Source organism: Acartia tonsa, chromosome 4 (assembly GCF_053477335.1).
Source record: "Acartia tonsa isolate MP-2025a chromosome 4, ASM5347733v1, whole genome shotgun sequence".
In the NCBI taxonomy this organism is placed as follows: Eukaryota; Metazoa; Arthropoda; class Copepoda; order Calanoida; family Acartiidae; genus Acartia; species Acartia tonsa.
Window position 1 is genome coordinate 24,800,799 of NC_137263.1, and position 144,179 is coordinate 24,944,977.

The window sequence follows — 144,179 nt, forward strand, 5'->3', positions numbered from 1 at the left end:
TTTTAACTAGGTTTCTTACAGAAAATCTTAATTTTAAAAAATGTTGAAAGCCCTTTAATCAACAATAATTATAAATAAAAAAATACGTTCAAAGATTCAAGGTTAGGTTAGGTAAGATTCAGAAGGGCATTGTAGAAAAAACTTGGCTCACATGAAGGAGACTAGCACCTAAGCTTGTCTCCTTCATTCTACACCATTTGAGGCTAGGGTTCTTCATCCTTAAAATTTATAAGATATCCAGGGATAAGGGATAGGAAACCTGGCCATTAATTAGGTCTTGGCCTAGATTCAAAAGGGATATTGCAACTTTTACCAATTCCTAATTAAATGTCGTCACTGGCGGACGCTCCCAAGTAGCTATCGCTCTAAACCAATAAGGATCGGCCTGTTTTGTATCAACCAATAGCCAATTGGCGGATGGAGATATAAAAAATGCGGCATCCAAAATTGAAGAATAGTTATTTCTCGCATCGTATTATAAACAGCTTTCCGCGGATATAGAATGTACAATTATAAGATTAAAACCTGTTTCTATTAGCCTCGAGGTGCCGAAGGCACGGGCTAAAAAAACTGAAATAGGCCTGAAATAATATTTTCCTATGTTTCCCATCCCTTATCCCTGAAGATATCGAGTAGTGGGAGGGATTTTAGGTGTAAAAGGGGACATGGAGGTTGAAATGAATTAAGGTTCTTATATAATGATCCATTTTTTTTGCATAATACAATTAAGAAGGATCAAAGCATTAAATTCAGGAAGCAATATAATTTTTAATAACAATTCCAATTTTTTTTTTGTCTTTTTTATGGCTTTGCAGTTTGATCTATTCAATTTCCATTGTAATTATGATATTATTATTGATTTAATAGTATACAATTTTATCTAATTTAATCAGTGAACAAATATTTGATATGTTCATTATTACATTTATTCAGATTAGATAAATCATAGCATTTCCGGAGGCTAGCTTTCTTCACTTTAAAATATTTGAGGTGCTAGTCTCCTTCATGTGAGCCAAAAACTTTAAATTTTCTTTTAAAAAATTTTTACAGTCAAGGAGGGGAGGGGACATTACCCCCAAATTAAAAACGCGAATAAAGGATTACTACCATTATCGGTTATTTGTGACAAGCAGTAGTCTCGTATTTTTAGAAAGGGAACAAATTAAGAAAGATGGGGGTGGGAGGGTAAAGATGGTCAAAATTTGTATATGTAAATATGTATGTACCTATGCTTGACGTGGTAAATGGTGTTCATTGCAATCAACCAGAGCGTTTCAATTATTAATCAAATATGATGTTCTAAGAACAATTAAATTCATATGCAGCGCAACAATAACATGGCTAAAATCCACAGTTTATTACAGTACTGCAGGAAGAGTACTGCAGGAAGAGAATTCTATGTTTTAAAGTTTTTAAGATTTTAATTTTTAGCAATCAGTGCAAATTGTTTTCCTTACAGAATTAGATAAATCAGTAACTTCTCAGCTGTTATTTAAGAAAAGGCGCCTGAAATAAAGGTGAATTTAAAAAAAAAAACATTAACATGTTCTCCATAACTCACCCATACCTTTCGTTCATTTGACTTTACATTTTACTTTGTCCATCGACCTGTCTGGCTATTATGGATTAGCCAATGAATTATGACTTCATTATGATAAACAAAAATATCCCTTCTGAAGATTAAAATTATTGGTGGAACTATTTTGACAATGCTGGTTTGCACAACCCAATCAAGACTTGCTAAAAATTTTTAAGTCACTGAATAAGAGAGCGCGTTATAAAACCATTAAAATTTGTAAGATTATATGTGCACCGTGTATGCGCACATCTTCCTCTCTGTGCGTGCGCACTACTACCGATCTTTGGTTAGGCATTCTCAACATTTTTCAAATTCATCCAAATATCTAGTCTTGTCTCATCTTTAGTTTCTACATAGAATAATATAAAAGAAATATCTAGTCTTGTCTCATCTTTAGTTTCTAGATAAAATAATATAATAGAAAAATCTAGTCTTGTCTCATCTTTAGTTTCTACATAGAATAATATAATAGAAATATCTAGTCTTGTCTCATCTTTAGTTTCTACATAGAATAATACAATAGAAATATCTAGTCTTGTCTCATCTTTAGTTTCTACATAGAATAATATAATAGAAATATCTAGTCTTGTCTCATCTTTAGTTTCTAGATAAAATAATATAATAGAAAAATCTAGTCTTGTCTCATCTTTAGTTTCTACATAGAATAATAAAATAGAAATATCTAGTCTTGTCTCATCTTTAGTTTCTACATAGAATAATATAATAAAATATCTAGTCTTGTCTTATCTTTAGTTCCTACATAGAATAATATAATAGAAATATCTAGTCTTGTCTCATCTTTAGTTTCTACATAGAATAATATAATAAAATATCTAGTCTTGTCTCATCTTTAGTTTCTACATAGAATAATATAATAAAATATCTAGTCTTGTCTTATCTTTAGTTCTTACATAGAATAATATAATAGAAATATCTAGTCTTGTCTCATCTTTAGTTTCTACATAGAATAATATAATAGAAATATCTAGTCTTGTCTCATCTTTAGTTTCTACATAGAATAATATAATAAAAATATCTAGTCTTGTGTCATCTTTAGTTTCTACATAGAATAATATAATAGAAATATCTAGTCTTGTCTCATCTTTATTTTCTACATAGAATAATATAATAGAAATATCTAGTCTTGTCTCATCTTTATTTTCTACATAGAATAATATAATAGAAATATCTAGTCTTGTCTTATCTTTAGTTCCTACATAGAATAATATAATAAAATATCTAGTCTTGTCTCATCTTTAGTTTCTACATAGAATAATATAATAAAATATCTAGTCTTGTCTCATCTTTAGTTTCTACATAGAATAATATAATAGAAATATCTAGTCTTGTCACATCTTTAGTTTCTACATAGAATAATATAATAGAAATATCTAGTCTTGTCTCATCTTTAGTTTCTACATAGAATAATATAATAAAAATATCTAGTCTTATCTCATCTTTAGTTTCTACATAGAATAATATATTAGAAATATCTAGTCTTGTCTTATCTTTACTTTCTAAATAGAATAATATAATATAAATATCTAGTCTTTAGTTTCTACATAGAAAAATATAATAGAAATATCTAGTCTTGTCTCATCTTTAGTTTCTACATAGAATAATAAAATAGAAATATCTAGTCTTGTGTCATCTTTATTTTCTACATAGAATAATATAATAGAAATATCTAGTCTTGTCACATCTTTAGTTTCTACATAGAATAATATAATAGAAATGTTTTGTCTTGTCTCATCTTTAGTTTCTACATAGAATAATATAATAGAAATATCTAGTCTTGTCTCATCTTTAGTTTCTACATAGAATAATATAATAAAAATATCTAGTCTTATCTCATCTTTAGTTTCTACATAGAATAATATATTAGAAATATCTAGTCTTGTCTTATCTTTACTTTCTAAATAGAATAATATAATATAAATATCTAGTCTTTAGTTTCTACATAGAAAAATATAATAGAAATATCTAGTCTTGTCTCATCTTTAGTTTCTACATAGAATAATAAAATAGAAATATCTAGTCTTGTCTCATCTTTATTTTCTACATAGAATAATATAATAGAAATATCTAGTCTTGTCACATCTTTAGTTTCTACATAGAATAATATAATAGAAATGTTTTGTCTTGTCTCATCTTTAGTTTCTACATAGAATAATATAATAGAAATATCTAGTATTGTCTTATCTTTAGTTTCTACATAGAATAATATATTAGAAATATGAATATGTGTCACCCCCTGACTGAGAGATTTGGGTTTACATCCCCTCCTCCCTCAAAATATGCACTTAAGAATAATAACTAAGTCAATTTAAGAGGATCTCCCTCCCCCCTCAACTCAATCTTTTAGCTTTTCCCACATAGGGAAGGTGTGTAGTTAAAAGCTTTTTTGTCAGATATTTATTGAAAACGTCAGTGTACCTGTCTATTATTCTGTAGCATCTATTCTATGTGTCTGTCGGAGAGAATTCAGATATTTCCCCTCGACAAAAAAGTTATTTTTATGGCATTTTCAAAATTTTATGCCGGCAATCATTCCGATATATCTGTAATCTTTCTCAAACCAAAGGTCACATTTTGCGCTTCTTTTTAAATCAGTCCCCCCCCCCCCCACCCCAGCTTTGCAATGTTTCCCTATTTGAAGGTTATTTGTGCGATATTGTTTTTTTGTTTGATAAAAATATTTATTTTCATAAAAGGCCATACACTCTAATTGACCAATGGTAAAATTTATGCTGGCCTCTCATTGATTATTCTATCGTATGACGTCATAATCTGTGGAGGGACTTTTACCATCTTCAAAATTCGGTACTGCCAGTTTTGAACCAAACAATCAAAACAGTAAAAACATATTTCTGAAACTTTGGTACAGTATAATTTAAAGTCTCTATAAATACATAGTTTGGTCTAAAAAAGAAAGTTTAAAAAACTCTGCAATGTAATGTTCAAATATATCAATTTTCAAATGTTGTTAAAAGATAATATTTTTGAAAGCGCACATGCTCAATAATTGTTCCGTCCGCAAGTCTTATATTTGTCTCAATTTCTATTATTTTATTTCAAGTAGTAAAGTTTTTTGTCTGAAGTTAGATATCACGAAAATTGATGTTTCGAAGTGGTTGTATTTTTTAGGTGAGCTCTTAAGGTGTCTTGGAGTTTTTTTCTAGAATATCTGCCTAACCTTACGATATAATGAGAATATATAGGTATATTTACTTAAGTTATAATATATCCTATCAAATAAAATAGTACGTTTGTTTGTTCGTTAAGATCTCACTAATCACTGTACTGATTTGGTTCTGCATTTTAAGTAAATTACAAAAAGGCAGTAGGATGGCTTTTAGCTATTTTACTGACCCCGTATTCTCTAGATGCCAGGGATGCAGACGTTTGTTTGATGATAAGAATGTAGCAAACATAAATACATAAAAGATTTTTTAGGAAAAAATGCGTAAATATGTGAATTATGTGACTGCATGTGTGACTGCATATATAGTGTATATAAAGGGTGTTAAAAAAACCGATCGCTCACAATTTGAACCATCATAAGTACTTCAAATCTTGGAGATAGATCCCATAATGTTTAGAGTTTTTGATGGGGCATGTAAAAACCTTTCTTTAGACACCTTAACAAGGTTTCTAACTCAATCTTTGCCAATTTGACATAAAAAAGCCATTCCCATCCAACTTTGAGGCATGACGGCTCTGTCTATTCCAAGTTCTTGATTTTTGCCAGGTCTTTCTTTTTGGTGCCAAATTGCCTAAGATTGTGTTAGAAACCTTTTTAAGGTGTCCAAAGAAAGGTCTTTACATGCCCCATCAAAAACTCCAAACATTATGGGGTCTATCTACAAGATTTTAAGTACTTATATTGGTTCAAATTGTGAGCGATTGGTTTTTAAAAAGACAAAATTGTAATAAAATATGCACTTTCGGCGTAGGGCAAATTTCTCTGCAAGGGCTAGGTCTTAAGCTCTGGGGCTCTGGAAGGGTGAGTAGATTCAAAATTCAATATTGTTTTCTCATTGTCATTGCTTGGACATGAATTGTATTATTTTTTATTAGTTTTGGACCAAAACTGTGTAAGGATTATATTGAAAAAAGTGAAGCGATTGGTTTTTATTTTAACACCCTTTATATTCGGCAGTTGCGATTAAGGTAATTAATGCACATTTTGAATAGTTCTTGTTGCGCGACTTTCATATATATTTGTACTTGTTATCTTGTCTTGTCTATGTATAGCATGTCAAAACTAATCTATATCATGCATGATTAACAAATTAAAATACAAGGAGTGCAGGGATGTAACACATGAACAAAAAAATGTATGGCTTCCAACCTTTTTTATATTAAGAACTTGTAGTCGATCAACCCTCTTTTTTAACTTTAGTTTTATAAAAATAATTGGGAATAGTCCCTTTCGTAACATCGCCCCATAAGGGGCGATTCGTCGTATTTTTAAAATTGCTTTTAATAGGTTATCTTTTATTAGGTTTGGTTATAAATAGGTGATTGCCCCTCAGGGTTAAAAAATTGGCCCGCAGGGTTAGAGCACTCGCAGGTGCTAAAAATAGGAGAAAAGCTACTGTGAAAAATACGAAGAATCGCCCCATAAGGTGCGATGTTACGAAAGTGACTATACCTAAATAATTTTGGAAGGGGTCATTTAAGGTGGTGGCACCATCCCCGATATGGATATACACCTTCCCAAGTCCCAAAAGAAATGAGTTTATGTCAAATGATACTTTATGTCAAATGTTTTATGTGAAATAAATTTATGTCAAATGATTTTATGTCAAATGTTACTGATCCGAGCATCAACCTTACAATTTTCTTGATTCTGCTAACCAAAACACATCTACCAAGTTTGTAAGTAACTTGCGTTGATAAAAGACTGCTTTAAATTTATGTGCATGACTACATGTAAATGTTGTCATCCTTGTTTTATTACTTATATTATACGTGTTTACAATATAATTTACATATATATATGTATAAATAGATTTATTATTACTTGGATCTTACACCAGATTATGTACTATTAGTGAAACTTGTCTTGTAGCGGGCTGAAATAAAGACCTGCACCCACTTAAACCCCCCCTTTCCCTTCTAATTGATGAACGAGCTGACCAATAAATGACAGATAAAATACCAATCTAAATTGTCATAATATCCACGTATTCTACATCCATTTATATATGTATACTACATACATATGAACTAGATAAATTGATCTTTCTAAAGATAAAGTCAAGTCATCAATATCTTGTTGAAATAATAAAAATTAAAAGCTGAAACAAAGATAAATATATCAAGAGGAGAGTAACTTAGGATTTGTTAAAAATAATGGTTTGATTTTAAACTCCGAACTCCTCACACATTTATATCTATAATACAAAGTAGCATGATATCTTGAAGTCTATCTGTCTGTCCAGAAGAAGCTTAAGATCTCAATAACCGCTATTCCTTTCAGGCAATATACCTAATGGTCCTACAGAGGTTTTAGGCTATTGTTTTGATAGGAAAGAATGAGAAAAGTAATGTATGGGTCAGCTGACTTCAGCGCATAGGCGTCCAAGGGGGGGGGGTAAAGTAGGGATTACCCCCCCCCCCATTTAAAATTTACCCCTGCCAACAGATTTCAGGGGGGGTAATTACCCCCCCAAGCAAATTTTCCCCCCGGGGTAAAATTTTTTTGGGGGGGGGTAAAAAAAATTTGCGGCGCGCTTCGCGCGCCATTTTACTCCCCCCCCCAAAATAAAAGCTTGGACGCCCCTGCTTAATTCAGCGGTTGTTATTATGAAATTCAAGTTCACATAACAAAATGGCAGTTTTAAAAATGCGAAGCAGCTTATAGTGCCTATAAAAAGAATGACGTCATATAATATGAAGGACCAATTGTAGGCCAGTATACATTGCAATTAGCAAATGGTGAAATCTATACTGGCCTAGCATTGGTCAATGTATTGTTTGACGTCATTTTTTATAGACATTATAAGCTGTTTCAAAAATACGGGCCGCTGCAAACTTGCAGCAGTTGGTCTTGCACCTTTGAATTTATTTTTTGGTGGCTGTTAAGGCAGGCTGCTGAAGCTGTCTTATACTGAAGCTGGAAGATTCAACTCTACCTGCCAAGCACTGCTTTGATGCTTTATTCCTTTTTTCTCAAAAATTTTACCAAATCTATAATACAAAGTAGAATGATGTCTGTCCGTCCGTCTGTCTGTCCGTTTGTCACCTAAAATCTCGGTAACCACTGAACCGATCGGATTCTACTCTTCAGGGAATATACCTACTGGTCCTGTGGTGGTTTTAGGCTATTTTCTTGGGGGTGGGACACCCCCAACTTTCCAAAAACAAAAAATCCACTCACCAATTTTTTAATTATTTAAATAGTGGTGGAGTGGGGGCATCTCAAGGTATTAAAGATGTAATTATAACTCTTGGGGCAAAGCCCCTAGAGGCTAGGGGCAAATCCGCTAGTAAGAATATAAAATGTTTGGAAATAGAAGACCATTTTTAAATGTTTAAAAAAATGTTTATTTTATTTATATTGCCTTAAACTTTACAACAAAAAACACTCAATTGTTTTGAGATAAAAGCCTTAAAAAGCGTACTTTATATTTATGGAATTAAAGAAAATTGCTCCACGTTCTTGAACCGATACTTAACATATATATGCTTCAAGTAGATATACGACTTAAGACTTACAAAAGGACTTGAGATTATGAGATAGTAAGAAAAGTATCTGAAAGATAAGGTATCTAAATCGATAGATACTGAGAGATTCGTCTAATAGTTAGTTACATCCCTAGCATCACCTCCCCTCTTCCTTTTCTGTATTTCCCATTCCAGCCCCCCGGAAAATATCCCCCCAACAGTCAAATAAACCCCCCTAATTCACCCCCCGATATATTACGAAATGGATCCACCTTGAGAAGTTTGCTTTTTTATCAGATTGTATTTACCATTAAGGCAATTCCAGTCAAATTCTTTTGTTTGGATGTTCCAACAACTAGAGAAATAGGGAAACAGATATCAACAAGGATGTCAACATACATCAAAGCGAAGCTCAACACATCAATCTGGAAGTCAACCTACATGAAAAAATAGAGTAACAACAATTTCAAAGATATATAGAAGTCCAAATAAAAGTTCTTACAAACCTTTTCCAAAAATAATTATATTTTAAGACTTGATTATAAGTATGTTTCACTTTTAAAATTGTGCCGTATCGTCTTAAGGATCAATTTTTCCAAAAATAAAATGAATTAGATAATAATATCAAATTATAAATTATAAAAAAGCAAAAAACCATCAGGTTAAAATTGGACCAATGGTCTTTCTCGTATTGTCAAAAATCATCATACCCAGTTTTAAATCAATAGGACAATCCTAACTTGCCTAAATTAACGATCAGAGCAATCCGTTACGGACCCTAATTATAGAAGGTTTTGCTTTTAAAAAGAGAGAGGAAACGAGAAAGAAAGAAAAAGAAAGAGATAGAGAGAAAGAAAGAGAGAGAGAGAGAGAAAGAAAGAGAGAGAGAGAGATAAAGAGCCTAGAATAGTAAACATAGAATATGTGATTGTTGACTGATATATACTCCTGTCAAACTTGGAGGCATTTGGGTGACATTCAATTCCAATGATTTAAGTCGAAAATATGAAGCTAATAACTTAAATGGCAACCTTATTACTAAGGTAGAAAATTAATAATAAAACCCAAAACCTACCAAACACTTATATGTTACCTTTATATGTAGATAAAATGCTAGGAGAAAATTTTAACTGGGACGTGTATACGTCCTTAATGGCTTTACAATGTTACAATGCCTATTTTATTTTTAACTTACATACTCAAAAACTTTCAAAGTCTAAACAGAAATAATTATGTCCAATAGTAGTGCAGCGATAACCAGCAAATAAAGAGAAAATTAGACAAAGACAAACGAATTATTTTCTATGTATTGTCAACCAATCACTACAAATTAAATTTAAAGTGCAGCTATACTTTATGTTTAAAGCATGTCCGTACGCCTGCCTGTCTGGCGTTTAAATGAACATTTAACGAAACTGTTAAGAATGCATCATTTACACGTGATTGGCACTTCCGTCCCTGTGCAGTTTCTCGTTGTTGTTACGCCACACTTGGAAATAACCATCCTTGTTAAGAATTTGTTAAAAAAAATAAAATTGGTCGTTATGGAGTGGAATTTAAGGCTGGAGGTTTTTTTTTGTAATGAAATATTGAGACAGTAAAAAGTAAAATTTAAGTTGATGGTTTGTCTGATAAACATAAAAGGTCTCATTGTTTTTCACTTTACACAATGAGAAAAACTTTTAGGAAAGATGAGCGGAGCATTTAGCATTCAACACTCAAAGTCAGGGGCGTCACCATGGGGTTGCATGGGTGCAAAGGATTCCCCACTTTTTGGAAGTGCCTTTCCAAGGTACTTCTTGACAATTTTAAGCCTTACTTATCCTAACTAAAGCAAAAAATACGTTTTTTCATAAAGTTTCTTTAGGTCCATATGAGACACGAGGAAAGCCCCGTTTTTTGGTCTTTTCCGACCCCACCCCTCCCTTATTGATATTTTGGGGCTTTTCTTCCCTCTTTTCTAATATTAGATCTTATCTTTATTAGTTTAATTCCTGCAAGGCCTTTCCAAACTTTATACATCTTTTCATTTGAAAATAAGCTACGGTTTTAATATGTTCAAGAACTTTCTAGCGCTTCATGCCCCCCCCCCCCCCCCAGACAATTTGAAGTGCACGCCCTCTGTTCAGAACGTATACGTACAAAAGGACATTTGGGGAATTCTTAATTTTGGGGACAAAAGGACCGAGAAATGTAAAACACGTATAAAATCTTCAAATACGAATCTTCCCTTAATACAAAAAAATTTAGTGAAATATTTTGTTTTATTTACCAACAAATTTAAGTCTGATTTTAAGTAGAAAAGTTAAAATAAATAGTACTTTAGAAGCGCAGCTAAAAGTCAACAAGGTTATGTTTGTACGTCCGTCCTTGCAAGCACGATAACAGTTAAAGATATTTATCTGTTAATTTCTATGACAATCATGTATTTTATTACTAAAATTGCATTTTTTCATAGATTTTATGTGTGTTATTTTAATGGCTTTCATGAAGACGAAGAAAGTCCATCAATGCTGTCATAAAAAGAGGGATGAGGAGATGAGGAGTGTGAAAGAAAACCCCTAAAAAAAGACGTAACATGCTGATTTTTTGAGGGACTTTCTTCGTCTTCAGGTTTCATGCTTATTTTATAGACAATTTTTCATATGGCTTAAAACTATTTTAAATCATAAAAAAGGAGGTTTAAAATTTTTTTTTTTTATCTATTTCAAAACCTTTTTTTTCATTTTAAGTTACCAGTTAATCTAAAACTTTATAAGACGTTTTTTAATGAATTATAAAATAAAGTAAATTTATGTTTATGCTGTTGAGTTGAAATTATGGGAAGATTTAAAATTCATTGGTTTATTTTTTTCTCCTCACATTTAGGGATAAGTAAAAAGATTAAAAACAATCCTTATATTAAAGTAATAGTATGTCTTTTTTTCTATCTGTTTGTACCGAAGGAGCTCACTAACCACTGAATTGATATGGTTCTCCTTTACAATGTCTCATAGATGCTATTTGTGGCCTACTACCCTACCAAAGGCAATCGCCCCTAGAAAAATAAAATTTGCAAGGGGGGTAAATTTTAGACCTGTCTACAATGTTTAATAAATCTAAGAAATCATTTAAGGTAGGTTTAATACAATTATAAGCTGCTTATACATTTATGTATTCCCAATAAAATATTAACGGTGACAGAAAAGTTCAAGAGGCTTCAATCCTTAAGTGACATTCTTTTTGCAGTATGTCAAATGACTTTAATTCAAAATTATTTTTCTTTACTTTTATCTAAAATTCTATTGCACCTCATTATCCTTGTTAGCTAAATGGAAAAAAATATTTTTTGGTGGTTTAAATTTCATTTTATTCCTGCATTAAAACAATACCTCCCCCCCCCCTCCCCCTGTTGGAACCATTGTGTAGATTTGATCTGAGTTGTAATTTATTCTTACTGTCGTCTAAAAATCTCATATGTCGTAGTTTTATAGTGCTTCATCTTTACAAAAATAGGATCTTCACGAGGTTTAACTAAACCAAGGACGATTATGTCTACTTGTAACGAAGCATATTTTGAAAAAGGTGAAAATATGTAAAATAAGGAAGCAGTAAATAGTGCCTAATAAAAAAAACGCCATACCATACAAATGACCAATGGTAGGCCAGTAAACACCAATGATAAAATATGTGCTGGCCTATCATTGGTCATGTGTATTGCATGACGTCAATTTCATTCGGCATTATTTGCTGCTTCAAAAATAAGTACACGATAACTTTTGAGATATAAACGATAATTCATATAAATGAAAATTATTTTTATTATTGTTAAAACAACATGGATACTTTTTTTTTTAAAATAATAGTTTTAAGGTTTACATAAAAAATGAAAATTCGCAGCAAGCCTAAATTGAATTGGTTGGATGTATAGTAAGGAATATGCATTAAAATATCTCAAGAATTTCCACAACAAATGAATCAGTGCCATCTTTAGTTTATATTGTTACACACACACACACATAAAGAATTAGACAAATATACAGACAGACTGATAAAAAAAACATATATATACAGATGAAAAGACAGACAGAGTAAGTTAAAGAATGATAGACAGAAAGACAGACAATCAGAAAAATAAAGATGCAGACGGAAAGACAGACATACAGCGAAGACATACCGATAAAAAAAAAAAAAAAAAAAACATTCAGGCAAAGAGAAAGACATAAACTAATAGATAGACAGAAGAATACTAATAAACTAATAGATAGACCATTTTATTCATATGACATTACTGATGAACAAACAGATACAATCGCTGAAAGAGTAGCTTTGCTACTAAAAATAACCTTGAACCTAAAAATGCAAGTTTAAAATTTTGTTTTTAGACATTAGAATTAATTTACAAATTCCATTAAAAAATATCTTAGCCACCTAAAATATTTCACTGCTGGGCTCATTAATTACTAAAGTTAAAAAAAGGACATGTGTCTTTTTAGGATTGGCAATGAGATAAATTCTTCGAGGGAAGCTTTGTATTAGTCAATAAAGGTGTAAGACATATCTTTTTGATATCAACGCAGCTCATAAACCATCAGGTCCACACAACTGTCGGATACTAGTTTTTATATTTTGCTAATTGTCAAAGTTCTCAATATAATTTTATGTGAAATTTACAAGAGGTTGTTTTTATCCCCCAAGGATGTCTATGGCAGTAGTGTAAAGGGGGTAAGAACTACCAAAAACTTTTTTATATAATGTACCTGTGGGAAGGGGGGAGGGATAAAATTTATCCTTCAAATTCAATTTTAGTTATTTTTTTTTTTTTGGGGGGTTGGAAGTTCCCTACCCTAGACCAATAAGAAGCTTCATTGTTAATGAGAACCATATCGGTTCTACAGTTGTCAAGATATTCAGCTACAAATAGAAAAAAACTTCTTGTTACTTTTATATAAGCATTTATGAAAAGAAGACCACTAAAAAGCATTCAAACTAATAAAATTTTTTTTTTTATGTGAAGCAATAAAAGTGGCACTCTAATCAAGATTTGTAATGTGTATTAAATATGTTCTAAGAGCAAGGTACAGGTAAATAAGTACAGCTTTTGTGAAAAATATTTAGTGTCCAAAATAATTGGTAGATATCTATTGCTGACTCTTGCAGCCAAATATGGTATCTGAACCGGCTGAACTCCTTTAACTTCCTAGATTAATGTTCAGTAACAGCCAAAGCCATGTCCACATGTAGGCTAACAATCCAAAGCCGCAGCGGAAAAGCCCTTAAGTGATAAGAAATTTTTTTTTCGACATTTATTTCTACTATTAACAATCCTTATACTATCTTAAGTAGTATGTATTATGTAAAAGGGCTGTTACATAACGCCTATGGAAAAACGTTTATGTTTTGTGTTATCAGTACAAATGTCCCAATTAATAGGTATTCCTTAGACAATAAGTTTAGCAAATAATTAATGTTCGTTTGTCTGTGTATTTCATTTTTAGGTTAGGTTATATTGTGAACTGGGTAGCCCACAAGACTTATGGCACTGCTGAGCTTAGATATTGGAAAGAAACAACTACCCTCCCCCAAATTTTAAATAAGTACGTTTAAGTGGGGGGGGGGGGGGGGAGGGTGAGTTTAAGTGTTGTAAAAATTACATTACCTCCCTCCCCTCCATAAAAAATGGTTCTTGGATTTATGTGCTTGATGTGTACTTAAAGGGAAAGCAACATTTTTTTCATTTGAACCCTTAAAGATATGTCTTAAATAAATATGCCTTTTGTTATCCGTGCATATGTATTAATCTAGCTAGGCCTGATAATTACCCCTGGCTAACATATAATTCTATTCTACTGTCAGAACTTTTCCAAGAACAAAGGTTAAACTCATGAAATTTAATTGAAATTTGTGCGCCTCTAACAATTAATCAAATTTGATTTTTTTTCTATTTTGCATATAACGTGGAGCTAGATAGTGGGAATTTACAAAAACAAGAACAAATACTTTCATAGGTGTTGGACAGTTTATGTTAAAAAATTAAGATACCAGAATTTTTATTAAGATATTCAATGATAGGACAGTTGACAATTAAGTAATCTCATTCGAATTATGATACAATTACACAAACTTACTCTTTTCAACTTGGAATTTATAAAGTTTGAGGGTAAGAATCATTTACAGTCTATTGTCCTATCTCTGTCTGATAATATCGCTGTTCAAGTCTGATATTATAGACAATGTAACTTTTATTGTAGACAACCAGCCCTTTTGTTGCATGACCTTTGTTTTTTAGTATTAAACTTCGAACATCAATGGATTGAACCTGTTTTTTTATTTATCCATCAGCTGAAAGCAACTAAGAAAAAGAAATTTGACGTCCTCGCTCTGTTTTTGTAAACTCTAGAGTAGCTGTGCTCCTAATGATAACCAGGGAGCATACAAAATTTTAATTTATATATTTCAGCGTTTTTTAAGAATCAAGTTAATTATCTTTCTAACATTTTTTCATGCAATTTCATACAATTAAACAGATCATTTGAAAAAAGAAAGAATGCTAACCTTATTGAATTTAAATGACTACGAATAAAAATGATTAAAAACTAAGCTTTTCCACATTTAGGATGAGTCCATGAGTCTTCCAGTACAAATGTGACAGGTATTGTACACTTGGGTTGGGTAAAATCGTCTAGTTGATTTTAAATCTAGTGTGGTGATTCTTTAACGATAAGTACAATATTATAAATATACTTGCTTATGAATTTTTTAACAGCAATATTACTAATTAAGAACTAAAATTAATTAAAAAAATTTGTCAAAACAGCCATAAATATTCTTAATTGAAATTAAAATTAAGTCTAAGAATTGTATTGTATTTTTTCGCTTCTACCAACCCCTGCCACCTTCAAATACAGAGCTCCAAGAAGAAAGGAGCCATGAATAGTTTTTTTTTACCAAAATCTACTTTTTCTTCATATTTCCAATCCTTTGTTTTCGTGGGACGTCTAATCTAATCTTGAAGTATGCAATTACTAGTAATTTTTAGTGATACCAGCTGACAAAACTAAATAATTCTTATCATTCTACTACTGCCATAACAAGTTTAACAAATGAAAAAGTTTGGATCAGGTCACTTTGATGCAGAGATGATAAAATAGGATTTTTATAGTTTTATAATCAAGAATAAAAATAAACATTGAAGCAAAGCCCAATATATAGAGTGAAACAAAAATTTAAAGTAATATACATTAAGATATATAAGTTTTCCGGAATTTTAAAGTTAGGGGGAGATTTGAAATCAGCATCAAATTTTGAGGATTTTTTATAAAATTCGTTTTTTCTATAATTCTTTATCTAAAAGCGGAAATGCAATTTAAGTTAATTAATGTTGGCATCTGTGATTAGTGGATTTAAAAATCTGCGCTCTGATTGGATGGCGTACATCATTCAACCAATTAGAGCGCAGGTAGTGTAAAATCCACCTATCCTATTGGTTAAAATTAATTAACTTAAAATGCATTTACGCTTTTAGATAAAGAATTATGGAAAAAACGAATTTTATAAAAAATCCTTAAAATTTGATGCAGATTTCAAATCTCCCCCTAACATTAAAATTCCGGAAAACTTATATATATTAATATACATGAAAGGTCATTTGAAATAATTTGAAAAATTTTCTAATGCCTTTTTTCTCTTGGTATGATAAAAACTTAACAAGACCTATTTATATAAAGCCTTCCTGTAAAGATATAAACAATTGGTCTTGGTAACTTTCATATAAGTATTTAAATTTTTAAGATTTAACAAGAGAAGCTTCCTATTGATCTTATGGTCTATGATTACTCTGGGAGATGAAAGTGGAAGACTTCTAACTAAAGAAGAAAAAAAGGTATTGCTTCTAAAAAAGGATGCATTCTATAAAAAGAATCTTGGCTCCAGGTTTTTATGAGTTGTTAAAACTAGACACATTATCAGACAATATAGATACCTAATGAGTAGTTTAAAATAAGAAGCTGTGTGTTTGTGTGTGCAGGAGAAGTCTGTGTTTGTGTGTGTGTATGTGTATGTGTGTGTGTGTGTGTGTGTAGGTGTTAGTTTAATGCAAGGATTAACAGGTGGAATTTAGTGAAGATGAGGCTATTAAACAAACAATAGAGATAGACAAGAATAATATTACACTTACAAACTTTCTCTGGACAAAAGGATCTGTAACAAACAATGGGTTGGCAAATTAAAGCAAAAATTTTGTTATTAATTCTAGAAAAATAAAGTCATCTCTTATTGGATTTTAAAATTGCATTTTGCAAATAAAATATATTTATAAAAATAGTAAACAGTCGATATGTCCTAATGTATACAAGATTTAAATCAATTATTGAGAGAAAAAAAGGTAAAATTTCATGAGAAAAAGGCTTGATCATATAAATGGGGAGGTGATATTTTTTATACAAGGCGCAAAATTGTTAGAATACTTGTATTTTCGAGCAAATTTTAGATTTGCAAAATGTACAATGACGAGGATTTTTTGGGGGGCTTCCGAGGATCTAGTGTTTAGTTATCTTCAACAAAAGCCAAGCATTAACATGAGAGAATCTTCAATGATCTAAATACTTAAATGCCCTTTTTTATGCCATGGCATTACCATGTCTAGTCAATTATTATCGGGTAGTTTGATATGCATTTTTAAGCATTCTATTATTACAAAGGGAAGTGACAACAAAAATATTTAAGGTGAAAATATTTTATTTACAGAAAAATAAATAATTTGCCCCTTACTCTTTTGTCAGTCAGTATAATAATTCATTTTCAAAATTGCTGTAATCTTATCCAAGTAGCAATGCGTTTTGTCTCAATCATGATTCTCCATAACTAGCAGAAAAAATTTAATAGATAAAATATCTATCCCCAAGTACTTTGTTGGTCTAGAGTTTGTCCGATGGCCTGTTGTTGGTTTTGTATTAGAACTGGCACACAACATGAGGTTTCCACAGCCAAATATTACAATATTTACACATTAAACTTTCAATCCAGATAATCCAGTAATCGTTATGTGACACAGACGTAACTAATTTTTTTAGAACCCGGATGAGAGGGGTTTCCCCAAGTTAGATTTGGCATCATCTGCTATTTTAATTCTGGCAACAGAGATAATGGCAGAGTCAAATGAGCAATTAGTGCGCATTTACTTTGTGAGCAATGATTCCTATTAATACCTCTAGAGACAGTTGATAAAAATGGTGCATGGCAATGATTTTTTTAGGCTCCGTAGCCATCTGGAAAATGGGCCCTCGTGCGTTTAATGGACGTCGTATAGTGAAAATAAAAACAGTGGGGTGCTTGCTAAGCCATATTTCAAATCGGTACAGAGGAAAGTGTCATGTGTGACGTCATAAAAATATGTCTATTATCCATCTCTTTTTTAGGGATTTCCTTCTCCTCTCACCCTTCCTTGTTAGACGTTTTTTTGACGTCACAAATGACACTTTCCACTGTCCTTGCCAAATCTTTAAACCTCATTACTGTTTTGACCTGTTTTATCATCGCTTAGAAATTTCTACTAATCCCACACTGTTAAATATAACATGATTTAGGCACGAGAGACAACTCTTGGTGTTGTGCCTAGACAAGGAGGGGGGCGTGCCCTGACAAGATGCAGCGTGGGGGCGTGGGAAGACACGTCAACAACAAGATGATGATAACAACCAACACTTTTTATACACACTTGTCATAACAACTTTGTAGTTAAACTAAAGTTATTTGATAAAAATGCGCAAAATATTTTTACGAAAATCTAGTAAAATGATGCATGTTCCTTACCTAAAAGGCAACATGCAATGTACTTCATAAACTTGGAAGATTTACAGCTATCACTACATTTGAATTAAATAATACTTATGATAAAGTAACAGGATGTTCGTTTGTACTGGAGGATCTCGATAACCGCTGAACCGATATGTTTCTCCTTTACAGGGTAGCTTCCCATAAGTTCTAGGAAGGTTTACAATTATTTTGAGGAGAAGTCTCCCCCTCCAAAAAAAAATTTCTTTTTGACACTAAAACTAGGCTGGGGGAGGTCAAATACATTTTACCAACATCTAAAGTGCCCCTAGAGACCTTTAGAGGTCGCTAGTACCCAATAATAGAGTAGATGCGCCACTTATAATATGTGGAAACTAGCATACTTGATATTTAAATACTTTGAATGAAAAATTATGGACATGGTCAGTTTATATATACATCAACAACGACTAAAGACCAGTGAAATATAAGGATATCTTAAAGTCAGCAATTTAGAGATAGGCATTTTAAAGAAGTTAAAGAACTTTTTACATTTTTATGGGGTATTAAGTTCAGTAACTCAACATATAACCAACTCTTTGATTGCACGACCTTTTTCTGGAAGTCCTAATTGTGCATGGTTATGAATTACACCTGTTTTGAGCCAAGGCATTCTAATTTCGCGCACCTGACATAGAAGCAGTATGAACCATTTTTAACGTTTATAGTTTTGACGCGGTGTTAAGCCGAGATAAAAACCTATCACCTCCCCGACGACGACTGGAGACGTTATGTGGTAAGCCACGGTCGCGGGTTAATTAATCAAAGAGTGTCTTAAAAACTGAGAAATACTTACATATGTGTTTATTCCTGACGGGGGAACCCCTACTTTGTTAGTTCCAGAAAAGGAGCGTAGGGGTCAATACAACAACCTCAGTGTCGCCCACAAATTCATGGTATTGGTCATCACAGTAAATATATAATTGTGATGGTGACATACAACAATTGCTCCAAAAATGTACATAATTCAAAAAAGAACTAGTGCAAATAACTATTAAATGCTGCCTTTAACAGTTTTTATTAATATTTGGTTTTAGAATTCAAAGTCATCACACCCTAATTTACCCCCCGCCCCCCCTCCAATCATGAAGAGATTTCAATCAAATGTAGTAGAAACAATAGAATTGTTCATTATTTTTTTTTACCATAATTTATGTTGTTGTTTTGAGCAAAATAATTACAATATTAAAAAATATAATTTGTAAATTTTTAAGTAGGTTAAGTATGGATAATAATTTCAACAAAATCCATTATTAAGGGGGGGGGGGGGGTTTAATGCAACCATCTTGTAATCAATGTATAAATGGCACTTAAAATTCGAATTTTCATCTGAAATTGTGCATGAGTAATCCTTGGTAGGTCTATTTTCCCTAAATCGAAAAAAAAGTTGAAAAAGTAACGGCTAACGGCTTCGATTTAGGGAAAATAGACCTACCAAGGATTACTCATGCACAATTTCAGATAAAAATTCGAATTCTAAGTGCCATTTATACATTGATTACGAGATGGTTGCATTAAAAACCCCCCCCCTTTATTCTTCTTCTTTAAGAGATGGCAGATTAGTTAGGACTATCATGAGCAGAATGATTTAATAAACATTGTTATAATCTATTATTTTATGTATATCCCATTGGGGTTCCTTTAAGGTAGATTTTAATTTAAATTCATTTGCCATAGCCTTATATTTCTGACGTGGGAACCACAAGGAAAGATTATTAAAAGAAGGCTGATAAAAAAGTGTTGAATATTACAGAAAATTAAGGATAGTTTAATTAACACTTTTTTATGATATATTTACATTACTTTACATAAAGTGTCTGGTAAACACAGAACCCTTCCCCCCCCCCCCATTTATTTTGTAAAATGAATTGTAAAAAGAGAGAAAGGGCTGGATATTTTTTTGCTTATTCATAAAACCTTCAGGGGGACCTAACCCTGCGGGACTGCCCAATATAAGAATACTAACCTAACCAAACCTAAACAAAAACCTCCCCTTATTTCCTCATTTTCTATTTATATCAAAATAAGCGAGGGGGTGGGGGGTCTGTGCTCGAATTGTCTCTTTTAGTGGGAAATCGTCAAAAGACAATCTTAGTGAATTCACTCATCCCTACATTCCTGGGGAAAAGGGTGCTTAGGTCAAAGGTTTAGCAACCCACACACACACCAAGATACACAAACACGCACACGCTTTTTCTATTATGATATTTTGGATATGAATCTTCTTCCATTGAAAAGATGACCCCCTCCTGACCTTGGGGAAATACCCTCTGAAGTAAAAAAAAACTTGACAAGAAAGTCAACATCTGTAGACGCAAAGCTTTTCTGAGGTAAATTTGTGTAACAATATAACATGTGCAAAAATAAACAGTATCCCAAAAAAAATTCCTGTTTTATGAAAGATATGCCCAAAATGTGTTGACTGTGCGGCAAAAATAGTAATTTTTGTTTTTCCATTTTAATTGCCACCAGTCCCCCAACTAACTTTTAATTCTTCTAACTTAACCTCACCTAAAATAAGCATTTTTTTCTGAAAGCTCATTTGTGGTTCAGAAAAACCGCTAAATTGTTTTATTAGGGCTCTGCAACCACCCAGCTCGATTCCCTTTGCGGATTATGGACGGGCTAGGCGGCTGATGCGAATTTTGACTTTCAAGATGCTGCTGCCAATGATGAATAACATAGGCAGATATAGCAGATATGATAATGAATAATTTTCATATTTTTGGCAGCTGCTGCTTAGACTGCAGCTAGACAGGAATGAGACAGTTACACTGGCCACCTTGTGTGTATAGTGTCGACCCCTGGTGAGAAAACTGTGTATAATGTTTGTAAGCCTGGTAGCATATTTAATCTAGTACATGCTATATTAGAGCTAAATTAGACTACTATTTCTTGTGTAGATTCCTCTTACTAATGACCATCAACTTTACGACCATCTATTGGAGATAATATTCTGAAACTTTTTATGAAGATTCTTTTGACTTATGAGAATCCATTCTTTAAATCACTTGTCCGTCCATCTGTCTTTCAACCTGTAATATTAGGGCTTAAAAAACGTTGCTTATAAAGATTTCTTTGAACAATCAGCAAAAGCCGCCTTTTTAGTCGGTAAAACTGGTTGAAATGTAAGATTTATACAGTAGTTTTGAGGATAGGCAATAACTCTAAAATACATCTATTATATATATTCATATATAATATATTATTATATGTGTTGTACATATCTAAACCATATTTTTGTTCCGTATCAGCTAGTTAAATCTTAACAATCTGTAAATATCCATAATATACATGCAAGATAAACACTCAAACAAATAATATTTTAACAAATTCAACATGCTTAATATATTTTCTTTTAAGTACCAGAAAATCTTTTAAACGGCTCTAATTCTTATTTATATTTTAAATCGAAGCATTGCTTTATTTACTGTCGTTCCATCCGAAACGAACAGCTCTGGTCGTCGATTTAAGCATGTTTGAATTGTCCTATCGATTGAAACTTTAAAACATTTTTTTCTATAACAGCTATGTAAAATTATAAAACATATTTACTCTGTAATAATCAGCAGAAAGTCAATAGTATGGTACGCTTTTGAGCTTTACATTTTCAGGAATCTTTATCTTAGTCCCTATTTTAAATAATTTAAATAGATGATATTCGATTAAATGAATTAATCAAGTAATCGGTTGTATGTCATGTTTACAACATGTTTATTTGTCAGTTTTTTTCGGGACAGATTTACACAAGTCATTAGTCTAAATAATAAATGGGTGTCAGATTTCTTGGTTTTTTTTCTTGTCTTTAACCATTTTAAATTTCATTCCTTAGGGAACATCCCCCTCCCCCTCATTCTTTTCGGAGGCTTTTTCATTGCAAGGAAAGTTCACAATTGATCATGATAATGAGTTGCACCTATTATAAGCTAAGGCATTCTCCCTTTTTATTAAAATGTAGTGCATCTGACAAAGCAGCAGTATGTTTAGTTTTTAAATTTCAATTTTAACAATTTTAAAATAACTTTTATAATAAGAATTATAAAACCCCAAATTGGGATGTATGAAAGAATTACAATATAAAAGTACAGAAACTTTCAAATATAAAAATGTAATTTATGGTTCAACCATTCAACTAGATAGCCCATCTTTTATAGGAATAAGTCATGAGAAATTTATATAACTGGAACAATTTTCTTCTTTAGTAGCGTTGTAACAACAAGCCTTACATTCAAAGGGGGCAGAAAAATAGCTTAAAACCATCCCAAAACTAAAATTTGAAAATAGTCTATACCCATAGGTTACCTAAAATCAAGAACTGAAATGTCTAATGTGGGCAAACAATAAAACATCACTAGATTATATAATAGCATAAAAAGACAGTAAAATCCAATACAGTAATAATGATTTCATTGGAATTACATCTACATGGCAGGTCAACCAGCGATTAACGTTTATCAAGTGATAAACATACGGACTTGCCATTATTATAAAGACGCGCGGCTGCCAATAAAACTTTACAACTCAAAGCCATAAAATTTCACCAAAAATATATTTGAAATAATTTTTATTTTAACACACGTAATACACGATACACACTTATTCTTCCTTCAAATCTCTCTCTCCTCTCCTCTGTATACATATATGTAGTGAATATAAAATATTAACGACCATAAAACTAAATTGATTTTTAAATTATCCGTTTAAATTCAGATTCGGTATCAATATACATCACGTCCGTGTAACGTTTTTCTAATTAACTTGAGAAAGGTAAAAGCGTGTCTAAGTGCCTGGGTTGCTTGTGTAGTAGAGCCCATACCCAGCTAAACTCAATTTTAAAACAAGTTTTTTACAAATAATATCGTGGATTTTTAAATTATAGATTTTGAATTAGAACAATAACATACTGGAAATCACTAATATTATCAGCATTTATCAACAAAAGTGAAAATTTTAAGAGACAAAATTGTTCAACTTCAGATAAAATAAGTCGATAATAATACTTTTAAAAATTAACTAAATTATCTACTACGAGTTGATTCGGCCTCAGTCTCTAAGAAAGGATGGTTGTGGCCAAGAAAACATCATAAAACCATCACAAGACTTATATAAAGTTTTCCTGAAACGTACAACATATTAAGAATAGCATTTTCTCAGTTTTTTTAGCTTTATACAAAAAAACTTACTTCTTTTTATCAATTTTCCTATTATAAAAAATACTGGATGAATGTTTAAAAAATTTGTAGCGTGCGTAACTTGTTTTAAATGAAAGATATGTTGGATATTCTGTATTGGTATTTACTAAAATTTATCATACATACTTTTCTATAGCGAAGCTTCTTCACAGTGTTTGTTTGGTACACAGCTGCTTGGTTTGACGGACAGTTTTATAATAAGAGAATGCATATTGTGTTTAAGTAACCTATCAAACTTATATGCTTGAGTTAATATTCTCAATTTAATGCTTCCAAGTTGATTAAATGACAATTAATAAATGCGAAGCACACCTAAATATGTTTACATCCCTTAATAATTATTGAAATCCTCCTTAAACTAAAATTGAGGGGTTGCAAGAATGTATGTTCAATCAAGAAAATTTTCATTATATTCACTTTAAATTGTTGAAATTTCTTTAAATCGCAAAATATTCTAAAGGGTTCGCTACTTTTGTAGAAGCGTATTTTTTAAAGCTTGCTCATTCTAACATTAGAATACAAATTACATACAATAGGCATAAAAAGACAAGGCTATTTAATTGCATTAATTTTTCCAATAGTACTTTTCAACATTTCTATAAGACTTTCTATTTTATAAAGTTGAAGTTTATTTTGCCTGTCTGTTAAAATCTCGCAAAATACTAATCCGATTGATTTTTCCATCCTAGGTAAGCTTCAAATAGGTCCTGGTGTGGTTTTGGGCTATTTTATTTTTAAAAGCTTTTCTATAATTAGGGTCGGTTCGTCCGTATGTACGTCCGTCACAGACATTTAGAACTGTTCGTTAATTTAAACAGGTTAGAATTGTCCTATCAATTTCAAATTTTGCATGGTGATTCCTGTAGTTATTAGGTACGATTTAGAAAGCATAGCAACTCTATAATTACCACCAGAATGTCCGTACGTCCATTCTAAACATGTTGATTTTTTTACTTTTTTAACAACAAATTTTTATGTGATCTAATTATCCGATTGATCTGTTTTTTGGTATACTGATTACTAATTCCTGGGACAAAAAAGTACAATATTACAAGCGAAGCAACTCTATAATCAAGTCCTAAAAATGTAAGTATGTCCATAACATTATCCTGTATCAAGCAGTTTTTCAACAAATAGACTTACAATTTTGCTTCGACTCTTATACATTTACGTTCTGATTATTCAGTTCTGGCACAATACAAGTGTTAATGTCCGTTTGTCCTACCGTTTCAGAGCTTCGCTTTTATGGATGTTTTAATCCTTGTTTAAATAAGTCTAGTAATGATTTCAACTTCTAAGTCCCTCTATGCAAGCGACGCTACCACAATATAATATATGTTTAAGGTTTTCTTCATCTCTGAACTGAATCAATTGAGTTCTCCATCTCCTGGAAGTTTTATACTGGTCCTGGTTTATAGCTATGTTTTACAATGTTCTTTTATATGGTTTACTTATGATCTCTAAAATGATTCCAATTTTCAGAAAACCCTGTCAAAATAAATTATTACGTTATTATGTCAAAAAAAGTATGTAGCCATCTAGGCCATGACCACTTTTTATTAAAGCAATATATTCGACCTAAATATTGTTAAAAAGCATGTCGATATCATGAAAGCAGAGACCACTTTTTAGACGAACCCCATACTGTCCCACTTTTAGAAAGACGATTCCAGTGACGTCATATACGTTTCGGGAGAGAAAAAGGGAAGGGGGGAAGAAAATCTCTTCAAAAGAGAAAAGGGAAGAGATTTTCTTCCCACCTTCCCTAAACGTATATGACGTCACTGGAATCGTCTTTCTCAAAGTGGGACAGTTTGGGGTTCGTCCACTTTTTATAAAAGCCACTAGTAGATCTAAACTATTGAAATTGCCCGTCGTTAAATATGTATAGTTTTAACATTAGAGCTAGTATTGAACCAAGGCAGCTTTTGGATGAAACCCCACAATTTCAATTTCCACCTCTTCTGGGACAAAGCGCCTTGAGGCTAGAGCCGCAGCTTGTATATTTTCAAGGCAGGTCTGTAGTGCTCGTCTTACAGAATACTAAAGATAAGATTATACCTCAAGATGAGACAATAAAACCATATATCTCTTACCACACACGGATAAGTATACTACATCATTGTTTCTTGTCTTACTTAACATCTCTGTAATGGCAGGACTCAATACACTACAGGGATAGGCAGGTTTTAGGTTATTTCTGAAAAAAAAAGATTTTTGATAGTGTAATAAAAAATTATATTTTTGTCATTTTTTTAGAGAAACCATTATACTATAATAAGAAAATTATAAAAAAAACAAGATTGATTACCCAAAAAGATCTTTTAATTTAATCTTACAAAAGTTTTAATTTTAATTTCTTGATATCAGGAACATTTGTATAGCTCTCTATTTATTATTTTCAATACATTTTTCGTCCCCTGTAGAAAATTGAAGATTCTTTAGTCTTTATGTTCTTCACAAAAAATACGAATAAACAAGGATAACAACAACCATGATTGTCTATGTTACCAAAATAAATATTGAAAAGGGATTCATTGACAAAGTAAAGTCAGCTACATTCAGCTGCACAGCTTACAGAAAACATTTAATAAGCCAGCATCAGCCCTCAAAATTTAATTCAGCAAACCTTAGCCACCTTCAGCCAACATGGCTTTTTATGAGCTGCAGCCAGCTCAACCGCACGGCCTTGACGGAACTGCAGCCATATCTGCAACAAAAAAGCACGGCTTCGAGGAAACTGAGCGGATTTGGAGGAAGAATCATCAAACCCAGCCACACACAGCCTTAGCAACCCTTCACCATAGCCGAACACCTGCATCTGCCAAGTCCTGATATCAGGAAGAGAAGTATTTCTAACTTCATTCCAATCAAAGAGACGGACGTGACATACACTAATTTCTATAAAAGGTTTGCTTTATAAAATAAACAGACTCTACATATATCCTAGTCTAGCTTTATGCAAAACAAACAAAATAAAACTAACCCTACAAACAAACAAAAAAGTAACTTTCAGGGATCTAAAGGGATAGGACAATGGCCGATAATTTGGTATACACCTCCAATGATGATACACAAAATTAACCCCATTGTAGATTGTAGATGAATCCACCAATCAAAATTCACCAAAGTTCCCAAAGTTGTTAGGCCAACGAATAATAAAACGTTTTTGTAAAACTTTGGAGACTATTATGCTAAACAGCCCATTGTCCTTCTCTCCCTGTGGAAAGTAAAGTATATAGACGCTACATGAACATATTTGTCTAGATTTGTCAACCTTCCAACATAAATTTGGCCTGACAATTAATTTTAAGTTAAAGTAGGAATAAAACCAAGGATGACTACTCCAAGATAAAGAAAATTACATAGATCATCATGTTGTTATATGTTGATATAGCAAATGATACTTAATCTTCACTAGAATGACAATATCCATAAAAGCAAAGCTCTACAATCAGACGGTAGGACAAACGAACATCAACACTTGTATAGTTTTCGAGCCGAATATAATTCTAAACTATATAGTACATATATTTGTTGCAAAATTGCTTGAATATAAAATTCTGTTTAAAGACATACTTACATTTCTAGAACTTGAATATAGAAATACTTCGCTTATAATGTTGTACCTTGTTTCCTAGGAATCATTATTTCAAAATCAGATAAACAGAATAATAATATCATACAAAAAAATTGCTGACAATAAATTGAAAAAGAAACAGCATGTTTTAAATAGACATACTTATTTAATAGTTACTATTATAGAATTGCTACGATGACAAGTTCAAAATCTATAAGACAATTTTAACATGCCCAAGTCAGAGATAAGATCTAACCGTTACGGACGGACAGACGGACGTATGGAGAGATCAAAGTAAAGCTTCGATTTTAACAACGTCTTAAAACTATTACCAAGATATAGTTCGTGTTAGAAATTTAGATAACTCGAGTTACCTAAGTTTTACGTTGTAAATCCGACTAAACTTAACAATTAGAGATACCAAAGAAGTTCTAAAAGTTGTTGGGAAGGTTATAGGTTCGATCATGGGCAAAACCCGTGTTGAAACATAAAAAAATTATTCGTGCTGTTGCTATGTAAGGCGAATGGTATTTATAATACCAAAGTATGACTCATAAATAGTCACAATTCATCTCAATGAACAGGTACCAAATGGCGTAGGTCAAAGGCTTAGTTGTCTGAATGACGTTTAGCCACGTAATGATTAACATATACATTAGCAAGATTTGGTTTAAGTTCCCCAAGATTAGATTAGATTTATTATTCTTGGGTGTACATACATAGAAAAAAAACAACAAAATAATAAATGAATTAAATGAATAATAAATGAATTATATGAATGATAAATGAATTAAATGAATCTTGGTTATCAAAACTATAAAATAGATGTAACAATTAATGGAAGGTTGAAAAAAATAATAAAAAAAGATAGATTAGAAACAAACCTTTTGATTGGACGACTTTGTCCTTATGTTAGGGTGGAAGCCATTTACCTAATGTTAATAGATTTGTATTTTGGGTATATCACGGTTAACAACAAGTATAGAAATCAACTCCTGCACTATACTAGTTTAATACTTGAAAATTTACTCTGTTGGGGTATTATGTCTCTGTGCAAGACAAGGGCATAAGCAAAAGTTTTTACCGGGGAGATAACACTACAAAAATACAATTATGATATGATATGATATTTAATCCTGTGCATCTGCACGGCAGCTTGCAGGCCTACTTGACCATTTGCACCAACATACATTAATGGCCTTAATAATAAACCTTATTAATTACAAAATTTTAAGCTAGGGGCGCTAACTCTCTGCTGGTGCTGGTACAGCGAGTTAGCAACAAATATGTTTATTAAAAATTATAATAATAAATAAAAGTAGGCTGCAGCTGCTGGATATTTAAACTTGACCCATTCTTTCTGGTTCCTCCTTAGCCAAAAACTGGTCGGCTCTTAGAGGTTCTGGGGTTCCAATGGGGGCTTGGCTGTCCATGGGTATGGCTATTACCGCTATGAGACCTCCAATTTATTAAGATTGTATCTGACCAGCAGCATAGTAGCTACCTATCATAATCATTATTATTATACCAAGGGGGGGGGGGAGATATCCCTACACACCCCCCATGTAAACGACTATGTAGTAAGATTGTATCTGACCAGCATCATAGTAGCTACCTATCATAATTATTATTATTATAACAAGGGGGGGGGGAGAGATATCCCTACACACCCCCCATGTAAACGCCTATGTAGTAAGATTGTATCTGACCAGCATCATAGTAGCTACCTATCATAATTAACATTATTATACCAGGGGGGGGGGGGAGATATCCCTACACACCCCCCATGTAAACGCCTATGTAGTAAGATTGTATCTGACCAGCAGCATAGTAGCTACCTATCATAATTAACATTATTATACCTGGGAGGGAAAGGATATCCCTACACACCCCCCATGTAAACGCCTCAGTAGTAAGATAGTAAGATTGTATCTGACCAGCAGCATAGCAGCTACCTATCATAATTATTATTATTATACCATTAGGGGGGGGGGGGAGGATATCCCTACACACCCCCCAAGTAAACGCCTATATAGTAAGATTGTATCTGACCAGCAGCATAGTAGCTACCTATCATAATTAACATTATTATACCTGGGAGGGAAAGGATATCCCTACACACCCCCCATGTAAACGCCTCAGTAGTAAGATAGTAAGATTGTATCTGACCAGCAGCATAGCAGCTACCTATCATAATTATTATTATTATCCCAGGGGGGGGGGGGGAGATATCCCTACACACACCCCATGTAAACGCCTCAGTAGTAAGATAGTAAGATTGTATCTGACCAGCAGCATAGTAGCTACCTATCATAATTATTATTATTATCCCAGGGGGGGGGGGGAGGATATCCCTACACACCCCCCATGTAAACGCCTCAGTAGTAAGATAGTAAGATTGTATCTGACCAGCAGCATAGTAGCTACCTATCATAATTATTATTATACCTGGGAGGGGGGGGGGGGAGGATATCCCTACACACCCCCCATATAAACGCCTCAGTAGTAAGATAGTAAGATTGTATCTGACCAGCAGCATAGTAGCTACCTATCATAATTATTATTATTATCCCAGGGGGGGGGGGGAGATATCCCTACACACACCCCATGTAAACGCCTCAGTAGTAAGATAGTAAGATTGTATCTGACCAGCAGCATAGTAGCTACCTATCATCACTCATTATTCTTCTCAACAAAAATATTTCTTTTGTTTCAACTAAAAATTTTTTTTTCCAGCGCAGCTTCTCTTTAACTTCATTATGTCCGCCAGTACGTCAAGTTAGTCATTTATCAATTACTAACTTTCTTAATTAATAAATGATCTTTAAAAAAAAGGCTAAAACAACATTAGAAAAACATATAACTGAAATGCAACGTGCAGTGTGACATAATTAGTCCTTCAAAAATCACTACGTAATGGCTAAAAATATCTCCACTTTAGAAATCTAATGTGATTTTTTTCATCCAATATTTTGTTGTTACTTTGCAACTTATTGTCCTTGATTCTTTATAAAATAAATATTTCTGGGAAAAAATTGTCGTCATAACATAAACAAGGATGACAACATCCAAAAGTAACAAAACGTTTCATTATTTATAAAATTTCCTGAAAATCAACTAAAAAGATGGACAGACAGTGAGAGTTAAAGAGTAAAAATATAGAGAAATGTATCTTGAATAACAGCTAAGAAAAACATACTGTTCCATCAAAGTCTTATCTCCACATAGCGCACTTGATGGACAAACAAAAAAAGTGAGTTAAAAATTTGTAATCGAATTCTTCACTAAAAATTACAGACCTCTTTGTTAAATAACAAGAGATATATTTGATTAAACAGACTGACAATTTTGAATGAATCACTATCACAAAGTTCGTATCTACTTACATGGCTAGTGACTTCGCCCCCGGCATTTTGGGGCTATGATTTATATGGAGGGAGAAAATAACCTACAACATCCCTAGACTTAAATTTAAATATAAAAAGCATAAAACTACTAACTTACAAAACTGGTTTTAATCTTTTATTTTTATTTCTAGTATCTGCGGAATGCTGTCTATAATACAATGCGATAAATAACTGTTATCAGGCTACAGGCGCAGACACATTAAAAATAAACAGATTCTTAAAAAATGTACAATTTATTCACTACATTAAACCAATAATTTAACCTGTTGGCGAAAAAAAGATAGTTTGAGCTCGAAAAAAAGAAAGAAAATTATGTTCTTTATGGGTTTAAGTGTGTGTGTGTGTATGTGTCTGTGTGAGTGTAGTTGTGTTTGTGTGTGTCTGAGTGTGTGTGTAAGTACTTCATGAGAATATATTTTTTTGTTTTAATCAGTTTACATGTTTGAGATTAAAGCAGCGGGGGGCAGATTTAACTAAGACCTTGAAGAAATTGCTCCATGGTTAAGAACAATTTATTGAAGAATGGAACAGCCAAATATTGTTTTGGGAAATTCCCTTATTTTATAAACAACAATTGTGGTTGTGCCACAAACCTCTATGGGCTCGGCATTTGAAGGAGTAGGAAGGGGGCAGAAAACAGCCTAAAACCTCCCCAAGAATCTAATTTACAAAGGAAATAGCATCCTATCATCCAAAGACCTATGTGAAGCTTACTTTAAATGAAAAAGTCAATCCGTTCAGTATTTATTGAAATCTTGAGATTCATACAAAAAAAACCTTACTACTTTATAAAATAGGAAAGGATAATGATAGTAGAGGGGTCATTGATTGTCTAGAAACAATTGTTGATTTTTAAAAGGCTTTCTTTAAAAGGATCAAAATTTAAATTTACCATTTTAATATCTGTCTTATTGTAGTCTATTGGAATATTTACTACATATTTAAAAATTTTTCCATTCTTTAACCTGACATCTCTATGCTTAATCAGTGTTTTAAACAGAAATAAAGGAATATGTAATAAAGTGAATTTTTATTTTTTTCTTCAATCTTAGCTTGGGTTTAAATTGCGGCCATACTAATTTTGATCTGTTGGAGAATCAATGTGTGTATGGATTTAGATTGACTGGTACAAAGTCTGATCTAATGCAAATGTATGTGCCGCTTTTCTAGCTGTATTGTTATAAATCGAGGTAAAAGATTTTGATTTTTTTTGTGAGATAAAATAAATTATAAAAGGTCTATAAGGAATTAAGTAATTTACCTTTTTAGGCCATTTGAATCAGAATTTTCTTTTTCATAAGGAAGACTTTAAGGAAGCTTTCTTGTAGTCCTAAAGAATTTATTTTGATAAATATATATAAATGAATTTGTACTGATGTATTATTTACATTTCAGCCCCACAATTTCATCATTTGTTTTCATCAATAAACAGTGAATCAAATCATTGAAATATTGAATTTTTTCATATTGAGGGAAGCTACATACAAGTCTATTACAACATAGTTAGTTTAAATTGCCAGTTGTCATAAAGCTGGTATTTAAGTTTAGATTTGCCAGCCTGACGTAACAGGTTAAGAGGGTCCTGCATTGATTGTACACAGTAGGTATATGGCCTCGCTAGGTTAGAGCCCCCCGCAGGTGCTAGAAAAATGTTCTTCATGAATTTAAAAAAGGGTTATCTAGCCGATTTGCTTTTCTCCTTATCCTATGTTATAGTATACCACTCTACACCCAATCTTAACTAAAGTAGGGTTCTAAAAACAAAATATTAATCTAAAAAAACTGAACAATTAATGTTTCTTTATTGTGTTTCTAAAGTAAAAATTAGTAATCTAAGACTCTAGAACTAGCTTTACAGAGATGTTTTGTAAGAGTTATAGTAATTAAGGAATCCGACTTGGAGACCAATTTACAATTTTTTCTAAATTGGAAAAATTTTCAGTTTCAATGACCCCATCATTTTCTTTATCTCACCCTTTCTTCGACCCTACAGTAACTACAGGGATTTAAAGGAATAAGACAATGTCCGATAAATTGATGATGTACATCTTAAATGATGATATTAAAATTACCCTAGCTGTAGATTACAATTAGTGCTTGCAACGTTTGGACACTCAACTTAATGAATCAACCAATCAACATTTAGTAAAAGTCCCCAATGATGTTGAGACAATAAGAAAACGTTAATATAAAACTTATGGGGACTGGTGTAATAAATAGTCCAATATCCCCTCCCTTCCTGGTAAACTAGCATTTTTATTTTGTTTGTATCTTACATTTTATTTATAAAGGTTTTGACCGTACGTTCGTTTGACGTACAAGTATTTTGTATTTTATACAGGCAGAAGACAAAGTTTTCTTTCCCAGTTCACAAATGAATTGAACTGTACATTTACTAAAGATAATCTTTGTTGATTATGTATAATACAATGATTATTGTTACAATCAAGTTACGGTTAAAGTTCTATCATTTCCGAGAAATGTATCACTTCATTAATATTTCAAACCCACCAATTCCTACTACAGATGTTTATCCTCCACATAAAGCCATTAAACCCCTCTAGTACGGCTACGAAACCGATTAATATCCGTTGGATTATTACCGGTTCTCAGCTATACTGAAAAATCATTTACCACGAAAAACTACGAATATGAAAATAAAAATTATAATATCCGTGGAAAGCTGTATATAATACGATACGATAAATAAATAATCTTTATATGTTGAAGTATCTTTTTGAGAAGAAATTATTCCATTTTGCTTAAGTAATGCGATTTTGTTATGACTTTTGTATGCATTATACTCCGCATAAGATTCTCATTTTCAAATTATCAGAACTGCAAATTTCTACTACACCGCAATCTGCTTATATTTTCTCTCATCATTACAAAACGTTCGGCCCTTATTTTTTTTCCTACCGTAATTTTTACAGGAAAGCTTTTGTATATTTATGGTGGGTTCGTCCGTCAGCAAAGAAAAACTCTGATCGTTTTTGTCACCTTAGGAATCTTAGAATTGTCGATTTCAAACGATTCCTGTAACAGTTGGGCATAATTTAGAAAGCTTCGCTTTTATGGATGTAATCATACTTGTTATATATATAAATCTTAACAAATATGATTTTTTGGTGATGTAGAGGCACACCAGTACGATATGATGTTTTGTTTATGTGTTTAGATAAGGAAAGAAATGATAAATTGTTCGGCTAACAAATTAAATTTTGATTGGATTCTACATTAAGATATATAAGTTTTCCGGAATTTTAAAGTTAGGGGGAGATTTGAAATCTGCATCAAATTTTAAGGATTTTTTATAAAATTCGTTTTTTCTATAATTCTTTATCTAAAAGCGGAAATGCATTTTAAGTTAATTAATTTTGGCATCTGTGATTGGTGGATTTAGAAAATCTGCGCTCTGATTGGATGTCGTACATCATTCAACCAATTAGAGCGCAGGTAGTTTAAAATCCACCTATCCTATTGGTCAAAATTAATTAACTTAAAATGCATTTCCGCTCTTAGATAAAGAATTATAGAAAAAACGAATTTTATAAAAAATCCTTAAAATTTGACGCAGATTTCAAATCTCCCCCTAACTTTAAAATTCCGGAAAACTTATATATCTTATTCTACATATTAAACCTTACTAGAGATACAGGGATGTAATAATGACTTTTAAAAATATGCTCTGTTATTCGTTGACTATGTAACTTTGATTAAAACTTGATTGGTTTATTTAAACTAGCAGTGTCAAAACTTTTCAACCATTACTTTTTATGTAAAAGGGGGTGGTTTTTCATGATCATTACATCATTGGCCATTGTTTTATCCCTTAAGTTCCATGATTCTTCCCCCGAAAGTTTTTATTTCTTCATTCTCCCCTTCCCCCTCTTAACAATTTCATGTAGATCATGTTTCTTTTATTTGTTGGGTTGCTACTCTGTAAGTTATTTTGTCTGCCTGTCAGTAACCGTAGAGTGAAACCAAGCTTCTTTTAAATTAATCTGTTTAAATTTATTTTAGCTCTTTTCTTTATGGTAAAACCATTTTAGACTTAATGTTGTGATTCTAGGGTTTTTAAGTATTTTTTTTTAAAAATGTAAAATTCTATCCATACCTCCCCCCCCCCCAAAAAAAAACACTCTTCCATTTATCTTCTCAAGATCCCCCCCCCCCCTGGAGAATCGCTGTAAACGCCATTGATTCCCTTTAGAAGGCAAAATGTTCCTAACTAAAAAGACCAAAAATTCAAGCTGTTTTTAACACAAAGATTTTCATAAAGAACTTGCCGTGTTTGTGTTTGTTTGTACAAGTCTGTAAGAATATTTGTGTGTGCTTGTCATTTATTGAAGATCTTTTAATGTAGTAAATTAAAGCTTTCTTAATACCTATGATTATAATTAGATTTCACAGTCGGGCAGACATTGAATAAGCTATAACTGTATTTTAAATGCGCTACAAAAAATAATTTTCAAGTCCAATTGAAAAACCGTTACACTAACTGAGGCACTTACATCCAAACCTAATTTTTCAAAAGTTTCACCCCTTTAAAGCCGTAAAAAATTTAGCAAAATCCATTTTTATGGTTGCATGTGATCATTATATAAAGTTATGATCTTTAAAAATCAAATAAAGTTGATAAATTTTGGAAGGTACCAATTTACTAGATTGATTTTACCATACATGGTGTTGGGGCTTGCCAGATAAAGATTTACAAGTAATGTTTAGTGCAGGGTTAGAAATTGGGTTACGTTACCCCAATAGATATAATCTTGTAGATAATCATTTTAGAAATTTGGTTACGTTACCCAATAGATATATTCTTGTAGATAATCATTTTAAAAATCGGATTACGTTACCAAATAGATATATTCTTGAAGATAATCATGTCATAAATTGGGTTATGTTACCCAATAGATATATTCTTGTAGATAAACATTTTATAAATTGGGTTTCGTTACCCAATAGATATATTCTTGTAGATAAACATTTTAGAAATTGGGTTAACTTACCCAATAGATATATTCTTGTAGATTATTATTTTATAAATTGGGTTACGTTACCCAATAGATATATTCTTGTAGATAATCATTTTACAAAATGGGTGACGTTACCCCAATAGATATATTCTTGTAGATAAACATTTTAAAAATTGGGTTACGTTACCCCAATATATATATTCTTGTAGATAATCATTTTATGAACTGGGTTACGTTACCCCAATAGATATATTCTTGTAGATAAACATTTTAAAAATTGGGTTAAGTTACCAAATAGATATATTCTTGTAGATAATCATTTTATAAATTGGGTTACGTTACCCAATAGATATATTCTTGTAGATAATCATTTTAGAAATTTAGTTACGTTACCCAATAGATATATTCTTGTAGATAATCATTTTAGAAATTGGGTTACGTTACCCAATAGATATATTCTTGTAGATAATCATTTTAGAAAAAAGTATCAGAAAAACAACTCTTATGACATTAGTATACCTCTCTTTTTATTTTGCTCTCTCTCCCTATAATTTCTCTCTACTCATCTTTCTATGATATTCTATCCTTCAATATGTTATTTTTAACTTTTTATTTGAATTTAAACAACCGATTTATGTTAAAAAGCGAAGATATGACATCTAAAGAAAACTTTTGACTTTTCCACTAATCATAGTGGCCATTTTCTTATTATATTAATCATGTATTCTTTTAATTTAACAATATTTTTCGTTTGATATCTATTTATATTATCCATCTACAGTCAAAAAAATAAGAAGCACAATAATTTTGACGGATATACTTACTCTTAGATGAGTAGCTTCGCTTAAAGTCACATTATATTGGCTTAAAGTTTTGAGACGTAAAATAAATTTAAGAAGAATGATAGTATGGATATAGATCCAGGAAAGGAAAGGACAATGGCAGATAAATATTAACTGTTATTTTCTCCTAAACAATAGGTCAGACCAAACTCAAAATTTCATATTCTGATAAGTTTTTTTTTTGGAGGGGGGGGGGTGGTGGGGGGCCGGGGGCGTCCAAGGGTAAAGAGTTAAAGGGGTATTCTCACCGTCCTCCCAAAAAACCTTGGACGTCCTTGGGTAATAAAGATAAATTCATCTTAAAAAACCTATCCCTGTATTTCTAAAATAAAACTGAAACAATACCATCCTCAAAATTAAGGGACAGTAACATGAAATAAATTTGTAAAAATAAGTATTATCAGGAGTTATCTATAATACAAAGTAGAACGATGTCTGTCTGTTTGTTTGTAGCGAAGGATCTCGCTTACCGCTGAACCGATCGGGTTCTCCTTAACAGGGTAGCTTCGCATAAGTCCCGGGAAGGTTTATAACTATTTTGGGGGAGGGGACCACCACCCTCCCAAGAGAAATCACAATAAATCGAATTTTTTTTCTCTCGAATAGAGACTCATACGTAACATTGCACGGTATCGTAGAGTCTTGATAGAGACTCCTACGTAACATTGCAAGGTATCGTATTATTAAAAAAAATACATTTAAAGTGCCACTAGAGGCATCTAGGGGCGCAGCCGCTAGTTAAAGAATATAATGCTAAAGAAATAAGATGGTATTTATGAAAATTGAGAGAATAGCATAAAAAAGAGATTTGGAGACAGTAGCACTTCCAAACAATTATAGACAGACTGACGTACAAAATTGTAATATATAATGTAGCTACGATACTAGAAAAAACTCAATAGTTCCCATTGTCTAAATAAACGATGTGATGAATTTTAAATGGTAAAATTCTCAAACTATTTCAGAGGTGATATCCCTCTATTCACTAGTGGAACATTAAATCCCTCCCTCTTACCACCTCCAGATTATGTGTCAGAATCACGATAATACGAGGGTCTATTGCTAAGATTAGTTCCTTTATTTAATGCTCCCGCGGTGTAAGGGCCCATTTTAGGTTTAGAGCCCTTTTAAGTCAGTGTTCATCAGTAGGATTGAGACTTCTTAAATCTCAGGGAGATAAGAGACATTAGACTGTAAATTACACTGGAACCTAAAGTTTTATAACCCATTTGTAATTTAATCATATCCCTTAAAATCCCTGGGAAAACGGTAATTCCGACGAAGCCCAATCTGTCCCACTTTTGAGCAAGACGATTCCTATATGACGTCATATAAAGGGAAAAAAAAGGGAAGGGGGGAGGAGAAAATATCTTCAAAAGAGATGGGAGAAAAGGGAATAGTCTTGCTCAAAAGTGGGACAGATTGGGCTTCGTCGTAATTCCTAGCGTATAGTCAAAATAATTTACCATTTTGTTCAAAAAAGGTAGTGGGGATATTAAAGTAATCCACTAATGATTACAAGGAATGTACTTCTTCAGATTCTTCTTTCTTCCCAAAGATTTGTGATCAGATATGACAAGAAAAATTATTAAAATGTTTTTTAGAAAATGATAAGTATTAAAACCTTAAAGAGAACATAAATAACATAGAAATAACAAAATCAAGAATGAAAATACAATATTTCTATAATACAAAGTAGAATGATGTCTGAAGCTTAAGATTTCGATGAACGCTGAACTGATCGGATTCTGCTCTTCAGGGAATATACCTACTGGTCCTGTGGTGGTTTTAGGCTATTTTATTGGGGGATGAGACAACCTCAACCCCCCAGAAAAAAAAAAATAAAAAATCCCCCCTAAATGTGTTCACCAAAAATTCTTTAAAATACAACCTAATTTCCTACAAAGAAACTGATCAAACTTCTTGGGGCAAAGCCCCTAGATTCTAGGGGCGAAGCCGCAAGTAACTAACGAACTATTTAGTATTAAGTGTATGCTAATTAGAACAGTGGCGTGCACAGGATTTTGCACGGGGCGTGTGAACTTGAGGAGATGAAAAAAAGGGAAAGTGGTACCCCTCTACACATCCCTCCCTCACACCAATAGTTGAGTTTCTAAGCAACATTTTACTGACAAAAGAACAGACGAAGCAAATTTTTTTCGTAGATCATAAAGGGAAATTCACTGAGGTGACATGGGATTGTGAATTACTCTGGTATCAACAGTTTTATAGCCACGTTGGCTGATATCTTTTGAGTACTTTAATTGAATTTTGATTTGTTAGTTCCAAACTAGTAATATCCATTTTTTTAAACCGTAGCTTTATTTTATCTTCCATTGTCTAATCCCCTAAGATCACTATAGAATCAACATTCATACCACTACATGTTTAGGTGGTAGAGTTGCTGCGCATAAACATCAGTCTCGCGGCAAATAGAAAAGGCACATTTTTTTCAAAACTAAGATTATACATTGTAATAAAATTATAAATTGTAGAAACAAAAAATAAAATTTTTACATTAAATAATGATTCCTTGGGCGACCTGGAATATCAAAAGCTTATTCACTCCTTAATTTATAATGTTCGTTTGTTCTAATCTGTATTGATGTTTTCACAGTTGTTAGAAATCATTTGGATGAATTAAAGTTTTACTGGCAGATTCTCTCAAAATTCCCAAGACCTTGTTAAGTAAGGTTTCGTCCAGACTTTGTGTTTTATGGCCAGGGTTGTGGAGCTAAAAATTCAAGCCATAATTTTTTAATGGCCAATGTACAAAAATTTAGCAGTTGCGGCAGCTTGACGGTAACCGATTAATTTGTCCAATTATTCTGAAATCAGTGGCGTGCACAGGGTTTGATACGGGAGTGCGCTCGTGAAATATTTTATGAAACGAGCTAATTTTATAAAATCCCTTTTACATCTAAGGAGTGTGTTTCAAATTTTAGGATCTCCCTTTGGCTTTTAGGCAATGTATCAGGGTGGTATTGACCCTTGATAAGGGGGCATGTAGGGTGGTTAGGGTGTAACACTCTCTCAATTTTGCCAGGTGGGGTGGATACAACCCCCTTCTGCACGCCTCTGTGTGAAACCCTGTTTATTCATATGGGGATTTAGCATAATTGAAGATGGGTACTCAATAAAAGCCCGGTGCCACAATCCTGACCTTTTTTCTCAGTGTACAGATAAGAATAAACATTTGTTTGATATTAATCTCAACAACTGTTTAGAACAAACCATACTTCGCCAAGGACAATTATATCTTTTTGTAGCGCAGCAATCACTTGCTTTACAATGTATATGTTACAGTAAACTCGCATACAGTAGTAAGTTTATAGGTGTATTTTCCCATGAGAAGTACAACCTACCGGTTCAGCGGTTATAGTTATCTTCGCTTCAGATGAACAGATAGGCGGGCAGACAGACAAACAGACGGACAAAAAGACTGGCAGAACGACGGATAGACAGACGGGTAGACACACCGAGGGACAGAGGTTTTTCTATTTTGGATCATAAACAGTGTATACTCTTGCCTTAACAATTTTAACGTAAGACCCGAGAGCAATCATAGACGTACATACAGTCTTATTAATAGAGTAGGTAAACAACCACATGAATTATATATGCCTCAGTTTTTATCGTAATATGATATATGTATAGGGTTGAAGTTGCCTTTTAGTTTTTAACTTTTAAAGTTTCAGTTCTGTTGTAGGTTATATGTAAGATTTCTTATTTTTTCAAAATCAATAAAAAAGACTTTTAAATAGAAACATCATCATTATATTTAAAGATCAGCTAGAATACATAATATTTAAAGTTGCATGTTTATTCCATTATTAGATTTCATACCTCAACGCCTTATTTTTGAATAAATTAATGGTTATTTATCATAGACAAAAATTTTGAAAAATAGTGTATTAATATTATCGCTCTATTTTGATTTGTTTCTTAAATTAAAGGGCTTTAGTTAATAGTTTTAAATATGAGGTAGATTATTTTTAAACGTTAGACTGTATGGCCTATAATTTTCAGAGACGCAATTTAATTCTGTTATACTTCAAAGAAATTACTTTGGAAGGTTTGAATTAAACCCCCTTACTATTATAACCTATAAGAAGCTAGTGGCGCAATCTCCAGCAAATTGAAAAAAAACTTGGAGGAAAATAAAACAATTCTGTTGACAAGAATATGAAATGTTGGAAGATGGACAAAAGAGATTTGAAATATGATTCATAGCCGCGGAGAGACATGACAAATATGATTCATAGCCGCGGAGAGACATGACAAATATGATTCATAGCCGCGGAGAGACATGACAAATATGATTCATAGCCGCGGAGAGACATGACAAATGGCTTATCTAAAATATGTTAAGCTTGACCTCAAATATGGCATTTCAAACTTACTGGCAATACATCTTACTGACATGTGAATTTCTTCTCTTTTTATACACACACACATACACACACACACACACACACACATACACATACACACGAACACATACACACACAACATCCCTGTTGACTTTGATGCTCTTGTTAGATCAACACACTTGCTGGTCATGAAGGTGTCGGGTTCAAATTGCTTATATGTAATATGTATACCATTATAAAAGCTGCAGGCCGATAATATGTCAGCTATCAGAACTTTTTTATCAGGGCTCAGCAGCCGCCTGTAAACCTTGGTGAAATCAACGTTTCACCATCTTAAAAATCAACTGGAAGTCAAAATCTGACCCAAATATAACAATCCCTCTTTTTTAAAAATGTTTTAATGCATCCAATCAATTTTAAATTTGTTGCTCAGTTGCAGCTGCCGAGCCCCGATTTTATACCATATAGTCGACATAAGCCAATATATTTGTTTATCTACAACACTCATCCTTATAGAGTAGATACTATAAAGCAGAAAGCGAGAGTGATAACCGCTACAATCCGCAGCCGTCAGTAGTTAACCGCTTATATATGGGCTGCAGATGAGCATTCAAAGAGTGGTAAGAAGGGAATTATAAAGAGGTCTATTAAAAATAGTTTAAGGTACACACAGGAATCCAGAAAGTCAACACAAAGACTAATGATTCTTATTTTAAATGTGATGTACGGGGAGATTTGGACATTGGACTGGAATCCTCAAATTTAATTCGTTGGCTAAATATGTCTAAGGGATTTAAATCTTGAGGAGTAATTTTAGTTTATATAATGATAAATTGATGTACACTTCCAATTATGATAAACAAAACTACCCCGCCTGTAAATCAATAATTGGTAGAAAGGATTAAAAAAATATAACAACAGATGATTTTTTTTTATCCATTTTGGAGGTTTTAGCATACACACAATTTTCATATATATCATGAAAAACTTTTGTTGTAAAAATATTCTAATGATGTACACCTAAATTGTAAATCCTTAACATAATTAAAAGTTAATAAGTTCTCATAGTTATCAACCCTTTAATTCCCTGCTAGCATTGCCGAGTCAGATCAGAGATCTAAAGAGATAAGACAATGGCAGATAAATTAATGTACATCAACAATGAACATCTACAAAATTACCCTTGTAGATTATAATGATTGGTTGCAACGTTTTGACACCTAACTTAATGAACCAACCAATAAAAATTTAATAAAAACCCAAAAGTTTTTAGGCCAACGAATCAGAAAACGTTATTATAAAACTTTGGGGACCAATGTTATAAACAGACCACTGTCGCCTCCTTCTCTGTATTTGATCGTTCCCAAAATGTTATTTAAAACGAAAAATATTTTTTTTCTCGTATTCATTCGAATCCGGTGGATAGGAACCGATTTTCATCCATACGAAAAAACTATGTCTAGCATCGTATTATATCCAGCTTTCTACGAATATAAAAATGTACAATCATAAGATTAAAACCAGTTTTTTTAGCCCATGACTTTAATCTTATAATTGTACATTCTATATCCGCGGAAAGCCATTTATAATACGATGCGAGAAATAACTAACATTGCTTTTTTTACTAGCTTTAACTCCTCAACCCTTTATAAAAATACTATTTTGTAGAACTGATACAAAGACTTCTTTTGTATTATTAATAGTGACCATTACAAAGCGGAGTGATCGCTGTAGCCATTTACGAGATCATACAGAAAACACATATATTCAACTTTTTTATTGTTACACCAGTTGCTTCGTCCTTAGTATTCCATTCAACGACTAAAATCTAGGAATAAAATAAACTAAATCCATTCCGGGAACTATGTGAAACTTCCCTAAAATGTAGAACTCAGTGGTTGATTAACACTGCATGCATATGCTAACAGGGATAATGATAAAACCACAATGATTGCATAAAAATTCCAATTTAATTGCAAGTGATTAAGTTTAGTGGGTAAATTATAAAAATTCTAATCGAGTTGAAGCTTAGATCTAATTGTTTTCAATAGTTGATGAGTAAATACATTGTTTTCTTATTATTAAACAGTTGAGTCGCTCAAAATATTAATGTTTTCTTTAAATAAAACACACATTTTTCTTCTTATTAGCCATAAATATTAATAAAAACTTTATGAAATTTTCATTTCTATTTTAATGAACATTCTTCTGTTTTAAAAAAATAAAGTCTTTTTTTAAGGCTCTAAACTAAGCCACCCCATAAAATCGGCTTTTTAGAATCTACAGTCGCTCACAACCAAAAAGTCGCAGTCGCAACAAACCGCACGGATTCGAGATAGCTGTGCGGGTACCGACGACCCTTAACTCAATTATCCTTACAAGAATGTCTTAGTGTTTATTTTATATAACATTTAAACTTGAAAGAGAAGAGACATATTTTGATCCGCCTAGCTGTTAAAGACAATACAATGCAGTGCTCACAAAAACAAAACAATTAAACACCAGGGTTGGGGGAGGTACAACATTAAAATTTAATGCAAGTGGTTCATCCCTATTCTTTTAATATTGGGTACCATGTAAAACTTTGGTGCTGATATTATATCAACATAAGCTCACTGCCAAAGTCAATTATTATTAAATTATCCAGCTAAATAATCGAAAATCTTGCAAAATTAAATAGTTTCGAATGGACGATATTTTTATAGTAAAATTTTGTACCGCACATGCTTCTGAAATAAAGAAAATTTAAGATTGATAATCCACCTTCCCTCTCCTCTCCTTTGTATAATTAAGCAAAATATAATTAATTAAAACAATTCAATTTTTAATGTCAAAACTTATCAAAGAGTTTTTCTTGTTAATTTGCGTAAACAATGGATAAAAACAAATTTTTCTCAAATATTTCAATGCAATCATTTTGTAGATTTATTTTTAAAAAACTACATAAAAGAGCAATTTTGAAAATAATATTTTTTATCAGCGAAGATGCATTTGAATTCCATTAGTCTGCTTCATCAGATGTTTTGATTCCCATGACAAATTGGCAGAAATTCTTCACGTAGGAATAATTTCTTGTCCGCCAAAAAGATATGCTTTCTATTTTTTGTGGAGATTTCCTTAATCAATATGCATAGTTTAATAATGACTTTTTCCTAATCCTCACGTCCAAACATAACATATTTGGTTTTAAAAGTAAAATTAATTCTGCTTCAATATATGATGTAATCTTCAAATTGTTGGTGCATATTCGATCTTCTGAACAGTTAGCAAATTTTATTTTAAAGAAAACTATCTTCAGAAATGATTCTAAAAAGACTTTTAAAAAATCTTTATTTCTTTAAGCTTAAAAAAGATAGGTATTTAAAGGCTATGTTTAAAAATCTATTTCGATACTTTTTTCTATTAAAATATCTGAATAATTCATATTCGAGTGTAAGATTGATTTGAAGATACTAAATACTCATATTAATGTTATGACCAGTAGCAGAGCTATTACAGGGGGGCTAACCCAGCGGGGAATCTATAATCTATATAGTTTAAGGATATTTAAATTATGACATCACCCAGAACACCGTAAAGATCTAATCAACTAGCGTGAATGAAGAGCAAGACGTTTACAAGATGCTTGGATTCTCAGCAGGAGCATGGGAGCTTACCAAAGCTTTATGTAATAATACGCGGCATCCAGCTGGGTCCCTCGCACCAGGACATCATCACATATAGAGGCAAACATGGAGGGGGACAAGGAAAGAGAAACTACTTTTTTTAAAAAATGTGAAAAAAATGAATTACTTGACAAGATATTTTTAATCAAAATTCAAATAGAGTAAAAAGAAAATAAGCTGTATATGGTGATAAAATGCAAATATGTTATTATAGGTAAATACGTAATGATAAAAAAAATTAGCAAATGTGCAAAATAAAAGGTAAAACAAAAACAAAACTAATGCAGAGTTTTAAATAAAGCCTAGTTGAATAAAATAAGAATATCAAAATTTGAACACAAAAATATGTATCTAATCTGCTATATAGAGATTTTTGAAGAAAATTCTGTCATATAAGTATACTTGGTGTTAAAACAGATATATTAATAAATTAAGGATGACAGCATCCAATACAGTATTTCTAATTCAATACTTGATATAGCAAAAATTATTTAGAAGTCTGAACAAAATATATTTAAATATTTGTTTAGGATGCATTTTTGGGAAATATTTACACTTTAAGGACTAGTTTTTGAGATTCCTTATCGCCCTTATATTAAAAAAATAGTCAAATGGCTAAAAATATGAACATGTTTTAAATAGAGGTACGGACTATAGTACTCCTTTTTCTTAATTGTCACAGGAATCGTCATACACTATCCGTTACAGAAGGACAGACGGATAGTAGTGAGCGGTCTTACCATAGAAAAGCTGTAATAGTAGAAAATCCGGCTCCATGCTTTACTTTATAATTACTTTTCTTAAATAATTTGCAGAAAATATGGAAATATTCGTCATGTTCTGTTTTTTTGTTGTTGTTTGTGTTTGTATTAATTTTGTAGAAGCATAATTGTTGTACGAAATTGTAATATATTTCTCTTCTTAATGGCACTTCATATAGTTAAGGCTTTTACCAGGGATACGGCAATGGAGGATAAAATTATGTACTATCCCAATTATTATAAACATAAAATCCTTACTGATCATATCATATCATTGATGTCATGGGACGAAAAATTGGGACAGTTCTAGTTTGTACTACATAGTCAAGGTGAATGAGCCAACTAATGAGAGAACGTGTGCAAAAAAAACTTTTGGTATTCACACAATTAAGAAATTAGTGTCCTTTCTCTCCCTGGATTTACCAAGCAATGTAAAACTAGGAAGCCTCTTTTATATCAACAAAATAGTATCATTATGATTCCTTTAATAATATTTATGGTTGGTCATAATGTTGACATACATAACAGGCAAAATTGTCTTTTAAATAGACATAACCACTCTTAGTATCCTTTTATGTAAAGCAGAAGGTTTTTTGGGTGCTCGTTAAGATCCCACTAACCACTTAACTGATTTAATTATCTTATTTGGAGAGGTTTTAGGCTTTTTAGTTTATTTTCATATATAAGACTTATTCAAGACTATTTAAGAGGGATGGTTTTTGGCTATTATCCTCAAACCATCCCTCCTCATAAAGTGCATTACAGAGTATAAACTGTAAACACCATCATTAAATGACAAAAATTCGACATAAACCATTGGAATTGTACAATGTCAATACATATTCACAACTTAACAGGGTGAGTAAAGCTCAAAACTCCCATATACAATATTGCTGTGAGTGCAACCCATTTCGTACAGTTCACATAATCCAATAACCCAAAGGAACAATGTAGAACAATTCAAAAATTGTAGAATGTTTAGTTGCTTGAAAACACATAAGTTATCATTTTAAATAAAACGATATCTTTATATAACAGGAAGTCTGTGTATGAGTGTAGCAGGATTTTTCGGTGTATGTGTAAGTGTATAGCAAAGGATCTCATTACCCACTGATCCGATGTCCTTCTTAGGGAAAGATTTTTTTGGCAAGGGTATCACAAACTTCCCAAGAGAAATCGGTCCTAGAAAAAATTACCCTCTCCCCCCCCCCAAAAAAAAAAAAAACTTTATCTTTTAAAGACAAAAATTAAAAGTAGACAGACTTCCACTCCCAATTACCAATAATTTCCTAAATTACCAAAGATGAAAAAAGTGTAACTACTAGCTTTAAATAAAAAGAAAGGCTAATTTTTTGAATAAAACTTTACTTATTTTTATTGAATTCTTTTAAAACCTTACCAAAAATTAGGTTTAGTAAAAAAATTTACCTAAAAATATTTATAAGTAAACAGAACCCTTAATAATCTAAGAAATTCCTTTTTTTCCTTAGGCGTGACTATTATTTTTAGTAGCGCAGCTACTCTATAATTAGTGTATGTCCGTCCAACTGACCATTTGTTCAACCAACCAACATATGATTACCTCGTACGGGCGGGATTACAGTCCAGGAGAACTAAGGATAACTGTTACGCACCCTTCTCTGTCCAAACACTTAAGGATATTAGGTTAAGTAATATCCAACAGACAACCAACTCTCTGTGATGCACGACCTTTGTCTGAGAGGTCCCAACTGTGCATGGTAACGAGTTGCGCCTGTTTTGGGCCAAGGCATTCCCCCTACTCTAACTATTTATGTCGTGCATCTGACATAGCAGCAGTAGGAACCATTTTTAACGTCTTTAGTTATGACGCGGTGTCGGCCCGAGATTCGAACCTATCACCTTCCCGACGACGAGCGGATGCGCTACGTGTTAAGCCACGGTCGCGGGTACCAACATATGATAAGTTTTGTTTCATTATTTTTCTTTTTGTTTTATAACTATTAGCTACACGACTTACAAGTTGCCCTTGTGTCATAGATTAACAAATTTTTAAAAGAATTTCAAACCTTTAAATTAGAAAATATGAAAAATTATGCTGAAAATTATTGAAAATATTTAAACTCTTGTATAGCGTGATAAGCACACTCATAATGAATTTTAAAATCTTCCTTGATTGATATTTTTCGTGTTACCACAACAATTTGGTCAATAGTATAATAGCAGGGAGAGAGGGGATATTGGACTGTAAATTATACTGGTACACAAAGTTTTTAAAACACCTATGGTTAAATTTATTTTTGAAGAATACTATTAATCTTGATTTGGTGGTTAACACTAGTCTAGAACATACTTTTCAACAAATTATTTTGATCTATGTAACCTGGGTAATTTTGATTATCATCATGAAAGTCAATTTTTCTTTTATTCTCTTATCTCTTAATATCCCTGCCAGTAAATAGTTATACAGGCGAAATCTTCACTCTTCGCTTCCCTATTTTTCTTTCTCTCTTAGGGATGCATTCATAGGACAACGGATGATTATTTATTCTTTCCCCAATATTTTTATGAGCAATATTGGGGGGTTCAGGGGGGTAGATTAATCTAAACGCCCCCCAGCTCTTACTGCTTGAAAAATCTACAATGTTTTGTGTAAATCCTTCCCCCCCCCCCGCCCTCTCCATTCCCTACTTGTTTAAAACAATACCATTGAATTGTTTCTCTCTAAAACTTTCCTCTTGTTTGGTACCCAAAAATCTTTCCCAAAACCACTTTTGCCCCCTGTTTAAGCAACTTCTTCCTGAAATTTTTTAAATTCTCAACAAGAACAATACTGTATACTTGCGTAGCGTAGGATACAGACACTTACACATACACACTCATTTATACAAACATTGTATAAGAATAATAAGACGCACAAAAAAAACGGATACTATCAAGCAAAGCAGTCTACAAACGGCTTAACTGTCAGTGTTATCAAATGAGACAAAAACCGAGAAAATCTTTTTTTTTGTTATGTGGTTACATCAACCGAACGAAGACACACTGAAGAGAACCTATGCAATGAAAAATTTATATCTCCTTGCTATTTGTTATATATCTCTTACAGACGGACGGCATTCGGACAGATAGGCGCTAGTGATTGAGTAGTCGCGTTACTAAAAATTTTGTACAAACCCCTCCTTGCTATTTTTTTCTGCTTCTTCCTTACCCTTACTCTAAGTTCATTATGAACCTTCCTCTTTAAAACCCTACATGTGGAGCATTTGACCCCTCCTCCATTTTTTTACATCTCTTTTTATGCTTAAAACCCCCACCCTCTCTCTCTTGTTGAAAAATGTAATATTTGACTTGTATCACGTGACCAGAGCGCATGACCCAAAAACACTACTAGTACTACTACAACTACTACTATTATACTTAGATTACCAATATCAGGTACTACAGTTTTGGACATTTTATGTCTATGATCAAACCATACAAACCAAAATAAAACGAATCTCAAAAGTAAATGATTGATATTTAAAAATTAAAAATAAATAATTTTCAATTGTAAAATATATTAGGCTCCACTATTGGTCTGCTCATACTCATATATGTACGCAAGAAAACAATCAAAAAGAGAGAGGTGGAAAAAGAGGAGGTTAAGAAGAGAAGGCTTGGATTCTGGCGATCGAGCAACCCATAAATTTATGTAGTAGCAGAATTTGTAGAATAACATGAGTATTTTTTTGTACAGTCGCATTTAAAGCTTTTATCTATATAAAAATAGATTGCAGTGTAAAAATTTTAGTTCTTGCATATGATGATGTAATATAATCTATCAAGTCATGTAATCATTCTTTAAAAAATTATACTAGCTTTTCTCCAAAAAAATGGAATTATGTTATTGGATGGGGGGGGGGGGGGTTGTGATGCACTCCCATCCCGTTCCTATGCACAAAATAAAAAACTGAAATAACTTCACAGAAAATTACAGGTAGGAAATAGAAAATCGGTCAAAAATCAGTCAAGGAGTGGTCAAACGGTCATGACCTTTCTACTCACGGAAGTTTATTATTGCCCAAGGATGTACCACAAAATTTTTTAGGTCTCTAGCTGTAATAGAAGCCACGATATATTTGATATAAGTCCATATTAAAAGTAGGACATACAATCGGTCAGGAAGCGGTCAAACGGTCAAAGGGTCATAACACTACTATTATCAGATGTTCATTTATATCCCAGTATTCACCCAAAAAAAATTGTAGGTCTCTATCTTATACACAAAAGTCATAATGAAGAAATTAAGATTTATTTAGAATTTCTTCTAATATGCCCGAAAACTAAATGGTTGTCATTATGTTGGTTATTGATTTTGAAGGCACAATTTTGTGATTTAGTAAAAAAGGGAAAGTCCAGCGCACAGGTGGTTGTTGCAATTGATTAGGAAGGAGAGATGGGGGAGGCTTAATGGTTTTTTTGGGGAAGTATGGAAAGCAATTGTGTAATACCCCATAATCCCCCCTCCCCCCCCTACACACATACGAACCTCTAAATAAATTCACCTGTGCCATTCTTAAGAATTCCCCCTATGTTGTATCTTTACGGCGGCGTCTTTCCACATTTACTGCAGAAATGACCAATATCAACCCCTATGTGCTTTTCCCTCTCCCCCAAAAAATCGCCAATTTTGTTAAGTCTGGAGGATTTCAAGAGTTTTGTTTTTAATAACTTGTTGAGTCTAATACAAATCTATCATACTCAAAATAAACATAAAATTAATAAAATACAACAACTATTACAAATCCTCCGTTTTTAATACTTTTTGGGTAAAATATGAGAGGAGAAGATTTTACTTGAAGTAAAAAAACCTTGAAGTTTTACAATAGTCCGACATTGAAAAAACTTTATTGCTCAGTTATTACGAGGGCTAGTGGAGATGGGGGGGGGGGGGGTGATGTGAATATGTAAAGCTCGTATTTCAAGTTGGTAGCACAGATAATCTCATCAAAGTTTTTGCCCCCCTCCCCAATATTTTTTTTTCAAATATATTCTTGGTTGGTAATATTTTTAATAAAAAATTTGGTACGAGTAATAAAGATGTCCCATGATGACTATGGGGAACCAAAAAATATGGTTTGAATGTCAGCAATGAGATATTCTGATAAAAAAGTAACAGGATGTCTAACTGTGTTTGTGTGTAGCGAAGGATCTCGCTAACTGTTTAACCGATAGGGTTTTTCTTTACAGCGAGGCTTCTCATAGGTCCCCGGGAAGGCTTATCTCATAAGTATGGGGAAGTCTTAAAACTATTTTTTGGGAGGGTACGGTGACGATGATCAACTGCAGAAGCCGACCGGCTGATCGGCTAAAGCTGCTAAGTCCTGAAAACCGAAAAAATATGGTATTTTTTATTATCTAAAAGTAAATTATATATATTTTTTAAATGTGCCATACGGTTAAAATCATCCTTGCTGAGCGAATATTTTACCATGTCTACAATGTGCAAAAAGAAATTTGGGAACAATTTTTACGACAATTATTGTCACTTATCGTCAAGTTTTTTCCTTAAAAATGTCTTTTTTTACATTTTTTTGTAAAATTTTAGGATAAATTCCCGCTGAACATCTAACTGTAAGAAAATCAAAGTAATTGCATAAAAGTCTATATTTTATCTTTATTCGGATTGACAAGTAACAGCTGTAACCAACAACTGAATCGATTAAAAAAATTTTTAGCAGACTATTAAAGAGGTTTCATAAGTGAAGTAGCCTTAAACAAACATTGTTTCTAATTAGCCTTTTTAGACATCTTTAGCTTTATAAAGAAACAGCATTACCATTTAATTCTATAATTCTAGCTAGGCGGTTACGTTCTCAGAGCCCTCTAGGAGAACTTGGGGGATGGGTTGAGCAAGTCGACCTTCCACCTTCAATTTAGTTTTAAAATAAAAAATAATTTTTTTTAAAGGGGATAATTTTTTCTAGTGGCGATTTTTCTTGGGAGGGTGACAGTACCCTCCAGCAAAATATTTATAAACCTTTCCTGGACCCTTAAGAAGCTTCTTTATGTATCTCTACAGAAACACAGACAGATGGACAGATAGACATCTTGTTACTTTAATATAAGAGAAAAAAAATATACTTCTTATTTATAAAATTTGACTATATTTAAAATAGATGTGAGTTGGGACCTTTAAAGATTCTGGAAACATAATTTAACTCTTTTTTGGAATAATGGAGGGAGGGGGGGGGGGGAGGGGTGATAACTCGTGAAATAAAAATGTCTAAAATAATTTTATTTCCTCATAATTTTAAAAAGTTCATAGATAGCACAGTGGTCATACATTCCTAGTTTTTTTATAAAGGATTTGTGACACACTTAAGACATTAAAAATGTATCTTCTAAATTTGTGTACTATTTGTGGATTTCCCCATCCTTGTTACAAGATGAAACTGATTAACACTTTAATAAATAATCTCCATACACAAAATAATAAAAGTACACCACATACATTTTACCAGGGATCTAAAGAGATAAGACATTGACCAATAAATTCAAGTACATCCATGAATGATATTCAAAATTGCCCTGTCTGTAGATTACAAATAGTAGTTGAAACCTTTAGATACTTTACTTACTGAACCAACCAATAAAAATACAATAAACGTCCCCAAAGTTGTTAACTAAACTAATAAGAACACGTCATCCTAAAAATTTTGGGACCAATCTAATAGACAGCCAAATGTCTTTCCCTCCCTGCATATTACACACACAAATGTCCCCTCCCTCCCTGCATATTACACACAAACAATTAAATATAAACAAACATAAACATTCACTCATTATTTTACAAACACATAAACAAGAATGAAAAAATTTAGATTGCGCAGCTCAAAAAAAGGCAAAATGTGAACGGTTTTCATTAAGGACAGTTTCACTTCAAATATTGTAATTAACATATTTTAATAAATTGTTTTAAAAAACCTGTTAATAATTCAGATGGGCCAAAATTTATAGAGACATAAAACATAAAAAGCTTCGCTTCGAACATTAACAATTATAAATTTACAGTCGATCAGAATTGGTTCTTAGCAATACTGAAAAATCATGTATAGCATCGAATTACAGACAAAACAAAACATAACTAGTTTTTCTTGTAATTTCTTATTGCTATTTTCACGAAAAGCTGTCTATAAGCATTGCGATGAAAGAAATTCTGAAAAAAAGTTACAATCAAATTATGAACATTAACTCAAAATTTGTATAGAAAAAGAATAGTTATTTCTCGCGTCGTATTATAAACGGCTTTCCGCGGATATAGAATGTACAATTATGAGATTAAAACTAGTTTTTTTAGCCCCGAGCTGCCGAAGGCACCGGCTAAAAAAACTGGTTTTAATATTATGATTGTACATTTTTATATTCGTAGAAAACTGGATATAATACGATGCTAGACATAGTTTTTTCGTATGGATGAGAACCGGTTCCTATCCACCGGATTCGAATGAATACGAGAAAAAAAAATAGATAGTTGCAAATGGATGAACCAGCTATCCGACAACGATCATAGTGTCGCTATTAGCCAAGCTTATACCTAGATATTACAGGAATCATCTTAAAAGGATAGAATTTGACATGAATTTATAATCAAAGCTATCCGTTACAGATTGACTGACTCAAAAATAAGATAGAAAACTTTCGCTTTAAAAAAAAGTTACTTGATAAAACCCATTACACCAACTTACACACACACACACACACACACACACATATAGACAAATATCCAAACACATACATTAAAAACTGAAATTATAAATCCACACCTATTCTCCTCCCCCCCCCCTCCCTCCTCATATGTATGTATAATGTATATAGCATTGAAAAAAAACTTGATTTTTCTCCCCGGAGATATGAGAAGAAAAAGGTGACACAAAAGGAACAAAAAATTAGCAAAGTCAAATTGTAGTTTTATATCCACATCAAGTATTTACTTTTAGCTTAACAATGTTAACAAGGATGACAACATCCACAAAAGCGAAGCTCTAAAACGGTATGACAGACAAACATTAACTCTTGTAGAGTGTCAGAACTGATTTTGCAAAATATAATTTTTAAAAAATTTTTGACAAAATTATACATAAATTTGTCAAAACTACTTAAATACAGAATTTTGTTTAAGAACATACAGACATTTTTAGGACTTGATTAAAGAGATGCTTTACTTATAATATTGTACCTTATTGAAATAGAAATCAGTACTACAAAAATTAGATCAATAGGATGATTATAACACATAAAAAAATTGTTGTCAAAAAAGTTAAAAAAATCAACATGTTAAAATGGACGTATGGACATTCTGGTAATGATTATAGAGTTTCCTACGCTTTCTAAGTCGTAACTGACTTCTAAAGGAATCATCAACAATTCTAACATGCCTAAATTAACGAAAAAAGCCATCCTTTACGTACAGACAGACCCTAATTATAGAAAAGCTTCGCTTTTAAAAAGTAAGATTTTTTTCTTGAGGTGGGAGTAATTTTTCTGATCGCTGGCTGAAAAAATTTCTTGATAGGGTTAGCCTAACCTCCACGAAAGAAGATTCAAGATGTTTTCTTTTCAATCTATGTTAAGATCAGCTGTATATCAATAAACATTTTTTCACAGCCAGATGAGTTCTGCTTTTTTTTGCAATTTCTCTTGGAAGGGTGGTGGTACCCTCCCTAAAAATAGCTATAAATTTTCTCGGTTGGCGAGATCTTACGGTAAAACAAACTGAGAGACAGTTACTAAGGATTTATCTTTTATTTTTATCTATATTTACATTTAGAAGAATTATAAATCTGCCATAAATTCGGCTGTGTTTTTTTCCTAAGGACATTATCGTCTTCGTTTCATTTTTTCGCCAAATTTGTATGACCACCCAGAGAAGAAAGTTAGATTATTGTATGGTTGAAATTTTAAATCAAGTTAAATGCCAACCCAACAACTATTATTATAACAACTTAACATTTTTACAAATTTCCCACTCACTTATGAGAAGTATTATAACAATCTTTATGCACTTGTTTCTACGCCCCTAGAAGTGAAGGGTAGGACCCTCCCCACTCTCAATTTTAGTTTTAAAAAGAAAAAATGTTTTGGGAGGGGGGGGGGGAATGTAAGCATTTTTTTCTATGGGCGATTTCTTTTGTTTGGGTGGTGGTACCCTCCCCCAAAATAGAACCCCAATCAGTTCAGCAGTTAGGAACACCCAGACAGTCACACAAAAAAACATCATGTTACTTTTATATAAGGTTTTAGAAAATCAAAGTTTGTCTCACCTTAAATATTCTTTTAAGAATTAATTTTGAGAAAGAAAGCATAATAATTACAAATAAGAAAGTCTATCAAATATGTTTCCTAAGACATACATATTACAACAATTTTGTACCTATCTTATGAATAGTCAAGATAATCTACCACAAAAGTTGACATATCTTACATTACAGACAGACAGCAAAACATAATACATAAGACCAAATCCCAGGCTATCCTAAGAAATTTTACAGAATTTTTGTTTATAAATACTTTGAAAAAAATACCATTTAAATATATGCCTAAACAACATGAAAATATTGCAATCTTTTATATGTTACGTATGTTTTTATGTCAATATGTATAATATTTGTTTGATTTTCAATTGACAAGAGAACAATTGATCGGCATAATTAATTTTGGGTATTGTACAACTAAATAATTTTGGTGTAATACCTCAAATTATTTGGTTACAGCATATATTTCCTTTCACATATAAAAAATAATTTTAAAACACATCCTACTACTACTTTGGTAGATACAAATCCAATTAAATCAAACATTATTTCCTAATGCATTTAGTCAAAAATATCAAATTCCGATGAAAATCGGCTAAACTGTGTCAAACTAAAAAAAGTGTTAAGAGACAAACAAGGACTGTAGTGAATTGTGATTGGTTGGTTTATTAATTTAAGTGCTCATGGGTTTCAACCACTAATTTTACGTTACAGAAGGGGTAATTTTGTGTATCATCATTGGGAAGGAACATTAATTTATCTGCCATTGTCTTATCCCTTTAGATCCCTTCATACAAATAACGAGAAACCAAAAAGAATTGAATTGGTGGAAATCTTAAGACTTTTTTCAAAAAGGCATAAAAAATGAAAATGTTTACAAAGAATAGTTTTAAATCTAAATACTTTTAAAAAAAAGAGTACAGTATGTAGAAATGCTAAAACAAAACCTAATCAACCAACAAACGTATTTCTTGTATTTGTTTGTTGATAAAATCATGTAATGTAATGTGAAAAGAATAATTCATGAATCATTTCTAAGTACACAAGCCCTTTAGCAAGAGACTGGGTTGAACATTAAAATATTTTGAATTGGTTTAATAATAAATTTGCCTCCAATATTATAAAGATGCTTGCCTATTAATCCAGCAATTAAGAATATTAAAGTAAAAGAATAAAGGGGGCACGAGCAATATGAAACTCTACAAACGGGGTGGGGACCCTGTGCTGACTTTCAATTGGGTCTTTGAATATCAGTCAATAACGTCAGAAAAACACAGCCAAGTGAAGTCGTTACAAAAGAGCATTTGGCATGGTAGTAGTCTGGGTTATACATCAAGCACATTTCATAGTGACAAATCGTCAGAGGAATCCCTGTCAAGCTTAAACTAACATACGCAATACAATTTTCTTTACATACTTATTAGAAAAGCATAAAAAAATTAAATAAAGACGTTTGGGAGAACGTTGATCAACAATTTGTATTAATTCAATCCTGTTTTAAGGAAAAGTAAGTTAACTAAATATAGTTTTATAAATCAATATTAACGTTTTAACCAGTTATTCCGGTATCTTGTTTTAGTGGGGTGTAAGTACCATCCCACCCAAGATCTGCACACTTTTGGTTTCACCATACGTTAATAAGTTGTATATTTTTGATACAGTATCAGCCACACCACTAGGCCTCTAAGGAGGGTTGGGAATGGGGAGAGGGACCATTTACCCAAGACATTCAATTCAGATTAAAAATATATTTTTGTTTGGGTGGACGATTTAACTAAACACTTAAGCATCAAAAATATTTCCAGATTAATTGGAAAGCCGACAAATGAGATTTATTACAAAATCTTACATATTAAAGATGAGCTAATGTAGTGTGCCCACTGAGAAATAGTTTTTGTTTATTTATTTATCCCTATATCTTTTTAAATAACTGATTATCAGCATCTTGTTTGAATAATGAAGGATAAATAGATAAACAAATACATTTACACTAATACCATTTACCAAACTGACCACTCACTAATTCTTATAAATTAAGCGTTTCCATCAAGTAAACAAAACAATTGTTATCTAATTTAGCAAATTTGTTCTTAGCTGCAGATCATTAGAAAAGGGATGGTTTTGCAGATTATCATACACTGTTGCAGATGGAACCATAAAAGACTCGGCTCTTACGGGATACGATAAATTGCATCTCCAATAAAGATCCATAAAATGACCCTTCTATAAATTAAAATCATTGATTGGTAAGTTTGAACCAATTAATCAAGATTTGATATAAGTACTCAAAGTTTAACCATTGAATGAGAGGACACGATGATAAAACATTGGATACCAACATTCCATTTTTAAAATTGCTATCGTGTACTGCCTCCTGATCAAACCATTAAATAAATAAATAAAATACAATTATACAGACACCTAAATAAATACTACATTAGAAAATTAGTTAAAAAATTGTTCTGAATTAAACAAACACTCCTACCAATAGGTTAGGCATGACACAAATTTTCTATCCGTATATCTATTTTGATTCAGAATGACAAATTTCATAAGGGACAAGGAACTAGGATTCTAATTCTTCAATTACTTCAAACCCACATCCCTTTCATTACAATAAAAATCCATAATTTATCATTATCCAAAAGTTGAAGTTGACAATTCTAAATATGTACTAAACAACAAAAATATGAAAATTTTCAAAATCATAGCCGAGAAAAAAATACCAGATAAATACTCATTTCCATTATTTTGAGTGACTCATTATCAGGCGAATACACACTAAAACGGACATAGCCACTTTACCACTAAATACACACAAATCTCTACATTTTCTGAATCTGAACATTAAAGTAAAAGAATAGTTGGGAAGGGGTTTAATAACTAAATGACCTCACCCCGTGTCGACTTTCAATTGGGTCTTTGAATTTCAGCCAATAGCGTCGAAAATATTAACACAACAAAGAAAAGAGCGGAAATTTGCTAGCAGACGTAAAGGTCACCAACACTGGATCAAGGAATTTATCTGGATTATATGTCTATCTATCATCTGAACAATAATATTTACAAACAATCCAAATAACCCTAACTAATCAATCAACCAATTTTGTATTTAAGCTATAATAGAAAACATTCAGTTAATATAAATAAATCTAATAGATTTATAATGGTAAGGATAAATAAATAAGGTTAAGATTTATTAAAAGTGCGTGCGCGAAAAAAAAATGGAGTGGTGCTGCAAGCTTTCTCTTCACATGGCAAATTATTTTTTTGGTAAAACGTTTCGCCCTTTCCAGTATGGCTTTGAAACCGATCAGTAACCACTGGATTAGGTTCTATGCCATACTGAAAATCATGTATCAAATAGAATTATAGACAATTAAAATATTAATACCAGTTTTGTTGCCTTTGGCCCCTAGAGGGTAGCAAAGCTGGAATTAATCTTATTTTGCTTCATTTTACTATCTGCGAAAAGTTGTCTATAATACAATAAGATAAAAGTTACATAGTAAAGCCCACAACCCTCCCATTATAGCAATGTCGTCAAGATTTACGGTGCGATATTTTCGCACGCCCCTTGATCTATCTTGAAATATATATTTGATGCACGTTTAAACCCGTAATATAAAAAGGTTGCGTGACTTTTACAATTATTAATATTCAATGTGTGGTGACTGACACGCCGCCGTTAAATGGAATGTCCGCGATTTCTCTTGGGAGACCTCCCCCCAAATAGTAAAAAAAACCTTCCCAGAACCTACCCTGTTAAAAAAAATATTGGTTTAGCGGTGAGCAAGATTCTTTGGTACAGACAGACTAACCGACAACTCGATTATAAGGATGGGCAGTTTCCGCTGACATCATAAACCGATTGAGTTCTCAATTTTATGGAAGCTTCACAAAGGTTCCTAAATGGTTTTCGGCTATTTTTCTGCTTTTCTTATCACTTTAAATACAGAGCTCCTAGATGCTATGGGTGCAGTCGCTAGCTTCCAACATAAATAAACAAAATTCGTGTAAAAAAATATATTTACATTTCTGTTTCGGACTTTTCTTTTACATATTGTAAGAGACTTAAAACTTAAGCTACCTGGTGAAATACATTTACATTAACCATAGTTTTTAGGGTTGACAATCCGAATCCGGGATCAGGAATCCGTCCAATTTTTAAATACGAATCCAGAATCCGTTTTTTAATAGCAGATTCGGATTCTTAATTGTTAGGCTAAAATTAGCGTCTTGAGTTTTTTTGGTCCGAATATATATTTTAATTTTTAACAGTCATTTTGGCCGCTGTAGGGTCTAGAAATAGAAGAAAAGCTACTGTAAAAATATGAAAAAACGCAGCTTTAGATTCTGCCTATTACCCAGTAAAATTGAATCCCTTAATATATTTTTTTAAAAGCCTTTTAAAATATTGCTAGAATCCGGAATCCGCGGAGAATCCGTTTTATTTTTGGACGGATTCTTTTAAGAATCCGAATCCGATCCAAAAATTAACGGATTGCCATCCCTAATAGTATTTTTCTCACTTAAGTAAATGGAAAGGATATTTCATTGAAACAAAATTAGTTCTGCATTTAAAAATTATTTGTATTGTCTGTAATTTACTGACGGAAATGTTGAAGGTATTCAGTGGCTTCTTTTGATTATATATTATCCTTCTAACAGAGATTATGACTCGTTGATTGGGATTTGAATGAACCAGTTCACCACTTTTCTGGAGGCAAAACTCTGGGATGAATGAAATGCTTTCCGTTCCTGGACCAAAGAAAATATGCATTAACTATTACATAAATATGGCTAGTGGCTACAGGTCATATTTTCATATTTCATTTTTCATTTTATTTTTTTAAAAGTTATTTGAGCTCTTTAAAAAAATCTACCTTGATTTCATTTTAATAAAAAATGGACGGAGTCCGTTATGTTATTCTTGAAAGTTTAAAAGAATTAGGTATATGCATTATTATTTCCTGATAACTGAGTAGAAGAATCCTTTGCCGATGATATGTTCTTGTTCTTTCACTGCACGCGTCAGGGTCTTCGCAAGAGGGCTTCCAGCCTTAAAAAACAAGTTCAATCAGAAGAAACAGGACTGACATCTTCATTTAAAAGCGAATCTCTAAAATTAGACAGCAAAACAACAATTGTACAGTGTCAGAAATTAACAAGCAAGATATCCATTTAAAAGTTGAAAGAAAATTGCTTTAACATAGGACACTATTTATCGGTATACTTATATTTTTAGGACTTGCGAGATGCATTGATGACAAATAAAATTTTCCTTCTGCATATAAAATTATTGGTTGAAGGTTTGAACACTGCTAGTTTGAACTAACCAATATTCCATGTACCCATAAATTAAGTATTCAGGTCAACGGTTGAATACTACCTTGATCCAGTACTGGACATCCCTCTTCTCATTGTATACCAGCAAGGTCATATCATCTGGGTCCTGCTCCTGTAGCAAGTGGTTCTTTGCAAGTGCAACTCTACTCTTATATATCACTTTGTCGGTCTGTCTGTCCTAAAAATATCAAATACTCGACTGCTATTTGGTGAAGATTTTGCTGGCCGTATTTTGTAAAAAACTTGGTCCACTGGTCTGTCTGTACAGTTCTCAGTGATTTTAAGGGATAAGATAATGGATGATAAATTGATGTACATCTCCAATGATGATGAATAAAATCAAAATTAACCCAACAAAAGATAAAAATTATTGAGAAAATTTTTTGACACTGCTAGTTTGAACCAACCAATCAAGTTGGCAGTTGCATTAAAGCATTCCTTGTCCATGTTGATCTGAACCTTCACAACAAAATGTCCTGTCTTGGCTTTCACCTAGTTTCAAACACGTAGAACAAGTTTATCATAAACAATTTTTCAATTATTGTTTCTCAACCAACTATATAAATAAAAATGACTAACCCCTGCAGTGCTGCCAAGTACCCAATAAAGCCTGACCTAAAGCAATAAACAAACAATGAAAAGCTTACTCGCCCCCCTTAATTTTAATTTATTTCAAAATAAAAGCTTACATTTGCATTTACTGAACACCCCATTTCAATTCATTCCACACATTTGCCTGATTTGGAAAAATCTTGCCAGTAGACTTGGAGAAATGTTCAAAACGATGGGATTCTGTCTCCATATCAACCTCTTGGTACTCATCTCTATTTCAATTAGATCAGAATTAATTAAGATTTCCATATTGCTTCGAATCCGTTTTATTTCCGTCTTGTATTATGGACAAGGAAAAATATAAATTATCTTCCATTTAACTATCCGCGTTAAGCTGTCGATTATACGTTAAGATAAAACTCATAAAATGAATCCTTTCTTTTCTTGGGGCCAACAGAAATAAAAATAATCTTAATAATACGACAAATACTCATCCAAGTGATCTTAAGAGATAACTAACTAAGACAATAATTTGCACCCCCAACCGTCATAAACTAAATTATCCCGTCTGTAAAATTAATGATTGATGGAAAGTTTGGATACCGAAGGTTTTTACAACACCATCAGAATTTTATAGAAGAGCAAATGCCAGCTAATGAGTAAACGTATTCCCGATGTTTTATTGTTTTTTTTGTACATATGTAAATTATTAAATATATTCGGTATTATTCACTAAAACCAGCGCAGACTAGAGACGTACAAAATAATTCTTCTTGCCTGATTTGAATGCATGTAGGTTTATGCTCAGTCCAATGTTGTTTCTGGCACTCACGACCGCAGTACCAGACTAGGAAACAGGCGGAGCACCGCATCTCTGCAAACTGTTCACACTTACCACACACCTAGGTAAATAAATACCATTACCAAGCATGTCAGATCACAAGACCAGAATATGCAGAGCACCACATTTTTATCTTGGAAAGGTAAAGATATAATTCTCAACAAACCGTAACGTAAAAAATCTCTCCAGGACCCTTAAAAAGCTTCACTGTGCAGAGCCATGTCGATCAAGCGGTAAGGGCTTTCATCAGCACAAACACAGACTGACAAACACCCTGTTTCTTTACATACCTGTTCTAAGGACTAACCTTGAATTTCTTATCCGCCTTTGCCGCGTTCCTTTCCTCTTTGAAAACATTCTTCTCACCTAGGAATAAAACAAGGATGACGAAAGATATATAAAATTAGAAAGGTGACACAGAGAAACTGTATGAGGCCATACAAATGGTGGTCAGAAAAACTTTGCCCTTTTTTTTTAAAGATGCATAAAAACCTACCTTTTCTGAGCTCTCTATGAATTTTGGGAAACCTCATGCCCAACTCAACAGGGGTCTCCCCCGTGTAATTCTTCAACAATGGGTCAGCTTTGTATCTGAACATAAATAGTGTTAAATTATCCTTCTTTATGAATGAAATTAGTATTTAATTTGAAAGTGGAATTGTCGATATACTCTTCATTAACTTCTTAGTCCGTAACGCTATGGGGAATATGTGATTTTCTCGGTTCCTATTAGAGATAGACAGCTGAAATTTTTAGTGAAGATTACTTTGACATATGTGCATCTAATCTATACTTTATTATGTCCGTCTGTCTATTAATTGGGGTGCTAGATCGATTCCTAGATTTTTACGTTTTTGTAATTTTCTCAATTCCTGTTCCAGATGAACGGCTGGAATTTTCAGGGATTAAATAAGTTCAAACTCTACATAGGTATATCCAACAAGTTTTATTGAGATGTCTTTATTGGTTGGGGTGCTAGATCGATTCCTAGATTTTTAGGTTTTCATGATTTGTTTGATCCCTATACAAGATAGACAGCTGAAATTTTCAGAGATTGAATAAGTTTAAACTCTACATATTTCCATCAAGTTTTATTACGATACCCTTATTGGTTGGGGTGCTAGATCAATTCCTAGTTATTAAAGTTTTTGTGATTTTCTCAACTCCTGTTCAGAATAAAAGGTGGAATTTTTATTGATTAAAATAGTCAACATTCTACATATTTTGACCAAGTTTTATAAAGACTTGCTATTGGTTGGGTGCAAATTTTGATTTTAACGTTTTTCTTATTAGCTTATTGCTTCATAAGACCATTATACATTTTAAAAGGTTTCAAAGATTTTCAAATTTTTTTCAGTTATAGATATCAAAATTAAATTTCCCGTCTTTTAAAGAAAACAATCATGACGGCCAGACTGCCTTTTTAGCAGGTTTTAGGCTGTTTTTTTTTATATATTTAACATTTTTCTCCATATCTTCAGTGTTTTTAGTCCGATTTTCAAAATTTTTCAGTTGTAGATATTAAAATTAAATTTCCCGTCTTTTAAACAAAGTAACCATGACGGCCAGACTGCCTTTTTGGCAGGTTTTAGGCTATTTTTATATATTTAACACTTTTTTCCATATTTTCAGTGTATATGGTCCGATTTTCCAAATTTTTTAAGTTAAGTATTTAAAAATTAAATTTTTTGTCGTTTTAATAAAACAACCATGACGGCCAGACTGCCTTTTATCAGGTTTTTGGCTATTTTTATATGTTTTACATATTTCCCCATATCTTTGTTTATTTTGATGCAATTTTCAAACATTTATGGGATATCAATATCAAAATAATTTTTCCCATTGTTATGAGCATCTTTAATATAATTTACTTTGACCATCGTCATCATGCAAAATAAAACAAGGTTTCATGTTTATTTCCTCCGATAAACTATTCTTGATTTAAAAAAATACACTTTAAATCTACTTGTACACATTCCCATCCACGTTTTTGTGCTTCGCTACTTATGGATGTTGTCATCCTTGTTTCATTTCAAATCCTTTGCTAATGTCTAAAGGACGATAATATCTTGTATAATGAACATTCGACAATGTCAAAGATTTTTTTTTATAAAATTACTTATATGTGTAGGTATATCTTGACTAATCAATGATTCTGATAGCAACTATAATACTGGGTTTCTTATTTTTAACATTAATGTTATTAGTTTGTTAATGCTGCACTAATCTTAAAATTGATTGTCCTCATGTTGACAAATATTTGAATACTTATTTCTACCTGATGAGAAGTTTGACATATTCAATCCTCTGAGTCTGTATGGCCTCTATCAGAGCAGGATTTCCAAATCGGTTGACGGCGTTCACGTTAGCACCGTTCTTCAGCAAAAACTCGGCCATCTGCAAAAATAATTTTATATTATCAATTCCCCACCCCATATTTCCAATGGACAACCTCACCTATACAAAGCTAGATCATGGACATTACCTTAACAGTGTACTCATTACCACTACAGGTGAGACAATGATATAGGGGGTGTACCTGTACCCAGCTAGATCATGGACATTACCTTCACAGTGTACTCATTACCACTACAGGTGAGACAATAATTTAGGAGGGTGTTCCTGTACCCAGCTAAATCATGGACATTACCTTTACAGTGTACTCATTACCACTACAAGCGAGACAATAATATAGGGAGGTGTACCTGTGTAGTTGTACCCAGCTAGATCATGGACATTACCTTCACAGTGTACTCATTACCACTACAGGTGAGACAATAATTTAGGAGGGTGTTCCTGTGTACCCAGCTAGATCATGGACATTACCTTCACAGTGTACTCATTACCACTACAAGCGAGACAATAATATAGGGAGGTGTACCTGTGTACCCAGCTAGATCATGGACATTACCTTCACAGTGTACTCATTACCACTACAGGTGAGACAATAATTTAGGAGGGTGTTCCTGTGTACCCAGCTAGATCATGGACATTACCTTCACAGTGTACTCATTACCACTGCAAGTGAGACAATGGTGCAAGGGTGTGTACCCAGCTAGATCATGGATGTTTACATCAGCGCCAAGTTGGATCAGTCTCTCCAGCACTTCCTGGTGTTGACGATATATCCTGCAACAAAGACAATAGGTAGTAGTATACCTAGAAATTTTTGGGAAAATCAAAAAAGATCAAAGCGACAAAAAATGTAGGGTAAAGCGGGGCGATCTCGGTTTTGAGGTGAAGTCGGTATTTTTTTGACCACCTTCATTAAATGACATTTTTCTCCATGTTCTAATCGACTGACAGAAAAAAACATAAAATCAAATTTGTTCCTTATTAAATTGCCTACAAAAAAGTATAAAATGAAATTTTTGTGAGATGAATTTTTAGGGTACTTATTGGGTCTTAAAGTCGGACGACAAAAAATTTTTTTTTCGATTTTTTTGCTTCGGTCGGAAAAACGGTAAGTTGGACAAAAACTGGTAAGAGCTAGAGCTTAGACGTCTTCAGGGGACTTATTAAGAATCTAATAGGCTATCCATTTCCGTTTAAAACTTTAAAAAAGCTTGTATAGTTTTTTCTTAAATCGACTAAAAGTGAAGCGGGGCGAATTCGGTTTTTTCACTTTTTATACTAACTTTTTCAATTTTATATAAAAAAGTGAAATTTTCGAGAAAAAAAGTCAAATTTCTCGTACTTAGAAAAAATGTATTTTTTTTTGTAGAAAAAATAGTCCGATCTTCATAATTTTTTTTGTGAATGCTCTTTATTACATTTAGCAACTTTAACCTTTAGGGCATGCTGTAATTAAATCAATATGTCATAGGTTTTTTGAAGCTGGAAAATCGACCACAGATTTTGCCAAACTTTTCTCTTTTTTTCAACTTGATTTTTTTAGGAAATTTTGCTAATAGAACAAATTTTTTTTTTGGCCAAATCTATTCAAAATTGCCTGAATTTTAAGGATCAGGCCTTTAAAGTCATAAAAAGTTATTTTTTCTAGTAGTATTTTTATGTTTTTTATCAAAAAAATTTTCGAAAAAAAAGTCAAATTTCGCGTACTTCGGAAAAATTATTTTTTTTGGTAGAAAAAATTGACCTATCTTAATAAAATTTTTTGTGCATACTCTTTATTACATTTAGCAACTTTTACCTTTTGGGCATGCTATAATAAAATCAATACGTCATCGATTTTTCGAAGCTTGAAAATGCCCTACCGACTTCGCCTCAAGGCGGGGCGAAGTCGGTGCCGTTTTAGAGATCAATTTTGACAAACTTCCCAAAGTCCTAGGTTTACGTCCTTTTAGGACCTGATCGACTTTTCCGAGATCTTTCTACTGGTCTTGGTCCCATTTAAAAAAAATAATTTTTACGATTTGCAGGTTCAAAAAACCGAAAAATACACCGAGTTCGCCCCGCTTTACCCTACAAAAGATTCTCAAATAAAACTTCAGAACAGAGATTTAACTAAGATTTAGTAGTATTAGGCTCATATTATTTTCAAAATATTTGATATTTAACTTACGTTAATATTTTATCGGGAGCATAAGAAAAGGCAAAAGTTTGAATATATTGAGATGAGATGGTAGTAAAATGAATCTTTCATTGTCATATACATGGCAACCTTATGAACTTACTTTCTATGGCGAACAGGACATATGAACAACTCCTTTCCCGTTGGCACGCCAGGCCTAAACACTTGGTGTTAACAAAATCTTGTTATATTATTACTCCAAACGGCATACTTATAAACTAATGGCTTTTCTTAAATCTGCCAGTTTTAATGCATAATTTTTCTTCAGTAGAAAAACTTTTAAAGCGTTGCTGCCTTGCTGTGCTATTTTAAACATAATTTTCTGTGAATATTTCTAAAAATATTTTTATGTTTAACAGGGGTATGAAAATGGACGATAAATCAATCTTTTATATCCTGATTTTAGTATGATATTTTTATCTAAAGGAAGATTTTAAATCTTAGAGGAAAGAAAGGGCATAATATTAATCAATCAGCCATTGCTTAGTGACAAATGATTTTGTTAGTATAAAGCATTCCTGTAAAACTGCCTAGCTCCAATGATGGTCATAAAGACAGCATTGAGCTGGAGATATCCCTCTCGACGTTTCAACAATCTTTCAACATGACTTTTAGGAAGCTTTCCCAGCATGTCATTGATCTCATCCAGATTGCCGTAGAACGCTGACATGATGAGATCACTCAGGTAGAATCCTCCAGAAGGTCTGAAATAATAACAACATTAGTTTCATACAAACTTTTTACCACCAGTTTTTTTGAGTGTGGGAAGGGGGTGTGACTGTGTGTGTTTATATACCTTCCAAAAATATCAGAGGGGGGTAATTGTAATGTATAACCTCCATTCGGTCTACTAAAAATATATTACCTCCTGTATATCATAAAACCTTTTTAATTTTAGATATATATTTGTAAATAGTGTAGGTGCTAAATGCTCATTGAAATAAGATATCTTTTTAAAAATCAGTCTCCTCATATGTTTAAGACAAACATTTCGAATTATAGTTATGAGAAGCTTCGCTACTAAAAAGCCCAAAAATCTTAGCAATTACAAGAGACAAACAAACGGATAGACAGACTTTGTTATACTTGGTACTAAAAGTTAACCTCATGCAGTAAGGCATATCCATGCCACATGACCATTTCTCCCTGAGTATCTGCGCCTCGTAAACATCCAAGACAGGGCTCTGGTCTGGATCTTCATAGGATATTGTCGGGGATATTTTACCTATAATATAATACCTATATTATAATAATATAATAAAGAAATTAACATGGGTCTTTTTTAATTTTAAATATATAAACAAGGAGATTTCATGAGCATTTGATAAGTTAAAGAATATATTTAGCAGAGGAAAACAGACACGACACACATGTATCCTACTACCTTAGAAGATAAGATAGGTACTGAAAAGAGATTTTTTAGAGACTAAAGTGTTGTAGGTCCTTGGGTCTATACAAATGAAGAGAAATCACGAAGAAATTGATAAAAAAGTATAAAGACGATATGCATTTTTTTCAAGACATAAAACCTAACTTACCACTTTCGAGGTCCTTGATAATGTTTTCTATAATTGCAGGAGCCTCCTTCACAGCTCTGGCGCTTTCAGTTGCATTCCTGTCATGAGGTTTCTCTCTAGCCTCCTTGCACACGGATTAAAGAGGGTGAAACATACGATAAAGGCTAATTTTACAGACACACATTAAAGGGAACCATACACAAAAGTGAGGTATATCTATAATAGATTTATTTTAGTTATTAATGATTATAGATTAACTATTTGCAATAAAAAAAGTTTAAATTCAAACAATTTGTGTATATAAATCATTTAATGCTAAGACAAAATGACAAACTTTTGTGAAGTATATAATACAACTAACAACATAGAAAGTAGTTTGTAAAATCAGTATAAAGTTAGTTGCCTTTTAAGTTTTTCATGATATTCTACCGGGATTTAATTTTTGTCATCTTGAACTTAACAAAACATTTGATGGCAATCAGACATAATTTTGCTTTTATTGTATTTTTTTTTAAAGTTAAGGTTTGTCTATATTTTTATTTGTACATAGCAGGGACTTTCAAAAAGCTTGGCTTTTAAAAATTCGCAAGTTTCACCACCCAGCACCTTTTCGTAGAATTCTCTTGGGAGTCCACCACTTACGCACATAAAATCACCCATCATCTTCCCTATCTTATCCATCTAAACAGAAATAAGTAAATCCTTATGTGCAAAAGTAACAAGATGTATGTAACGAAAGACCTTGCCAACCACTGGAAAAATATAGATCTACTTTACAAGGATCTATTTTGGAGGGTATCTTCAAACCCAGGGAGTAAGGGAGGGGACAATGGATCGAATATTCAATTTTTAGGAGTCTCAGACTTTGGGTACTGGCTTAAAGGGAATGTGCACGAATACAGCAGATTCTGACTGACTTTGGGTACTTGCGCATCAATGCCCCGCTAACTAGCTGAGCTAGTTTTGAATATGCAGACAGAAAAATTTGTTATTAATGGCTGGTTTTAACAAATATTTTTTCCCAAGAATAGAAACTCTACTGTGATATTTATGTATGGAATAATCTAAGAACCGCTTGAGTTTACGTGTCAGTTATAAATATATGAAAAGGGTTGAGGTAGTTCTAAACAAGAGTTTTCTAGTGATTAATTACAGAATGTTTACTATATTGTGATGTGTTGATAATTTAATTTTCAAGAAAATGATTTTTTTCTTAGAACTAATTTTGATCTAAATTAGGTTACCATGATCCCTTTACAATTTTGGTAAAAATTCTTGATAAATCTGGTTTTCATTGCTTTTCAGCGAACCCTCTTAAATTGAATTAATTGCCCATTGTCCCCTCCCTTACTCCCTGCTTCAAACCTCCCCTCCTTCCTACTATTGTTTGGTAACGCAGCTTCTGCATTACTATAATGTGTCTTACAATCAGATACGAATATTCTTTAAAAATATCTTTCTTTACAATCTAAAATAAAATTGTTGCTTATCTACTTATATACAGAATAATAATGGTACATTGGGGGTTGAGAATATCTTGTACTCTTAAAGAATATTCGCTTATTTTCTACTTTTTTGCAATTTAGGTAAACTAGATATACTAAATTAAATATCCACAAGATAATTTTATAATAAGAAATTACAATTCTACATTATTATCGCGTTTTTTCTTCAGCTAGTATTTGCGAGATCGCCAATGTTAGCACAAAAGCTAATGAATTATGAGGTAGGTATTAAGCTACTAGTGTAGGAGCTCGCAAATACTAGCTAGCTACCATCATACGAGCTTACAAAAGTTCGCCAAAATGCTACTCTTATAGATATCAAAAAAGGTAGCATGCTACCTTTTTTTCTTAAAGTTTCGCTGGGTAGAGCTTCGCTTTTAAAAATGCTGCCAGGAATAAATTTTTTGTCAGCGTTGCGGAGCCGTTTGATTTTAGTGCGGCTCCGGCGAACCGTCTGTGAAGATAACGGCTCCGGATTTTGCTCCGGCTCCGACCTAAATTCAATAAAAACTCATAGTATTTTTTTTGCCAAGTCTATTGACTTTTAAAGGTTTTAAAAGTTAAATTTTTTATAAAAATGGACTTGAAAAACCTTAAAAGGTGCATTTGCACACGACAAAACAGCTTAATATCTCGCCCTATATGGTTCTTTACAGTGAGGCTTCAAATTTGGGGATGAGTACTTCAATCTATAGAGAAATCAAGCCGGGGAGAAAACAATGTCTCCCACCCACAATATTTTTTAAGAATTAAGCCATTTCCACCCTCAAGTGCCTCTAGGGACCCTTAAGGGCGTAATCGCTAGAAACTATTGAATATTTAAATATTTTACCTGTCTCATTTGGGCCTTCACCTCCTGCTCTTTAGTTCTTTCTCCTCGCCGTGGCATTATTATCTGAAGAAAAAAGTAACAGGGTGTCGATCATAATGTGTGTTTACTGTTTATAAGAAGGATGTCGCATATCGCTTTAATATATGTTACGTTTTTCATTTAAAGTAAAGCTTCTTAAAGGTCTAGGGCAGAATTAGAATTTAGAGGAGGACGGTACCTTCACCCTATCAAGAGAAATTGGCCCTGTAAAAAATCCCCCCCCCCCCCCGGCCCAAACTTTTATAACTTTTACTTTTTCTTTTCAAAACTGAAATTTAAAGTGGAAGGTCGACTCCCCCTTCCCACAAGTAGGCGCTGATAATGGTTCTTTTATTTATGTCGTGATTGATTGGTTCAAACTATCAGAATGTTAATTTAAAGAAAATATTTTTTTTCTGCAGAAGAATTGCAATTTTATCAGACAAAAATTAAGGATTATTAACTAATAAAAGATTAATTATGATAATGTGTAAAAACTACAACAAGAACTTTTTTAACTTACTAAATATTAAATATATAATTTATTGAATTCCAAAATTATTTCGGGCGATATGTCTCTCGAAGTTCAGCAATAATTTTCTTCGACCTCGTGACCTCGCTCACAATTTCCCGCCGAAACTGAAATGGTTGGCCAACTTTCAAAAATATTTCCCCCCATTTTTTCAAAAATCATCAATTGTGTGCGTTTTAAACTGGAAAAGAAAAGACAGTGCCGCAAAAAATGTACATTCCTCTCCTCTCCCTATAAATGATACAAGGGATTTTGATGAAAAATAAAATAATTTCAAATATAGAAATATTTTAAACTCGGGGGAAAGAAAAAAGCTTAAACTACACAAAACTTGAGATAAAAATTAAAAAACCTAATACTTTTCGGGGACCTATGTAAAGTTTACCTAAAGTATAGAAATCAATCGGTTTAGTGTTTGGCGAAATCTTAACATAACCTTTTTACTTCATATAATAGGATTTATTTTGGGGAGTTTTGTTTCTTTAATTTGAACAGTTTTACTTTTGTACGAGAATGATTTGCGTGGCAAGATATCTTGTATTTGTTTTAATGATTGATTGATATTAATAAGAAATAAGAGTGACTTATTAAAGAAACATTTAATAATATGACCTTCGACCATCGGTAAACATTGTTTTTGGGTTAGCATGAAAAAAAAAATTGGAAGGTCTGGTTGATCATAATTAAGTTAAAAAAGAAGACTTCCTATACTAATTGACTGACTGATAATTTGTATCAGAGTTCTTGAAATAAAACTCATATTTCATAGATAGCAGCTGTGAAATTAAAATTAAAATAACCTATCATATCAAAGGATATTGAATAGGTATAAGTGGATGTTGTGACAGGGGAAAATTTGTCGTCAATTTAGGTTGTTAACATGGACATTATTTATTGGTCTTTCATCCAGTAGGAAGGGAGGTGGTGGGGTGAAAGGGGTAGATGGAGAAGATCGTTTTTTTAGCTAGTTGTAAGTTTCACTTTATTAGAGTACATGATAATCTGGTGTAAGATTCAAGTAATAATAAATCCATTATTATATGATATCGAGGTAAGGAATGCTACGTTTCTATATAATATCGTGTTTTTAAATAGCCACAGACTTTATCTAACCAATATTTATCAGGGATAAGGGATGGGAAACCTGACCGAAAATTAGGTCTCAGCCTCCTTTTAAAAGTGATGGGGCAACTTTTCTTTTTTGCCTATAAAATCAACTCATTTCCCCCAGTTCCTCATTGGCTGTAGGCCAATATCCAATAGCCTGAAACTTGCTTTTAGCATTAACCAATTAATTAATAACAAACGCGTCCCCCAGTTCATTATTGGCTAAATTAATTCAACCAAACATAAATTTCTGCTATTAGAAAGACAACAATGGAAACTTTCTGCTATTAGAATGACAACAATATATATGACGTTCAATCACATCAACTTATTATTAAATTTACACATTAATAAATGTCCATATAGCAAAACATAAATTGAGAGATCGTTTTTTGAAGACTGAGTAGGATTCAACATTTTATACTTTAGAACAATGTGAAAAACTCATGTCTTTAGACAATTTAAAAGTTACATTTCATGTGGAATTGATAACCCATCTAAATGATCAAAAATACAAAACTAGTTCAATATGTAAATAAAAGTGTACTGTGTTTTGTTAAAAAAAAATTTCATTAATTTTGGTAAAAATTATTGCACACTTAATTGAACTCTTCTGTTAATATTTAACGTAAAATAAATTTTTTTTTTAAATTCTTAATTTATATGTTTTCTATGGAACAATTAGTTGATAGAATGTTACCCATGTACTTATTCAATTCTACTTAATTTATTTATTAAAGCTGGGGAGCTAAAGCGGTGTTTATTTCTATATACAAATTTTGGGGTGAAGTAGATCCCCCATTAAAATGTTTGAAAATAAATCAGATTTGGCGAAGTAATAACGGGATTCTACTTAAAGCCACTAACATATTGGTTCTTTGAAAAGTTTTTATTATATTTTATGATAGGTGAAATCAACTACCTGAATTCTACCTGAATTCTATTCATCCCGAAACTAGTTTTTTAGGCCTAGTTGGAAAATAGGCCTGGAATAATATTTTCTTACGTTTCCCATCCCTTATCCCTGATATTTATTTAATTGAACCTAAACTTAACATTTGATCTATGAAAAAATATAATAGTTAAAGGGGACTATGCACGAATGAGAGCAAGTAATTTTAAGCACCTTTCGGCAATGATTTTGAGTTTTTTTTTTGTGAAAAAATTCGGTTCATATTTGATATAACTTATAAAAAAAGAAATTTTTACCATGGTTATGTATTAAAAACAATTAAATACAAGTCATTTATAACAATATTATCATCAAATGTTTTGTTGAGTTCAAAAGACAAAATAACACGACAAAACATCATCTAATGCTGTAAATTGGAAAAGTACATTAATCAGAATGTTCACTTTAATTCAAGCATTTTACACAGTTTGAACCTAACAAAACTTTTGATGACATTTCGTCTTAAAATGTTTTAAATTTCATAGTTTTTTCATATAAAACCATGGTAAAAGAGGACTATCCACGAACAAGAGCACGTGATTCTAAGTACCTTCCAGCATTGATCCTAAGAATTTTCTTTCAGAATATAATAGGTCACCACTAATAATTAATATATTGACGAGAAAATTTATGTTTCACCACTTCAAGTTGAAGAAAAGTAAAAAAATGTTCAGGTTTTTTAGTCAAAATTCTATCAAACATTTTGTTGAGTTCGGGGTGTCTTTAATTGTCCATGTTGTCAAATGATAAAAATTAAAAAAAAGTTAAAAGCACATTTACTATACATCATATGTATGTTTAAATTAATGCTAGTATGGATTAATTTACAATCTATATAACACGAGTATTCGCATATGTATCATCAAATATCCATTTTATTAAAAGAATTAGCTTCATAAAAGTTTTCAAAATCAATTAAAATACCTAAAAAAAATATGGTGAAACATAAATTTTCTCGTCAATACATTAATGATATATGGTGACCAATTATATTCTGAAAGAAAACACTTAGGATCAATGCTGGAAGGTACTTAGAATCATGTGCTCTTGTTCGTGGATAGTCCTCTTTAGTTTTTTTAGTCGATATAACTAAATTAAACATAAACCTAGTATATTCACTATACAAAACTCTAATTTACTTCTGGAAGGTGCTTAAAATCACTTGCTCTATTTCGGTCATAGTCCCTTTTACCTTTCAAAATCTGGCAAAATTGATAGAAATTCATGGTGGAAAAGAAAATGGCAACAGCCAAGGACGTCTAAGGGGGGGGGGTGGGTGGGTAGTGGTGATTACCCCCCCCCCCAAAAAAAAGAAGAAATAATCCCTTAGAAAAAAATTTTTGGCGCGTTTTTACTACTAAATATTTCATAATTAGGTAGGTACCTTTTTACATTATTAAATTACCCCCACCAAAAATGTAAAAAAATTTACCCCTGCCAACAGATTTCAGGGGGGTAATTACTCCCCCCAAGCCAATTTTACCCCCAGGGTAAAATTTTTTTTTGGGGGGGCCGCCATTTCACCCTCCCCCCCCCCAAAAAAAAAGCTTCAAAAGCGGATAACAATAAAAAATGACAGTAAACAAAATTTGAGAATTTTAACTGCACAGATCATTATATAACCACCATTACATTCGATTCGTATTTTAAAGCAAACAGTCTTTCCAGTATGGCTTCGAGATCGATTAATGAGCAAGAATGAAAAAAAATTATCTCAATTTCACAATTTTCATGAATTATGAAGTAAATAATAATAAAATTAATGTTTAAAACTGTATAGGTAAATCGAGAAAAAAGAAAAAAAGCCTTCAGTTTATATTTTAAAACTATAAAGCGAATTACTTTAAATGTCGTATTCCATGGAAAATTAGTAAAATTTGTCTCCCTAATTCTATCCTATTCTTGGCTAAAAACGCACTCAATGATTTTTAAAAGCGAAGCTTTTTTATAATTAGGGCCAGTCCGACCGTCCGTCTAGAGCGGTTATTGCATAAAGTTTTACTTTTGGTTACATGAAGGAATTTAATTTCAGGTAACTTATTAAAACATACTCAGGGCCAGTACATGATATAGCCAAAAAGCAAAATAAATCTAAAATAATTATTTGGGGGGCAGATGGAAAAGTCTTTAATTTTACAATGTGTTGCCACCCAAAGACAGCTGAAAAACACGTACAGGTTTTGTGATTTTTTCGTATTAATTTCTTGATGGTATAAGATGCCATATATAGAGCTAGCAGCAAGACCAAGCCTAAATTAATGTGGAATAGCCAGGAAAAATAATGTACAAGTAGCAAATGGCTTGTGCATATGCTACCTGTGCAATATTGATTCTTATTAGTCCAGATTATTTAGACTAGATTTTGTCTGTGTTATTAAGGCCGTCTGTTCGAGAGCAACTCCTAAGTTATCCCAGTAATACCATTCTTTGTATCAGCTTATACTAACAACGAAATTCATACAGAATAAAATCACGAAACCTGTATTTTCAGTTGTCGTTGGGGGGGGGGGGGGGGGGGGCTTCGTAGAATAAACGACTTTTTTACATACCCCCCCCCCCCCAAAAAAAAAAAAAAATATTTTTGATTTATTTCGCTTGTTGGCTAAACCTTTTTCATAACTGAATATTGACTAAACCGAGCACTTTTAAAAATAATTTGACTTCTTAATACTTAAATGAAACCTTATATCGAAAACATAAGAATTATTTCCTTTAGACGGAGAAGACATTACAAGTAAGTAATAAATAAACATAAATTTAAAAAAAATAATATATGAGATTGTTTATTTATGTCATAACGAAAATAATATAGTAAATATCAAAATATTTAAAATACATATCATAGAAATACATAATACAAACATAACACGGAGGGATAAATTAATTTTAATGATAATTGAAGGTTCTCTAATTTTGTAGTTAATAATTAAATAAAAGTATTACCTGTCAATAAAGAGAGAAGTGACTTTAATAGAGATCTCATAATTCAAGTGATCAAACGTATAACTTAATACATCGTTTTTATGGAACTTTATGTGCCAATAAAATTAACAGTCCATTGTCCCCTCTCTCCCTTCCAAGAATAAATGTTTAATTATTTATATCATATGCATATAATACCTTTTTCTAGGATGTTAAAATGGCCTTTTAACAAACTGTCATTTTAAAGTCACTTTTACTTCTATTACGATTTTTCTCAAAAGTCTTGCTCCCTTTCTATGGTTAGGAAAAATAGTTTTCCATTGGTATTTTTTTAGAGCAATATTATTTTTATCAAAGATTTTATTACACAAATATATTACAATATAAAGTTAGGGTTAATGAATTCAAACTCATACATAGAAAATTTCATGTCAAATGATTTTTAAAATTCTTCTTTGAAAGATATAAAATCACAATAAAATTCTTACAGTAATAAAGGAGATCGGGAAAAAGCGTCATACAAGGCAAATTCTATATTTAAACTAAATAAAACTTGAAAATCAAACTTGTCTAAACTTAATCCAAAAAGCTGTATTCAGCATGAAATGAGAGACAAATTTTGCTTCATATAACACTTTTTGCCTAAACAACTCTTAAAATTTGATGAATTAACATATTATGAAAATATAAATCATTCATATAAATAATATTTCTTATTTTCATGATACATTCTTAATTAGGTATATAATTTATATACAGTCAAACTATGGAAATTATTGTCTTTTTGTTAACAAGTAAAAATGCACTAGAAAATCTGGTCGTATGTAAATTAGATTTTTTCATTAGCCTTATTGCGTTATTTACTTCTTTTTAGAACTCTCAGCATTTTTATAAAATGCATGAATATCAAATAAGAAAGTTTATTTTAATAACGGTCGGTATATTATTTCTGAAGTATTTTTTTTTCTCTCCAAAAAAAATTGTTAGAAATTTATATCGAAAAGATTTGTACGAGCAAACTGAAGTAATTTTTTAGTCAATCACATAGGACGACTACAATATTTTAATATAGCCTGTCTGCAGCTAAATGATTATGATATGAAAATAGTTAAATAATAAACAGAATTCCTATCAGTCTTACAAATACAATTGGAATGTAACTATTAAAACCCAAAAAGTTAATTTTTAACAAAACAAAACTGTAAAATCATGATTCAATCTTATTTTTTGAATTAAACTAAAAACTTTAAAAGCACTTGACGTATAGAATACTATATCATAGCACTTACTTTTAAATATAAGCACTTAGGTACCTAACATTTACTTTAATGGGTAGACTGATTTACATTGAATAAGCTGAGCTGCTTGTTTTCTATAATTTTCATATGATACAACCATAACACATATTTTTTTAACAAAATTCCTATCTAAAGAATTTTTAAAAGGGATAGTTCCATGGAAAGTTTTGATAAAGAGTCAGTTTTTAAATTCCCCGATAATAGCATATTTTAAAGATGATCATTTGTTGCTATGTAGTATCTAAGGTATGATTACTTTGCCATGGCCATTATAAAATTAACATGTTTAACTTCAGTAACAAACTAACTAAAAAGAAAAATGCAAATATAAAATTTTAATTCAGTTTTTTTTCTTTTCACTTTACTAAAACTACCTTGTAAAAATGACCTGTAATTTAAAGCACCAAAACAACCCTTGAAAAATACATTTTATGCAATGTTAGCTAAGTAGCTTATTTTGACAAATTTCCTTAATGTAACTATCCCTGTTTAATTTTGATGTCTTTTGATGAATGGTTAAAAATGACTGATTGTGGACTCAACTAAGTAATACACTATTATATTTATTCATATATTTAGTTTAGAATATTAAAGGTTCGCACTGTTTACATTCACCGGAAAATACAGGCTCCTCCTCAATCTAAAATAAAATACAATTTTGTCTATATAAAGATCTTTCAGGGGTGTATATTCTGCACGTTATCCCCTACTGAAGGGAGAGGGGGAAATAAAAAAAATAATAAAAGAATATGTTGAAAAAATAAAGAGTACCCAATGAAAACATTTTTTACCCTTCCTTGGGGGGAAAAACAGAAAATAAATTTAGTCCAAAACGTCTTTGATATTTATATAATATATTAGGTTAGGTTGGGTTATGCGTACGCAGAGGAGTCTTACAAGGTAAAAGTTTCACCCTAAAGCTATTTACTATAGAGTATAGTATATATATATTGAAAAACTAATAATTTGCGTAGACATCGACTATTTTTATTTCACGATGTTCATTTTAATATAATCTACAGCGTGGCCATATTCTTCAGTATACTGAAAATCTTCAGTATTCTTCAGTATTTGGAAATTGGGGCTTCAGTATTTTCAGTAAATACTGAATATTCAGTATTTGAAAATTTTATTCAGTATTTTTCAGTTTTGGAAATTTTCATGATTCAGTATTTTCATTATTTCTTAAATTCCAAAAAAGTTTGCATAAATAAGATGTTTTTTCAAGTAGTTGATGTGAGATTTTTTTCGGCGCTTCGCGCCTCACTTTAATTTCCTTTAAATTACCCTATAACTTTGTACATTAATTTTGGTTTTTTTTATGGTAATCATAGACGTCCAAGGGGGGGGGGGTAAAGGGGCGATTACCCCCCCCAAATTTTTTTCATTTTACCGCCCCCCGTTTAAAATTTACCCCCCCCCGAAAAATAAAAATCTCTAACAAAAAAAATTTTGCGCGCTTCGCGCGCATTTTTAATACTAAATATTTAATAAAATTTAAATTACCCCCCCCCCAAAAAAAAAATTTTACCCCAGGGGGTAAATTTTGGGGGGAGTAAAAAAAAGTTACCCCTGCCAACAGATTTCAGGGGGGGTAATTAACCCCCCCCCCCCGAGCAAATTTTACCCCCGGGGTAAAAATTTTGGGTGGGGTAAAAAAAATTGCAATTTTTTTTTCAATTTCATCTCAAATATAAATTTTTTAGATATTTGAGATGCTTTTATATAGTATTTTTTTCAGATATTTTTTTTGTCTATTAATAGAATGAATAATCTAAGGTGAGTACTTTGCATGATTATTAAAGGTAAAGTTTTTTAGCATGCTCTTAAATTAACTAAAAAGTATTTAAGTTTTGTAATCATTTAAAATATTTATCAGTCATTTTCTGCTTAATTGGTGCAAGAAAATCTAAGAGGCAAAATTAAAAGGTCTTTAAAATATCCCCCAAATTATAAAGGTATGATATATGAAATTTTGAAATGAGGAATCATATAAAAAAAATACTTATTCAGTATTTGTATTTTTTTGTTCAGTATTTCAGTATTTTTTCTTATTTTAGGATTCAGTATTTTCAGTATTTCCTTTTTTTTCTTCAGTATTTTCAGTATTTCCTTTTTTTTTCTTCAGTATCAGTATTTTTTTGGTTGTGGCCACACTGAATCTATCCCTCTAATTTTACCTAGTCTTATTTATATTAAAAACAAGGATAACAACATCCATAAAAGCGAAGCTCTGAAACGGTAGGACAAACTGACATTAACACTTGTATAGTGTCAGAACTGAATAATCAGAATATAAATGAATAAGAGTCAAAGCAAAATTGTGAGTAAATTTGTTGCAAAACTTCTTGATACAGGATAATGTTTATGGACATACTTACTTTTTTAGGACTTGATTATAGAGTTGCTTTGCTTATAATATTATACTTTGTTGTACCAGGAATCAGTATACCAAACATCAGAACAATCGGATAATTAGATCATATAAATTTTTTTTGTTTAAAAAAGTAAAAAATCAACATGTTTAAAATGGACGTACGGACATTCTGGTAATGATTATAGAGTTGCTACGCTTTCTAAATCGTACCTAACTGCTACAGAAATCACCATACAATTCTAACATGCCTAAATTAACGATAAAAGCTATCTGTCTCAGACGTACGGAACGACCCTAATTATAGAAAAGCTTCGCTTTTAATAAAATAAGCAAAGTTGCTATAGTTAATACAAACAAAACAAACCTGAATGGTAGTTTTTGAAATATTGAATTTATTTTTCAGCATCTTGTTTACCTCTGTCAATAACTAAAATAAAATAATGTCTAATTAGTAATTCAAATGAAATAATTTTTGTTAAGTATCACCGTATCACTAAGTAAAAAGGGCTCGTTAGCCGAAGCCACACTAAGCTCGAATCAACCTTACACCTTTTAACTGTAAATTGTAACTAAAAATACTTGAATTTATGAAATAAGCAAAGTGAGGTTACCTTCTGTTTAACTTTTAAATTACATAGTTGCATTTCTATTAGGGTTGGCAATCCGGATCCGGATTCCGGGATCCGCCCAATTTTTGGGCCAATTTTGGAATCCGAATCCGGAATCCGTTTTTTAATTGCGGATTCCGGATTCTTAATTGGTATGCTAAAATTAGCGTCTTGAGTTTTTACTTTCAACTCTCGCTTTTTGAAGGCAAAGATTATTATCATTATATATAAAATCTTTTAAAATCTGGTTCGATTCTCGGAAGTGAATTATAGAGAACACCAAGAACATTAATTTTTAGGACATATGTAGCACTTAATTTTTAAAAAGCCTTTTAAAATACTGCTAGAATCCGGAATCCGCCAAAAATAAGAATTCGGAATCCGCCACTTTTTTTGACGGATTCTTTTAAGAATCCGAAATCCGAATCCGGCCTAAAAATTCGACGGATTGCCATCACTAATTTCTATGTTTTTTTTATTATAATTAATAATAAATATATCTACACATACATTAATTTTACGTTTGAAGCTTTGTAGCAGACGTATGGACAATCATAACTAACTTATAGAGTAGCTGTGCTACTGAATAGTTACCATAGAATGTTGACAGGATGAATTAACAATAAGATGACAGGATGCCACGGGAATATCAGCTGTCAGGGACCACAGGTTTAAATCATGTACTCCATTAATTCCAGGTATCTAAGATTTTAAAAATTTTATGTAGGGTTATAGAGGCAGGATCCAACGCAAAACAAAATGTGAAAAGTTTTAGAGCGAAGTGGATTATTAAACAATAGCATCGTGATCATACGGGTTATTATTACTTAGGTAGATATTTTGTGATCATCAATGCACAACTATTTTTGGTTGGCTTAAAGATATTATTACACGAATGTTGCACTAACTTGCATTTTTAATTCATAAGAAATTATTTTATTACTCTAGGGGCCTGCCACTTTAAAGGAGGGAGGGTGAGGAATGTTAATCACCGCCGTTGATTTAAATATTGACAAAAAGTAAAGTACTTTTTTTAGGAGGGAGGGGGGTAAGATTGGAATTTTTGCTAGGGGCGATTTCTCAATGAAAAAAAAACCTTCCCGGAACCAAGAAGACTCTTCCGTGTAAAGTCTGTCAAGCGAGCATTGAGATCTTTATGTAAAGACAGACAAACATCCTGTTATTTATGTATAAGGAAGGATATCTAACCTTTAATATTTCATCAAGTACACTGTCATACTTGATCCCTCTTGGAGTTCCCTCCAGCAGAATCTTGAGAGTATCCTTGAGAACTCCTATGGTCGTGAACAGAACTATCACAGCAAATATCAGGGTACAAATTGGATCAACAACCTTAACAAAAGATTTCTAAAGCTATGAATTACCTACCTATTTTAATGTGTTTTGGATAGCTGTATAATTTATAGTTCAATGCAGAACCCTCCCTCGATTAGTCGATAAATAATGACCCAGGGGTTTATATTTTCCAACCTTGTTGAATTTATCCCCAACCCTCTCTAAATCATTACACAATTTATAAATATACTAGTAAAAATACGGAAAATTTCCCTATTTTAGGGGGGGGGGGGGGGGAGCAGAATTATGGAAAATGCGAAAGATTCACAAATGAAACTAACCTTACAAGAGTCTCCAAATATCTTGATAAGAACAGAAGAGAAGAGTACACCAACAGATTGCAGGAAATCACCAAGAACATGAATAAGCGCTGCTCGAATATTGATGTGCTTTTCTACAAAAATAAGAATATAATATTATTATAACATTATCTTATTTAAATTACAGGTTAAAGTTTGGTAACTAAGCGCATTAATTTTAGCCTTTCTCTCAATGGGATAAGATAGTAAAAATCACACCAAAATTTGTTGTTTAAAATACCCATGTTTTATACTAAAGGGTAAATCTCATTACAATAAATCATCAACCCCTAAGTCGATGCATTTAATTTTAATAAAGGGGGAGGCGGATGTGCCACTTTTTGAAACCAAAACTAAAAGTCAACAAAGGAACTCAACTAAAAAAAGAGTTACAGGTCTGAGATTTTGCATGACAGTTGCTTTATAGGGGTACAATATGGAACTGTGAAGAAACGGCGGCGCAACCGCCGAAAACCGCCGTTTCCCACCGAATTTTTTTTTGCAATTTCTCGGCGGTTTTCGGCGGCTGCGCCGCCGTTTCTTCACTGTTCCATATTGTAACCCTATAAAGCAACTGCCATGCAAAATCTCAGACCTGTAACTCTTTTTTTAGTTAAGTTCCTTTGACTTTTAGTTTTGGTTTCAAAAAGTGGCACATCCGCCTCCCCCCTTTATTTTAGGAATATTGATGGCTAGGAGGTAACATTTAAATGAAAAACTTTCTTTTTATCATGAAAAAAAGTTCTACCTGTGGTATGCGAATGTTCACTGTGAACTTCAACGTCTCCGTGCTCCTCTTGTAGCCTGGAATGTCCTCCATGGCTGTGTCCATGGAATCCGCCTGGCAGAGGCCCTCCTTCACCTAACAGGCCAGGGAAGCACATACCATTCAGACAGAGTCCTAAGGTTATGTTAAACAAAACAGCAGCGGCGGCCACGCCAATCATGGCATCATCTTCTATCTCAAAGTCTCCGGATTTGATCCTCTGTATGGCCAGGTAAGTGAGGATTCCAGTAATGTACCAGATAATGATAACTGTTGCCAAGGCACCCAAGGCCTCAGCTCTGTAGTAGCCGAACGTCATTGTCTTACGTTGACCCTTACCGCTGAGCCAAATAACAAAAAGACTGATACAGAAGCTACCGACGTCGGAGAACATGTGCGCAGCGTCCGACATAATGGCGAGGCTGCCGGAGTAGTAGCCACCCATCAGCTCTCCGATCATGAACAAGAAGCATAGTATGCACGCCACGAGCAGACGTTTCTGCGCCTGTTTACTTGCCTTGCGTTCACCGTCAGAGTCGGGGCAGTGACAATGGAAGCCTGCAACGTTGTCGTTCATCTAAAAAGTATAAAAATATATTTTTCCATATGATATCACGTAGGTGTATGATTTTTTTCGTTTTATTTCTTACTAAGGAGATTAAAATATCAAAATAGGATATCTTACTAGGTACTAGTAAACCAGTAACGTATAATGAATCAATGTCGCTTGGTTGTCTGAAGTGTATTTAATATTCATTACAAAAATTATTTTTACCTTTCCTTTAAATTTTTCAGATATTGATTCTATAAGAAGGGGCACCGAATCTTCCCTAAAAATAACATTTTCAATTCTTTCAAGTTAAAAAATAATGCTATTAAATTTTTCTGTAGCAAAATATCTCAGGAATAGCCACCCAAATCGGTTGTACTTTTCAGGAAATCTTTCTAAACATGTTGGAATAGTATTAGGCCAATTTTCTAATTCTTAAAAAAACTTTAGCCACACTAAAATCAGTTTGCCCCACTAAAATTTTATTGAGGCAAATTTTTTTTTAAAGAATTCACCTCTGATCTACCCTGTCCCTCCTTTGAGGCTAAAGGGATGAAGAAAAAGTGGTTTTAATAAGCAGTTTATATTTATTTCTACGTGTAAATTAACTAGGTACCTAGTTAATGCTTTTAGTGTGGAAATTTTTAAAACGTTAGAAATTATCTTTTAACAAGGAAAATAATGTCCATAATTATTAGAATACCTAGTCCTATAGAACCTCCACTGCTGTAAACTTAAGAGAAGAACCCCCTAATAGTTCCTAGTCAGGCACAGATAATCCCTACCCCCCTAATTTAAAAGAAATTGAAAATAAGATGGAGGTTTTTCGTGTGTTTTAATGTGGAATAGGTTAGGTACGGTAAAGGGTAACCCAGCAGAGATATGCGTAAAGAAAACAACTCCTCTTATTTCTTATTCATTTGAAAAATAAAGGGTGACCGAGGGAAGGATTAAGTGCTCGGGCTCGCTAAGGCACTTTAAGGAAAAGCCCTTAAATAAACTATTTTGAAAAACTTGCCTGGAATTATCTAACTCTGTATATTCTGTTGAAAATTGTTGATCTATATCAGAATTATCATCCCTTGGATACATTGCTTATCACAACACAAGATAATAAATAGTTCCCTTCTAAAACATTTGCCATTAGGATCTGAAAAAAAATAATTGAAAATTAGTTTGGGGTTAATTATCTAATCATATAAATAAAGTAGTAAGGTTTTTTTGTCTGATGCTTAAGATTTCAATAACTACTGAACCAATTGTGTTTTTTAATTTAGGGAACCGTCACAAAGGTCTTATGGTGGTTTTAGGCTATTTAGTCAATCTCCGATAACATAGCCCCCAAAAGCTACTTGAAGTACAAATTCAACACGAATTATTAGACGTACACCTGTCATACCAAGACTTATTGATATAAAATCAATTTGTAAAGGATTTTTCTGAAGAAAAACACTATTTAAATGAAAGAATCGATTTCTCATTTAATAAAGTTTTCACAGCAATTTCCTTTAATTCTTTTAAACAACTTAAATAATATTAAATATTCATTATCTATATTTATTAAAATCAAATAATTTGATAAATAATCAAATTTCTTAACATTAAATTAATTTTCATTTTTAATAAAAAGTTGTTTTGAATTTTCAAAGACATATGTAAATAATTATGAATTCACATTTTTAAAAAGTTGATTAAAAACAAAATTTAACAAACTTAATTTAATGATCGGGTATTAAAAATAATTTTAAAAAACACCTTTTTAATACTGCTTTACATAGAAATTATAAAAATATGAAAAAAATTATGACCTAAATGACACGAATACAAATTATAAAACAAACTAAAATTGTCAAAACAGGCAAACAAACGCAAAAATTTAACAAGAGTATTAGTAATTTATAGGGGGAGTGAGAGGTTAGTAAAATAAAGAGAAAGTGAAAGCAGCCTGTTTTTTTTTATTTTCCGTCTGCTAGAAATTAAATTCCTTGTGTACACTTTTCCATAGACTAAGTAGTAGGCAGATATAGATCATTAATAAGACTATCAAATTAACAATTTATGGTTACTTTTAAGATATTTTTTGAGATGGTAGGGGTGGGAGTGGTGTTATTTTAGGAGAATACATTTTTTTCTGGCGCTTTGCGCAGGTGCAACCAATCGAATCTTTAGTAAGTCGATGTATATTATATCTATGAAACCGATTAGTCTATGGAGGAAGTATAATATGATTATAAGTTTTAAATCCTTATACTTTTAACTTATTCTATAACAGTTTGGTTTTTTTTTGCATTCACAAAAAAAATAATACAGATTACTTTACTAATTTAATCCTTTTGAATAAATATATTTTTGTCTTTTCTCGCTAAATAACGCCAAAACCGATAATTATTTCTGTAAGTTCCCGGAAGGTTTTTAGCTAATTTTCTCTCAAAAACGCAAGATATCCCTTGAGTCTATGGGAGCAACAGCTAGTTTTAAGTCCTTTACATAAAACCTTTAACTCGTACGCACAGCGGGTTTTAAAAAAGCTTAGCATCACCCAAACTTTACTAACTTTACTGTATTTTGGAACATTGAGATCTATAACTCAGTTTTCCGTATGTCCAATACGCTATGACAATGATCTCATTTTACAAGTGAGGATATGAATTTATGACTTTTCAAACAGATTTTAAAATTTCTGTTTTTAATCTGAGCCTTATTTCTATAACTTATAGGTTTTGTCGTTAATATCTTCTGTGATATTAAAGTACATATGGAGCCTTCCCCGCTATATAGGTATTGCGTCATCCTTGTCTGTTGAAAGTACAGTACAGTTAATAGATTTCAAATGACAATGATTAAAGTTTTATTTTCTAATTTCTTTACCTTTATATGTTTACTCAATGAGCAAGGAATGAAATTAAATACTATGAAATTGAAGAACAAGGTCAACAACTAATAAACAAGACCGTCAACGGTCATAAATGCGTATATGTATATGTATGTTTTAATTGGAATCAATGGGCTAATTAATTTTGTAGTTTCAAATAGTTAAAATGCACATACTAACCTTCTGGTAGTGATCATAGAGTTGCTACACTTTAAAATCATGTGTTCCATTTATTTCAAATGTCTGAAATAATGAACATTAATTTCTAGGAGTGAAATCTATAATACAATGCTTGTCCGTCCGGTCGCACATCCCTCAAGATTTTGCCAACCCCTGTACCAATAAGACTGTGATTTTTAGAAATCATACCTACTAATCCTTTATAGGTTTTAAGCTATTTTGCTGGGAGGCTGGTCACTCCCTTTTAAACGAAATTCCCTCCCCCCAAAATATTAAAGGTCGGACTCTGAACCATATAAGATGTAAATGATTTTCTTCAACAAATATTATTGGTGAGGACCTAACCCCCCCTCCTCCCTCTAAAAGCAATAACCCTAGAGACGTCGGGCGAATGCCGTAGTCTAGTAATAATGAATAGTATCATAAAAAATAATAGTGTATCCTATAAGAAAAATTTAGTATCCTTTTTAGTACAGACGCTACGCGTCTTAAATTGTTTACACATTGCTCTGAATGAATTTTTGGAAAATAATTAAAAATAAGCACTATTATGCTCATCTACAAAATTATAGATTAGAAACAAAGTTACCAATCATATAGATGGAGATTATTGGTTAGCAAGTTTGGACACTGCTAGTTTGAATCAACTAAGATTTAAAAATATTATGCAAAGGAGGGACCGTGTCTGTATAACTTTGGGTATCAGAATAACCTATAGTCCAATGCCCTCCCCCAGGTCCCTAATAAGTGTTGAATGGAGTACTGCATATGGGAATTACTACCTAACACATAAAAAAAAGAATGGATTTAGTTGATTAAGAGTAAGATTATATTTTTCTTATTGGTGCTCCTCATATAGAAATATGACAACATCCATATAAATGAAGGTAGGACAAATGAACCGATCCTAATTATAGAAAAGCTTTGCTTTTAAAATATAGTGATTTTAAAAGATGATACTGTTAGTGTGGTATTCGGCAGCCGTGAGCCATGTTCTATGGCAACCCTGACCTTGGTTCGGAGAAGGGCCGAGGGCCCTCCCCCGAGTACTGGGGAAGGGGTCAGCCTGACCCCTCCCTATGCTTTAAAATTATTGATAGATTTTGACAGCCTTATTATGGTTAAGCTGTATTGTTTGGTTCCCCCACCCTTTCCAGGGATGGGGGATCATTATTGCCCAATCTGATTATTGTATATGTATTTATATTGATTCTGCTTTATGATTACTTATTCTAATCTGTGCATTTATTGTTTGTTGTATATAACTTTAGTAAACCTTAGACCCTGAATAAAGTAACACCTGAATAGACTCTGTTTATTATTTAGTGATTGCTAGAGAAGCGTAGCTTCTCTATAATATACGTGTCCACGTCTGTTCGCACTGCCGTAGTCATTTGAACTCAGGTGTCTGCCATTTAACCAAGGCGGTTACCACAACTTTTGGTGACAGCTGTGTGAGATTACGGCAAACCACAAGTGTAGAGCAGACGCGCAGCTGAGGCTAAGGTACTCCCAGCAGTGAAACTGGCAAAACTGACACAAGCAACCTGAATTACCCACCCTGGATAGCAAGGTCTAACTCTGTATCCGGCACCTCAGACCTGCAGCACCCCCCTCCCCATCGGGGGAAGGACGGCTTTACCCCGTCCCCTCACGCACTCCCCCTTCTCCCCACACTTGGATAAGTCCGTCCATCGTGCGGAGATAGCGACCGGGAGAACGGAGCGCACTTCACGGGTTGCGCAGCGGAGCTCGGGACGCAACAAAAATTCAACGGACAAAGGAGATAAAGCGGACCAATGAGAGAGCAGATTGAGGGATAGATGGGCGTTTTACCTGTGTGCGCAATCTGACGGCGCGTAGGCGCGTTGCAAGGAAAGGAGATTTCACGCACACACACACACACAGGAGAGGAGCTACTCTATAGCATACAACAGAGATATTTTTAGAAAAAAAGATTTGCAAGCTCCTCCCTCCTATCTACAGTGTGATAAGGAAAACCAAATCAGTTCCTGACAGCAGTTCAGACCCTCAACAACTCTCTACACCTACCAGCCTACCTTAAAGCTTAGAAGCTAGTGACAAGTATCCTAGTGTACACCTATTTTAGATCTTTGTAGTTCAAACTACCAACCAAGTGATAAACGGTATTGGCTGCTAGGATAGAAGCCATAAGTGTAAACCGCCTATAGTATTGACTTAAAACTTAGTGTCCCGCCGCTGAACCTTTGACCCGATGGAGCAGCCACAAGCGCAAGGAGGCGACCAGCTCCAAGGATGGCTCCAGGACGATCCCCAGCCGGCTCCAGCCGAGTACCGCAAGCTGATGTTGAGTAACCTGCCGGAGTACCGAGGACCGCCCAAGCAGTCCTGGAATTCCCACATCCGGAGGCTGGAGATGTCATGGGCGGCTTACCGTGTACCCCCCCATGACACACTGAACCGCCGCAACGCCCTTTTACTATCCCTGGCGGGGCAAGCGGCGGAGATGGCCTCTCATCTGTTTGGAGAGGCAGGCCAAGCCTTGACATACGAACAAGTCAAGGCCGAGTGTGAAATGTTATTTCGTCCAGCCTATGAGTCTCAGACCCTGAAGCAAGCCTTCAGAGACTACAGGCAACACTCGACGGAGCCTATACAAGCCTACATATTCACCAAGTGTGCGCTGTACCGGGAGGCCTACAGCCACGAAGACTTGGAGTTACTGATAGATGAACTTAACCGCGGCATCCGCAATGCCAATGTGAAGCGCGTTATGATGGGACATGAGATCGCCTCGGTACCTGAGTACACGAGGCGAGCCATGTTCACCGTGACCATGATCACCAAGCAGCTGAAGGAGGGTGTGTGCCTAGTGGACGCCACCGACGGGCTCACGGGATCGGCCAGCGTCCAGTTGCCCCAGTACGATGAGTCGGAGCCAATGGAGATTGGCGCCTTGGCTCCAGGTCTCCACCAGATGGGGAAGGTTGCACCAGACGACAAGATTCCAGGCCGCTGCTACCGCTGCCATGGGAAGGGCCACCGAATCAGAGATTGTCCTACGCCTATGGAGGTCAGCCTAGAAGAACGACGCACCCAGCCACGCCGTGACCGTCCTGCCAAATGTGAACGTTGCCATTACGCAGGCCATACGGCAGCCGAGTGCAAGGCTGACTGGGACCAGGTAGCCGGCAGGAGACGTGTAGCTGACAAGGGCGCTCACTCAGGGAAGCCCAGCCGGGTAGCCAACATGGAAGGGAGCGCGCCCCCAGCAACACTCCAGCAAGCAGCCGCCCCCAGCGCTGTGGGCCAATCAGAACGGATGCCGCAGTTTGGGACTATCCCAGCCAGGATCAACGTGCTGGGAGGAGCAGCTGAACCCAACCGGGTTGGCCTGGGCTTCAGCCTCAACCACTTGGGACCGGAGTTCGTGCAGCCAACCAACATTGCGGAGCCAGAAGTCCTGCGGCCTCTACAATTCAGCCTCAACATGATGGGGCCTGCCAGACCGAGTCCCCCCGGCAAGAGCGGAGGGGCGCTACCCAGCGCCACCGAGACGGTGTACGGGGAGGCCCTGGCGGCCGCCGAGCGGGAGAGGCGAGAGGCGCTAGCCAGCGCATCTGAGTCGATGTATGGGGCGCCATCCGGCGTCGCCACCTGGGAAGGACGAGAGGTGCGATCCCGCACCCCCAAGCTGATGTCTGGGGCGGCAACCGCCGCCGCCACCTGTGAAGACTGGGGGGTGCTATCCAGCGCCCCCACACTGGTGCCTGGGGCAACAACCGTCGCCGCCACCGAGATACCTGGACCCTGGAACGAGCCTGCAGCCCCAGAGGGAGGGGTGACATCCGTCACCCCCAGTCAGCCAGCGCCACCAGCCAGCAGGAAGAGTCCAGCTATCCATCATCCAGAGCCCCCAGCCAGCTGGGAGAGTCCAGCTGTCCCTCATCTAGAGCCCCCTAACAGCAGAGAGAGTCCAGCTGCCTACCACCCTCAACTGAGCCAGGATAAGTTAAAATTGACAAATGCATTGTATCCAAAATATTGTAACCCTCCAGCCTTGCCTGTGCCTCCCGCACCAGAGGCTGGGGAGATTGAGATTTGGGGTTATCAGGACTTGCCTGTGCCACATGCACCTGAGTTCCTAGGGCAGGGGAGGGATGTAATACAGGGCGAGCCTGTGCCACACGCACTCCAGCCCCATGCCACTGGGCATGCCATGGACGAGGGAAGGGCCACCTTGGGGCTAGGGGAGCCGACGCCCAGACAGGCGCCAGTCGCCTGTCAGTCCGTCATTGGGGAGGGTATCGGGACGCCCCGGGCGTCCAAAGATAACACTCAATGGAAATTTATATCTAGCCAGGAGCAGTCCAGCAGTGTCCAGCCCCAGGAAGCAGTTGTGGCCAGAGCCGAGGATCCCCAGATGCGCGCGCGAGGACGGTGGCTGTCTGGCAGATTCTCCCATTGGTGGATGGTTCTGTGGGGCCTATTGCTAGCAGCTGTGTGGCCTACAACTAGCTATGTCTTAGTAGGGTGGGACTGTGCCAACCCCACCCATGTCACCGCCTTCAACAAAGAGCAGATGTGTAGCAAGGAGCCGATACACCAGGAGGTGCCCTTGGGCCATGAGGTACATGTCCTGCAGCAAGTCAAGATTCGGGAGACCATGGGATATAGCTGTCAACTCACAGTGTCCCAGTGGACATTTAGGTGTGGAGTCTGGGGCCACCTGAAGGTGACCTCGGTCCCCACCCTCATGCGGCCAACCAAGATTGACCCAGAAACGTGCCGGGACCTGGCCCGGAGCCGAGTCTACACCCTGCCAGGCAAGACCAAGCCATTGACGTTCCAGCTGAACCACCCCCTGTTCTTTACCCTCGATATGGTAGGCGCATTGGTCAACAGCCCCGAGGGGGTGGGTTGTGAAGGGGAGGACGTCCATTTTGAAGGCCAGCTGTACCAAAATGAGTTAGTGCTCCAGGAGCGATGGCTGCTGGTCAAGGAAGAGACCTACGTAGTTGAGAACGGACGGGTGGAGTCCCAGTCTGACCACCTGACCCTAGAGTGTCCCCAGTCCGAGCTGTCCTGTGTCACTGGAGAGGCCACATATGTGTGGGACCACCTGGGGAGAGATTGCCCCTTGAGGCTGATCCGCAGCCTCCAGCCCAGCCTTGTGATGGATGCGTTCCTGGTTGACCATCAGGCCCAGTTCTTCATCAACATGACTACCCCCACCTCGATAGTGAACTGCGACTTTGAGGCCCATGCCACCAACCACCCAGCATTGTTTGTGGCAGCCGACCCGGCCGCGGCAGCGTTGCCTCGAGTATCAGCCAGGGACGGGGATGTCCCCCTCCAGGCCCAGATACACGCGGGTTACATCGGATTTACCCTGGAAACTCGAATGAGAAGCGCAGCAGCAGAAGAAGTAGCGGCCAATTGCTGGAAGCTCCAGCAGCTAGACCCGGCCCATCCGGTGCGTGTCCAGGGGAGCACGTTCTCTATTTTGAGGGGAGATGTATTGCTCCAGCTTACCTGCCAACGTAATAAGTACGTGGTAAGGGAGAGCAATGAATGTTGGGACAAGGTGCCGGTGGAGCCCACAGGATTTGTAGATGCCGTGACAAAGGTGTATAGCGGCCACGCCACCAAGATTCCCTGCTCCTCCACCTACCCCCTAACTGTACACGCCGAGGAAGGGTGGATAGAGCTAACTCCTGCACCTAAGAAGAGGCCGCCCCCGCTGGATACACCCAAGCAGCTGCTGACCGAGCCCTTGGATGACTTTAGCTCGGGACATTGTATTCGCAGGCCGAGCTGAATGACTGGCAGCAGCTACTAGCGTTCCCGGCGTATAAGGCCGCCATGCTGACCGGCCTGTCGTATGGCTCATGCGTCCAGCAAGGCAGCTGTTCAGCCACCGGAGACCATGGGATCGTGTCCTACAATATTGACCGACTGGCGGAGGAAGGGGAGGAAACCCTGGATGTCTGGGCTGGGTTCAGACAGGCCATTCACGAGTGGGGAGATGGCGCAGCCATACTGTGTCTGTTGCTGTTGATCCTCAAGCTGCTGGGAGACTTAACCATCATCTCCCTGGCAGCTGCACAAGGAGGTGTACGAGCCGCCCTGAACGCGATGTCACAAGTATTCCTGTATCACCCAACCTTGTATCGCAAGGCCTTGGCCAGGGCCAGGCTCACCCATGCCAAGTCCCGGGACTTTTCAGTGGACTGGGATGCCATTCCTATTGGCCGGGAAGCAGCCGAGGAGATGGTATCCATGAAATCAGCCGATAGTGGAAATGACCGCCCAGGCAGGCCTGGGCCACACTCTGGAAAGCCCCGCGGCCCCTCGGGAGGCCAGGCTGTCGCCCAGACAGTCAACCTGGTAGCCAGTGCCCCAGCCGCTGCCAACACCAACCAGAATGCCCCGTTGCTGACCGGTCCCGCAGCGGCTGCGCCCCATGCCAACCTGACACCCGCTGGTGCCGAGCTACGTGCCCAACAAAAGCCAGCCTCTACCTTCTACCCCACGTTGGGGGCCCATCAGCCCTGAAAAATCACCACTAGGATTCCATTGAATCATTATCTCTTGTACATAATCGCCCCTAATGAGCGGGCCGAAGGCCTCAACCACTGTCGGAAGTCTGGCAGGGAGACCCCCTCCCAGCCTTCGGAGGGGAGAGTTGTGGTATTCGGCAGCCGTGAGCCATGTTCTATGGCAACCCTGACCTTGGTTCGGAGAAGGGCCGAGGGCCCTCCCCCGAGTACTGGGGAAGGGGTCAGCCTGACCCCTCCCTATGCTTTAAAATTAATGATAGATTTTGACAGCCTTATTATGGTTAAGCTGTATTGTTTGGTTCCCCCACCCTTTCCAGGGATGGGGGATCATTATTGCCCAATCTGATTATTGTATATGTATTTATATTGATTCTGCTTTATGATTACTTATTCCAATCTGTGCATTTATTGTTTGTTGTATATAACTTTAGTAAACCTTAGACCCTGAATAAAGTAACACCTGAATAGACTCTGTTTATTATTTAGTGATTGCTAGAGAAGCGTAGCTTCTCTATAATATACGTGTCCACGTCTGTTCGCACTGCCGTAGTCATTTGAACTCGGGTGTCTGCCATTTAACCAAGGCGGATACCACATTAGAACTGATTATCCTATTATATAAAGTAGTAAGTGTTTTGTGTCGGTCTTGAAGGATCTCTCTAACCGCTGAACTAATATTGTTCTCCTTTACAGTGATACTTCTTATAGGTCCTGGGAAGGTTTTAAACTATTTTTGAAGAGAGTGTCCACACCCCCCTCCCCCAAAAAATATTTTTTAACTATTTTAAAACTCAAATTTAAAATTGGTTGAGGTCGACTTTTCCCCCTCCTACCAGTGCCCCTAGAGGCTTTTAGGGGCGTAGCCGCTAGTAAACAATATAATACTTGTATAGATGCTATGCATATGAAAACTAGAAATACACTGAAAGAATGATGCTATAGAACTGATTATAAACAATATATAATACTTGTATAGATGCTATGCATATGAAAACTAGAAATACACTGAAAGAATGATACTATAGAACTGATTACAAACAATAAATAATACTTATATAGATGCTATGCATATAAAAACTAGAAACACACTGAAAGAATGATACTATAGCACTGATTATAATCTAAAGTAGGGTAAATTTTGTGACTATTTATATCAAGGAAAATTTGGTCCATAGCAGGATAGCATCATAAATTTCTGAAACGTAGTACACTGTAATACAGTAAAGAGAAAAGATCTTCTGACATATTTTTAATGTTTAGAAAGAATATGTCAATTCCTATCATAATATGTGGACCCACTATTTTGAGTAATCGCCATATTTATAGAAAAGCTTTCCATAATATATTCATCCTTTATTACATTGTTATAAAACACTTGAATGAATCAATATTTTTACACAGTAATCTACATTACATTAATAAATGTGACAAAAGGTATTCAAAAACAAGGACGAATATCGACAAGTCCCGAAACTTTATTGATAATAACTAAAAAAAAGTGTTATATTGTTCATCATTGGCACCCTGCACAAAACACTAATAATGATAATCTATTTATATGTAGCTTAAGATCTTAGTAACAGCTAAACGGATGAGGTTCTGCTTTTCAAGATGTATAACATCCTTTGATACCTAGATTGTTTCTCGGGGAGGCACTACCCCAACGAAAATATTGTTAAAAAATCTTTAAATTCATGTTATTATTTACAGTCGAGGTTTTGTGGTTTTTAATCTTTTTTGGGTAGAAATTTTATACAGCTAAGTGGAGCTGAAGCAACATTTTTTGGATGGTTTCGGCCTCTGAAAACCATTTGTGATTATAACAACAAATGGTGGAATTCTAGTTTTTGTGAATTTTAGAAGAAGTCGCCATAAGAAGCCGAAGCCGCCGTTATTTGCTGCAGCTTGACTCGAGCTATAATAAAATCGCAAAAACAGCGGCTCGTCATTACTGATTGAACAGTACCCGATACATTTATTGACAAATAAGCTACTAAAGATGTAATATCAGAAAACACGGAGAAAAATTATTTTATCAACTATTGTCCTTGACCTGTTTAGAATCTGAACAAAAATAATTTGATGAATAATTATCTCAACATCATTTTTCTATCATTTCTGAAATTTAAGATTTTAGGAGTTAACACAACTCTCCAATGGACGTCCACGCTTTTTATTTTGTCTGCCTCCCACTCTTTTTTTTTTTTTACAAAATTCTTTGATGCTCTGACAAGTTTAAAAGACATAAATTTGAAAAATTCTTTCGTTTTATTCTTCTTAAAATTCCTTACTATGCCCTTTTGAAGATAAAACTTGGGGTTTCAAGGTCACGATTTTAGAGACATAAGTTACTGTTGCATGGTAGTACACTCAGGACTTTCTTAACAGTTACACAGTGAATATCTCATTCTTTTTGTATGGAAATATAATATGCAATTTCTAGTTAAAAGTGTTAAATAAGTTATAGTTATTTATAAACAAAACTAAATTCATTGTAGTTATAATTCTGTTAAAGATATGTAATACAAAGGAAAACATAAAAAAAAGCTGAGACAATATACTACACATCAGGGAGTTGAGGGCAATGCCGGTTAAATTGTAATAAAAACCTTCAAATTCAAGCAACCTAAGATTGAATTTTACATATAAGAATTAAGGGATATTACTCCATTGTCCATCTTCCTATCCCTTACCATATAAATGTGTGTGTGTGTTTGTGGTGTATGTGTGTGTGTGTGTGTAATGCATGAGTCATATATACAGAAGGAACCCCAGGATTGGTTCATGTTTAAGTACAGATACCTGATCGTAAATTTTGGCATGTTGGAATTATCCTATTGATTTCAAACTTTGCTTGATGAATTTTGTAACAATAAGCGACAAGTTAGAAAATGTAATAACAGTATATAATATCGTAAGTCCTTTCAAAAATGTTAATTTTTTAGCTATTTGGACAAAAAAAACAACATTTTTATGATATTATTGTTTTGTCATCTTGATTTATTAAAGATGATATCTATGAAGAAGGGTATAGTCCTAACAACGCAACGCCACTTAAGGGGCGATTCGTCGTATTTTCAATATGGCTTTTAATAGGTTATTTTAGATTAGGTTAGGTTATATTGGGTTAGGTGATTGCACAGCAGGGTTAGGCAATTGGCCTCGCAGGGTTAGAGCCCTCCGCAGGGGCTAGAAATGGGAGAAAAGCTACTGTAAAAAAAACGAAGAAACGCCCCCTAAGGGGCGTTGCCACGAAAGGGACTTTACCCCAATGTTAGAGGCAAATTATCTATAAATTAAGTGGTTGCAAAGGGATTTGTCAAGTCCTTTTTTAATGTCTTCGGGTCAGATTTGGCTTCATGCTGATTTTTAAAATTGTAAAAGGTTGATAATTAACTTTTTAGCTAAGCTTTTTTCACTTAAACTATCATGTTCAAAAAAAATTTTGGATTAATTTTGGTAATCTATGTTCAGGTTTCAATATTCAAATATGACCTGATCCTGAGGTCTTTTAGTATGCAGTTTTGACTTTTAACCCACGTAATATTTGATAACGTCGTTGTCGAATATACTATGCTATGATAATTCTCTGAGAAAATAACAAGTTCATTTTAACAGTTTGAAAGAAAGCAAGTGTTAATAATTTTATAAACAAAAGTTGGATTAAAATTTTATATATTTAATTATTTCATTAATATAGGCTAAAATTCTTTAGATTAATTTGTAATATGTTTTTGAAGGCGAAGATTTTCTATGATTAGGGTCGGTTCGTAAGTCCATACGTCCGTAACGGTAAGATCCTTTCGCTATTTCAGACATGTTAGAAGTATCCAATCGATATTAAACTTTGCATGATTATTCCTAGAACTATTATGTACGATTTAGGAAGCGTAGCAACTTTATAATCGTTGCCAGAAATTCAGTGCGTCCATTTAAATCATGCTGATTTTAACTTTTTTGAAGAAAAAAACTGTATAAGATATGATATCGTATTAATTTGAATTTTGTAATAAGGAAATCAACAAGGTACAATGTTATAAGAGAGACATTTCAATAATCAAATCTTAAAAATGAAAGTATGTCCTGTTACTGTAACCTGTAATTATGCAATTTTGTTTAGATTTACAAATTAATGTTCTGCTTATTAAGTTCTGACACTCTACAAGAGTTATTGTTTGTTTGTTCATCCTTCTGATTTTAAGATACTAAAGATCTACAAAACAGCTTTACCTACGGCCAATAAACGTAAAACTTTTAAACATGTTTTTCTTTCCTCCAAAATTTAAATAAATATCAATGTTCTAGAGGCTAAGGCGAAGCCATAAACTCCCTTCAAAAGATTGAGAAAGGCACAAAGCGCAGTGATATTAAAATGTAGGTGAAACAATCATAACAACATCCATAAAACCGAGGCTCTAAAATTAGATAGTATGACAACCGAATGTAAACACTTGTAGATTGTCGGAATTTAATAAGCAGAATGTCAATTTTTAAGTCCAAATCAAATTGTTTTAAACTTTGTTGCAAAATTGCCTAATAACTGATACTGACATTAAGGACATTAGGAGATTCTTTGCTTTTAATATTGTACACTGTTGTCCTAGAAATATATATTTATAAAAAGCAGATCAATAGGATTAATATAAAATATTTAAAATTTTGTCAAAAGAAGTTAAAAATTAGCATGCTTTAATTGGACGTACGGACTTTTGGTAACAATTATAGAGTATCTACAGCTACTATTTACAATTCGTAACTAATTGCTACAGGAATCATCATGCAAAGTTTGAAATTGAAAGGACTATTCTAACATGATTAAATTGAAAAGAACTAACCAAAAATTTTGTATAGATTCATGAACAATTACACTTACTTGGAAAATTTCTCAATTATGTTTTTATTTGCTATTCTACGAAAATAGACATAGTAGTTAAACATATCTTGGTTTAGAAAAGCTTCGATTTGAAAGTAAAAAATAAGAAATAGAAAAACAAGTTAGTTAAATCTATCCATCAAAATATTTGTTGATATAACATAATAGGATGAAAAAAAGTCAGTAGTTTGTCTGTGTGTTTGTCCTTCTGTCTGTACTACAACATTCAACATTTCAGTTATACTTTTCAAGGAAGCTTTATATAAATCCCTGCATAGATCCTTCGTATGGCAAAGTCCTTAGAGGCAAGGGGGGAACCCTTGTGATTTTGTGAAAAAGTAACAATTGAAAAGAAAACAAAAATGATATAAAATTAATTTTTGAAGTATGTTATGTGGGTGGGGCTCTCTATCTCTCTCTCACTCTCTTTCTCACCTCTCCTTCTCTCTCGCTACCTAAACATATAAAAATGAAAGCTATACCGTATACGTCGCTCTGTGGGGAAACGTGAAAGTGCTTCAAAATAAAAATATGTGTTTCTTATATTGTCGAAGCTACTCTACAATTTAAAATATCATTCACTCTGTTCTTTTGTTTATCCCTCCGTAAGAACCGGTGCAGAAAAAAAAGAGATTTTTTGCTGCTATATAATATTGAAGGTTGACTTTTTTTAACAAAGGATCTTATTACCATTAATTTAAAACAAACTTAATCCGTTGGTATATCGGGTATCCTATAGAGGTTATTGAATCTCCTGATACCTACTCTAAAACACTTGATATGCAAAAATGTTTACAAACAGATTAGAAACAAGTTTAACAAATTAAAGAATTAAAAAAACTTCAATAGATTTTCTACACGCCTTTAAAAGGCGAAATTGCATTAAAATAAGAAATGCCGACCAACAAACAGACTAAAACTATGATTTATTGGCATAATTTGTATCACACACGTTTACATGGAGAGAAAATGTAAACAAAGAGAGAGATATTTTGAGTGTATTACTGAAGCCTTTAGTTTATTTTTAACACTCTCTGCCAACTTTGCAGTGACAACAAGGTTTAGTTGAAATAAGGAATTTTAAATTAAACGAAGCTTTTCTACATTTAGACTCGGTCTGTGAATAAGTATGTCTGTAAGAGATAGTTATAGTCGTTAATTTGTAGTTAGTATTGTCCAATCTATTTCAAACTTTGCATGATGATTCCTGTGACAGTAAAACCTTTTTTAAAAATTTATTGAAAAATTAGGAATAATGGGACCCCCCCCCCCCCACCTAACTCATACCCTATTTCATTATGGGGTTAACTATTATATTTTCTATTAACATTCTTATTCAAAGTCCGAACTGAAAACACGTTGAAATCTGGTCAGAACTAATATTGAGCTATCCATAAAATTATATGAATAATTTGAATATTCTTTTTTCAGGTTAAAAATGGGTTGGTTCACTGTAAACACAACAATTCTGCGCACGCCCACGGGAATGTTGAAAATATTAGAAATAGTAAGATTTAAAAATATTTTCAAATTAATTTGATGTTTGTTTGACTGTCTGTCAGAAGAGAATGATCTCATCAACTGGCAAAGCCTTTACCTATCTTTCAACCTCATACGGGCGAGGCTATGGTCCATGAAACGTTAACGCCAGGTTTAAAAACCTAGGATAACTAATTGGAGCCAAATCTCTCCGTTTATATTCAGACATAGGTTAAGTAACAACCAACAGACAACGAACTCTTTGGTTGCTCGACCTTTGTCTTGAAGTCCTAATTGTACAGGGTAATGAGTTGCGGCTGCTTTGGCCATCCTGTTCCCACTACTTGGTCTATCAATGTCGCTCATTTGGCATAGCAGCAGTAGCAACCATTTTTAACGTCTTTAGTTATGACACAGTGTTGAACCGAGATTCGAATTCATAACCTCACCGACGGTCGCGAGTTCTGGCAAAGCCTTTGGTTTCTGTCCCACAGATATCCTGTAAGTCTTGAAGTGTTATATGTTATACTAGCGGCTGCGCTGATATTTATGGGCTTTGTAAGTGAAGCATTTGGGATGGGCAGAAAAAATAGCCTAAAACCATCCCAGGACTTTCCTAAAATTAAGAACTTAATCGGTTCTGCAGTTGTTGGTGGGATAACCCTCTTTCTTGGCATCATCATCCCAACATCATAAGTTAAATAAATCAAGGATGACACCGCCAATAATGTGAAGCAAAACTATTTACGTAACTTTTAGATGTAATCAAAATTTACAATTTAAATCCGAAACATTTTTGGGAACGTATTTTCTCGGCTCCTGTTTAAAATAGACAGCTCGTGTGTTTCGTGAAATCTCAATGAGCATCTACAAAATAATTTTCTTGTAACGTTAGTCTGTCAATCATGGTACAAAAGAAATATGAATATAATGTTTTCGTGATTTTATTTTTTTTTATCAATTATGCATTCTCTCTATTTCCTGCTTTCTTTTTTTTGGACATTGAACATCTTCTCCATAGCTTAATCTGTCCATATATATTTTTTTGTTGTGCCCCACTATTAATATGGACAGACATCCTTGTTTAAGAATCAGACAAACATGACTTACTATATGTTCAAGTTCATGAGTGATGTCATTTATGGAATTAGAATGTAAATGTGAAATTGTAGAGAAAATAAACAAAAAAAGCTGATATTTTAGGAAAAGTTAGTTATATGATTACTTTTCTTGTAGGGAAACTTTTATATCAGTTAGATGTCATAAACGGTTTGGGGTAAACGTGATTATAAAGATATTACCTTTTTTTTTTAAAGATCCATTTGACCTCCAAGTATTTCATAACTTAAAATTGGACTAAAGTAACATAATTGAAACATATATGTAACTATATTTAAATTTTGAATTGTTCAATATCCTATCAATATTGATTTCTTTAGGTTAAATATCCTTGATTTTCAATGATGGGGGAAGGGGATATTGGTATTTAAATTTTCTGGTTCCCACACGTTCTCTCATTGGCTTTAAAACTTTTGAGACATTTATTAAATCTTGTTTGGGTTGTACAATCTGCAGTGTCTGAACTTTCCTACAAATAAATCTATTCTACAGAATTTTAATTCTGTTGTCTAATCCCTTCAGATCCCTGATGATTTCTAAGTAATGTTTACATACAATGATTCATGACACTAGAGCTCTCAAATAAAATAAACATTCAATCAGCAGGGACAAGAAATAGAACAATGGACTAAATCTATGTTTGTAAAATATCTTTTTGTCAGAGGGAGTTTTTCAGTTAAAAATGATTTCAGCCTTTCCCATATAATTCGAATAACCTCTTGCTTATAAAGTTTTGAAACATTTAAAAATCATTTAATATGTCTTTCTACTTGATTTAAACGTCACTGTTTTTTTTCCAATACGGTTGTACAACTATTTTTTTTTCAGGATGATTCAGACACTCTTGTGGTGGGGTTTATGGTATTCAACCCCCCCCTCCAAAAAAAGATAAGAGGAGGAGTTAGTGATAAATTTTATAAAAACAAAACCTTGAACGGTCTTGCCCATAATCCAAAGGCGCAGAGCCTAGAATAAGATAAAGAAATAGATGTAGATAGAAGAATTGTACATCTTATTTGTTTAGATCCTTGTGTTTATTTGTCTTCTGTTGGCAAGATTTGGCGGGGACTCGAACCTGAAACATTTCGGTGGAGTTGACAATGATTTTCTTGGCATTGGTACTGTTGTAGGGTAAGTCTAATTTATTATGATCAGGTCAGGATAAGGTGAAATCGTGTAAAAGTTAGGTTTGCCTATTTTTAAAGAACAATGTTAGAATAGGTAGGTTTATCTCACATACCAACCTAGCACTCTAACATCTAAGTAATCTAACCGTCAACAAAATCTTTTATGACATAACCTTTGTCTTGAGGTCCTAATTGAGCATAGTAATGATGTTCTACGACAGACAGTAGCACTACTAAGTGCCAATTTTAACATCTTCTGTATGAAGCAGACATCTTCCCGACTACAGCAATCAGACACATTATAATTTATATTAGCTTGGGTTGCTTTTTTAATTTAAGATGGACGCCTGAATTCTTTTTGATTATTCCCCTGGTTTATCAGAAACTATTCAATTATTTGTTTTGTCCAAAGTCTATCGTCTTTACGTATTGATTAAGTACTTGAAAATCTTAAGATAAACTGAAAAGATAACTCATAAGCATATTTGAAAAATGACCCATTTTTGGTAATCACTCTCATTATGATTTTGATTCAGATATGCCATAATAGTTCCAGCAGTGCTTGTCACATACCTAATCGGGTCCAACCTGTCCATCCTGGAGCTCTTTATCAACCTGGTTGGAGGCATCCTGTTCATAGCTGTCGGAGCTGTAACTATCCAGTACTATACTGCTTTCAGAAGGAAAGGTAATATTATAAAATTTTTTATTAAAGGCTGTGATTTTCACGGTAAAATAGTTTTTTTGTTTTTATTTCTAGCAGTTAAAACTGATATTTAAATTTAGATTTTGCTTCTCTAAATAATCAACCCACAGTATTAGCGTAAATGGTGATATGCACTGTGTCTACTTGCTGCATGTCGGAGATATGTTCGGTTAGACTCCTGACTACACCGCATCATACCAGAAACATTAAAAATGTCACCTACTGTTGCAATGTCTGGAGAGTGGCATCAATAAATAGAGCATGAAGAGCATGAAAATACCTTGGCCCATAAATGTGCCATTAATCTGCAGAGTTAGGACTTCAAGGCAAAGATTGCGGAAATAAAAGTTTGTCTCTTGGTCTAAGAAGACATATGTAAATAATAAGTAAATTCTTCACAGCTTTTTGTCCATAAGTAAACATTGTAGAACCATACTAAATAATGACTCGACTATTGTTTAATATTTATCATAAAATCACGCAACCTTTCCTAAAATAAGAAAATATTTGCGAAATCTTATTATATACAGTTATTGCATGGTTTTCCACGGATAAGAAAATGAAAAAAAAATATTTTGTTAATTATTGTTTGTTCGGCAAGAGGATTGAAGGGCCTTTATCAACAAAAAAGATAATAATTTTCTCTAAATTCATTTAAAAAAAAGGTACTATACATGATTTTTTTCATCACAATTAAGAACCTGTTTTAATTCTATAAAATTTAATCTAGAATGTGGACAATGACATAGACTATAATGATAAAATACTGTTTTCAATAGAATATATTTATTTCAGACTCAACTGGAATAGCTCTTGGTGTTCTGGCTATCATCACAGGCATTGTTTTCCTCATTGATTTCATCTTTGCCATCAAGAACACAAGGATAACTGTCATTCAAACCAGAAGTGTCATTTAAATCAAATTATCAGAATTCATTTATTAAATGTTGTAAGTGCGGATGAAAATGTAATTTGGGGAAAGTTTTGTTATTTGTGCTTAAAACTTCAACTTTGAGAAATTCTTTTGGATCATGGAAAGAAAACAAAGTCATTCCTTAATTAGGACAGAAGTCACCTTCCTAGGAAGGACATAAGTAGCTTCCCTTATGTGAGAATTTGTTAGATGAAGGGCATAACTTGTCTCCCTTAACAAAGATTTTGCAAGATGAAGGACATAAGTAGCCTCCCTTCACCACACAAAAACTAGCTTTTTGGTCCTTCACATAGCAAAATCTTGCATAAAATAGTTTATCTGTCCTTCACATAGCAAATTCTTGCAAAACATAGCATTTATGTCCTTCACATAACAAATTCTTGCAAAACATAGCAAATTCTTGCAAAACATAGCATTTATGTCCTTCACATAGCAAATTCTTGTTAAACATAGCAAATTCTTGCAAAACATAGCATTTATGTCCTTCACATAGCAAATTCTTGCAAAACATAGCAAATTCTTGCAAAACATAGCATTTATGTCCTTCACATAGCAAATTCTTGCAAAACATAGCAAATTCTTGCAAAACATAGCAAATTCTTGCAAAACATAGCATTTATGTCCTTCACATAGCAAATTCTTGCAAAACATAGCAAATTCTTGCAAAACATAGCAAATTCTTGCAAAACATAGCATTTATGTCCTTCACATAGCAAATTCTTGCAAAACATAGCATTTATGTCCTTCACATAGCAAATTCTTGCAAAACATAGCAAATTCTTGGAAAACTTAGCATTTCTGTCCTTAACATAGCATTTTGGTCCTTCACATAGCAAAATCTCACAAAACATAGGTTTTTCTGACCTTTTTCTACCAGGAGATCAGAACCAAATCAGAACACACATAACAAGAGTTTTTACATAATACATTAGGATTATCAATTATGCATTTAACTCTGCATAAATTATGATAATTCATTATTATTACCCCTCCCCCCCCTATTTAAAATTTACCCCTGCATAAATTATGATAATTTATGCTGAGTTAAATGTACTGTTTGAACTTCTATCTAACAGGATATGAGAACTTAATCAGAACACACAAGAGTGTTTACATAGTACATTCAGATTAACAATTATTCAATTGGCCCCTTTTCCATCATATGACTTGGGAAGGAGGTTTAGGAGCATTTTATGCAGCCTAAATTCCACTATGCTATGCCACTTTTCCTAAAAGGCGTCATAGCTGGCCTCTTTTGTGTCCATCATATGACATGGGAGGTGGTGCCATGAAGGAAAAGTGGCATTGCATTCTTGGGAATTTAGACTGCATAAAATGCTCCTCAACCTCCTTCCCATGTCATATGATGGACTGAAAAGGGGCCAGCTATGACGCCTTTTAGGCCCTAGAATGCAATGCCACTTTTCCTACATGGCACTATAGCTGGCCTCTTTTGTGTCACAACCTCCCATGTAAACACTCTTGTTATGTGTGTTCTGATTAAGTTCTCATATCCTGTTAGATAGAAGTTCAAACAGTACATTTAACTCAGCATAAATTATCATAATTTATGCAGGGGTAAATTTTAAATAGGGGGGGGGGGGAGGGGTAATAATAATGAATTATCATAATTTATGCAGAGTTAAATGCATAATTGATAATCTTAATGTATTATGTAAAAACTCTTGTTATGTGTGTTCTGATTTAGTTCTGATCTCCTGGTAGAAAAAGGTCAGAAAAACCTATGTTTTGTGAGATTTTGCTATGTGAAGGACCAAAATGCTATGTTAAGGACAGAAATGCTAAGTTTTCCAAGAATTTGCTATGTTTTGCAAGAATTTGCTATGTGAAGGACAGAAATGCTATGTTTTGCAAGATTTTGCTATGTTTTGCAAGAATTTGCTATGTTAAGGACATAAATGCTATGTTTTGCAAGAATTTGCTATGTTTTCGAAGAATTTGCTATGTTTTGCAAGAATTTGCTATGTTTTGCAAGAATTTGCTATGTGAAGGACAGAAATGCTATGTTTTGCAAGAATTTGCTATGTTTTGCAAGAATTTGCTATGTGAAGGACATAAATGCTATGTTTTGCAAGAATTTGCTATGTTTTGCAAGAATTTGCTATGTGAAGGACATAAATGCTATGTTTTGCAAGAATTTGCTATGTTTTGCAAGAATTTGCTATGTTTTGCAAGAATTTGCTATGTGAATGACAGAAATGCTATGTTTTGTGAGGTTTTGCTATGTGAAGGACAGAAAAGCTAAGTTTTGCAACTTGAAGGACATAAGCAGCCTTCCTAATGTAAGAATTTGTCAGACAAAGGACATAAGTCACCTCCCTTAAGTTAGATTTTGTTAGATGAAGGACATAAGTAGCCTTCCTTAGACCAATTTCCAGTGACTTCTGTCCTAATTAGGAATGACTTTGTTTTCTTTCCATGATCCATTCTTTTTGCTTCCAGTGTCATATCCACACTTTAAAATAATATAATTTAAACCTTAGTATTTTTATGCATTAAAATAATTTAAATTATTTAAGTTATTATGCTAAATAGAAAAAAAATATTTAAGAACCATTTAACTCTTATAAGCTTTAAAGGAATTCCGAATTTTAATTTTTCATTACACAATCAAGCCAAGTACAAATTTATACAATATTAATTTAATATTATTATTCGAAAATTAATGCCACTAATGAAAAAAGTATTACAATTTAGATTTTTTTTGTAATTTTACTTATAATAGTCTCATGATGCTTTTGCTGTTCTACATGTGTTTTAATAAACCAACCAATATTCAAACTAATTTATTTAAATTGTCACATTGTTAACAAAATGTTGAAATAAACTTTGTTATTAATACTATTTTTATTTTTGTTAAAAAAAACACGAAACCTCTCTGTGTTAAAATTCACGCAACCTTTAAAATTTAATTTTTTTGTGTGTCCATTTTCTTGGACTTTACAGGTTAGAAAACCAATCATCTATCAATCTAAATATCTCAGCCAGCAAATAAAATCAACTTTATATCAGCAATGAATTTATAGTAGAGATGTATAACCAGACAACTACCTGGATCCCCCTGTTAAGGACCTTTTTCGTCTTCTAGCAAGTTGCTTTCTGCTCTTTTGTAGCGACTTATTTGTGCTAATATTCACGCTATTCGTTGATTTTCAAAGACCCAATTGGGAATTGGACATACTTTTATTTAACTCCTTCCCCCTCTAGTGTTTTACTTTAATAAATTAGCAGATATTAAAAATCTAGAAACAAAGATTGCTTGAAATCAAATTCAACAAGCTAAATGACTGAAAAACATGCCATATTCATTTTATTAGCAAATCCTGTCTATCTAGATGAATTTTTTTTAAAAACATCAATTAAAAATCTATTTATTTTTTTATAATATTTTTTTTATATACTCTATAACTAAATTGTTGTTAGGTTGTTATAGGTGGGCTAATTTTGAACATAAATATCCGTGTTATCCCGTTTAAAATGTTTAAAACTAGTTTTGATTTAAGTTATATTGACAAGCTAATTATAATAATAAAATATAACAAATTATACATTTTATACATTTATTTTACATAATTACATTTTGCAATTTTCTAATAGTTACATACAATGCAAAATTAAACAAAACTGACACTGATAATTCTGTAAATGTTGTTGTTCTAGCGGGTGATCTTCTAGATGTTGTTGTTGATTGCGACCCATCTACCTGGTCTTGCTGGCCTGCAGCAGGGCCACTCAGTAGTGATGTGAACCTAGCTGAAGCAACAGTGCTTCCAAGCTGCAGCATTGCTGAGGTTGTGCTTGGAGCTGATCCTCGGCGAGGCTGTTGACTTTCTCTACAAAGATTATCAGCTATGGTCTTCAATGACCGTCCTGTTGATCTCCAGGCTTGTAGAGCTGCTGTGCTGGAAGTTTGTTCCTGGCAGGGTGGGACACAGCTTGATTGCGATGATATGTCAGGTGTCCTGTTTGTAAATGTGGATGTGACTATGTCGGGCAAAGCTTGGACATCTGACACTCTTGAAATTGCTTCAAGTTTTCTCTTTCTGTTGCCAAAACTTGGCAACTCTTCAGTTGTTCTTGTATTGCTTGGCACTGGCAATACAATATCTGGCACTAGAGATTCTTTGGCAACTTTCACATCAGGGGTATTAGCACAAATTTTCTTTGGTTCAATTGGGAGATTTTTGACTAGATTCTTTGGCACTGTTTTGTTTGTTGTCACTTGTGCCGAATATACTAGATCTGGCACCGGGTATATCATCGGGTTAGTGTTCATCACAACAGCCACATCGGGCAACACAACAATCTGATCATCTGATTTTTCCATCTTATGGCTGTTACAGCTAGATTCGGTAATAAGCTCGGTCATAATGTCTGGTTTGACCAAATCACTGATGTCACTGCGATGGAATTCTATTTTGTCATTATCACTGATGTATGTCTCACTCTCAGTGAGACTATCTTGAGCAACAGCTACAAGCTCACTAGCAGCTGAGGGCTCTGTAGTGTTAGCACCATAGTTGGTCATCTGCGCATCCACTTCGCCCAACTCAGGTATAATTGTGTCCATCAGTGATGACTGTGTGTTCATTGTGTCCAGCATCCTGTGGATCTCTACCAGACAAACCAACAGGTTTCTGGAGGACTGGTTCAGATCTTCATATCCAATCTAAAATAATAGAAAATATTAAAATCAAAACTTTAAAACATTATAATGTGTCAATTTTTCAAATACAACTTTCTTTGATTTTTTGTGATAAGATAATTAATATAAATGTAAAAAACAAAATAAATTACCTGTCTAGCTGAGAGATTTGTAGAAACAGGAGCAGCTCTCCTCCTTTGGTCATAAGCAGGTCGGGAAAATGGAATAGCCATGTTTATTTAAAACTTTTTCGAGCTGATTCTACGCAGATGCCAAACAAACTTGACTCTACGCAATAACAGCCTTTAACAAATTCTACGCAGCAGATGTAACTTTTTGGTATTAATATATGTTACAGTGTTATAGAAGGGAATATTGTCAGAAGAAAACTAACACACGTCCTTGTCAAACCACTGCGTAACTCAAACTAAAGTGTTCCAAAAGTTAGAAAGTCGATGAGGGGATCTTTTATCGTTCCCTTTTTTACCCTTCCGTGGTACGTGCCACAAAATCTCCTAGTTTTAGTAACCCGGAAAGTCCAAGGGACTTGCCCGTAGGCCAGGATAATATTCTCCGATCGGAGTTACGTCACGAGTAAAAACCATTGCATACACACTTGCTGCACCACTGAGTGGGGGTGGGAGGGGTGTGTGGTCCGTGCTTGCGAAGTAAGTTCCGGTCTTTAAGGACTCAACAGCGGATGCAAGTAGCGCTAAAAGTACGGACAATCTATAAATATTATAATCCTTTCACCTTAACTTCCCTTAAGTGTGTGTATACGCAAAGTTTGCGTCCATAAAGGATTATTACACACACACATACACAATCACTACACACACTCAGACAAACAAATTGAAAAGTGACGCTTTCCTGTGCGTCATTCCCTTTGACTTTTGTTTACAATTTTTGGCGGGAGATGGAACAAATGTATTTGCATTAAAAAACTCAACAAGAATATAAAATTTCATGTCAGTGCAGCCGTCTTTAAGCTGATGTAATTTTTCGAAGTTTAATCAATTTAAAAGTTTCTTTTAAGGTTACTTTTCTCCAATTTAGGTTTGACTATATATACAAGAGGTAAACCTATCTTAATATACTCAAATTTAAGAAACAATTATGATCAAAAATTTTGTAGAACATTTTAATGAAAAAGTTAAAATATGTTAAACAGTTAAAGCTTAAATTAAGAGTGAATGAACTTTCTCTCGTCCACTCTTTTTCTCCCCCCCCCCCCCTCTCTTATTTGGTTAAATAAATGATGATATAGAATGATTTGGGGGAATAAACTTATTTGGTTCTGAAAAGATATTCAACACATAGACTGGTTTCTGTAGTCATTGTAACTGTAGTGTCACAATACATTTTTGATGCAAAACAAGCTTGAAGTATACTGTGATTTTATTAAACACCAACTAGTTTTTTATCTACTCTACAAATTATTATTACTGTCTGTCTTTTATCCACTTAGAAAGAACATTGATAAACGTAAACTAAAGATATGATCAAAATACCTATATGATATTCTTTGCGCTCTGCTACTTTTTAATTTTGTCATCCTTGTTTTATTTAATGGTATGCAGTGTAACCATGTCTGATTTGCATTATACTGTTTAAACAATTAACCCATGTGTTTTATGCAGGGCTCGGCAACCAAAGCTTCAAATTAGTCCACCAGTTATATTTTTTGACATTCTCCTACACAGAATTTGCAGCAGCCAAACAAAATCTTGTTCAGCTGCAGTCAAGTCGTATTTTTTCCAACATAACTCAATAATTAGCAGCTGCAGCCAATCAGCCTTCCTTAAAAAAAATGCAGCTATACCGACTATAAAAATAAGCCGATGCTCAGCCCTGTCTGTATGCAGATATAAAATAGGCATTCAAAAATTAGATTAATCGTTTTAAAGCGGAGCTTTTATAAAAGAAGGGTTTGTGCGTGACATTACTGTGGCCAATATCTCGAATAAATTTCATAATTTTCAGAATAATAATTATTCCCTTAAAAACTTTTGGGAATAGTCCTTTTCGTAACATCGCCCCATAAGTGGCGATTCGTCGTATTTTTAAAACAGCTTTTTATATGTTATTTTAAGCTAGGTTAGGTTATATTGGGTTAGGTGATTGCCCCACAGGGTTAGAGCCCCCCGCAGGGGCTAGAAATAGGAGAAAAGCTACTGTGAAAAATAAGAAGAATCGCCCCATAAGGTGCGATGTTACAAGAGGGACTATACGCAAACTTTTTTGCTGCTTCGAACTCTCGGGCCCTTAGAACAATCAGAAAAGGCATTAATACAACTTCAAATTTAACCTGGAAAATTTTGTTTGATGAGAGTCACTCCCTTTATTTTTATTGGTTGGGGGTGGGGGTTGATCTTCGCTAGATCTTTAGAAATTCCTAATTTTCACAGATAGTAATATTTTATCTTCCTACCATTGAAAAGATTTTACGCTTTTTTGTGCTGAAAGGCGGAAAGAATAAACTACGTAATTACTTGTTGTTGTTTTTTCTACAGAGAATATTTGTTGAGAAAACAAGAACAACACATCCATAAGAAGAGCAGCAACAATAGACTGATTATATGAATATCTTATAGTGTGATCAGAAAATTAGGCGGACGATTGTGTGGGTACCAGTCTTTATATGTATTTTAAATATCATTTTATCTGTGATTAGAAGATGAATACCTACTGAAGTATGAAAAAATATTTCTAATTTACAAAATATCTTATTTTATATTTCAAGGATTTAATGTTTTAAATTTTAAAAATGGCTATGTATAGTCAATTTTCAAAACTTACGTAAACAGAGTAACCGACTTACGGACATACTCTTACTACAGAGTATCTGCTCTACAAAAACAGTTTAAGGAATTGTATCCATTGTTTGGCAACACACACGTGAAGAGAATATGGGAATAATTTTCTCACAGTAGCAAAGGATATCTTACAAACGTCAGAGGCGGCGCATGCTACGCAATTATATAATCTTGTGTTCTTCCTTTACATGGTTCAATTTATTTTCAACAACGTGATTGGCACTTTTTATTTTTTATATTTATTTGATGGAATGACCCGAAATCCCCCAAACGATTTTTGCTCGGTCCAGGTATTTGTGAGATCTTAATTTGCACACATACTTTCATTCATCTAATAAAATACAAAGTTTACTCACTTGTCATATTGCAAATATTTTCTATTGGTATTACCCTTGACCGTTAATTTCCTTGATACTCTAAAATCTAACTGGCATGATGCAATGCTTCTCTAAAAAGTACAGTGAATTTGGTCTATAAATCACAGATATTATAATAAATACCAACCAAATATATAAAACATAACTATCCAATCCTTGTTATTTCCAAAAAGGGTAATGTAACGTTCAATGATTTTCTTATAACCATGAGCTATTCACAATATTTAATTTGGTCAGCCCATTGAATACATGAATAGAATTATCGTAAAACACAAAAATTACAACTTTTTGCCTTTCAATAAAACTTCCCTTACCAATTTTTCAAGTTTTTTTTATTAAGGTTCGACAAACGCGATTTACATGTTGCTAACGATTGTTGCTTTATGTAAGAGATCCAGATCGTTTTAAAGACATCTGCGGTTGGACAAATAAAAACAAACTAAGGCGGCTGATAATCCAGCCGCTGTATTATCTTGCCAGCTTTAGATTGTCCAGCAGCTTCATGATTCCATTTTGGCGGCTGAACATAAAAAAAATATATCTGAATGACAACAGCTTCGGCTGGCTAGCCCTAATATGATGTTTTTGGGTAATATTTATATTCAAGTATGTAATCAAAATAAAGGAGTTGTTGTCCACGGCGCCCCAAATTTTTTTTGGATTAAGAGGTATTTAACCCCCCCCCCCCCCGGACTGCTAAGAGAGAGGAATTGGTTTCAAACTTCCAACCATTTACTGTCGTTTAAAAATTATTTTTAGATATGATTTGAAAGAGGTGAATAAAAAAAATTTGTGAACAAAAAAAACATTTGAAGGGATACATATTTCAGGAAGTGGTTATTCTATGTAAATGTAAAAGAAAAAAACAGTAAAATAAATATTTAAAATGAAAAGTTTGATATTTGCAGTAGTGCATTATTTTTTTTAAAATCACGTGTTTTAGATGCTCAATCTGGGGCCCTTTGCCATTCCATTGTTAGAACCTGCAATTTTTCATTCGCATTTAAACTACCATCCTAAATTACTGAATATATCTCCTACCTTCAATTAAAATATTTGCTTTATATATTGTTTTGTTCACACGTAAATAAAAAAAAAGCAATTTGAAATTATGAGTCTACTTTAAAAAGAGGCATTGCCAAATTGTCACATTACAAGTGCCAGGGGACGTCCAGACATACCATATTGTACACAGAGTAGCTGCGCTACTAAAACAGATAAAAACTACTTAGACAAAAAATAAACCATTTGTGGTTTAATTAATCTAAATTTTCATTTCATCTTTTATATCTGTAAAAAAAAGAGTTAAGCTTTATAGAAGACGTATACATATGTCAGCTTTTTGGAGGCATACACATGAATTTAATAAACATGCTTTTAATATTTTCAAGAAATACTTTTTAGATTTTTATAGAATCATATAAGACGCTTTTCGTGCAATATAAACTTTGGTTTACTTACTTTTTCTGTCTGAAATCGCCATTCTTTATAATTTGTAAGATTATAACTAAAAAATCTTAAGTATTCTTCATTGAATTTTCGGGTATAGTCCCTTTCGTAACATCGCACCTTATAGGGCGATTCTTCGTATTTTTCACAGTAGCTTTTCTCCTATTTCTAGCCCTGCGGGGGGCTCTAACCCTGCGGGGCCAATTACTTAACCCTGTGTGGCAATCACCTAACCAAATATAACCTAACCTAACCTAAAATAACCTATAAAAAGCCATTTTAAAAATATGACGAATCGCCTCTTATGGGGCGATGTTACGAAAAGGACTATTCCCGAATTTTCTTTAAATCAACCAAGGACCAATACAAGACATCCATCAAAAATATCTCCATTGTAAAAGTCGGTTTAGGATATATCAAACATAGAAAAGATAAATTTACATATGTAATTTGTATTTTTCCAAAAAAATAAAAATAGAAAAACGTTCAAATTTACCATGGAAATATATGCACTTGTTTAATTTGAACCGACCATTGTTTTTAATAAATCGTGCATAAATTTTATGTAAATAAGATCAAAATTACGAAGTTCAACCCTTTATTTAAAAAAAAACAAGGATGACATTATCCATAAAAGCAACATAGAATCATTTTTAATATTATTAAGATGAGTAGAGCTTCGCGTTTATGGATGTTGTCAACTTTTTTTTTTTATAAATTACACTTTATACCCAAATCCTGTTATTGGCCAATAATGTGCTTCCCTAAAAATTGTCTATGGATAGGTCCCTACGTTTATTTTGATATTTTGGTATCCTTATGATAAAGTAACAGGATGTTTGTGTGTTTGTATGTTTGTACCGAAGGATCTCGCTAACCGCTGAACCGATCGGGTTCTCATTTACAGGGTAGATTCTCATATGTCCCGGGAAGGTTTATAACTATTTTGGGGGAGGGTACCACCACCCTTCCTAGAGAAATTATTTTTTTTTAAAGAAGGTGTATCAACTTTTTTGCTTTTTATTTAAGATAGCTATCCGGCTCTTTCAGTAAGAAGTAGATGTAAAATTTTTCATAGAATTCAGATATGCAATCGGTTTTTTTGTAGACCTCTTATTTTTTAAGTAATTTAAGTTTTTAAAAAAAAATAATTAAGTCGGTTTTAAGGTACTAAAACGCAACAAAATAAAAGAAGAAAATGGCCACTATGAATAAAAATAGTAAGATCTTTAATTTGACACCTTACTTTTAAAATTCTGTTGAGTAATTATTGAAAAAATCTATTTTTTTAACCTCGGTTTAATAAAAACTTTAGACCTAAATATTTTCTCAAACAGACATAAAAAACATGGGTTCATATATACCTTTAGAATCAGAAAAATATTACAAATCCATTCTAAGCGAAATTGAAAAAGTTTTAAAAAATTGTAATAAAAAATAAAAAAAATAAAAAGTTTATTTTAAGAATTGTAACTACTAAACTAGCCAATCACAAATCGCGAAAATTGACGAATCTCGAAAATTGACGAATCGCGAAGCTTAACCTATAAAGTTAACCAATAGAATTGCCAAAAAAAAGGAGAACGTTCATAAAATATATACAATAGATACTACAATAAATATAGTGATATTACAGAACATGTAAAGAATGAAAAATTATGAACAAATATGCATCAGTCTGTTTATAAACTTCAAAACAATGCAGTTAAAAATACATTATTGTTTCTTGTGTTTAAAAAATATCTGCTACATTGCATTGTCTTTTGTTTAGGTTTTGTTCAGGTTTTTTTCAAGCTAACCCTTTAAAGCCGAAAATTATGATTCTTAAAATAAACTTATATTTTTATTTTAGTTTTATAAAAGTTTTTCAATTTTGCTTAGAATGAATTCGTATTATTTTTCTCATTCTAAAAGTATATATGAACACATACTTTTTATGCCTGTGAGAGGATATTTTTAATTTCAAAGTTTTGATTAATCCGAGGTTAACCAAATAGATTTTTTCAATGATTACTTAACAGAATTTTAAAAGTAAGGTGTCAAATTAAAGATCTTACTATTTTTGTTCATACTGGCCATTTTCTTCTTTTATTTTGTTGCGTTTTAGTACCTTAAAACCGGCTTAATTATTTTTTTTTAAAACTTAAATTACTTAAAAAATAAGAGGTCTACAAAAAAACCGATTGCATATCTGAATTCTATGAAAAATTTTACATCTACTACTTACTGAAAGAGCCGGCTAGCTATCTTAAATAAAAAGCAAAAAAGTTGATACGCCTTCTTTCTATATTTTAGAAAGAGAGTTCAACGAAAAATAAACGTCTAACGTAAAAAAAAAATATTTTAAATAAATATAAAAAAAACATTTCAAGTGCTACTAGAGGCCTCTAGGGGCGTGGCCGCTAGTATATATATAGTATTAAATATTAATATCTTATCTTTAATTAATACATAAATTAGATAGATGACTAGAGACATATGGGTTACTTTTTGAAAACAAAATGGTCACAGTATGTCAATTTAAGTAACAAGATAAAAAAACTAACCACTCAGTTTTCAAAATATTATTGATTTCGATTTTCAATATTTGTTCAAAATCAAATAAAACAATTGAAATATTAAAAATATAAGTAAGATATTTAAAAAAAAAATAAAATATATAAAAATATAGAAAGATGAGAAAACATATTTAGAACATAAAGTGGATAAATTAGATGAATAGAAAAAGTAGTAAAATTGGCTGGGGGAATATTAATATGAAGATTGGGAGAAAAAGTACAAAATCCAAAGAAAAAAATAGATTAAAGGATAAACAAGGATGACAACATCCATAAGTAGCGAAGCACAAAAAATCGTAGATGGGAATACGTACAGGTAGATTTAAAAGGTTTTTACTAAAATCAAGAATAGATTTATTGGATAAAATAAATATGAAACCTTGTTTTATTTTGTATGATGACGATGGTCAAAGTAAATTATATTAAAGATGCTCATAACAATGGGAAAAATTATTTTGATACTGATATCCCATAAAAGTTTGAAAATTGGATCAAAATAAACAAAGATCTTGGGAAATATGTAAAACATATAAAAATAGCCAAAAACCTGATAAAAGGCAGTCTGGCCGCCATGGTTGTTTTCTTAAAACGACAAAAAAAATTTATTTTTAAATCCTTAAAAACTTTAAAAATTTGGAAAATCGGACCATATACACTGAAGATATGGAAAAAAGTGTTAAATATATTTATAAATAGCCTAAAACCTGCCAAAAAGGCAGTCTGGCCGTCATGGTTATTTCCTTTAAAGATGGGAAATTTAATTTTGATATCTTCAACTGAAAAAAATTTGAAAATCGGACTATAAACACTGAAGATATGGAGAAAAATGTTAAAAATATAAAAAAAAACAGCCTAAAACCTGCTGAAAAGGCAGTCTGGCCGTCATGGTTGTCTTTTTTTAAAGACGGGAAATTTAATTTTGATATCTATAACTGAAAAAATTTTGAAAATCGGACCATACACTGAAGATATGGAGAAAAATGTGAAAAATATAAAAATAGCCTAAAACCTGCTAAAAGGCAGTCTGGCCTTCATGATTGTTTCTTTAAACGACAGGAAATTTAATTTTGATATTGTAACTGAAAAAATTTTGAAAATCGGACCATAAACACTGAAGATATGGATAAAAATGTGAAAAATATAAAAATAGCCTAAAACCTGCTAAAAATCGGTCCGACCGCAAATGATGTTTTATGGTCAATTGTGCTCCTTAATAATGGGAATGTTGTCAAAAAATTTCAGCATTCTATCTTTTATAGGAGCTGAGTAAATCCCGTTTCCCCCATAGCGTTACGGACTGACGGACTGACTGACGGACGGACGGACAAAGTGAATTATAGAGTAGCTTCGCTACTAAAAAAGAAAGATAAGAAATAGAAAAAAGGAAATAAATAAATGTTATTGAAAAAGATTCAGTTTAACTTGAATATGAATTTTCATCTATTAATAATTTTATTGTTAGAAAACCAAAACTGGCAGATGTATAAAACAGTTGTAGCTACTCATATTTTTAATATTTTATTAAACATTCAAACAAGTGAACATCTGTATATTTACACCAACATTTTTATAACCTACTGTTTTACACTTTTAAACTGTCTTTTTTATTGATTTTTAAAACTGTTATCATTAATGAATATTTTGATGGTTAGGAAATCGGTAATCGGTATATGGTATTTATTTATATGGTATTCAAGAAAATTTTGCAGACGCAATACCAAAACTGTTGCATGACTCATTTTATAGTCGCCAGAAAGTCAATAAGTCGCGGTCAACCGCCGTGCTTTTTTCAGTTTTTTATTGATCCACTAATGAGTAGACCTAACGGTAATTTAAACCAGGGACAAATTTAAACAGTTTTAGCAAAGACGACATATATAATTTTCTTTATACTAAATCTTAGTTAGGCCTGATAACAAAAATAACTACCCTAAATATTAAATTGATATAATGTATGTTCAGTAAGATCTCGCAAAAGTACATTGGTCCCATTTTTCCACTATTTATATAAGTATAAATTAATTAGAATTACTACTTTGTAAAAGTTTTTGGTTTAAAATTTTTCTTGTGATTTAAGCTAAAATCTAATAAAATAGAATAGCAGAAACTATTAAATACTGACCAAGTCCCTTTCATGTTGACCCCTACCGACCATAAACATGTCAAACGGTGTGCAATTCATTCCACATATTTGCATACCCACAAAGTGTTTCATATTCGCCAAAAAACACTTAATCAAAAGTGATTTAGTAGAAAGAATAAAGCAAGATGAAAAGGCAGTTTTTACTGTAGTAATAATTTCCGGTCCTTGTACACTTAATGCACTTTTCGGTCTCGATGGGACACCAAGTTAAACATAAAGTTCTCTCTTGATTACACCAACTCTACATATATTTACACATTTGGTCACAAAAGTGTCACATTCAAGTTTATCTTTCATTTTGTAGGCTAAACCCAGCAAGAAAAACCCGTCGGAAAATTTACTTACATTTTCATCAGATTCAATGGATGTCATAAGTGTGAGGAAGGATGTTTTAAACAATCACCTGACAAATGAAAATGGTGGGGGGAGGATGAATTCCACTTTTTACTTCTTTATGGTCATCACCCCCTTGAAAATATCTGTGCAGCCAGGGACTTCCAAAGGTTTTCAATGAATAAATGAATTAAAGAATCAATAAGTATAAGTGGTTTCTAACCTATGGGCATTTAATCCGACGACGCTCAAAAGGTAAAACTTATCCATACAACATTGTTATACACATCCACCCAAATTGGGTAGAATTGCAAAATTTATTTGGTCATCGTTGCGGATTTTATGGCACTTTGATGTGTGTCTCTGAATGGTCAACTATAACGAGCACAATATTAATCTAGACCATGCACAATTTTAATGGTTCACTTATCTTTGGTTAATGGCGGTTTTGATTGGATTTGATGTCCTTTTTTTCTCTGATACACCTGCTATAATTATTTTAACGACATTTTAATTTCTTTTACAGCAAAAACATTGGATATTAAAAAAATATTATTCGGGAAAAATTTTAGGCATTTGTTTAACTTTTTTCCCTAGTTAGTAGATCCTCTTTTTATATATTCTGTTATACACTACAGCCCTCAGGCGTTTTTCAGTCCTTGGATACTTGTATTATATTGTGTTAAACCTATAGTATTCATTGTTTATAAAAATAGTTTATTTATAAATTCCTAATGCAATGTAATTACCATTTATGAATGTTGAATATTAAATGTATATTGTATATGTTGTTTTGTCCCAATAAATATTTGAATTTGAATTTGAGTAAGATTTTTGGGCTTATATGAGGGAGGCTAACCTCGAGGGTAACCTCCTTCAGCCTACACAATTCGTGTCAGAGTATATTTTTGATACCCCTTTCAAAATATACGAAAAGCATTTTTAGAAATTTTAGGGTGGCTTTCTTCACAGCATGGTTTAGAGTTTTTGGATGGGTTTATCCTATTTTTATGTCCTGTCCTTCCCTTTAAATACAGAACCTTAAGATGCTATGCTCTAGTCAACAATACTATATAATATATAATACTATAATAATAAAAAGAATACATATATAAAAGATTGCAATAAACTTTGTTAATAAAAAGAATATATAAATATTGCTGTAAACTAGCCACACCTTGTTAATAAAAATAATATATAAAATATTGCTATAAACTAGCCACACCTTGTTAATAAAATATAAACATTGAACAATACGCTTGTTTTGAAAATGGGGCATAATAAATTTTCAAGTAAAAGGAATTTTTTCATAAAGTGCTTTTATAGCTCTTTTATGGATTACGAAATGGACATTTTTGGACAATTTAAAAGATGAAATTGTGGGTTTACAGCATATAATATTAAATAATGGATATCTGTGACCAATTTTGTTTATATATTTACGTGATATTTAGAAAACAAAGTACTTTAATGTTCGTTCTTCTGTCTATATACGATGCCAGGTGAAATAAATTCTGTAATTCAGGAAAGCTTTTTATTAATCATCTGAGAATTATCAGCTTATTTGAACTTCCTACAACTCATTAAAATATATACTGAAATGTTTCCTTGCAAAATGCGTTTTCTTGTGTCCATGGATCTTAAGGGATAAGACAAAGAACGATATATTTGCAAAATACCCAGAGATGTGTAACAAAATTACACTTCTTGATTTTAAGATAAGAGCCAACTAATAAGAGAACGTCTCAAACGACCAAGCTGATATTGCTTGACTCACTTCTACAAGAGACAATATGTTGAAAATGATTGCTAAAATCGAAATATATTTTCATGTCTAAGAATAGTGTATTTTTAAAAGCGAAGCTTTTCTATAATTAGGGTCGGTCCGTCCGTCCGTACGTCCGTCCGTCCGAGATAGATAGCTTTTATTCGTTAATTTAGGCATGTTAGAATTGTCCTATCGATTTCAAACTTTGCATGATGATTCCTGTAGTAGTTGGGTACGATTTAGAAAGCGTAGCAACTCTATAATCATTACAGAATGTCCGTACGTTCATTTTAAACATGTTGATTTTTCTACTTTTTTTAACAACAAATTTTCAAGTGTTTTAATTATCCGTTTGATCTGATTTTTGGTATATTGATTCCTGGGACAACAAAGAACAATATTATAAGTGAAGCAACTCTATAATCAAGTCCAAAAATGTAAGTATGTCCATAAACATTATCCTGTTTTTAAGCAGTTTTTCAACAAATTTACCTACAATTTTGATTCGACATTTATACATTTATGTTCCGATTTTTCAGTTCAGATACTATACAAGTGTTAATGTCCGTTTGTCCTACCGTTTCAGTGCTTAGCTTTTATGGATGTTGTCATCCTTGTTTTTATTAAAAATAGGTTGAAAAATATTCTAACTTAAGAACGTTTTGAAAAAAAACTTTGGGCACCCATAAAATTATCGGGCCATTGTACCCTCCGTGGTTGTGTCTCATCATTATGAGATTATATGAAAGTTGATGGGAATATTGTAAGTCTGACCGAAAAGGAAGCTTTGATGTGCACCGCTCTTGTTTCAGTCTTGGTGGTAAGCTTCTAGGAGTAAGAAGCTTAAGAATAGGACTCGAGAACTGAAAGTAATATATTTTTTTGGCAAATTCTCTGGAACTGAAATGGACCACAAACAAACCTATTAAAAAACCTATCTATTAAGCTTATTGTAGGTTAGGTTAAGTATAATCTGTTGAAGCCCTGTAGGGTTACATCCTCCCGCAGTTAATAGAAACACAATGTTTTATGTTATGTATTTCTAACCCCCATCCCTAAAAAAAACCGTGACGACCTTGATAGTTACTCAATGAAATATTTATTTTCAGAGCAAACTAACTTTTATGTAATCGTAATAATTAACCCCCCCTCCAAATTTACCCCCCCCCCTCTCCCACCCTTTATTGAGGGGTGGTCAAGTCAACTATAATGGGTCAGGTTACTTAAACGCTTCCGTCACCTGAGTTATTTAGACCCATTTCCGCAATGGTGTCCTACAAAAAATTGTCTTATTAAACATTTACATTTTCCAGCTTTATTTCTCACAATAAACTAATTAAACGACCCGGTATCAAAATACTCCAAACCTTTATTAAAATTCCTGAACATGTGATGAACGCTTATTAATTCAGGCAAGGTTAGGTTAAGAAATGTTCTTGGTTGTCGCGCAGGGGTAACAATAGTATAGATCTAAGCATAAAGCAACCTTTCTAATTAAGATCTCTGCATTTTTAAAGGATATAAAAAAAGATATTCCATTTATGGAAGAAAATTTTAAGATTAAATATAATTGAATTAAAAATTTCTACAAATTTCATGTGGACACAATGTGAATACTCATTATTAAAAGTAGAGTATATCTATCTGACCGCAAATCTCACCCAAAATGGTTTTCCATATTAATTATTCTTATGTCATTTTTTTTCTCAAGCTGACATAATAGGAGCAAAGCTACTCTTATAGTCATTAGATTGACAATAGATCGGTCACTGGATAGTACATTTATCATATACTTAAACATTAAAGTAAAAGAATAGAGGGAGCATAAGCTATATGTAACTTTTTTAACAGTTATCTTAACCGAAACATTTAAAAATTAGTAACTACTGCTGCTTCATAACGAAATATATTTCAAAAAATCTTCATTATCAATGTTTTTAAGGCTATTGATCCATCTCAACCCCATCTTAGTGAAGTGAATCAAGCAAAAATAGCTTGGTAAGTTTACTCTACCCTCAGTTCAGGGACCCTGTCCCGATTTTGTATTGGATCTTTCTCTTTTAATAGCGTCAGAAATACAAACACAGCCGAGTCCCTGCAAAAGAACAAAAAGCAATTTGATAGAAGACGAAAAGTATTATTATTCATTATGGATTATTCATCTATGCTTAAACATTTATAACTTGAACAATTAAATAAGTTAAATACTTTCTATACTTTCATGTAATGAGGGAATAATTTAAACAGTATTTAACATTACAAAAAAGACTCTTATGAAGATAAAAATTTGGTGGTATTAAAGTTAAATATGTCTAGGATTAGGATGAAAATGAAAAGCATTTGTTTAGATGCTAAACTGTCAAAATAAATCCCTTGAAATATTGACTGATTTAAATTGTAACAAATCAGAAATCTTTTTATTGTATGAAGAGTGTTAATATCACCTTTATCGTACGGTAAAAGTTAAAAAAGTTCATCTCTGCGTGGTTTATGATTAAAAATCAAGTTAAAAGCACAATTATTTTAAAATTGTTGTGGACGGATAGACTGACCCTCAATCTAGAAATGCCTAACTTAAAGTTAACCCCAAAATTTTCTTGAATTAAAAACATCTTGGCATTGAAGGGTTGGTGAAGATAAGCCTTCCGGCTATGCTTATAAAAAAGTTATTTACCAATAACCCAAAATTGAAACGTATGCATCCATTATTTACTTTTAACTTTTTATCCTGAGATGATTGACAGCACCTATATGTAGATACGCGGTTTTAACATTAAGCAATCAAGTTTTTTTTCTTCAAATATAATATTTGTATATGTACACAAGGACAACTATATCCATATACAGCTCAACAATCATATTCAAATCTACTATATTAAATACACTGTTGGATGCACCCCTAGCATCTAAGGGCTCTGTAGTCAAAGGGGATATATAAGGGCAGAAAATAGCCTAAAACTATTCCGGAACCTATGTAAGCTTGCCTAAAAATGAGAACTCAAGCATTTCAAGCTTTAGACAAAAAAAACTTACTACTTTATATTGTACTACATTTCTTTTATAGAAAATTTCTTTTCCAAATGTGAGTCATAAAGAAGATTTTTTTCTGGTGTGCACGAGAAATTACAAGAATTTAAAAGAGATTCTGTTCTTGGAAAAGGAAGTATAGCGGGTTACGTCGTATTTTTCACAGTAGCTTTTGAAAGATTATTTTAGATAACGTAAATGTGAATGTTTAAAGCTACTGCGAAAATACGACAAAACCCGCTACTTCATTTCCTTTTCATAACCTTTGTATTTTTGTAAGTGAACAAGGCTTAAAGAGCAATTTCTACGCCTGTCAAACTAACAAAGTAGACTTGCTTGTAGAGTTGCTGCGCTAATAAAAAATGTATTCGTCTCTAATGTTCATTTTTTGCATTTCAATATTTAGCATTATGCTATATTGATCGATTTTGATCAAATAAAAAAAAACAGCATTGCAATATCAAGAACGATTAGAATCAATGTTTCCATGGTGCTTTGAGATTAATTATTATTTTTAGTTGGTGTTGAAAATTAGACTGTGTTCTCTTAATAAAGAAACAGGATGTTTTTCTGTTTGTAACTATTGATTTCGTTAACCGCTAAACCGGTATGGTTCTACTTTCCAGGGTAGATTTTCGTAAGTCCTGGGAAGGTTTATAATTATTTTGGGAGAGTGTACCACCACCCTCCCAAGAGAAATAGCCAAAAATTAACCAGGTTTTTTATTTTTTTTTTGGGGGGGGGTGAAATGGCGCGCGAATTTTTTTTAGCCCCCCCCCCCACAAAAAAAAAATATTTACCCCGAGGCTAAAATTTGCTTGGGGGAGTAATTACCCCCCCCTGAAATCTGTTGGCAGGGGTAAATTTTGTTTACCCCCCCCAAAAAAAATCTACCCCCGGGGTAAAATTTTTTTGGGGGGGTAATTTTAATACTATTAAATATTTAGTAGTAAAATGCGAGCGAAGCGCGCCAAAATTATTCTTTTAGGGATTATTTATTTTGGGGGGGTAATTTACTAATTACTCCCCCAAAATTGTTTGGGGGGGATAAATACCCCCTCCTAAATGGTTCAATAATAATAAAAAAGAGAGTGGCTGACCATTTGACAAAAAAATAGTTAATATAATTGATGCTCATTGTTAAAGAGAATTTTCAAAAAAGATTAAGACGTCTATTTTAAAGACGTACGGGCAGCTTAAGGTTGAAGGAAGGAAATTTCGAATTAAAGAGTATTTTCACTACAACAAAAAAAAAGAAGACCAACCAATTTTGTTGAATATGTTGAATAAACTAGCTCATTAAAAATATTTATTTATAGAATAATTACAGGGAGTAAGGGAGGGGACAATGGATCGAATATTCAATTTTTAGGAGTCTCAGACTTTGGGGACTGGCTTAAAGGGAATGTGCAAGAATTTAGCAGTTTCTGACTGAGTTTGGGGACTTGCGCATAGAATGCCGCTACTCGTTATGTATGTTTTGAATATTGCAGACGGGGAGAAGGGATAAGGGAAGTGGGGGGAAGGGAAATAAACACTCGTTGTGTTAGTTTGAATGTAGCAGACGGGGAGAAGGGAGAAGGGAGGTGGGGGCAAGGGGCAAGGGAAATGAACAGAATAAAAAAGGGGCAGTCATATTCTTGCTAGCAGCTGGCCGGGTCCAATAATCTGTTAATATAAAAATCACACCAAAAAACCTCAATATATTTCATCAAAAACAAGTTGTGATTTCACTTTACATGACGCTATGGAAATCTATTATTCAATTAACAATCCCTTTATAACTTCCTACAAATTTATTGGATTAAACTGGATTTCATGCCCTTTCTTTGATAACTCTTATATTGAATTAATTGCCCATTGTCCCCTCCCTTACTCCCTGGAATAATTAACATTTGTTCTACATTTGGTTTAAAATATCAAAACTTATGGTTAATTACGAGGGCAAAAATGGTGAATTTATTACGGGGTAAAGGGATCTACAAGTTAACTAAAATTTTACATAGCTCCACAAATAGATTTTTTTTAGGGTAGTAATAACAAAGCACATATTTGTTTACTACTAAATATCAAACCTAATCATTAAATAATTAAACCAATATGTTGATGGCTAGGGTTGGGGCCGCGAAACCAAGTTGTATTGTAGCAGAAATTTAACCTAAAGCAATAGTTCAACCTATAAAAAAGCAAAAGATGTTTAATCAAAAAAAATATACGACCAAAAGTTTTATTTCGAAATTTTGTTTTTATTAACTTAAAGGGCTAAATATCTTTCAAGATAGAAAAATAGTGTTTCATTTTTTCATCTTGGGTTGAGTTTTATGAATATAGTAGGTGGGAGAAGAGGGGGGGAGGGTGGGTGGGGGCGTAGCATCATCTTCTTGATAAACATGTAGATAATGCTACCCCTCCCTCCCCCCTCCCTGTAGGAAGTATGTTTTTGTATTAAAACTTTAGTTTCGCGACCTCAACCGTGATACGTGTTACCAACTGTAAGCAATCACTTCCACAAATTACTACAAACGCATTGCAAGATACTAATACAATCGTATATAACGAGAAGAGATGTTTGTTTAATGGTTCGGTTGTTGCAAAAGGAAAATTAGGACAGCTTTAAAATATGCCATTATTATAGTTTAATAATGTTTCACATAAGCGGAAGTGAAAGCCCACTTAGCTTTAAAATATGCCATTATTATAGTTTAATAATGTTTCACATAAGCGGAAGTGAAAGCCCACTTAGTATGTAACAAGGTAATTATCTAGGTTAATAATTTGCATTTAATCAATCCAACTCAGCTCATTAAATTGTCAAATAATGTGTTATTAGCATATGTGGTAGAGTCCCTCCAACCATCGACTGGACCAAGACAACCCCCCCTCCTCAACAAAAAACTCTTTTTTATCACCTGCAGGGGTTCGAACCCTGTTAGGACTTCTTCTAATCCTACTAAATCTATAAGAAGCACCAAATATGTATACGTATTTTCAAAGAGTTTGCTTTTGGTCCACTTTCGGTTGCAGTGAAATTGGCGCATATGCTACCAGTTACAACATCAATATACGAATTAACATTATTGGAATTTTTAATTTAACCAAGTTAGGGAGAGGACAATGGACTGTAAATTACATAAGTTTCAAAAATTTTATTATACCTGGGTTCACCTCAAAATGCATAATCATCTGGTAGCGAAAGGACATTGGTTTAAGTTTTGTGTATATGTTAGCATAAAAATACTGGCGGGAATGGTTGAGGTTGGGGAAAAAATGCAAAATATTCTTCCTTCATTTTTTTCTTCATAATTTTGTGAGAAAGATTATTTCTTGTATTTAAAAAAGGAATTATACTGGAGCTGTATTTAGGATTGTAACATCAACAGCAAAAGGGTAATATATACCAAAATACACATCAATAAGTTTAACTTGAATGGTTATAAAGCCTAGTATCCTTATAATAAAGTAACAGGATGTTTTTCTGTCTCTTTGTTTGTTTGTTAGTCTGTAACATAGGATCTCGGAAATCGCTAAACCAATATGGTTCTCCTTTACAGAGTAGCCTGTCATAGGACATAGGAAGGTTAATAATTATTTTGGGGGAGGGTACCACGACCCATCCAAGAGAAAAAAATCTCCCCCAATTTTTAAAAATTTTATTTTTAAATCTAAAATAAAAATTGGTTATTAAATTCAACTCCCCACTTCTTAAGTGCCCTTAGAGGCCTCTAGGGGCGTAACCGGTAGTCTAAATATAATGCAAAGTAGTCAGGTTTCTTTATGTTTGAATCAAGGATCTCATAAATTAATGGTGTATCAAGTTTTTCTTTTTCTTTAAAGCTTAGTATATGTCTTGGGATGGACTTTAGGCTACTAATAATGCATCCCTACAACAGATTAATAGGAGCTAGGGGCACAGCCTCTAGTAAATATACAATATACATAATGCATATAGATATAAATCATCCCTAAGCCTAAAATTGTATATAAAAGCCCATGAGAAAAGCAAACTAAAAATATAACAAGGACAGTTATGTTTATGATGTGAGTATCATTATCATATTAGATGATATTACTTAGGATTTAAAACTTCTGAGTAAGAAAGAGAGAGATAGAGAGATAGAGAGTGTGTGTGTGTGAGAGAGAGAGAGAGAGATTGAGAGAGAAAAAGATATGCAGGTGCTTTTAATTCCTTTTTGAGTTTTAGTGTTTTCACTCTTGCACATTCCAAAAAACATTTACAATATAATTACTTTAAGTAGTTACGTCGGACATACGGACACACCTTAATTATAGAGTAACTCCACTACTAAAAATGATAACTTTTCATAAATGCATTGTATAAAATAGAGCATGGTGGGTTGGCTAGGTTTCAAGGGTTGAAAGGATTTATTATAAAAATTAGGTTGGGTTACAAAACAAACAATAAAATTAAAAAATACAAGTATTCTTGGAATTATATTTAACCATATTTAAAGTATCACAAACATGACCTTACATGACCAAAAACTCACTATAGATGAAAATACAAGCACGCAGGCATAAGGTATAGCCAACAAGCGAAATAAAATTAAAACAATATTTGAGGTTAAAGAATTTCAAAGATCTAACTACTTTGTTGTTGGTGGAAGGAACCTTAAATTTAAAGTTACAGAAAATGACAAAAATTTACTTACATTATTCCTATTGTGTTAAAAGGATGCATTATAAAGCAAAACAAAAAAGCAATGTTATCTTTTTGTGTATTTTGTATCCCTACCCCAGGCTAATGTATTTCTATTGCTAAAAAGAGTTTTTATGAATAGGATGCTACACAGCTTTACAATATAATATTAAACAAGACTTTTCCCAGGCACACACACACAAACACATACACAGACAGACACACACAAAGCTAAATGTCTATTTGTATTCTTTATGGATGGAAAATCAAGTACATATGATAATAAAAAGAGATTTTAGGCTTATGCTTATTACTTAACCCTTTACTGTTGTAATTCTTATCAGAATTAATTGTATGTGTGTCTCAGTGTGAAAACTCTTTAGCATTCTCCTTTTCAGAGAATTTGATTGTTGTTTTTAATGAACTTTGGCCTTATTTTGGGTAATGGTGGTAAAACAATCCTCTAATAAAGAAATAAAAAAATATTTGTTAATATATTTTACCAAGAATTTTTTTGTAATCTATAAATAAATTTCAAGGGAGGAGGGACGTTAGAGCATCATGCATGTGCTGCAAAATTAGTGCTGCAGTCAATAATTTCAGAAATAATTCGAAATTGACAGATTTTAGGCTATTTGGAAGCTGGCGAAAATACTTCCTTACCCCCAATTGCCCTAAATGTTTATAGACTCAAGGAAAGTAAAGTGGGTTGGGGAACTACTGCAACGGTTGAATAAAAATATTTTTGTATGAAAGGGTTTAGCATACAAGTAGATATTAAATTTAATTTTGTATGCAAAGTCACTAATACGCACAGTGCAAGGGAATAATAATTTTTTAATGGCTTTAAGTGTTGGGGTATTATTTGAAAGGGGAAATAATCATCAAATATTCTTCCCAGGCCATTAAAACTTTTGATAGCAGACAAGAATTTTCCATTTTCTTTAAAATAAATCAAACTTTTTTTATTTTGTCAACTAAAAAAAGATTGATTAAAATTTAAAGTTAACTTTAAAATCTAATTTTTCAAATTATTTTAATAACTCCAGGAATAATCATTTTCAAAATATTTTTTTAGCATCATCCTGAATGATAATAAAAAGCTATTGAGCTTAGCTAAATATTCACTCGTTATATTTATGTAAAATAAAGTTTTTTTTTTTTTAAGATGCAACGCTTTTAGGAAAACTTAAAAGTGTACAATGAATATCAAACGACATGTTATCAACGACGATATTTAAATTCATGTTAAACATGAAATCTCTCTTATCTTGCCGGCAGAGCAAGGGAGACCTTTAATTTAATGAAGAAAGCATCTAATATCAGAGAGATCTAGCGGCGGCGATTATAGGATAGCTAATAGCTGCCATAATAGCGAGTTCTACTACGCGACTTATCCGTCTAATTCAGTGGCGTGCACGTGATTTTGTCAGGGGCACCCGGAAATTATGACACACTTCTACGATTTTGAAACGTTCGTGAGCTCTAGGGAGGTTAATACAGACAACAAGAGAGGTGTCTTTTTTTCCTTGACACCTCTCTAATCTTAATTAGGGGGTTTAAGTGGGGTGTAGATTGTAGAGGGTTTAAGGGGTTTGGCATGGCCAACCCTCCCTTTTAATTTTATTACGGGGGTGAGATACACACCTTTAGGCACGCCTGTGGTTAGATTTAAAGGTATATTAGGCGTTTATACATTTTATTACTTTTTAAACATACATTGAACTCCATCCCTTTATCATTTTTATAGGATAACACTTGATGTCACACTAGGCATTCAATTTACTGTCACTTTTTATACATGTTGTTCTACTCTATAATTAGGATCTTTTATTCACTCGCCTAACTGTGTGAAAGGTACAGCCTAATTGCTATGTGATGTTATCATACAGCTTTGTTTGTTTTTAGAAGCAAGTCTTTTCTATACTGTGACATACCACATGACATAGTGCAAAGTTAGAGAAGGGTGATTACCTTGGCCCAAAACAGTTCCAACTCATTAACATGAAATGATTAGACTTCCAGACAAAGGTGCTGCAATCAAATAGTTGGTTATCTGTACGATATTTCAAGGTGTAACTTATGACGATTTGGCATAACATCTATATAGTAGTAGAGATGATCCATATGGAGAAATTTACTTTTGATCACTGTACTATGTACATTAAATTTTTTTTTGCGAAAATATCCAATTAAAATAAATTTAACATAATTTTATCCTTTTTTTCACACATTTAAATTGTAACTTTGCATATTCTTAATTTATTCATCCATAAAAACAAGAACATTTACGGTCATAACACAAAAATAACTAACCCACAACACAATTTACCAGGTATTTTAAATAAAAAAAACTCACAAAAAAGTAAACTATTAAAATCGAATTAAAATTTAATATAAATCAGTTTATCTTTCTAAATTTGCAGGAAGGTAGTTGACATTGGAAAATAAATCATATTGGTCACAAAAGTTTCACAAACATTCGTTAATTAAAACCTTTGGAGACTTTAATTTATTCTTGATTGGGTCATGTAGTGTCCAAACTTTTACACCAATATTTTTGATATACAGAGGTGGCAGTTTTGTTTATTGAAAATCTATAAAAAAAAGAAAACCATTCAGTTTTCTTAAAAATGATAAGCGAAAGATAATTCATTAGTAGTTGCGCTACTGAAAAGTAAAGTGACTTTAATGCGAACTTTAAATCGCTTTCAGGGCAGTTATGGGGGTGTAATGGGTCGGTGAATCCATTCAAAATAGCTTAATTTCCGCGTCTTAATGACTTTTTAACTCAAAAATTCCCGAGACAATTAGTGCCTTAAATATTATTAGAATATGATATTATTTTTTAATTATTGCTACTCGCCAGGTGAACAATGGAAATTTAGAGCAAGCAAAATTAGAGAAAAGAATTTGGAATAATAAAATTTATATTTAAACGGAATTCATCTGTTTTTGTTTAAGAAAGACAATGGACGATTTATTTTGGTTGTCTACGATATTTAATGAATGGGTCTAGAAACCATTAAAAACATCAAATTCGCCTGTGAATAATTTCTTTTTAAATTTTAATTTCTTTATAACAAGAAGTCATACTTTTAAACTTACAAAATAGCACAGGCGATATTCATTTAATTTGCTTTTAAAGTCATAGACTAGCTCATTGGCATGCAAAGGGTTTTGCCAGGAAGGTGTGCGAAGAACATTCGATAATGTTGACACCCCCTTACGATTTTGTAAAGCAAAGGGGTTTATTTTATTGCCAGTGGGGAAGGGGGGGGGGGGTGCTTATCCCTCTAAGTATGATTACCTAATATTTTCAACAACTTTGCCTCAGGCACTAAAAATAAAACATACTTTCATTTTGTTGTCAATTTCTAAAAAGACCAATTTAATGTTACTTGATTCACTTCTATAAGAGAAAATAATGAATTGTAAATGATTGTTAAAATCGAAATATATCTTTGTGTCTTCGAATAGTGTATTGTTCAGGGGCGTCCAAGCTTTTTATTTTGGGGGTGGGGGTAAAATTGCGCGCTAAACGCGCCGCAAATTTTTTTTACCCCCCCAAAATTTTTATCCCAGGGGTAAAATTTGCTTGGGGGGGGGGGGGTAATTACCCTCCCTGAAATCTGTTGGCAGGGGTAAATTTAGTTTACCCCCCCCCCCTCCCAAATATTTACCCCCGGGGTAAAATTTTTTTGGGGGGTAATTTAAATTTTATTAAATTTTTGTATTAAAAATGCGCGCGAAGCGCGCAAAATTCTTTTTTATTAGAGATTTTTTATTTCTACGGCACCCCCAGGGTAGGGGTAAATTTTAAATGGAGGAGTAAAATGAAAAAAAATTTGGGGGGGGGGTAATCGCCCCATTACCCCCCCCCCCCCTTGGACGTCTATGATATTGGTATTGAAAATATGTTGAAAAACATTTTGACTTTATTTTTTTTTTTAATTCTATGTTTACAATTAAATTTATTAATTCAAATGAATGAATTTTAACTGATTCTAGGAACAATAGCCGTGAATCTAAGAAATGTTAACGGTCAACCCAAGAAAAGAATTGACCAGAAGTGACATTATCATCCACAAACAAAAGGATTAATTGAATATTTAAAGTCAGGTGTGTATTTATACAGAGTTGGGACCATCAGTTGAGTTCTGTCTACTTAAGCGGATAAAAAGAGTTTATGAATTTAGGAAAACCCCTCATTAACCTAAACAATTTTAATCCACAAATATTTTCTCTACACTTCAAAATCATGTTAAGAAATAAATTCAAAAAACAACATCCTGCAATAAAAACTCGTTTGAGAGATGGTCTAACTTTATTTAAAGTGTGATTTTGTTATTGAGTCTTTGATCCGAGCCGCGTCATGAATGGTGATATTAAATGCGTCTCGGCATGTCATAAAATGGCACTAATCAGTACCTGCTAAGTTAAGACATCATAAATTACAAATACAGTCATAAGAATGTTTGTGTAAGTGTGTTCTTTACCCATGCTGATATAGATATATAAATGATATTAACATAAAGAAGAATTACATTAAAAAGGTTTTTTTTTATTAAAACAAGATTTTAATTTTAAAAGTAAAAAGCTAATCTATCTAAGATAGATAGATAATTATTCTTTTCACTTAAGTAAATATTAGTTTACTCTTATCCACACTGATATAGGTATGAGTGGCAGCAGTTTCAGTCAAATATTTCAACTTTTGTCAAAAGGATTGTAAAAAATCAGAAGCCAACAGGGGTAAATATTCCTTCATTATTCATCAATAACTGTATACAAATATTTTTTTGTTTTATGCCACAATTGTTCTTTTTAGACTAACTTCTTAGAAGTCCAAAGGATTTTGAGAAGCATTTTTTTGGACAATCCTGTCTAAAAAGGGTTTTCTTTTTCAAAGTCCCTGGTCTTTCTGGCCTGTTATTGATTTCTTGTTAGAAGTACATGTTTTTTTAATGAGACGTATTAAACCCTGAAAGTTAATGTTTGAATGGACTCCACCCTTTCCTTCTTAAATAGATGCATTGAAAATAAGTAGAAAAACATAGATTAGCTTATATACAAATCTAATTTCAACACAATGATTTCATATTTAAAGTTTTGGTCAAAATTTGCAAGAATCGGAATTAGCTAATAGTTATTTTTCTTGATATTAGGATAAAAAATTATTAGTTGAGATTTTTTTCAATCATTACAAAGGACTTAAGTTAGGATAGGTTAACCTAAGTAATAGGAATGCTTTCTGTTTGAAGGTAGAGGCTTACCATTATAGACGCATAAGATAGTGATGAGAGGGGGGGGGGAAAGGTGACAACAATTAGATTTTTACTAAGAACCTTCCCATTTTTAACCTTAGGAAAAACTATGTGCACGCCACTGTTTACCTTCCAGCGTGTTTTAAATTTCAAACTTTTAGGCTGTTTTTACTTTAACTTAGGACATAATCATTATCAGAATAGTGTTAAAAGGTAGATATGCTGATATGATTATTGATTGTCATACAGCCGACATATAACATTGAAAATGAATGTCGACAAAAATATTCCTTGATTATTTTATGTTTAATTTTAGTATTTTTGCACGCTGTCGTACCACAGTGCAAAACTAAACTCCTTAAATCTATTCATTGACTTTAAGATCAGATAACCCCATACCCAATACTGCCCCATTATTATTATCATTACTCCTCACAAATATGGTTCTGTCCAGGGAGGAAGGGGAAAATAGACAATAAATTACTCTGGTACCTAATGTTTTATAACCAAGATATCTTATTTGTTGGCTTTAAAACTTTGGATCAAAACTAGAAGAGACCAAAGGAAGGAGGGGCATCCGACGATAAATTACACTGGTACCTTAAGTTTTATAATGACGTCATCTCATTTGTTGACTCAAAAAGTGTAGATCGTTTCATTGAATTAAAATTTGTGGTTCCAGTCTAGAAGATTCAAAACAGTTCAACTAATAATGTTAATCTACAGAAGTGTTGATATCGTTTATTACCATTGCATTGGGGATTTATATCAATTAATCGTCCATTGTCTTATACCTTTATATCCCTGGTATCTATGAATTGTTGACCTGTCCCCCATACTCACATTTTCACCGCCTTGTCAATTGGTTTAAGGCTCTGATTTGATTAATAACAAGAATGGCTACGACATAACAGCAAAGATCTATAAATAAAAAAAATATTGAACATTTGTAGGTTAACATTAAACTCTTAAAATTTAAAATCCGTTGATTTATGTGATTTCTAGCCGTTAAATAGTGTCTTATTTTAGAGTTATCATACTTACGCCGAAGTACCAAATTGTCTTTGGAATCACTATTCTTAAAGTTTAAATCAAAGTAAATATTATTGTACATCACTTCGAGGCATTCAAATTACTTGAGATAAACGTATTTTGATCTAAAGGTATCTTCGCTTGATGATTTATACCTAATCGTTAAAGTAATTTACATATAAGGTTTAAAACCAATTGTATTACATTAGAAGGCCTAAAATTAAGACCATATTAGTCTACAAATCAACGGAACGCAAAAATTGAAGAAAAGCTTTGGTTCCCTAATCTTCATAAGATAAGAATCAGAGAAAAGTAGATGTATAGCTAAGATGATAACAACATCAGAATATTAAAGAAGGTTTAGTTTTAATCAATACTAAATTGGCTTCATTCAAAAAATACATATAAAGCGTTTAAAGAGATTGAATTTCTCATAGACTTCCAAGGTTAGGGTAAAGGGGTATTTACCCCCCATAAAAACTTATAAAAATACGTTAGATTACCCCCTCATTTTAACTCCCGCATAATAAAAATCTTGGACGTCTTTGGAATGTCTATTAATTTTCTTCTTATCAGGGAATGTTCGACTTGATTTCAGATAAGTAGGATGTTTTATCTTTCAAAATAATATACTTTCAAAAAATATTTTTTTCCTTTTCTCAATTATTGATAATATATTTTTACAACGAGTTTATATTAATCCTGAGCAGGTTTATTCCAATTTTAGTGGAGTCAAACATCAAATTGATATGACCAAATAACAATTGTTATTTTTTTTTAATAAAACAACTACAACAATTTTATGAATGAATAATATAATAATATTTATTTATTTGTTTAAGCACATAAGTTTATACTTTGTCAACAGCATTGGATTTCAACAGATTTGGTTTTCTCTCCTTTACAGTGGTAAAGGTAGGGTAAAATTAGCCAACATAAAAGGACAATTAGTCCATAAGTAGGGTAACAATTATGAGTTTACATGGTAAAATTAGAGTTATACCAATAAATATGTAACATTCTTATTTTGGCTAGAATAAAATAAAGCTCCATTTCTTTTGAATTATCATAATATGTTTTAAGCCTTCAATCTTGTTACAGTTTTAAGGTGCGTAGTAACTCTATAATACTATGTATTGCATATTGACTTAGAATAAATGTTCGCTCTCTCATATTCTACTGTCTCATATTCTAAACCTTAATATGTCCCGTTTTATACCTTAAATCCCTCCCACTACTCGATATCTTGTAAATTTGAAGTGTGAAGAACCCAAGCCTCAAATGGTGTAGTGTGAAGTAGACTGGCCTAGAGGCTAATCTCTTTCACATGAGCCGAATATTGTTGTTTTTATTGCTGTACAAGATTTATACTAAAATGTACTTTTTTCCTGTTATATTTTTTTTCTACCGTGCATCCATTCTTTCTCCCTGCTGATAAATGAAACCCTCGAAACCCAAATGAAATGCCACTAATACCCTTCACCAATTTTCTTCATATTATATCTACTAATTGGCTCCTATCTTTCCATGGTGTTTTTTCCAGGCAAGACAATGGAGGAGAATTGATTTGAAACCCCATATACTAAAAAAGAAATACTCTTCTAAAGATATAAATTATTGGTGTAAAAGTTTGTGCACTGAGCTAAAAGTTTAATCAAGATATTAAAAATACCAAAAGCTGTAAAGCCAACGGTTGAGAGAGGGTTGTTGTTTCTAAAACTTTGGGTATCAGTTAATATACAGTCCAATGTCTCCTACCTCACTGATTGCGTACCCATCCAAATACATTTTAGATCAATTATTGCAGTTTTAAAGTGAATATCAAATGTTAAAGATGTTAGACTTAAAATTGATTCCAAAAAATTCTCTCTGTGCATGGTAATGGGTTGCACCTGTTTTGGTCCAAGGCAAAACGTATAGTAGCAGTAAGAACCATTCAGAACGTTTCTAGTTATTACGTGGCATTCAGCCCAGATTTGACCTCCCCCCCCCCCCTGATTACTAGCTGATGCTATAATAATTATTTATTATTTGTTGACCAAATTTTTGCACATGGCGAACAATTTTTTGAAAATCCTTTATTGAATTAATTGTTTTAAACCTCGATACTGTCTTGTCCTGCAATCCACATAAGTTTAAATTATATACGATTAGATTATTGTTTAAATCAATTGATTATCAATGTTTAAATTTAAGGACATGTTGCAAATCCTCATTATTTGTTTTGGTGATTATTTTGTTTGTTCATAAATATTTAAGCAAATTACAGTTTAGCGATTCTAGTTTAATAAACCTTATCTATTTCAACTCTTCATGATATTCATAACACGGCAGCCGCGCGTCATCTTCGACCCAGTCTCAAATTTAAACCCGTTTGGATGATTTAAAATTTCTTTTTGAAAAGAGGGATTGCCATATTTGGGTCAGGTTTAGACTTCCAGCTGATTTTTAAAACTATAAAAGGTTGATTTTCCTAATTCTTACAGACTGCTGACGCTCAGCTGCCGAGCCCTGATCATCTATAATACAAAGTAGCTTGATGTCTGTCTGTCCGTCCGTCCGTCCGTCTGAAGCTTAAGATCTCGGTAACAACTGAACCGATTGGATTCTACTCTTCAGGGTATATATCTATCGGTCCTGTGGTGGTTTTAAGCTATTTTCAAAAATGAAAAATTTCCTCAGCCAATTTTTTTTTGCTGAAGATTTCCTTGGTCCTATTTTTTTTGCAGAAAATTTCCTAGGTCCTTTTTTTTATGCAGAAGATTACCTTGGTCCTTTTTTTATGCAGAAGATTTCCTTGGTCCTTTTACGAATTTCGCCAAAAATTTTTTTGATCACCTCTTTGGGCAAAGCCCCTAGAGGCTAGGGGCGAATCCGCTAGTGAGTATATATGAAAACAGTAATGCGTTTACACATTTACGATGTGTCTGTTCGTACTGCTGTTCGTACTACTGAACTGATTTATTGACCAGTGCTACAAAAGTCTCCTACTCTCGTGCACTTAGAGGACTGGAGAAAAACAAAAAGTTAAAACCAAAAGTAAGAAGAACATCTTTTTCAGGAAGGCTTACCGCATTTTCTTTTTATGATTTACGGCCCTTAAATAACGAGGGTTCTCCCTGGAGCTTAGGGCCATTAATGAAAAGAAATAAAGCCCTAAGAAATAACTATTAGAATATGTGTATTACAATGCCGCCCATAAATATATTTCTAATTAAATATTATGAATGGAGCCTGTATGGTCTGTGGGAAATTTCACACAATGCTTAAATAATAGCTTCTTAAAAGTGGGCCGGACCAAGAAAAAAATTAACATTCTCGAAACCAACAAAGAATGTTGACAATTTTTACGAAAAATTTTTTTTCAATTAACATAGGATGACCATGACTAAATTACATCAATCAGGAATAAAGTCATAGGAAAGTGATTCTGTAATTAAATAAAAATTCTATTTCATTAAAACACCTGGAAATGTCATGGCATCAGAGAAAATTCTTTTTAAAAATAAATAAAAGATTGGAATAAAACTTATTTTTGTTAATTTCATTCATTAAATTTCAAAAAGTGTCTTAAAAACTATAATATGGAAACGAAAGTCAGAATTTGTATACTTTAAAACCATGAATTTTAATAAAATAAAGATTGGCGAAAATTCCGTAACTTTTTTTTGTTAAAAGCCTATAAAAAACGAAAAATTCCAGTAACTTTTCAAAGTATCTCAAAAATCAGCCATGTGAGACGAGAATTGAGAAACAAAATCCCTAAAAAAGAGATGGATAATCCATCATTTTTATGTTACAAGTTACAAAATTCCGTATTCAAACAAAACAAAATGTATCATTCTAAAAAAAAGAGAGAATAGGGCATCATTTATCTATTCCTTAATCCATTGCTATTTAATCTGGTTAAAATTTGATATGCGGATTTTCTTGACAGTTGATCAAAACTTTGATTAATCACTTCCAGTAAACTCCTACCTATATTTATAACATATTTTATCAACTGTTGATGGTTAAAGTTTTTAATCAAATTAGGTATTTTTAGCTATTCTATAGTATGTAGCATTGGTAGGCGCGTGCACAGTGATTGGATAAAAATTTAAGTCAGATTTTCAAGAAGTATACAGATTTGTCAAAAAATATTTTAGCTACCATTTAAATTGGTTTTGTTTATGTCTAAACTTGTTATTTTCGAAAGCGAAGCTTTTCTATAATTAGGGTCGGTCCGTCCGTCCGTCACAGACAGTTAGTTATTTCGTTAATTTAAACCGGTAATAATTGTCCTATCGATTCCAAACTTTTTCAACAAATCTAATTACAATTTTGTTTTGACTCTTATTCATTTATATTCTGATTGTTCAGTTCTTACACTCTACAAGTGTTCATTGTCCTATCGTTTCAGAGCTCGCTTTTATGGAAGTTGTCAATGTTATCCTTGTTTTACAAAAAGAATGTTTAAATATTTGATCAATTGAAAACAAATTCTCCTAAATATGTGGCATCATGTTATTTTGAACTTTAATTGAATAGACACGCTGTTGTTTTGAAAATTTTACATACCTAATATGTTACAAATAACGACATTCTTACTCCACCCACTTCCACACACACACACATACACACACACACATACCCACACACACACATTCCAAAATATATGAATTTGATTGACATATGTATTGAGAAAGGGGTGCGGTTAATTTGTGTGATTAGTATGATATGTACGAGCATTCTAGAGCAAAACCTTTCTTTAAACAGCGAATGTCGGCGTTCATACCTGATAATACGGTCTGTCGGAATAAATTCATTCATGTTAAAACCCACCTATCGATTTGAAATATTACAGAAAGATTCAAATTTGGTGTTTAACAACTCCCAGGGGTACTTTATTTAGTTATGAGAAAAGGGAGGGGGGCGAACTTCCATTTTTTACTCAAAATATTTTAGAATTTAAATAAAATTGGGGATGGGAGGTGATTTCTTTTGGAGGTTCTCCCTCAAAATAGCTGGAAATCTTCCCAGGCACCTATAAGAAGCTTCACTGTAAAAAAAGAGCTATACCGGTTTGTCTAGAAGGAAAACACACAAGATATACATTACACACAGATAGACAAATATCCTGTCTAATATATAATAATTATAATTGCTATATATAAACCATCCTTTTTTATACTTGGATTTTCGTTGTGATCAATGTTGTCATTGCATCCTTGTCAAAACATCATATGTATAACCATTTACAGTATGGCTTAGAAACCGATTAATATCCGCTGGATTAGTACTGGTCCTAAGCCATACTGAAAAACTAGTTATAGCATCGAATTACATAAAACTTTCCACGAATATCAAAATAAAAATTATAAAATAAAAAAATTATAAATAAAGTTTTGTTAGCTGGGGTCAACAGCCCCTCAAGGCTAACACAATTGTTTTTAGTCATATGATTTTTCATTTTAATATCCGCGGAATGCTGTCTATACAACGATGCGTTAAATAATTATTATTTAATACAAAAAAAAACAAGAAAAGCTTCAAACCTTGTCCCTTACTCCAACTATTCATACTGCCAGGGATACAGAGACATAGACATAGACAAATGTACCCTCTCCTGTTCTTTCAAGCTGCAACCTGATGTTCCTTTTGCAGTTGCAAAATCTCCCCCCAAAAGCGATTGGTTGAGCCTAGTTTATTAGGTGGAAAATTTTCTACAACAGAATACAATACATGTTTTATTTTCAAGTATGGCTAAGAACCGGTTTTAATACAACAGAAATTAATCGAATTCAGAACCAAACTAGAAAATGTACGTTAAATTGATGTACATCCCCAATAATGATACACAAATTAGTGGTTGAAACTTTTGACACTCAACTTAATTAACCAACCTATCAAAAATCAATAAAAGTGCCCAAAGTTGTTGAGTCAACGAATAAGAACACATAAAAACTCTTGGGACTAGAGTAATAAACAACCCAATGTCCTCTCCCTCCCTGGGCCTAAATATTTGTTGTCTAAATCATTTATTAATCTCTTCAGGGTGCATTTTAATAAATAATATGTCACTCATTTATGCATAAACACACTCTACATTAATTCAATCAGAACAGTTTGTCATTCCATCAAAAAATTAAAGAATTAGCCGTTTTTTGAATTATTTCTAAAATATTTGAAAAAGGACAATTTTTAGATATTTGATTTAGAAATATTTTGCATATATGATTTGATCTGTTCTGATTTAAAATTCTTTTAAAAGGACCCTCTCAATTTAGTTTTTAGACAATTTGTTTGATTACATAATTTCACCAAATAAACTTTTTTTTTGGCGAGGTAATTATTGAAAACCAATTTAATTATTTTAGTGAAAATCTATTTAAAATACCTTCTAAAAATTGAATACTTTAAATGATATTTATCATTATCAGCATTGCCTTATTTTCGTACCAAAAAGTTTTATTTTAATTAAAGAACAGTGTGATTAAAGTTTATATGGTTACTCCTTTCTCTCTTTCTTTCTCTCTCTCTCTCTCTCTCTCTCTCTCTCTCTCTCTCTCTCTCTCTATCTCACATAACATGGATCTCTCCTCCAATATCAATATCTAATTAGTTAATACAATGAAAAACAATTTTATCGTTAGAATTTAAATATTTACTCTCAATTCAAATAATTTTGATAATGTTTATTGCTTGATTACATCATCTTTCTTGCAAAAAGACATAAATTAGTAACAGTAGCGTGTACGTACAGGGTTTGCGAGGGGGTATGATTTTTTTACACTATATTAACCAAAATCGAGAGAGGTAGGGGTGAGCTTTAGGGGTTGTAATGTTACTGTTAGGGGGGTGGAAACACTCCCTTACAACATACTCAAAAGTCAACTTCGACCAAAAACTGCTTTCATAGGCCAAACAATTATCAATATAGATTTTAAAAATTACCAAATGTCTGATATTACATTAGATTTGTAATTCTGAAATATATTATTAGCAGTTAAAATTGTAAAATTTGAAGCTGTCTAAATCATGTCAACTTTAATCAGTGTAAAACTATCAAAATTTATTCCTAAAATCTGTATTTTTGAAAAAGCGAAGCTTTTCAAAATTAATGGTATGTTATTGCTTCCTTGCACGGCTTCCGAATAGCTTTGCAGATCAATTACAGACAAACTTGAATGTGTCAAATAATTAAAAACTTGTAAGAAGATTAATGAGGTAACAAAATATCATTTCAGAAGAGTCTTAATATAAAGTCATTATGAGAAAACCAGTTGTTTCTTGCTACCTCGACTCATAGTTTTGAAAATTCTACTTATTGCAAATAGAGATTCCAATCATAATTAGACATGAATATTGACTTCAAGGCTAAAAAAATATTTTTTCTAAAAGGCTTAATCGCTACCCTACACTTATTGTAAAAAATGGCTGGATTCTTATTTTCTGTATGATTACTATTCGCTTATTTGGATGTTTTTATTCTAGTTTCATTAGTATTTCCATGTACATCTGTATAAATTTAGGAAATCAAAATATAAACGTAAAATACAGAATTTGATGATTTTACAAATATTATATTACATCGCAATATATGTGGAGGGGGTATTCCCCCCACCTCTCCATGGTAGGCTGACATACTCCTGCAATATAAATAAAACCTATATAGGACCAGTATAAAACTAATAAAGCTAATTATTTGGTAGCTAGCACAATTGGGGAGAAGTTTGGGTTGTAGAATGGCTATTATTGGCCATTGGCCTCTCCCTCACTGACCGTTTACCATTTATTAATGATAAAAAACAAAACATCTGACAAAACCAATAAGGTCTAATCTAATATAATTACATGCCTTTAGTCAAAATAAAGTACTAGGTGCAAACAGGTGTTTTCGGAATTGGGGAGAAGGTGGGGGCGGGTGAATGAGAGGGGCGGAGAATGTCAAAGAAAAAAAATAAGCCAAAGCTGTTTCACATCAAATGTGTGTTTTTGACGTGACACCTAAATTGCTACCAGTCCTTCTCTCGGCGGCTCTTTCATTTCTAGTTTTTATTCTATAGGTGTTTATTAAGATGACACAGACAGAAGCTTGGTGGTCCAGAAACAACAAAGAAAACAAGAATGTCAATATGCATGAAAGCGAAGCAATAGCGGCGATGTTGGTTAACTAAGTAGCTTTGTTGAAATATATATGATTCCTTGGAAAGCAGTAACCAGTATGGCTCCTAATACTGAAAAAATAATACATTGAAATATATTATAGATAATTATTCACAAAAAAAATAGAAATCGTAGAAATAATCTATGATTAGTTGGCTCAGGCCTTTTGCCTCTCAAGGCCAAATAACAGAAAGAAATACAAATACTATAATTTTTTATTTTATCAGCGGAAATCTATCTATCATACGATGCGTGAAATAAATATTATTATTAACATGTATAAACAACAAAAAAGCTATCCGTCATTTGTTGAACAAACAATCACTTTTCCTGTCTTTACCTTTACCCGCGAAGACTTGATTTATGTGTTTCGCTTTTTTCGTATGTTGTCATTCTTGTTGATTATAAAGTTTGTATTATATAAGTGTAAGTATAAGTATATCTCTTTCAATTAAATCAAAACTCAACAAATTAGGTAGATGGCCAAGCAAACGAAAATTGACAAATATAGAATAACAAAGTATTTGATATTCAACATATTTAATCGTCCTAGGAATCAATGTTCTATAGAATAAATTTATTTTTATGTATCAAAACAAGGATGACAACATCCATAAAAGCGAAGCACTGAAACGGTAGGACAAACGGACATTAACACTTGTATAGTGTATGAACTGAATAATCAGAAAAGTATAGTAGTCAAAGCAAAATTGTAAGTAAATTTGTTGAAAAACTGCTTAATACAGGATAGTGTTTATGGACATACTTACATTCTTAGGACTTGATTATAGAGTTGCTTCGCTTATAATATTGTTCTTTGTTGTCCCAGGAATCAATATACCAAAAATCAGATCAAACGGATATTTAGATCACATAAAAATTTGTTGTTAAAAAAGTACAAAAATCAACATGTTTAAAATGGACGTACGTACATTCTGGTAATGATTATAGAGTTGCTACGCTTTTTAAATCGTACCTAACTACTAGAGGAATCATCATGCAAGGTTTGTAATCGATAGGACAATTCTAACTTGCCTAAATTAACGAATAAAAGCTATCTATCTCGGACGGACGTACGGACGGACGGACGGACCGACCCTAATTATAGAAAAGCTTCGCTTTTAAAAATAAAAATGGGAATACTGACTTTCTTTTAACTATTATAGAGTTGCAAACGGACTGACCAATGACGCTTAATCTATAAAACCTTCGCTAAAGAAAAACTTATTTCTTTCTCCTTCAATTATTAATATTGTTTTTATGTTTTGAAATCATTAAATAACTTAGCATCAAGATGAAAACTGTTACTTTGTGTGGTCTGGCCAAACTCCATAAATATATAATTACTAGGTAAAGCTTGTAGAAGCTAAAGAATAAGGCGGAGAGTGGTTATTTATGTATTTACTGTTGGTATTTATTAATTTCAAGGAATTTACAATGTTTACAAGATCTGCTCAGACTCCTGGGGGGATATAAAGTATAAAGTGTTGAGAAAATAATTTAGAAATCTCTTGGTTCTAGATGGATTAGTGTCCTAGTGAGTTCTATTTAATCTAGTTGTGATGTCAGTTTGTTTTCCAATATTCACACCTTAACCAGAGCTCCTGCGTAGTAAGGTGTCAAATCTTGCTGACCCCTCCCATTTTCTCACCTATTTGTTGCCCACCTCCATCTGTTTTTATGCATGAATTATTGCTTTAACCCTAGGCCGGGTCAAAATGATTCCCCCTCTCATTGTTTATTTCAATATTTTTACTTGATTTTAAAAATTTGCTAGTTTTTCTTATGCCCGAACTCTTTGATTAACCTTTTCACTAATTCTCAGATCAACATTATGCATTTTATTAAGTTGATTTCCCTCAAAGAGCTTGTTGAGCAACTACATTCTCTTCCCTTATTTTTCATACAAATTCATTTTTTACTATGTCTAATCCCTAAGGGGAGCCCTAACCCTACCAAAAAGCCAATATAACCTAGCCTGATCTCACTTGAAGTAATAAAAAAAGAAAAAAAACGAGAGAAAAAAACAACCCCCTCCCCTTTATTTGAGTTTTAGTACATATTTGTGCTCAACAAGGCACTTTGAGGGAAAACGCTTTTGGTTGGAGTTACTCTCTCGATCAGTTTTTCCAATCTAATTGTCATCATAATTATTTGAAAAATTTCGTCCCATAAAAGTTCTCCCCCGCAGAGCTAGCTTATAGAAATTACGTTGGACTTCACACTTTACAAATATTTGCTTTGCAACCTCCCGCAGGGATACCCAAGTATTCAGAAACAAAGCTTTTAATCATTTGCATTATTAATAAACCAACAAGTTTACAATTATAAATGCAAAGCTTTTCTATGATTAAAGGTTGTACGCAAATAGAATTGTAATATATATAGATATGATAATTGTTTATCGCATCGTATTATAGATAGTTTTCCGCGGATAATATAAAATAAAAACCATAAATTAATACCAAATTTGTTAGCCACATTTGGTATTAATATTTGGATTTTTATTTTATTATCCGCAGAAATATATAACGATATGATAAAAGTTTTTTTAGTTGGGCTCAGAACTGGTTCTGATATAGCGGATATATGATCGGTTTCTAAGCAATATTGGAAACAAAATTATAAGATTTAAATATAACTTAATGATTGTCATAATCTATAAACAAAGTAACTAATTTCTGTTCTCTTCTTTTCATGGTGTCCTTTTGTATTTTAATTTTTTTGTAGGTTTAAGTATCTGTAGTGTATTAAAATAGTTACCACGTCAATTTATGATTTTTTCTAATTTTCGGCTTCGTTTTTGTGAATGTTGTGATACTTGTAATTGTAAATACATAATATTACCCCCTGTAGGACTTTAAAGATGTTATCGTTTACTTCAAACATAAGGGGTTTGTATTATTTTAGTAGCCTTGAACACAAATCAAGTGTCTAGGGACTGGTAAGGTTAGGGTTTTATTTTATTTTGAAAAGCATATCCTGTATAAATTTAACAAAAGCACCTATACTATAAAGTAGTACGTTTTTTTTTATCCGTAGCAAAGTATCTCGCTAACCGCTGTTCTCCTTTGCAGTAAAGCTTCTTAAAGGCCAAGTTCAGGTTTATAACTTATACCACCTCTAGAAAAAAAATTGATGCTTCTAGGGACGTATCCGCTTGTAATAATGTAACCTTATTTTTAAAAAAAAGTATTGATAATTTGATAACTATGTTAAGAGTAGATGCCATAATATGGGAAACAAATAAAAACCAATTATTAATTTTTTAAAGCAGGTTCTAAACTTGACTTGTAGCTTAGGCTAATATGTAAACTAAACATTGTTTCATGAATAATTAATAAATAACTTTTTTTACAAGTCAGGGCTCGGCCGTAGCTTAATTTAAATTGTGCGGCTGCGACTGACTTGGTTGGCTGTGGGTGGCTGTAGCTTAAAAAGATCATTATTCAACTAAGCTGCGAAATATGTTGTGACTGCAGAATTTCGTAAAAGTTGCGTAAAGTAGTGCGGTTGCGCCTGCAGCTAATAAAAGCTGCATGCCAGTATAACTGCAAACCTGAAGATGGATTGTGCAGATTAAAGCTTGGGTTGGCTGTGGCTGAGGTTGACTTAGGCTAATTGTGTCGTAAGGTGGCTGCGGCTTATTGGGTTGCGGCTGACAGTGAGGCTTGTGTAAGTTTAAATTTAATCAGATGATTCTTTTATCCTTAGACTGCTAATTGTTCTTGAAATATCTGTATGTATCTTCATAGATAATTAAATGGAAGAGATTTTTAAAAAGATATATTTATGATAACAGAGGTTAAAGATACGGAAATAGATTAAAACCAAAGTTTAAGATTCCAATAAAAGATATTGGACTCAACTTGAATTGAAAACCAATATGACGACGAACATTTAACAGTCTTTAAATCAACGTGTGAAAATAAAATGTTATAGTCATCTGTTTTGGATAAATTAATCTTGCTGCCCAATTTAAAAGGAAAAATACAGAAAAAAAATATTTTTTATTATTCCTTCGCTAAATATAAACTAAAGTTGTAAGCT

At 33.1% G+C, this 144,179-nt stretch overlaps 4 protein-coding genes across 6 annotated transcripts; 1 reads left to right on the plus strand and 3 right to left on the minus strand.

Moving 5' to 3' along the window:
* Positions 1 to 58,149: 58,149 nt before the first annotated feature.
* LOC145316541 (uncharacterized) lies at positions 58,150 to 119,995 on the minus strand. 2 transcript variants are annotated; one of them, XR_013878567.1, is made up of 18 exons: positions 119,964 to 119,995; positions 69,269 to 69,332; positions 67,538 to 67,612; positions 66,953 to 67,055; positions 66,519 to 66,639; positions 65,932 to 66,118; positions 65,518 to 65,570; positions 63,877 to 64,009; positions 63,159 to 63,277; positions 61,377 to 61,471; positions 61,188 to 61,246; positions 60,817 to 60,941; positions 60,224 to 60,311; positions 59,924 to 59,979; positions 59,531 to 59,597; positions 59,109 to 59,200; positions 58,671 to 58,896; positions 58,150 to 58,228 (listed from the first exon to the last, which is right to left on the minus strand). XR_013878567.1 is itself a non-coding variant. In XM_080157113.1 (17 exons), the coding sequence occupies exons 2-17, from the start codon at positions 69,323 to 69,325 to the stop codon at positions 58,848 to 58,850; spliced, it is 1,479 nt and encodes a 492-aa protein (XP_080013239.1). In that variant the 5' UTR covers positions 69,326 to 69,332; positions 119,964 to 119,995; the 3' UTR covers positions 58,150 to 58,847. The 2 variants fall into 2 exon arrangements, 1 of the variants encoding a protein (XP_080013239.1); XM_080157113.1 differs by having other exon boundaries at positions 58,150 to 58,896.
* On the minus strand, positions 74,645 to 83,229 carry LOC145316542 (proton-coupled zinc antiporter SLC30A2-like). The gene is made up of 8 exons (XM_080157115.1): positions 83,072 to 83,229; positions 82,279 to 82,333; positions 81,486 to 82,080; positions 80,720 to 80,832; positions 80,292 to 80,435; positions 79,677 to 79,784; positions 78,839 to 78,901; positions 74,645 to 76,737 (listed from the first exon to the last, which is right to left on the minus strand). Exons 1-8 carry the CDS (start codon positions 83,143 to 83,145, stop codon positions 76,678 to 76,680), a joined length of 1,212 nt encoding a protein of 403 aa, XP_080013241.1. The 5' UTR covers positions 83,146 to 83,229; the 3' UTR covers positions 74,645 to 76,677.
* LOC145316540 (protein snakeskin-like) lies at positions 97,959 to 104,750 on the plus strand. Of its 2 annotated transcripts, XR_013878566.1 has the most exons (5): positions 97,959 to 98,030; positions 100,146 to 100,252; positions 100,785 to 100,936; positions 101,750 to 101,972; positions 104,335 to 104,750. XR_013878566.1 is itself a non-coding variant. In XM_080157112.1 (4 exons), exons 1-4 carry the CDS (start codon positions 97,962 to 97,964, stop codon positions 101,869 to 101,871), a joined length of 450 nt encoding a protein of 149 aa, XP_080013238.1. In that variant the 5' UTR covers positions 97,959 to 97,961; the 3' UTR covers positions 101,872 to 102,013. The 2 variants fall into 2 exon arrangements, 1 of the variants encoding a protein (XP_080013238.1); XM_080157112.1 differs by lacking the exon at positions 104,335 to 104,750 and having other exon boundaries at positions 101,750 to 102,013.
* LOC145318274 (uncharacterized) lies at positions 105,461 to 106,971 on the minus strand. Its single transcript, XM_080159589.1, has 2 exons — positions 106,707 to 106,971; positions 105,461 to 106,578 (listed from the first exon to the last, which is right to left on the minus strand). The coding sequence occupies exons 1-2, from the start codon at positions 106,785 to 106,787 to the stop codon at positions 105,475 to 105,477; spliced, it is 1,185 nt and encodes a 394-aa protein (XP_080015715.1). The 5' UTR covers positions 106,788 to 106,971; the 3' UTR covers positions 105,461 to 105,474.
* Positions 119,996 to 144,179: the final 24,184 nt, after the last annotated feature.

Coding starts and splice junctions, on each gene's coding strand:
- LOC145318274 (XM_080159589.1), bottom strand. CDS start 106,787: ATGGCTATTCCATTTTCCCGACCTGCTTATGACCAAAGGAGGAGAGCT. Junction 106,579..106,706: donor CAAATCTCTCAGCTAGACAG/GTAATTTATTTT, acceptor CTATTATTTTAG/ATTGGATATGAAGATCTGAA.
- LOC145316540 (XM_080157112.1), top strand. CDS start 97,962: ATGGGTTGGTTCACTGTAAACACAACAATTCTGCGCACGCCCACGGGA. Junction 98,031..100,145: donor TGTTGAAAATATTAGAAATA/GTAAGATTTAAA, acceptor TTATTTGTTTAG/ATCCTTGTGTTTATTTGTCT. Junction 100,253..100,784: donor GGCATTGGTACTGTTGTAGG/GTAAGTCTAATT, acceptor ATTTTGATTCAG/ATATGCCATAATAGTTCCAG.
- LOC145316541 (XM_080157113.1), bottom strand. CDS start 69,325: ATGCCACGGCGAGGAGAAAGAACTAAAGAGCAGGAGGTGAAGGCCCAA. Junction 66,640..66,952: donor TATCAAGGACCTCGAAAGTG/GTAAGTTAGGTT, acceptor ATTATATTATAG/GTAAAATATCCCCGACAATA. Junction 65,571..65,931: donor GAGCTAGGCAGTTTTACAGG/AATGCTTTATAC, acceptor CAAGTGTTTAGG/CCTGGCGTGCCAACGGGAAA.
- LOC145316542 (XM_080157115.1), bottom strand. CDS start 83,145: ATGTATCCAAGGGATGATAATTCTGATATAGATCAACAATTTTCAACA. Junction 82,081..82,278: donor CTGAAAAATTTAAAGGAAAG/GTAAAAATAATT, acceptor TATACTTTTTAG/ATGAACGACAACGTTGCAGG. Junction 78,902..79,676: donor CATCCTGTCAACATTCTATG/GTAACTATTCAG, acceptor ATTTTATTTTAG/TTATTGACAGAGGTAAACAA.